Below are 144,179 nucleotides of genomic sequence, written 5' to 3' on the forward strand. Positions count from 1 at the left end.
GTCAACCAGTTTAGATACTTGAACATTTTCATTTTCCCCTTCCCCCGTTCTAATCATTTCCCTCCTTTTCTCCTTTTATTCTGAAAATCTTTTTTCCCCTTATGAATTTAAATACAGTTGTAACATTAGTGAAGTAGTTTTGTTTAGGTATGACATAATGGTCAATTGCCTGATGTGGGTAATTCTTGATTTTGTTCATTGGAATGAAGTAACCAAGGTAATTGGGTTTTTTTAGGTTCTAATTATTTCTATTGTTTGCAAATGAAAATACGACCCAGGGATTTATGTATATCGTAATTGAAAGTTGGCAGGAATTTGGTTTGTGTAATGTCGTCATAAGTTGTCATCGCTACATTTCTTTGCAGCATAAGCAATAGCCACTAAGCATGAATCAAAGTCTAATGATCGAATCCTGGTAGCAACATTGTTTTTATAACCATGCTGAAAACTAATCGCTATGATAGTCTAATCGCTATGATATTCTAACCCAAAGTTTAATGCGATCATGATCCCCTATGAAGAAGGGGGAAATATGCAGAGGACTTCTCCTCATTAATTAAATTAATAGTGTTTGCAACTCTATGCAAGTAACTTTTTCTTTCGTGTTTTTCGTCTATGAAATCGCCAAGAAAACATCAAATTACATCACTTCAAGAATTTGTGTTCTATTGAGTTGAAAAACAGAAAAATTTGAGCTTTCACGCATCTGGATTATAGTAACATTGTTTTTGGTGATTATCTTTACCTTACATTAACATAATTAATGTTGAGGTATGTGGTTGTAAGCTGTATGTTTTTAGCAATCTTTCTCATTTAGGTGTAGGAGATACTCTAGAGTCCAAAAGTGTAAGTGAGCAAAGAGTGGGCTCGGTTAAAGTCCAGTGGCAGAGTATCTTTTGTCTGAAGTTTGGTACCATTAATTCTGTTCACGCACGTTATAAAGTCTCACATGTCGTTTTAAGTCTGAATTCATTCTAATTTGCGATTAATTGTATCCACTCTGTTGAATATTATATATTTTGCTAAACGTTATGACCATCCCTGGCTTTCTTGCAGCATATATCTATTGGATTTGGGATCTGCTTATTGTGCGGAGTGGGACCAAGGTTAACCCACGAGGTGTTTGAGTCATCGGCGTTTATTTTGTTTTTGTTAGTTAGGGGTAGCGTCTTTTAGGTTGTTAGATCTGTTAAATTTGGATTCTGGGTTGTTGTAGTTTTAATTGAATTTGATTTCTTTAATGTGGGATTGTTTGTTGTTAATTGTGGTGATATCTTGATTTTGAATAGTTGGATGTAAAATGGAATCCATTTCGAAGCTAGGGATTGATTTTTGTACTGATTGGTATATTTGGAGTGTTTTTGCTCTGGTTATGTAGGGTTTAAGCTTTTTGTTGTTTTTAAAAAAAATAAATATGCTACATTTGTAGTGGTAAGCTGGTCGGGATGCTCTGCAAATCTCAAACCTCCCGAACCTAGACCCTTCCGTATTTGATTATGATGACATGAAATCGAAAATGGTTCAGCCGAAAGTCGAAGATAGACAGCAGCAACGCCAGATTGGAAGAAAATGCTAGGGATGGAAGATTTAATGCAATTGAAGAAAACATATCATATGTGAGAATAAACTCTTGGATGTAGAGAAGGAAAAATTAATTGAGATACCAATTTATATACCAATACTTTTATAGGATTTTTTTTCTTTAGATGATCAAACTTTATAAACATTTTTCCTTGCTTATTAGTTTTGGTGATTAATTGTTATAACACAATTTTAATTTTTTTTAATTATCTAAGATTTATATATATACTCCCGCACGCATCGCGTGCATATAAGACTAGTGTAAAATAATGACGGCCAGGTTTTTACTTTGATTGATAATGTTGTAATTAATTAACATCTTAGAATTGAAGCTCTCATTAAAATTATAAGATGACCGTTTTATCATATACAACATATACTTAATATTTGAGTATTGGATTCGGTATTATGGTATGCAACTTTATTAAAACCTAATATATGAGTATATGTTTCGAGAAGATACGCAACTTAATTATTATTTAATGTGTTTTGGGAACGAATTAGTAATGTTGTATTGTAATTCGCCTTTGTCAATGTGGGTATGCTAGGGAATTAGAGTATTATAAGTACTAATGGTTGTAATATTACTATATATATTTGACAACTTCTACTCCATGTCCGACTAGATTCAAATAAAAAATGGGCTATACTATAAGCGGTAATAATTCATACTAATCTGTAGTAAATTCAATAATGATCGACAAGCTTTCACCATGACTGATAATATTTTAAGATGGTCGTTTACCGTATGATATATTTTTATTTAATTGTAATACTTTTCTTTTATGGTCATGATACACGCCATATACTTAATATTCGAGTATTGAATTTGGTATTAAAATATAGGTTTCTTATGATATGCAATACAACCTTGAGATTCATATTGATCAATGGTTCTTTCTCATTATGTGTTTTGCTAGGGGTTAGAGTAGGTCACGACGGTTGCAAAATTACTATACATATATATAATATATGGATTAAATACAAATTAGTAGTGGGTGGGCTACTATAAGCTGTAATAATTCATACTAATAAATACAATGATATCTCTAACCTTTAAAATACTCACATTTGCAACACTATGCTTATCAATAGTGTTTTGAGTCACAAATTCATGAAATTCACTATTACTAAGGAAATGTTTTGCATTCCTTCCCTTTGCAAGCTCTATCATACTTCTTCAATCAACTAAGGTTCAAACCTTGTAAGCAACAAATTTCCACATTTTTTTTTCACTTTCTCTCTTTTCTGTTTTCTGATTCATAAGTGATAAATATTATATAAGGGAAAAGCTTTCCCCCAATATTATTGATGAACAAGAGTATTTATACACCCACAATTTCCAAGCAGGGCGTACGAAACAACTAGGATAAGAAAATCAAAGAGTTTCCTAAACCCACTAACCTTCCTAATACTTTCTAACTTACGTAACAACTACAACATTAATACTTTTAATACTTTGTAACTTACATAACAGCTAGAACATTATTACTTTCTTAATTAATTAGGTATAACATTTAATTTTCGTAACACCCTCCCTCAAGTTGGAGCATGTGTGGGGATTAAAAATGCCCAACTTGGAAAAAAGAAAATCAAATTGTTGCTTCCCAAGAGCTTTAGTAAACATGTCAGCGAGCTGTGAGGAAGTGGATACATAAGATGGTTCAATTACACCATCTACTATAGCATCACGAATAAAATGACAATCAACCTCAATGTGCTTTGTGCGCTCATGAAAAATCGGATTCTTAGCCATGTGCAAAGCGGACTAACTGTCACAAAATAATGGAATAACTTTAGGATGATGAACTCCTAAACTCAACAACAATCCCTTTAACCATTTTAATTCACATGTAATCGCGGCCAAGGAGCGATATTCTGCCTCTGCGGAAGAGCGAGAAACAGTGTGTTGGTTTTTTTTGTCTTCCATGAAATAGGCGAATGACCTAAAAACACAAACCAACCTGTTAAAGAACGACGAGTGATGGGACACACTGCCCAATCTGAGTCGCACCATCCTTGCAAAGTTAAATTACTGTCAGCACGTAATAGGATACCCTGCCCTGGTGTACCCTTCAAGTACCGAACAACTCTCAATGTTGCATCCCAATGGTCAACTCGAGGCTCCTGCATGAATTGTGATAAGATATAGACCGAATAAGCAAGGTCCGGAAGAGTCACAACTAAATAGACCAGGCGGCCTACAAGCCGGCGGTAAGCCTCAGGCTCCTTCATTAACGACCCATCAGCTAGGCCAAGACGATGATTTTGTTCAATGGTAAAGCCGCAAAACCTGCTTCCGAAATAATATCAAGAGTATACTTCCGTTGACACAAAAATAATCCTGAATCACTCCTCGCAACCTCAATGCATACATAACCAAAACGCATAGGCAATTCTGAAGAAACCTTTCAGAATTCACAAACCATAAAACACAAATAGAGAAGAAGATAAGGGGATTGGGAAGGAGAGGGAGAGATGGAAAGGAATGAAATTATAGTTTGGTATATATTCGTTGGAATCCCTGAAAACAGATATATTGAAACTCCTTTGGGAACAAATTAAGGAAGTGTATAATCTCATCTCACTGTGATATGATCTAAAAATTAGGGGGGGGGGTATAGGGATACCAGTTTAAGTTAGGATAAGAGCTTTTAGTATGCTATTATTTATCCAAAAACAATTATTTCTCAAGCAATTAAAAAGAACCTTTAAAACTTGTCAACCCACACAAGACATAAGAAAGGGAAGATACTTTGAACTTCGATTCTGTGATGGAACTGGCATACCGACACAATGCCTTTTTAACACGTTCTCTAAAAATTCTAAAAAAATATTTAGAATATACAAGATCTGCCCTCTAACCTATTCTCGAACTTATACTTTCAATTTACTTCTAAAATTTAATTTTGTGATATACTTACCAACTGGTGACGCATGTCTATTGTCAGGTTGATCAAAACGACTTCAAAGATGTGCTCGAAACACTAGGCACGTTCTACTTCCTAATCAAAATTAACCTAGCGACGACTCTTTCTAGGAACATTGTTCTGCAATTGCGCCTCAAGACATTTGTTCATGAAGAAGCAGAAGAGCATTTTGGAACGTCAGTAAACCTTTCCATTTGTTTAGTATACCACGAACTAATTGTTGTGTATAAACTTTCTTTAGTTTTGAGAATTTCTATAAGAATAAGTAGCTATATGCTACATATATGTTCTTTACTAATGCCTTTTGCAAATAGGACTCTTGAAACTCAACTAATAGCTTATTGTTATATTAATTGTTCTATCTATTTGTTTAGTTCGTTTTGCCATTTGATTTCGATATCTTGGGGGACCGCGCGCGCTAGCGCGCGGTCCAACAACTAGTAAAAGGAAAAGTTAGAAATAATATTTTCGTCAAAAAGAAATACTTGGAAGTATTAATTATTTCGCTCTCCTTTCCCTAAGCCCAACCACAAAGGCCTCTCATCTAGGCCAGGTTAAATGGGGCGCTTCCACATTAAAAGCTCGAGATCTGCGCCGCTTAAATTAAAACGGGTCAAATACACTGTTAATTAATATTCCGTACTTCGTATATGGGACAGTTTTTTAACGAGTCGGGTCAGAGCATAAAAAAAACGAGTCGGGTCAGGGCAAGATGGGTCCTTAGCGGATCAGTTAGTTTTATAACCGAAATTGCTAAATATAAGTATACGTGTGTTATATTTGCTGTTGGGTTTGCATATAAACATACTAGTCACAATGCATGTGATGCGCGCAAGAATATATAAATTAAAAATTATGTTATTAGCATTAATCACCACAAACAATAGACAAAAATAATTATTTGAGTAGATAATCTAAAGAAATGGTGAATACTACAATTCTACATGTATTATTTACTGCTTTTATTGCTAATAATTTTTGTCACTATTTAATATTGATTTGACTGTTTTTTCCAGGTCAAATTTGCATAACACTTTTCCTAAATCTGGGCATTAGTTATTAATTTTTTTTATTTAATTCAATTTAAATTGTGAATGAAGGTATTATTGATTATTCTATAGAGGACATCAAAATATCATTTACCACAATAAACTTAGGAGTAACCAATATAGAGTTGGCTCAAGTGGTAAGCAGCTTGATGCCGCTTAAGGGAGGTCTCGGGTTCGAGCCTCGCCGTATGTAGAAACTCTTGTTGGGAGACTCACCCACCATAAGCAAGGTGTGCGACACGTGTCGGATCCGGATGTAGTCGGAGCTAAGCTCCGGTGAACCGGGTGTGCTATGCGTAAAAAAAAACTCAGGAGTAAATATTACTTAAAAGGCCGGATCGAGTCTGGTCAAACGGGCCTTGAGCCAAACCAGTCCATTTACTAAACTATCTTCACCGACTCAACCCATTTAATATTGACCCGGGCATAGCTCTGACCCAACCCATCGAACATGCCCTATTTTATTTGGGCTAAATCAATAGTGGGCTACTAGTTGCATGGGCCAATAACATCGAACCTTTAATAACAAGTTTTGTTTGTATAGTCTTTGATCCACCTAAACAATTTCATTAAAGATATTTTAGATAGTAAGTACTCCACTACTCCGTACTTGCTAAATACAACTCGTATTTAGGATCTTTTTCATGCACATATTGTGATTTGAATACGAACAATATTTTATAAATCTTCATTACACTAAAACAAAATATCTAGGTAAAACTACATTTTATAGACGTACTAACGGCTAATAATTGGATATTGCAACAGCTGACATCGGCCCGTCTCGACATTTTGTGTACTCTCAGCCGGTGGACCACTTTAAATCAGGAAAATCACACCTTCTGCGATTTCCCCAGAGTTATTATGTGGACTCTACACATTGGGCCGGGCCAAAGTACAGAGGCCCGATTTTAGTTTTCTTAGGAGGAGAGTCATACGTAAAGCAGTGGGTAAATCAAATTGGAGTGATTAACATTGCTGCTCCAAAGCTCCAAGCTATGATCATCTATATTGAGGTACTTTCATGTCTCCATACAAGCATAAAATATTTTCAATCTAGTAATTTATTAAATATTGTAGCATTAATGAATTTACTAATAGGAAACCTTAAAAAACTTTGTAGCACCGTTTCTACAGGAAGTCGGTACCCTTAGGGTCAATTGACAAGGCGCTGGCTAATACTGAAGTTAGAATGTGTTTCACTGTTTCACAAGCGTTGGAAGATTTTTCTAAGAACGTCGTTGATGTCAAGAAAAAATTCTCAACCCCGAACTCTTCTGTCATTGTGATAGGTGGATCATACAGTGGGAGTGAGTGTACATAAACAAGAAAAAATTCTCAACCCCGAACTCTTCTGTCGTATATATATATTCTAAATTTTGACAATTCTTACTAATTTTTCACATTTGCTTTTGCTTACTTTTAATTCCACAGTGTTGGCTACTTGGTTCCGGCTAAAGTATCCACATATTGCAATTGGAGCATTGGCCTCTTCTGCCCCACTACTTGGTTTTGTAGTCATCCCTCCAAATGACCAGTACTGCTCAGTAACCAGCCAAGACTTTAAGGTAAAATTCAGTTATATTGTACTCCCTCTGTCTCTTTTTGTTTTTTACGTTTTCCTTTTTGGGTGTTTCAAAATGTTCTTTACATTTCCTTTTATATTATCACATAAATGATTTAATATTTTATCAAAATTTGTGTCAGTTATTATATTAACCAATTAAATCCATTGAGTCATTAAATCCCTCACACTTTTCCATAAACACATTAACTTTGTCTCATTTTCCCAATATCAGAATTTTGATAATATTGAAAACATTATAAATAAACGTAATTTTTCTCGTTTACATGAAAAACGTAGAAGAATCTCAATGCACATTAATTAGTCGTTAAAACGCGTGCAAAATACCAAATGTAAAAATCAAAAAGAGACGGAGGGAGTACTTCAATTGAATTTTTGTAATACGATATATAATTATATTACTGACATAAAATGTATTATTTGCAACTTTAATTTTTTAAGGATCAAAGCCAAAAATGCTATGATACTATTCGTCAATCATGGGCGGTGATAGATAGTATGAGTTCTAAATCAAGTGGTTTAGCAGATCTTAGTCGTACATTCAACACATGCAGGTACATTACTAGATAACATTATATATCGTATGTTAACCATTTTTTGTCTCATTTTGTTATTTAAGTACTTTGTTGGGGCTTTCAGTCCATTGTACTCAGGTGAAGATCTGAAACTATATCTAGCTAGTGCATACTATTTTGCGGCTCAATACAATGGTCGGTTTGGATATTGGATTAACATTATCTGTGATAAGATTGTTAATCCACCAACCTACAACATTATTCTGGCAATATCCAGGGCTGTTTATGTATTGACCGGATCACATTGCAACGACTTGGTACCTCCGCTTGTACCATCACTACTACAAAACGCGTTATTTTTCGACGCTTTTTTGGCCATTTTTCGACGCTGGAAAGCGTCGAGAAATTTTTTCTCGACGCCCCATGTCAGCGTCGAGAATCTCGACGATGTTTGTCGTCTCCAGAATATTTTTGGCGCCAATCTGCGTCGAGAATGTCGACGGTGTTTGATGTAGCTAAATATTTCTCGACGGTCATCTGCGTAGTAATATTTTTTGCGGGCTTACCAACAATTTTTGCGCGAATCATGTTTTTGACACTATAAAGCGTCGAGAATTTAATTTAATTTTTTTTTAATCGTTCATTTTTGCCCAAAGCAAAATCAACCTGAAACTAATTAATTAAAACCAAACCAAACAGAAGCAATTAACTATATATATAGCACGAACACCTTTAAAATTATAAATGACAAGATTATATATTAATCTATATATATATATATATATATATATATATATATATATATATATATATATATATATATATGCAATAATACGTACTTAGCTCGCTCCAAATCATATCATATCATCAAATTAAGTTTACACATGTCCAAACTATCAAATTAGTTAGCTATATATCTCCAAAACACAAATTTAATACCAAAAGGTATGAACAAAAGCATCGAAACAACAGAAAAAGTTAGAGGAGTACAGACCACTCCCTAACAACCAAATACAACAAACGCAATAAAAGGGTACGCAACACAAGATTGCACACAGCAACAATCGAACAGCAGTACACCACACTCCCTGTAGACCTGACTGCAACACCTGGACTCCCGGCAGAACAGCCTGCACACATCAGGAGCACAACCCACATCCTGCAACAGCAAGAAGCAGCACCTGCAGAAACGGTAGTGCAGCACACCTGCAGAAACGGCAGTGCAGCCGCAGGCCAAACAAGACAGAAACACGCAACCAAAATGGTAAATAAGTAAGTGCAGTATTAAAAGGAATTCCATAATGGTAAATGACTTGTGATCAGCCTTTTACATTAACTGATTTGCCAAAATTGGAGTTTCTTTTGACCTGATCCTCAAGCCTGATGCAACTGTAAGCTTGTTCGGTACCAAAGCCATATTCCTGTAGCGATCTCGTTTTTCCATCACGTATCTAACAGCAGGATATTACAATACAAGAGATCGAACTTGCTGGAGAAAATGCTTTGGAGAGATATGATGCAAGTGCGTTTGGGCAGGTTTTAGCAACCAGCAAGTCACACTCACGAAGTGAATTGAGTGCTTTTACATATATATTTAAGGATGAACAAAAGGTTGTTTGAAGGAGATAATTGGAGGCATTTGGTAGAGTTTGTAAAGAGCATGTCTAAAGGTGGTCAAAACCAAAGACTCTCATCGAGTGACTTAAGCGGGAAGGACCTATATGTAGGATTCTTAAAAGAGAAGAGCATTCAGAAAAAATGAGCATGTTCTTGTATAAAATGTAAGCACTGCTGTAACAATGAATACATGCATATTTTAAGGCAGCCTCGAGATAAATAAGTGTTAAGACACATTCCTTAATCAATTCTAGCTTTCTTAGTTAACAAAAGATCAGGTTGTGCTAGGAGGAAAACCTCATCACTAATCTCCCTACTCGGACACTAGAATCTGACTGATAACTCAAAATCATCCTATTGGAAGTACCAACAACCAAGTATCTTAAAAATCAAACAGACATTCTCATCGAGCCTATTTACAACCAGCAAAATGTAATTGCTTTTCTGTTTATCAAACTGATTAAACAATTAAGGGGTTGCTCCTAAGATCAGGCTTCCATACAGCACTTTTAAGATAAGTTAATTTGTCTGACAATTAATCATGTCCACTATGTAGCAACATGAGTAACATCATTAAACTAGGATCACCATATATAAATCAAAATTCGATGAAAAACAATAAAAAGACACGTACCTACTCAAGATTGTATTTCCGCACAAGATTTCTTGATTTCTTGAAACAATAAAAAAACATGTACCTGCTCAAGATTGTATTTCCGCATCACAGACCTTCAAAAGAATTTAAGTAAGGTAAGTAACAGTCTCTCCCACGGTGTAAAAATAATAAATTAAGAAAGTCCAGATTGGTTATTATACCAATTGTAATAAGCACCGAAAATATGAACTTGATATAATTCATTACTCTGCATAAGTTAGAGGGTTCCGTTTATATTTTTGGTGGATTAAGGATTTGGAGATATAGGCAACTTCCCCCCTTTGATGTTATTTTATGGTATGCAAAATAAGAGGACAACCAGAACATTTTCAGTTAACATCCTATTGTCCTGGATTTAATTTATTACTGAAATCCAAGACTTGGTTCTGTGGTACTTGTTAGTTGCTACTCTAGAGTCTAGACCAGTAGACCTAAATAATTTGAACAAAACTGTAATTAAAAGTTTCTGTTGAGACAAGCTTCAGAAATAGAACGTTCCATGGAAATGAAAATTTAAGAAGAGACTATGGTTAGGGAATTTTCATCTAAAAAGAACTCCATCTGGTCTGAGACGGAGATAAATTATCTATCTAACACCTGTAAGAAATACCAGATAATCAAATATATTATGTTTAAGAATCTTAAGCAATGAAAAATGTGCTAGATAGATAATAGGCATTATAGATAAAGGAGTGAGTTTGATAGTTAATTTTATCTTTTAGTGTTGCATTTCTTTGCAGTTTTGCTTGCAGACTTTCTTGCGAATGTATAAATTGGGGAAGTGTTTCCAAGTATAAGTGAGACTATAGAGGCCATTCATTGCAGAAGATTCCAGAATCATATCAGTGGGATAATTGTCTATTGTGTCTTATCCTGGGAAAGTGGGAAGGCTAGCTTTTCTGTGATCTCTTCTCACTCGATACACAGAGTTAGCAGTTCATTGTAATTTCTTCTAATTAGGTAGCTAAACTTGGGATTTGTTTCTCTCAGTCTAGTCTCAGATCCTATTCCTTAAACCAAACAGCATCATTACTGATTCCTCACTCTCTATATTCTTCTCTCAGTTTCTTCTCTTTGAGTTTTTAGAATTAGCAAAGGGCAGTCAGAAGTGTATATCTGAATAAAGGAAATTGCTTCATCGTGTGGCACACAGATCAATGCCTTCTGATTTCTCATCAATTTAAGTTTATAGGAAAATATGTTAATGCTATGGCATCAATGTTGAATTGTAGTTAAATGCAGAAATCATGAACACTACTCAAATGACATGTTCTATTCTGTTCTATTTCGTAAAGTTCAGTTTTAAAAAGTTAAACAGAAACTGAAATGAAAGAATTCGAGATCATACCTTAATCCCGAGAGAGATGTTGTAGGTGTGTATCACTCTACAACCTTGCCCTTTTTGTCCACCAAAAACTTCTCATAATTCCAGTTGACCAAGTCACCAAAAACCCCCCAGCACTGAACTTGAGGAACTGTAAACTATGTCTGTATTTGGACCATTCATGTCCAGTTGTTGCAGTCAGTAGCAGTAGCGGTCATGGTGTTAGTAAATAGGAAAGTATGGTTCTCTAAGTTGGTGATTTCACTAAGTTGGTGATTTCACTAACGTATCACTCTAAAAAATGGGGTACTCAGCTTTGAATCTTGTACACACAAAATTCTTAATCTCGGGAATTGAGCCAGGTACTTTGCCTCCAAATTGATTGAGCAAGAATGCTAGAATCTTAAATCCTGCACATGGAAAACGGTTATCATCTCATTTTTCAGTCTGCAAAAAACAGAGAAGAAGATCTTAAGAATATTAAACCAATAAAGACTACTTGTTTCCAAAAATGTCACTTCGATAAAATTAGAAAACAAGCTTGTTTTGAGAAGAATCCCAAAAGAAACCAGAGTACTAAAGAGACTATTGAATATGTTTACTCTAGATTACTCTGCTATAAGTACACATGACATCATATAGCACTAATAGATTCATGAGGCTACACAAAAGAATACTCAGATGATTCTCGGCATTGCCCAAAGGTTTGGGAAAATAAGAACTGAACACAATAATAACTAAAAGCCCAACTAACCCTGAGTTTTATACTTCTCATACAGTTGTGAGCAAGGTTGTCAGTTCCGAATAGTTTTATGATTTCTTGATTCAACTTCTTTCACTTCTCTGATTTCCCTTTCTAGTTGGTGTGATATATTTGCCAGATTTCATAGTGTACATAGTCCAATTAATATTAAAATCTTCATGTTCAAAAATATTAAAATAGATTAGCGTTTTTCTAGTGTCAATCAGACAACTGAAAGTGACAAAACCTCTACCATGTAAATTGAAGTATTGAACCATTAACTCAACAAATCATTTGATGTCATAACATTAACAAACTCAGGAAACCATCCAAAAACTCCATTATCCCAACAAATAAGTCAATAGGAAACCATCTAACCGAGTCGATATCATGAATCAGATTTGGATATAGCTTTCCTCATCCTATCTGCAACCTAATTTCATATATTGAAATCCGAATTTTGAACAAACTGTAAGCAATGTCTACTTGTCAAGAGCTTTAGTTTTTGAAACTAAAGTTATGTGTGATATTTGAACAACCAACTCTATAGTTGGACTAATGCATGACGTAGTCTCCTGAGATATAGAATGCTTTAAGATCAGTTTAGTCATTGTAATATGTACACACAGGCACGCAACATAGGGTCTTAGAAAAGGGATGATTGATAGTGTACATAATCCAAGTAATATCATTTTGACATATATCAGGGTTTTGTTCGATGATCTTGCCCGAGGTCATTACAATTATATTGATACCTTTAGTGAGGTTTCCGTCTTAGGCAGGTTTAGGGTCAAATGTATGGAGCCATAGTGATATATATAAAATAGGTTATTTTGTGAAAAATGCAGAGTGTGGTGGTTTCATCAGACACTTGATCCTAAATGGTGGATGAGTTGTCACATATTCGCATCAAATAGGAATTAAAGAGTGAGACATTTAATAATTTAGATGATACCCGGGGTTTTTATGTAATAACCTAGGAAAGTCTCAGTTGCTTTTGCAATTTTCTGAGAAGAGAACACCTTCAAACTTTAACAGCCTAGTGTCCTTACCTTTTTTGCTTTCTATTAAGTAGTCAAAATACTCAACACTCAACCTAAATAGTTGATGATAACAAGGCCTAAACGAATTAGGTATCAAAATAAACGCAAATAGAACACAACAGATCACATTTCTGCAACGTCATACTCATTCAATCTGAAATCGATGCTAGTTTACCAGCCTAGCCATTACACTGCAAATGAATATTCCAGCTGGATATCAAAAAGTAGTTAAATTTTGTACTTAAAGTTTACTAGCGAACATTAAAGATTGTGCAGATTAAAGTTTTTGTGCTCCTAGACATAACTTTTGTTTATTCTCTTCTCACAATGAAATGTATGACTTATTTTTCTTAGCTTGATATCATTGTAGTACCGTGTGCATTCCTCTCTTGTTCACAAATCTTCTTTACACCATATGGGCAAGTGGTTTAAAAGGGAACTGCTAATTTCCCATTCTTGACTATCATTTGTAAAATTTAGACTATAAAACTTTCTTGTAAACCATTTTTCGCGACCAATAGGATTTGACATTATGCTTATATGTAGAGTTAATAAAATTTAAACCCAACAAGTGAAATCAATAAAACTCAATTAAACCATGAGAATTTCAATTAATTCTATACCATAATTGCATCTGAAAAGACAACTTAGATGAGCATTTTCATTTTGTTCTTGATTTCTGTTGTTTCAATCAAAACCGCACATGGACATCATTCAAATGAAAATATTAAAATTGCAAATTCAATAATGTAGAAATCAATAAAAAACATAGACTTGTACCTCAGAGATTAACACAATGAATCGGATGTCACACCAATGGTACACATCCATTTCCATCGTCCCTTAATAACAAAGCAAACCTAATTAACAATACCCAATAATCCATAAATCAGTAATTTGAAGACTATAGAGAGGGATTTCACAAAAACAGTGGCTTACCTGGTGTTAAATTGATGGAATGTTAAATTTTAGCAGGGGATTTATCTATGAATTTCAACAAATTAACATACATTCCACCGAAAGAATGTTTTAGGGAAATTACAGAAAGCTAAATTCAAAAGACGAAATTTGAATAAAACATATCGAAACTGATAATTGAAATCTTACCTATCCATATTCCTTGAGCCGCCAATTCAGCCAAATAGAAACGTAAATCCCAATTACACAAAGTTGTACCCAGAATATTGAAGAACCGAAAGAAGATAGATAGAGAAATAGAGGGAGGATAATACAAACTGCAAAGGAAAACGAATTTGTAGATGAACGAACTTGCAAATCCGTTGAGAAATGGCGATTTCCATTTCTCAGCAGATGAAGGCGATGATGGCGATGAAGGAGATGAAGGCGGTTAGTGAGAACTGAGAAGTGAGAACTGAACCCATGTTAGGGTTTACCAAGGCGATTTTTCTTTCCCCCGAATATGGAATCAGGGAAAATGGGAAACCCGCTTCCATTTTTAAGACCACGTGCTAAACATGTGACATTCTCGACGGTTTTACAAGTCGAGAAATTTTCAGACGAAGAATACCGTCGAGAAATAACACGAACCAAAATTTTACGCTGACAATGTTCCACAACGTCGAGGCTAAACCGTCGAGATATCACGCATTTTGTAGTAGTGCATCTCCCGATCTTGATGATGCTTCATCAAAAGCTTGGAGTTGGCAGGTATAAACTTCTTACAAACTATTACAGATTCATTATTTAGACAATAATATATAAATGACACTCTATTAGTATTAAGACCAACAATTTTAAAGTTTTTCGTGTAAAATGAACTTATTGTATACTTTGTGCGTGCAAGACCTTTTGATATTAGTATTGAGTATAGCAATTTTAAAGTTCTTCGTGTTTTTTCTTATATTTTCCTAAATGTTAGTGTAAATTGTTTTAACGTGCAGTCATGCATTGAGATAATTTTGCCAATTGGTTGCGGGAATAACACTATGTTTGAACCAAACCCCTTTAGTTTGACCAAACAGTTGGAGGATTGTGAGCAAATGTATGGACCTTATGGACCAAATCCTCATTGGACGTCAGCATACTACCATGGCCAGGTAAACATGCTTATTTCTTTCTTTTATAAAAATACTTTATTATTCATAGTAGTACATTTCTTACACTTTTATCTTTTCAAAGCATTTAAATTCACAACATCTCTAATGGTTATTTTTTCTCTAACGGCCTTATAGACCCGTATAGTCGTGTCGGGTAAGATCGAGAACTTACAGTATGCGATTAACGGCGATATTAAGTGTTCTTTTAATATTCTTGACTGGTTCAAGTTTCTAACATAGTATTTCAATCTTAATAGGATTTTGGAAGACCTGTCCAAAACAATTGTTGCATTAACAACAAAAGAAGATACGCATTAGATATTTAAGGCTTATGTCGCTTATACTTTACTTAACGATATTATTATACTACTATTTACATTCCTATAATTTCTCATTTCTTTGATAGGCTCACACTGTTTAGATTTAACGTCCGCGCAGTCGGATGATCCAAACTGGTTGAAAGACCAACGCAAAAAAGAAATTGATATATTTAAATGTTGGATACAAGCTTCAAAGTCATCTAATGTACTTGTACTTCTGCGTCAAAATGTGATCATTTGGTTGTTGTGTAATTTTATTTTATTTCATATTTAACAATATTTGTAAGTATTTGCCCTAACTCTTTTAAGTATCGACACTACTGTTACAAAATCTATGTTACTCTAATCTATTTGTTAAGATATTTTCAAATTGCAATTTTTACTCCTGCTCACTCTGCAAGACAAGTGGAAAAATATATACTTTTTTTTTAATTATTATTACTTTTTGTTGGATCGTGCGCTAGCGCGCACGTTCCCCCAAGGTATACAAAATTATTTTTGTAAAAATGTTACTTAAAAGCTAGGAACTTACAATTTATGGTAAATGCTAGAAATGATATGTTAAAGTTAGATGTTTGATTTACATGTAACAGGAAATAGAAACCATGTGCGTTTTAATTGATAGTTCGAAGGTACAATATATAGGAAATTATACCCAAAGAAAACAATACATTTTGTATAGCAATGGAAGGGTGAAACCGTAAATGATCTATTGTTAAGAATAAGACAAAATAAAACAAAGAAGGAAATGAGGGGCATGCACGTAAATGCACTATTGGGTGAATAGTAATCAAAGTATATATGAAGCCAAAGAAAACAATACATTTTGTATAGCAATGGAAGGGTGAAACCGTAAATGCTATATTGTTAAGAATAAGACAAAATAAAACAAAGAAGGAAATGAGGGGCATGCACGTAAATGCACTATTGGGTGAATAGTAATCAAAGTATGAAACTTTATAAGTGTTAGGATTAGAAATGAACAAATATTTAACCATTAGAAAATTGATACAATAGGAATAGGAAATAACAAACGTTTTTACATAAGAGGAATTTATTTTTGTCGGATAAGGAAAATTTTCATTAAAATAAAGCTATACGGTACCTACTTTCAAATTTTTCCCTAAACAAGAACAAATCTAAAATATAATAACAAATTCTTTTTTCCAAATAACTAAATGAGCAAATACTGAAGAACGGCTCCGGAATCATGGTATATGTGTAGCCATGAAATAACTTCGATGTCAAAACTGAAGGAAATAATGCCCTTGGTCCAAGTATGCATTTAATGATAAGTCTAATAAATGCGGTTCAGTATTAATTATGCAAATTAATAATTCAGTGAGATCAAGTGAACTGAATACCTAGCTAGAGGCCGCTTCAGTTCAAGTGGATTAATGATATTAATCCACAGCTTACTCTTGACTGAACCCGTAGGGTCACACAAATAGTACGTAAACGGATCAAGTATTTAATGGCATTAAATACTCTATCTAATACATATTCGGAATCGACGGATCTTGGTTTCAGTGGGAGCCGAGATCGTCAAAGGCAAGTAAATGAATACTCTGGAAACGATGATATTGCCGGAAGCGGAAATATGGATCGTATTGGAAATATAAATATTATCCAAGTCGTAGATGTTGCCGGAAATGAAAACATGGTACGTATCGGAAAATATTATCGGAAATGGAAATATTGCCGGAATCGAAAATATTGCCAGAAACGGAAATATTGTCAGAATCGGAAATATTATCGGAATCGGAAAATAATTCCGGAAAAGGAAATATTAAATATTTTTTCGAGACGAAAAATAATTCCGGAATCGGAAATGTTAAATATTGTTCGTATCGGAAATGAATTCCGGAATCGGGAAATTAATCGGAAGCGCGTCGTACGAATTAGCATCGGACGAGCTTGCTAGACGAAGGCCCAGCACGAAGCCAGGCCCACGTCCAGCAAGGGAAACACGCGCCACAACACACCAGCCCAAGGCTGCGCCAGGCCCACCGCAAGGCAGGCCCAGCGCGCGCCCAAGGCTGCGGCAGCGTGTGGGCTTCGTGGCAGTGGGCTGCGAGTGCTCGTGGGCTGCGCGCGCGCGCATGGCGCCCCTCGTGGGCTGCTGTGCGTGTGTGTGTATTTGTGTTCACATACGAAACCTAAAGCGTATAGGATTCGATTGATGATTAAATTCCTAATCCTAAAAGATAAATTAATTAAATAAAGAGTTCTACTAGGATTCTAATTTAATTAATTCGTATCCTAGTAGGATTCGATTACTTATTCCATGGCCTATAAATATGAGTTCAGGGCTCATAATTTACAACGAGTTTCAAGTATTCAAAGGTAAGAATTTGAGCAAAAATTCTGCCTAACACTTGCCCTATTAGCCGAGTATTATTAGTACCTTAAGGGCGATTCTAGTTGGTCAGTCTTAAGGCGGATCTGGACGTGTTGTGGACTTTCTACGGAGGGACGACACTTGGAGTCCTAAAGACTTGTTCTTGTTTGGTTCGGGCGCAGCAAGGGAGGGCACGCTACAAAGTGTATGCATCTAAATTATGCTAATTGTTATGTGGCAGTTAATTTGGAATCCTGGCATTTATGGTTTTTCCGCATGATTTATATTCGTTTATATGTATCATAACCTAACAGTGGTATCACGAGCCTCTAATTAATTCCATAATAATTGCTTAACATGGTTAAATTTTACAAATTTGCAAAGAATTAAAAGGGGTGATTAATTTTCGTAATTGTTAATTAATTGCATATTGCGTTTATTTAATTATATGTACGCAATTTTTCGGCAGTTTCTTCGTTACTCAACGATATCGAGTGATTTTTGTGTCAATTACGCATGTAAAAGGCATTCTAAAATTTTGACAAAATAGTTATTTTCGGCCGAACCCAGAATTCCCAAATTCGAAGCCTAACTATGACTTTTCGGAGGTTTTAGTTTTTCGAACGCAAAAGTTTGTAATTTTAAGATGTTAAATTAAATATTTGCGATTCTTGTTGTTAAATCTTGAATTTTTGATTGACCTACTGTATATGTTTAACAAATTTGAATGCTTAAGCTTGTTAATTATGCAATCTAATTTGCAATTGTAATTAATTTGTTGAAATTCGAATAATTTAGAATTTGATTTGTTTTTCATAATTAATTGACGATTTAATTAGGTATCCATGATCAAAAACCACCATAAAAATTGTTAATTTATGATAAATTTTAGATTTTTATGACCTAGACTTGAATCCATGATAATCGAAAATTAATTGAATAATAAATTTTCGATTTTTCGCCCTAAAATTATGAAATTAATATGTTTTATTAATTTGCCATTGATTTTAAAATAAAAGTTTTAATTTTTATGCAATTCGCTCATAAAACTTGCATGCACAAAGCAATGGAAGCTACGTGTTAACCTTAAGGGGTGTTGTATAGTGCGGGCATGCGACGACGAGCAAGGGAGCTCGTCGCCCATGCGGTACAATGCAGCGAGCAAGGGCCATGGCACACGAGCACAAGGCAGCACGCTGCCCTTGTGTCGAAAGCTGTGTGCAGCGTGGGCGAAGGGGCAAGGGCGAGGGCAATGGGCGTTGGCGCAAGCCAAGCGTGCAGTCGCGTGTGGGCAGCAAGCGAGTTGCGCCACAGAGCGCGCTGTCGCGCCTTGCGAAGCAAGCAGACGTGTCGAGTGAGCGGGCTGCGCGCAGCGTGGCCTCGGCTTGCGTGTGGCCTGCTCGCGTGGTGTTGTACGATCAGTCGAGGGGCGATGCTGCCTCGTGCACTCGACGGGGCTTGGGCGCAAGCCCAAGTGCCTCGTCTTGTTACGATTGATGCGTTTTAATTTTAATTTTAAATTTCAGTTCGGAAACGTTTTTTAATTAATTTTAAAATTCGTAATTTAAATTGTTTTCTCGGAATTTAATTTTGAATAATCTAATTATTATACATTTTATTTATACTAATTATTTTACTAAAATTAAAACCTTGAATTAATTTAAATTCATTTTAATTCAACTGAAAATAAATTAAATGGATTCAATTATAAATTTATATGAGCTTTAAATTTTAATTAAATTTTTATGTTTACGGTTAGACTAGGAAATACATTTTTATGTTTAAAATTAGTAAGCATATGAATTTATTGGTTTAAGTGGGAGCATTTTAGTCATAAACTCTTGATTAGGTCTACATTCCTTTAAGGTTAAACAACTTGATTAGAATTAATAAGGACTGAATAATTGGTAGATTATTGGTGCCCTTGATTAATTGCTGCAAATATTTATGTGATGCATAAACATGTTTTACTAACCAGCTATGTGGGCCATTCATGATAATGAATGGGTGAATGGTATATACTGTATATGTACTGTTTTGCAGGTTATTGAAATTAAAAGTGACTAGTAGGGCCCAAATAGGATAGAAAATATGGTCTGCGTACCATTAATTTGAATGTAATATTGGTCTAATGCACCAAAAGGTTTTCCAATTTAAATATGGTTTGCGTACCATAAAATAGTTGTAATTAGTTTAATTATAGCTTATCCTATTTGAAGAAAATGGCGCCTCCGATGGAGAAATTCAAGACGGAGTTTCCAATCCATTTTCAAGACGGACTTTGAAGTTGAAGCTTCAAGATGAAGTCGTGCCATACTAGATCATATTTATATCTTATGCATGTTTTAAGTTATTTATTGCTTTAAATATGTCTTAATTATGCATGAGATTGTGGCTTGATTATGTTGCATGATTAAGGATTTTAGTTCACTTAAAATCTAACCAACATAGTAAGAGCCTTAAGTTCCAAACTAAAAAATTGAGTTAAAAGGTGCCATGCCAAAATAACACTTACTTGGATAACCTTTACATCAATCTTAGTAATAGTTTTCCGCCATAGCGAGGTGTTACTTATTGATTCTAAAGGGGTAAGGTACACAAATAATTGTGAGTACATGTTAGTTTTAGTGAAACTCAACGATATAAGTAAGGAGTCATTTTATGTCGTGGCAAATTCGATAGGTTTACCTAATAAGTTCTTAGATGTACCTATCAACCAAGAGTAGTTTATAGACTATTAGCAAAAGGCTTTTGCTTACCTAAAATATTTTAGAATTGAGTCAAAATACATAATGTGCTTAATTCTTCAATGATTTAAGGATCTTGGAATCATTTTATTCACACCTGCCGGAACACATAACTTGAATAAAATGCTTAATAAATGGTAAATTATGCATTTTTGCTAGAATTTAAAGTTTATTAAGAGAAACCGTGAATAGTTATTTATTTGTTTATTCTTTTTCAATTGTAGTTTTAACTATGGCAAACAACAATTCATTCAACATCCGATCAATTCTCGAAAAGTAGAAGTTGAACGGGAAGAACTTCCTTGACTGGCAAAGGAATTTGCAAATAGTTCATATGCAGGAAGAAAAGGAGTATGTCTTGGAAGAGGCGATGCCCGAAGCCGCTGGCGACGGGGTCACTCAAGCAACCCTCAATCGTTGGATTGATGTCAACAAGGATGTGAAATGTCTAATGCATGCAACCATGAGTGCAGATCTACAGAAAACGTTCATCAACTCAGATGCTTTCACGATCATCAGTGAGTTAAAGAACATGTTCCAAGATCTGGCTCGAGTCGAAAGATTCGAGACTCATAGGCAAATTCTTGAGACCAAGCTTAAGAAAGGCGAGCCCGTAAGTCCACATGTTCTCAAAATGATTGGACTCATTGAGAATATGAGTCGGTTGGATCAGCAATTCTCTCAGGAAATAGCTGTAGACACCATCCCCTATTCGCTTCATAGCGGGTATGATCAGTTCAAACTGAACTACAGTATGAATAGTCTGGACAAAACGCTCACTGAGCTTCAAGGTATGCTGAAACCGCTGAAAAGATGCTCAAAAGTGATAAGCAAGATGTGCTTATGGTGCGTGGGGGAAAGTTCAAGAAATCAGGTAAGAAGAGGAATGCTAAGAAAGGTGGCAACAAGGCCAGCCAGACTAAGCAACCAGGCGGCACCAAATCTGAAAAGAAGAAGGTGAGCTAACCCACTTCTGAATCTGAATGCTTCTACTACAAGAAGAAGGGGCATTGTAAGAGAGATTGCTTGAAGCTTAAGGAAGATCAGAAGAACGGAACATTCGTTCCATCTTCAGGTACTTTCGTTATAGACTGTATATTTGCTAATTCGACTTCTTGGGTATTAGGTTGTGGCTCACACTTATGTTCCAATTCACAGGGACTAAGAAGAAGTAGAAGGTTAAGCAAGGGTGAAGTGGACCTACGAGTGGGAAATGGAGCACGGATTGCTGCATTAGCTGTAGGAACTTATTATTTATCGTTGCCCTCTGGGCTAGTTTTGGAACTGGAAGACTGTTTCCATGTTCCAAGTCTTACTAAAAACATCATTTCTGTTTCTTGCTTAGATGCTAAGGGATTTTCCTTTTTAATAAAAGACAATAGTTGTTCGTTTTATTTTAAAGAGATGTTTTATGGATCTGCTAGATTAGTCAATGGACTTTATTTATTAGATCACGACAAACAATTTTATAACATAAATACCAAAAAGGCCAAAAAGGATGATTCAGATCTCACCTATCTGTGGCATTGTCGATTAGGCCATATTAACTTGAAACGCATAGAAAGACTTCAAAAGGAAGGAATTCTAGAACGATTTGACTTAGAGGATTATGGTAAGTGCGAATCATGTTTACTTGGCAAAATGACAAAGCAACCTTTCTCTAAAGTTGGAGAAAGAGAAACTGAACTATTGAGTTTAATCCATACAGATGTATGTGGACCAATGAGTACAAATGCTAGAGGTGGTTTCAGTTACTTTATCACTTTCACTGATGACTTCAGTAGATATGGTTATGTCTACCTAATGAAGCATAAGTCTGAATCCTTTGACAAATTCAAGGAATTTCAGAGTGAAGTAGAGAATCAATTAGGCAAGAAGATTAAAGCACTGCGGTCTGACAGAGGTGGTGAATATCCGAGCTATGAATTTGATGACCATCTGAAAGAATGTGGAATTCTATCAGAATTGACTCCTCCTGGAACACCACAATGGAACGGTGTGTCGGAACGGAGGAACAGAACCTTGCTAGACATGGTTAGATCAATGATGGGTCAGGCCGAACTTCCAATAGAATTTTGGGGACATGCACTAAATACAGCCGCACTCACTACAAATAGAGCTCCGTCTAAAGCTGTTGAAAAGACTCCATATGAATTATGGTTTGGAAAGCCTCCAAAAGTGTCTTTTCTTAAGGTTTGGGGATGTGAAGTATACGACAACCGATTAATTTCAGACAAACTTCATCCAAAATCTGACAAATGTATCCTTGTGGGCTATCCAAAGGAAACAAAGGGGTATTACTTCTACAATACATCTGAGAAAAAGGTGTTTGTTGCTCGAGATGGTATCTTTTTGGAAAGAGATCACATTTCCAAAATGACAAGTGGGAGAAAAGTAGACCTCGAAGAAATTCGAGTCGAACAACAAACTCTAGAGAATGCTCAAGATGACATTCAGGATGAAACTCAGAGATCTTTAGAAGTACCTGGTGAGAATCATGGACCATCTAGAAATGTAACCCCGCGTAGATCGGAGAGATATAGATCTCAACCGGAAAGGTACTTAAGTATTTTGATGAACGAGAGATATGATGTTCTATTACTTGAAAGTGATGAACCTGCGACTTACAAACAAGCTATGACGAGCCCTAGCTCCAAGCAATGGCAAGAAACCATGCACTCTGAATTAGACTCCATGTCTGAAAACCAAGTTTGGGATTTGGTCGATTTGCGAGATGGCTACCAAGCAATAGGAAGCAAATGGGTTTTCAAACTGAAAAAGGACAAGGATGGGAAACTTGAAGTTTTCAAAGCTAGATTGGTTGCAAAAGGTTACAGGCAAGTCCACGGTGTGGATTACGATGAAACCTTTTCACCAGTTGCAATGTTAGCAATCGCTGCATATTACCATTACGAAATATGGCAGATGGATGTCAAAACCGCTTTCTTAAACGGTGTTTTAACAGAAACTGTGTTTATGACACAACCTGAGGGTTTTGAGGATCCAAAGAATGCTAAAAAGGTAAGTGAGCTTAAGAAATCAATATACGGATTGAAGCAGGCATCAAGGAGCTGGAATATACGTTTTGATGAAGCAGTCACTGACTTTGGTTTCATCAAGAACGCAGACGAATCTTGTGTATACAAGAAGGTCAGTGGGAGCAAAATTTCTTTTCTAGTATTATATGTCGACGACATATTACTTATCGGGAATGACATTCTTATGTTGAACTCTGTCAAGATTTGGCTTGGGAAATGTTTTTCGATGAAGGATCTAGGAGAAGCACAGTACATACTGGGCATCAAGATTTACATAGATAGATCTAAGAAGATGATTGGACTTAGCCAAAGAACTTATATCAATAAGGTGCTTGAAAGGTTCAAGATGGCAGACTCCAAGCGAGGCTACCTACCCATGTCTCATGGAATGACTCTAAGCAAGACTCGGTGCCCAAAAACACTAAATGAGCGTAGACGAATGAGTGGGATCCCATATGCATCATTGATTGGTTCAAATGTATGCTATGATATGTACACGCCAGGATGTTGCGTATGCACTCAGTGCTACGAGCAGATACCAGTCAGACCCAGGAGAGGCACATTGGACTGCTGCCAAGAATGTTCTGAAGTACCTGAAAAGGCACAAAGATGATTTTTTGGTCTATGGTGGAGATGTTAAAGGCTATACGGACGCAAGTTTCCAAACCGACAAAGATGATTTTAGATCACAGTCTGGGTTTGTCTTCTGCCTCAACGGAGGTGCAGTAAGCTGGAAAAGTGCTAAGCAAAGCACCATTGCGGATTCTACAACTGAAGCGGAGTACATTGCTGCACATGAAGCAGCAAAGGAAGCTATATGGCTAAGGAAGTTCATAGGTGAACTTGGTGTAGTCCCCTCCATTAAAGGACCAATAGCTCTGTATTGTGATAATAATGGAGCTATTACACAGGGAAAGGAGCCTAGACACCACTAGAGAGTCAAGCATGTACTTCGTAAATTTCACCTTCTACGAGAGTTCGTTGAAAGAAAAGAAGTCGAGATAAGCAAGATTGGAACTGATGACAACATCTCAGATCCATTGACTAAACCTCTGCCGCAGGCGAAGCACAACTCGCACACTGCAGCTATGGGAATCAAGCATGTTGGAGAATGGCTTTGATGTCCTTATTTAATGTTTTAAAGTTTTAGAGTTTAATACTTTGTAAAACATTATTGGTTAATCATTCACATAAATGAATAGAATTCATTTTTCCATTTAATTTGTGGTTTATTAAATGATGAGTCCCTTCAATTTGACGATATATTCAAGATAGACTGTCAGGACCAGTCCTGTGACTAAGAAATGTCTATCAAGTGAACTAGAATGTCAAAAGTTGAAAATGGTCCCTGGTCGGAGTTTTCTATAAAGATGGACGCATAGAAAACGCTAGACGACTAGAATGCAAGATGACTAGTAGTTCTGTTTCTTGAACTAAGTGGACATGGCAATGTCGTAATCATTTGCATAGATACTTACTTTGGGAAGACTAGTATCGGACAGACCTATGAAACTTTACTGTAAGAGATGAAAATCTGTCATAAGTAAATTTTATTAAAATTATTAGACACTAATCCTCAATACCTGAGTGATTTGAGATTACTTGTTTGAGAACTGCTTACTTTGACGTTGTCAACCGTCGCACCGTAAAAGGAGGCTATAAAGGCAACGCTCAGGTAATCACCTATCAAACGAAGTCTAATCTCAAGATCGCAAGATTGGGATTGTCCTCCCATAAATCGGGATGAGATGCTGAAAGTTGTACAAGGCCACTCGGAGAGCTAGAAACTGTAAAGTGCATGGCCGTGCTCAGATGAATCATAGGCTATGATTATCTGTTTATTTGATCAGTTGAACTTTGAAACCGAGAAACACCTCTGGACATAATAAGGATGACAACTCTTACCTTATGTTCAAGAGCAAGCATCGAGTGACAAAGGAATTAGGAAATGCACACTTGTCCCTAAGGACAAGTGGGAGACTGAAGGAAATAATGCCCTTGGTCCAAATATGCATTTAATGATAAGTCTAATAAATGCGGTTCAGTATTAATTATGCAAATTAATAATTCAGTGAGATCAAGTGAACTGAATGCCTAGCTAGAGGTCGATTCAGTTCAAGTGGATTAATGATATTAATCCACAGCTTACTCTTGACTGAACCCGTAGGGTCACACAAATAGTACATAAACGGATCAAGTATTTAATGGCATTAAATACTCTATCTAATAAATATTCGGAATCGATGGATCTTTGTTTCAGTGGGAGCTGAGATCGTCAAAGGCAAGTAAATGAATACTTCGGAAACGATGATATTGCCGGAAGCGAAAATATGGATCGTATCGGAAATATAAATATTATCCAAGTCGTAGATGTTGCCGGAAACAAAAACATGGTACGTATCGGAAAATATTATCGGAAATGGAAATATTGCCGGAATCGAAAATATTGCCGAAAACGGAAATATTGTCAGAATCGAAAATATTATCGGAATCGGAAAATAATTCCGGAAACGGAAATATTAAATATTTGTTCGAGACGGAAATCAATTCCGGAATCGGAAATGTTAAATATTGTTCGTATCGGAAATGAATTATGGAATCGCGCGGGAAATTAATCGGAAGCGCGTCGTACAAATTAGCATCGGACGAGCTTGCTAGACGAAGGCCCAGCACGAAGCCAGGCCCACGTCCAGCAAGGGAAACGCGCGCCACAACACACCAGCCCAAGGCTGTGCCAGGCCCACCGCAAGGCAGGCCCAACGCGCGCCCAAGGCTGCGGCAGCGTGTGGGCTTCGTGGCAGTGGGTTGCGAGTGCTCGTGGGCTGCGCGCGCGCGCATGGCGCCCCTCGTGGGCTGCTGTGCGTGCGTGTGTGTTTGTGTTCACATACGAAACCTAAAGCGTATAGGATTCGATTGATGATTAAATTCCTAATCCTAAAAGATAAATTAATTAAATAAAGAGTTCTACTAGGATTCTAATTTAATTAATTCGTATCCTAGTAGGATTCGATTACTTATTCCATGGCCTATAAATATGAGTTTCAGGGCTCATAATTTACAACGAGTTTCAAGTATTCAAAGGTAAGAATTTAAGCAAAAATTCAGCCAAACACTTGCCCATATTAGCCGAGTATTATTAGTACCTTAAGGGCGATTCTAGTTGGTCAATCTTAAGGCGGATCCGGACGTGCTGTGGACTTTCTACGGAGGGACGACACTTGGAGTCCTAAAGACTTGTTCTTGTTCGGTTCGGGCGCAGCAAGGGAGGGCACGTTACAAAGTGTATGCATCTAAATTATGCTAATTGTTATGTGGCAGTTAATTTGGAATCCTGACATTTATGGTTTTTCCGCATGATTTATATTCGTTTATATGTATCATAACCTAACAAAAACATCTTTTCGTTGTATAGAGGACCTAGTTACAAACGTTATAGTCTATTTCATAGGGGGACACCAAAATGCCACTTACTAAAATGACCTCATAAATTCCCTTATAAAATAGATATATATATATATATATATATATATATATATATATATATATATATATATATATATATATATATATATATATATATATATATATATATATATATATATATATATATGTATATATATTTCTTATATGCACGCGATGCATGCGAAATTATTAAAAACTTAAAATTATATTTTTTACCTAATATTGATGTATGGGCGTAAGCAAAGATCTTGTACATACTACGTGCAACTATACTCTTATAGTTTTTTCTACATAATCGTATCTTACCATTCTTATGGAAAATAAATGCCATAATAGTTTCCTGATTTTATAGAAAGTCAAAGATTTTCAAATATTAGACCATTATATTTTACATATATGGGGATTAGCCCATAATGAAGGCACCAAAAAAAATTCCTAATTTGTTATTGATTTTCAGTTTTTAAAATCAATAAATAATCAGATTTTTAAGTCAATAAATAATTAGCTTTTTAATTAAATTTAATTGTGAAATTTAGAGGATAATTTAGTCTTATCATAAAGGGACATCAAAAGTAGTGTTACCGAAATATCACTTCCCTCTTCACTTATATAATAAAGATTAGTTACAAGACTTTTTCTTCGTAAGAGCATTTTTTTTGGGTTGGGGTGTGTGTGTGTTATGTTGAATGTAATGTAGTGGTGACCGGTGAGTGAGTTTAATTTCTTCCGGGTTTTTTTTTTGGTAATTTCGGAGGAATTTTGGATTTAAGTTAGAAATTTTTTCTTTCTTTTGGATTTCAATATTTTTTTTTAATTAAAATGATTATATTTTAATTGAATGGTTAATTATGTTGTTAGTAGTGAACTAATTTGCCAAAATATTGACAAATTTTTGTTGTTTTGATTTTATGAGAACACACAATTAAGATATTGATTCTTCATTGTATCTAAATATAGTTATCGTGAACCCGATTATTCCTTAGTGGATCGATAAAATACTCTTAGAAAAATATGTTGTCTTGTGCCTTGAAATTTTATCCGATCTACTCATAGTGATATTTCTAACAATATGTCACACGTTTTAACAATATGTCACACGTTTTGTTACCTTATTATTAGTGGTCAAAATCTATCTATCTATTACATTATACTAAAACAAACACCATGAAAGACACATGTCGCTTCCTGCTGCAAAATTTCTCCGCCAAAAACCATTTCCTAAAAAAACAAATCTACTTCATTCTTTTTCTTATTTTCTCTCCTTTAGTTTAAACGTTTATATATAGAAAGAATTATAGGATTATGGAATATGATATTATTAGACAATGTCTATAATATAGAAAATATTCTTACTCAATCTTTTGGTAAAATTAGTATATTAAGCATATCAAATATTTTGGTCAAATCATCACATTAAACGTATAAAATATATAATACACAGGGCGAAAATTGTATATTTTGTGATAAAATGAGTATGTTCGAAATTTATTAATTATGCAATAGATTTAAGCGATAAATATCTCAGTTAAATATTTTATAAAAAAAATGGTCAAATAATAATTTTCAAATATCCATACGTACACGGAACTTAATCTAGTTAATATAATTTCTGAACACAATCCTAATTCCTTACACATACTCGGCAATACACATGCATATATTTGTCTTAATAAAAAATACCTTCACCCGGCTGGTCATTCCACCCCCTACTCCAAGTAGATAAATTTTAAATTAATTATAGAACCAGGAAATGAATATATCATTACTCATAAATAAAATCTTTATTTTATTCTTGCTTCCCAGAGGTAAGAGAAAATATTAAACTTTTTTTAAGGTGTACAACAACATAAATTGGGAAGACAATAGGCCCCTTTTCCGTTGCAAATCTCTTATGAACATGACTTATCGGTGCAATAAGTCCTATGTGCATGGCAACGAACTTTAACAGGATCCGTTATAGAACTTTCAAGGTCTATTGTAGTAACTCTGCATTCGATTGTACCTAATCAAATAAATTATAAAAAATAAATCATAATTTGCTATAAATAATCCAATGAATATATATACGTTAATTCAAAACTATCAATGACCATACACAAATATTACTTTCGAAGAGTTGTATTTTTCAACTTTCACATTGCTACTACTACTAACACATAAAAAAGATCTATGGCTAGAAAAATTGTACTTTTCTACCGATGCTAAAAAGTTACAGAGTATCGCTTAAGATATTAGTCTGTATATTTTGAGAAATTTTGGATTGTACTCTGTATAAGATTTGAAACGTAGAGTAATAAATCATAACTTCACTAATTATAATTGTTCCGGTAGCGGACTTGCAACAGGAAAGGGATGACTGACTTCCGACTGAGATTGCTGACTGGATTCTGCACAGTGAAACCGTTAACTAGCCTCGGGGGTGATCCGAGAATTACCCCTCCGATGCTTAAGTCAGATTATGCTGGTAGCTCTGTAATAAATGCTTATAAGAATGTTTGGGCTGGAATTGCGTACCTTTGGCATTGATGGGGGTCCGTATATATAGACGGGTTATTTGTACGGAGGACCCGGGTTATTACCCGTTGGTTCCGGATCCTCCCTTTCGGCTCTGATAGGTAGATGATGTCAGAGAAATGCCGACTGGGATTGTAAACCTTTGGTGCTTCTTGTGAGTATATGTCTATGATACAACTGTTATGGGTTGTCCTACCGGTATGCCGGTAGGGCTACCCGTACAACTAGCCCCCTCAGAGTGACTACAGCTGGCTTTTACAGTCTGTAGTTGCTCTGATAAAAGAAAAAAGCGAAAGGTGGGGGTAAGCCCCCTATACAACTAGCCCCCTTGGGTACGATCAACACCCCATGGGTGTGATTGTTCTGTAGATGGCCGTTTGCAATGCGGTATTTAGCTCAATACTTGTTCTGATGTCACGACTAGCCCCCATTAGGACAAGGATTGATCGCTTTAAGTGGATAGTTTTCTGTATGCCGGCTGCCCATGTTTGTGTTTGATTCTCTTGGCTGACTGTTATCTTTGATTTCTTTGAATGACCAGCCCCCTTGAGTTTTTAGGCTGACTAGCCCCCTTGAGTTTCTAGGCTAACTAGCCCCCTTGACTTTTTAGGCTGACTAGCCCCCTTGAGTTTCTAGGCTGACTAGCCCCCTTGAGTTTTTAGGCTGACTAGCCCCCTTGACTTTTTAGGCTGACTAGCCCCCTTGGGTCTTTTAGGGTGACTAGCCCCCTTTGACTGACACGTGGCGACGGTTCATTTTTCCTTATACGCGTGGCGGGAGATTTGAAAAGTGTTTTGGACACGTGTCGGCCATCCGGCAAGTGTGGGGAGTTGTGATATTTTCAACCTCCCAGATCTGCTTCCTGTCGTTTCAACTTCCTTTCGTTTCTTTAAGTAACCGTTTCTTCTTTTCTCTTCATTTCCGTTCTTTCTCATTTTCCTTTGCAAATTTTCTCGCGCTGCCAATTTGCTCTCTTTCTCTCTCTTGTTTTTCTTTCTAATTTGTGTCCGTCTCTTCCTGCCGTACTTCTCCGTTGGGGTTTGGTTGTTTCTCTTGGTAAGTTTCGAACTTGGTCTGGTTTTTTAGGTTGTCCGTTGTTTTATTAGGGTTTGGCTGTCTGACTTTCTCGTTTTGTTCTTTCAGTTGGGTTGTTTGAGGGATCTTGCAGCTGTTTGAGAGTGAATTTTCAGAATTAGGTACGGTTTCTGGCCTTACTTTCTCTTTTTGTCGGGTGTTTCTGTTTTTGCTTGCATGCGTTTTGAGTGGGGGTAGCCAAAACATGACTGGTAGGGTTGGGGTTGGTAACGTGATAGACCTGTCAGACACAAGTAGCGATTCTGGCATAGAACTAAATATGGACGGGAATACGGCCGGTAGTAACGCTAAGAATACTGGGTGGGGGATAAAATCGAACACGCCACCTCCTTTTGCGCAGTTTATGGGTGGGAATCCTGTTACCGGCCCTTTTATACCCATGACTGCGGATCAGTTTACTCGCTCACAACAGTTACATGGCCTGCGGGCACGAATGGAGAGAGAGCTTAGGCCGAATGAGCATAACGTGCCGGCTGGGGAGCCGATTTTTGACGTAGATCCGATTTCGGTTAGGTACCATTTGCGGGATTATCGGGAATTTACTCAGCCTGGCGGCTCTAGCCTTGGGGAGTACGGTACTAACATCGGCAATATATATGTTTCTAGGGCCATGCCGTCAGACGCCGAACCGTCTACAAGTAATCGACGGGCCGGGAAGGAGCCTGCCGTCCATGATGCGGGTGAGGCTAATTCTGCCGGTAGTGGTGATGTGCCTTCCACCCCTGGCGACTCCATACTGGAGTCTTCTGAATCTGGGTCTCCTGGGTTAAGGGCGCTGCCCATTGCCGACTCTGATGAAGATGAGGAGGATGATGCGATGTTGCAGCAAGTGTTTGAAGAAGAGGCCTTGGACGCCGATGTGAATTTCGAAGGTGAGGCCGCTGCGTTCTTGGTTCCGGCCCCTCCCCCTAATGATTCTGCTGCCCTCACCACTGAGATAGATGGTGACTTTGTAAAAGAGGCCATTGCCAACCGGCATTCTGAGGTTGGTGGTCGTTTTTTGGGTTTACCTGAGGGCTACAGGCTGACTGTGCCGAAAGAAGAGCAAACGGTGGCCGACTGCCCTGAAGGCCATGTCGTTGTGTACACGAAAATGTTCGACTATGGGTTGCGCTTTCCCTTGCACCCATTCATTGAGAAGGTTCTGCGGGCCTGGAATGTCGGCCTCGTTCAGTTATCGCCCATAGTTATTCGCAATCTGGTTGCGTACACCTGGCTGTTTTCATTCAAACAGTGGCCCTTGACCCTCAACCTTTTCAAAAAACTGCACTGGCTGAAGCGTGATGGGAAAGATACCGGCTGGTGGACGATCTTTACCAAGAGTCAGCGTCAGACTGTGAGTCCCCGACTCTCTAGCTGCAAGGACTGGAAGGACCACTTCTATTTCATGGCTGTTCCCGAAGACTACCCCCTTCGGCATACTTTCTACCAACCTAAACCTAGGATGGAACAATTTGACCAAGCCGACCTTGGGCCCCGAGAGCAACGTGCGTACGACAGGCTGCTGGTTGATTATGTCGACGTTGGGCTGTCTAAGCCTAAAACCTTGCCGGCTTTCTGGCTTCCTCCTGTCGGTTATATTCTTAGTCCTGCCGCACTGGGTGCAGTCGGTCTTGCACCTACACATCCCCTTGGTAAATGCAGTCGTTTGCTTGCGCTCTTTATCTGTTGTACTTGTTTATACTTCTTGGATCTCTGTTGTGTCGTTTTGCGTTTGTTAAATTTTTTCTTGACTTCCTCGTTCTTTTTTCTCAGGGCACCATCTTTTAAACAAGGCTTCACTCGGCCTTAATAAGAACTGGAGGGTTGTTGAAAAGTGTCCGGCGGCTCCTGCTGAGAAGTATTACACTGTTGCTACCTTCTACGCGAAAGCTTGTCGTGGTCGGCCAGCCAGCTTTGTGACTCCTTCTGCCGTTGTGGACCGAGGTGTGGTTCCTCGCGTTGTTCGAACAAAGGTTCCGGCAGCTGACCAAGCTACATCCTCCGCCCAAGACGAAATGACTACTGGCAGGTTTGCTTCTCTTCCTACCGGTCGTAGGGGACATGCTACTCGGAAGAGGTCTTCCAGCCAGGCGAAGGCCAATTCTCCCAAACGGTCGAAAAATGACGCTGCGAAGACAGCGCAGGAGAAGGTGAAGGACGTCTACGCCAGCGTCGACAAGCCCTTGCAGACATCTGGCGCTGGAACGAAGAAACAGCCTGCTCAGTCGGTTGAGATTTTGGATGTCGACCTGATGTCCAAACTGAACCGGAAGCAGGTGTTGAGCGATTTGATTAGCGATCCGATCCACCATGTGCCTGTGTCGAGGCATAGTCCTTCCATGAACCGGTCTGCCAGTTCGGCCTCTAAGTATGGGGTTATAGTTCGTTCTGGGGGGTTTATTGAGGACAAAATTGTTGTGCTGTCTCCGGATACTCTTGCCGGTCTAGCTGTTGCTCCCGGTCATGCTGAAGAGCACTGGCAGCCGCAGAGTGATGTTCTGAGGGGTGAGTCTATCCTTTTTTACCGTCCAAAGAAGGAGGTACACTGGGCTACCGGTCTCTGCGCCAAGTTGTTACACCCGCCGACGGTATACCCCAGGAGATTGAGACGCCGGCTGCACAGTTGATGCATGACCTGTACTCGGTATTTTACTTCCCTCTTTGACTTGCTTGTTTTTTATACTTGCTTTTATTTTTATACTTGGTTTTATTTTCGGCTCTGAGCGATTTTTTCTTTCAGGTGACGCAATCTGCTACCGAGCTTGTGGAGTGCTATCGGAGCTATCAGCGTCGTTTAAAACGATCGCAAGCTGAGAAAGAGAAGCTTCAGACTGACCTTGCTGAATCGGTCAAGACTGAAGGTGACTGCCGGAAGGAGATTGCGAGACTTGAGCTGGATGTTATTGCCGCAGGCAAGAGGAAGGCTGAACTAGAGCTTCTTCCAGCCAAGTTGACGGCCGAAGAGCAGAAGACGGCTGAGCTGCAGATTAAGCTGGATGCGGCGCTGCAGGCGGCTCAGGATGCTGAAAAAGCTGCTAAGGATGATCGCAAGGCTGTGGCGCTGAAGGCTGTGCAGAAGTTTATGAAGTCTGACTTCTACTGCGAGGAAATGAAGGGGCGCTACAATGGTGGGTGGACTGCAGCCCATCGTTGTGCCGTCAAAGCCTTGACGCTGACTGAGGCTGCCTGGGGTAAGGTGGAGTGATCCTATGAAGAGGGTGGCCATGTTGATCCGACTGGCATGGAGACCCAGACCTTCCCAGACATCGTCATTCAAAATGCTGACCCTCGCCTTCTGCCAAACAGAGAGATTCTTGAGTCTGCTTACTGGAGTGATGCAGACGGCTCAGCTTGACGGTCTTGGCAGTCATCACCAGGCTCTTCCTGTGGCTCTTCCAACAGTTTTTTCCGGCCTCATACTTGCTAATGTCTGTTGGTAGTTTTTGAATATCATTTAGCGGATGTAATTTATAAACAATTTCCTTTTTTGGTACCTTTTAGCTGTTTGTGGCACTTTTTCTTTTGCCGTGCATTAACTGTTTCAAGAACGTTATTTTCGTCTTGACTGCGCCGTCTGTGGCGTATGTTTGTGCCTTTTAGCAGCTACTCACTCCGCATTTAGTTATTTTTGGGTGGTGGCTGTCGTCCCTGTGTTTGTTTAACATTTATGTGATGCACTTGATGGATTATTCGCTTGTTTTATTTTATTCAATTTGTCACGTAGTGGCGTCTTCTTGCCTTTGATTTTATTATATATCGCATCTTGCCTCTTTGTCGACTGGGCCAATGTGTTCAACCTTTGCATTTGTTTATGTCGTATTTTGCCTCGTTGCTGACTGAGCCAATGTGCTCAACCTTAGATTTCATGTATATCGTATCTTGCATCATTGTTGACTGAGCCAATGTGCTCAACCTTCGATTTAGTTTATATCGTATCTTGCATCATTGTTGACTGAGCCAATGTGCTCAACCTTCGATTTAGTTTATATCGTATCTTGCATCATTGCTGGCTGAGCCAATGTGCTCAACCTTCGATTTAGTTTATATCGTATCTTGCAACATTGCTGACTGAGCCAATGTGCTCAACCTTCGATTTAGTTTATATCGTATCTTGCATCATTGCTGACTGAGCCAATGTGCTCAACCTTCGATTTAGTTTATATCGTATCTTGCAACATTGCTGACTGAGCCAATGTGCTCAACCTTCGATTTAGTTTATATCGTATCTTGCATCATTGCTGACTGAGCCAATGTGCTCAACCTTCGATTTAGTTTATATCGTATCTTGCAACATTGCTGACTGAGCCATGTGCTCAACCTTTTATTTCGTTTTGTCGTATCTTGCAACATTGCTGACTGAGCCAATGTGCTCAACCTTTTATGTCGTTTTGTCGTATCTTGCAACATTGCTGACTGAGCCAATGTGCTCAACCTTTTATGGCGTTTTGTCGTATCTTGCAACATTGCTGACTGAGCCAATGTGCTCAACCTTTTATTTCGTTTTGTCGTATCTTGCAACATTGCTGACTGAGCCAATGTGCTCAACCTTTTATTTCGTTTTGTCGTATCTTGCAACATTGCTGACTGAGCCAATGTGCTCAACCTTTTATTTCGTTTTGTTTATGCCGTATAGTTTACCTGGAATATACTTGTAGCTCATATATTAGATTTCAAAATATGGCACTGTCGGCCCTACTACATCATGTTTTCATACAACTTCATACATGGAATTTTCTTAAAGTATCTGCGTTCCATGAGTTCTTCAGCGGTGTTCCATCCATCTCCATTAGTCTGTATGATCCAGCTACCACTTCTTCCCATATCTGGTAGGGCCCTTCCCAATTTGCAGTCAGTTTTCCTTGTTTTTGAGCTTTGCCGGTTGCTGCCGTCCGGCGAAGTACAAGGTCGCCTACCTCTAGATTCCTATGTTTTACTCGCTTGTTGTAGGCCCTGCTCATTCTGTTCTTGTATGCAGCCGACTTAATTTCCGCCTGCAGTCTGACCTCTGGTAAGAAATACAGCTGGTGTCTGAGTAAGCTGTCGTTTCCCTGTTCTTCATAATGCTGGATGCGGAAGGTGGGTAGTGCTACTTCAGCCGGTATGACGGCTTCTGATCCGAAGCATAGTTTGAAAGGGCTCTCTCCCGTTGCTTCTTTAACCATCGTTCTGTTACCCCGTAGAACCTCTGGGACTGTGTCTGCCCACTTGCCTTTGAACTCATCCAGCTTTTTCTTAAGGGCTACGAGTATTTGTTTGTTTGCAGCCTCGGCTTGCCCGTTGCTCAGTGGGTGGCAGACTGAAGCGTATGCGAACTTGATCCGGTAGTCTGCCAAGAATGCTCGTATAGGTTCGCAGTCGAACTGGCATCCATGGTCGAATACTATTGCTGTCGGTATTCCAAACCTTGTTATGATGTTTTTCCAGATGAACTTCCGTACCTGGTTGGCTGTTATCTTTGCTACCGGCTCGGCCTCAATCCATTTTGTGAAGTAATCGACGGCAACAATCAAGAACTTCCTGCCTCCTGAGGCTGTTGTGAAGGGTCCTACAATATCCATTCCCCACTGGGCGAATGGAATTGGATTCAGAATGGGCATCAAGTCGTTTGCTGGCATACGTATTACTGGGGCAAACAGCTGGCATTTTTCACATTTCTTGACGTAGCTCTGTGCGTCTTCGAGCATGGTTGGCCAGTAGTAACCTTGTCTTTGGCAGATCAAAGCGAGTGTTTTTCCTCCTACATGGTTTCCGCATATTCCTTCATGCACTTCTTCGATTAACCTTGCGGATTCGTATGCCGTCAAACACCGCAGCAGGGGGAGGCTGAATGCTCTTTTATAGAGTTGTCCCTGATATATGACGTACCAGCACTCCATTCGTCTTGTACGTCCAGATATCGTCGTACCACTCTTTGTTTGCCGTGATGACCATTATTTCTTTTCCTTTTTCTTCCGTACTCCTTCTGTGCATGATTTCTATCATTACTGATCGACTGAGCTCGATTGCTTTCGAATTGGCCAGTTTTGCTAGGCTGTCTGCGGCAGTGTTCAACGCTCTAGGGACCAATTTGATCTCAAAAGCCTCTAATTTCGCTGTCAGCGTCTTCAGTTTTTCTTGATACCGCCGCATTGACGGCTCTTTTGTTTCATACTCTCCCGAAAACTGATTTGCCACCAACTGAGAATCTGTTGTCATTACTATCCTCTTGGCATCTGCCAACAAACATAGATGTACCCCTGCAATGGCTGCTTCATATTCTGCTTCGTTGTTCGAAGCTGCGAAAGTGAATCTGATTGCGTATTCGAACTTATCTCCTGTCGGAGAGGTCATGACAACGCCGACTCCCGCTCCCGACTGAGCGGCTGACCCGTCTACTGATACTTCCCAGGATTCTGCTTTGGTTTCATCCTCTTGATAGGATGCTTCAACTACGAAGTCGGCCAAGGCTTGTGCTTTTATTGCATTGCGCGGGTGAAACTCAAGATCGTACTCCGACAGCTCTATTGCCCATCGCAACAGCCTGCCGGCTGTATCCATTTTTTTGCAAAGCCTTCTCTAGTGGGAAGTTCGTCAGGATTTGTATGGTATGTGCATCAAAATATGGTCTGAGCTTTCTGGCGGCTATCAGGACTGCATAGGCCACTTTCTCTATCAGCGAGTATCTCGCTTCTGCCGGATTCAAAATGTGGCTGACAAAGTATATCGGCTGCTAGACTTTGTCTTTTTCACTGATTAGTACGGCAGCAACGGTTTGGGCTGAAGCGGACACATACAACTGTAGCTTGTCGCCCTCTTCCGGCCTGGATATCGTCGGCAAAGCACGAAGATGGTCTTTTACCTTCTCAAAGGCCCTTTCCTCGGTTTCTCCCCACCGGAATTTTCCGTTCTGCTTAAGAGTGTTAAAAAATGGGATGGACCTGTCGGCTGATTTGCTAACAAATCTTGTCAGAGCTGCCATTCTTCCTGTCAGCCTTTGTACATCTTTGATGCTTTTTGGTTGGGGCAGACTGAGTATTGCTTCTACCTTATCTGGGTTTGCGTCTATGCCTCTCTCGTTGACAAGGAAACCCAAGAATTTCCCCGATTTCACTCCGAACACACATTTCTTGGGGTTCAGCTTCATTTGGTAACGGCGCAGAGTTTCAAACGTTTCCCTGAGGTCGTCTAAATGGTCGGTCTCCAATTTGCTTTTCACTATGGAGTCGTCGACGTATACTTCAATGTTGCGGCCTTTTTGGTTTGCGAACACTCTGTCGACCAGTTTTTGGTACGTTGCCCCAGCGTTCTTTAACCCAAACGGCATAGCCTTGTAACATAATACTCCCCCCCTCAGTGATGAATGCTGCTTTTCTCCTGTCGGTCTTTGCAAGGCTGACTTGGTGGTACCCGGAAAATGCGTCAAGGAAACTGAGCAGCGCATGGCCAGATGTGGAGTCGACTAGCCTGTCGATTCTTGGCAGTGGGTAGCAGTCCTTCGCGCATGCTCTATTAAGGTTTGTGAAATCTACGCACATTCTCCACGAGCCGTTTGACTTCTTAACCATTACGACGTTGGCCAACCACTCTGGTAGTCGCATGGTTCAATAAATCCTGCTGTCAGCAACTTTTCTACCTCTTCCTGTATTGCTTGATTTTTTTCTGTTGAAAAGTTTCTTTTCTTTTGTTTTACCGGCCTGACTGCTCTGTCGACATTCAGTCGGTGCTCGATTACATCTGGGCTTATACCTGGCATTTCGTCTGCGGAAAATGCGAACACATCCGCGTGTTCTCTCAATAGACCGATCATGTTTACCCGCAATTGGGGGTCAATGTCGGTTCCCATCTTCACTGTTCTGCCGGTTTTTCCTTCTACCAGCTCGACTTCTTCCGACTCTCCTCCGGCCTCTACCCTAGGTAAAGTAGCCCCCTTTTCGATGCTTTCGATTGTGGGCGGCTCCATTTTCTGCCTTTTCTGCTTCTTGGGCAACAGAGATTGCTCACCCTCCGATTTTGGGGTTTGGCCTTTTGCCGGTCTTTTCATTGCTGCCTCTCTCGCTATATTTCTGGATGGGGTCAGTCGGCCTGGTGTTTTTAATGCCGTCAAGTAGCATGATCTTGCTGAATCTTGACTGCCTCGGATTCTCTCAGCCTTCTCAAAGTTAGACATGTATATCATGGTCAGATGGTATGTTGATACCACTGCCTGTGCATCGTGGATGAATGGCCGGCCCACTATAACGTTGTATGCAGCCGGCACTTTGATTACCAAGAAGTCTATCATTAGGTCCCTTGCGGTCCTTCCCTCTCCAATCTGCACCGGTAGCCTGATGCTACCTTCCGGGAAGACCGTGGCTCCGGAAAATCCTATCACAGGATAGTTGACTCGTGTGAGCTCTTTCTCGTCTATTTTCAGCTGAATGAAGGCTTCCCAAAAGATAATGTTCGCTGAACTCCCTCCATCCACCAGTATTCATTTTACTGGGAAGTTTGCTATTTCGAGGCCCAAAACCAGTGGGTCGTCGTGAGGGTATATAATTCCGCGGCAGTCGGCTGGGGTGAACGAGATGTTTGGCATGACTTGGGGTGACGGCCATTTTCTGGTGCTATGGTAGTTTATCAGGTGGCGGTGTTCGCCTAGACTTCTGCCGGCTCCACTGATTGTTCCTCCATGGCACGGTCCCCCGGATATGACCCACACTGTCGGCCCTTTCTGGCCATTGTTTCTAGCCTCTCCACTCTGACTGGTTTCTGGTGCTTTCTGCTCTATTCGGAGTGGCGCTTGGGTGGATGGTAACCTGTTGTTTGTGTTATTACCTTGCCGGCTGCTATTCTGTTGGTTGTTGTTGTTGTTCTGTCGGGCTTTATATTGTGTCAGGTAGCCTCTCCTGGTCATATCCTCGATGTTATCCTTCAAGTCTCTGCAGTCTTCCGTGTAGTGTCCACAGTCATCATGGAATGCACAGTACTTCGACTGTGGTCTTGGTTTGTCGCTCATTGGTGGGGGCCTTTTCCAGTTTTCGTTCTTGTTGACATTGTAAATTGCGGCTCTTGGGGCGTTCAATGGGGTGTATTCATGGAATGTGGGGTATATGCTGGTTGACTGTTTCTGGTAATCTCTCCCTCTTGGGTCCCTCCTCTGTTCATCCTTTCTGAACCCCCTTGACTGACTTTGCTGTGCCGGCTGAACCGGCCTTGGTGCGACATTTCTAGTCTGTGCCGACTGAAAGTGATTTGGGATTGTCATCATCTCGTCGCTTTTGATGTATTCATGGGCCTTCACCAATGCGCTTCCCAGATCGGTGAAGGATTTCCTTCCCAAGTATTTTTTGAACTCGCAGTGGTTCATTCCTCTCATCAGGGCCACCACAGCTATCTCTTGTTGCAAGTTTGGGATGCTGGTGGACTCGTTGTTGAATCTGGTGAGGTAATCTCTTAAGGACTCTCCGCTTCTTTGGGTGACTGCCATCAGTTCTCTCGACGTTTTCTTTCTTTGTTGCCGACTGATGAACCGTAGCATGAACTCTGCTTTTAACTGTCGGTAATTATATACCGACCCCTTTGGTAGTCCCTTATACCAGCCGGATGCCACTCCCAGCAGCGTTGAGGGAAATACCTTGCACCACATGGCGTCGGAATCTGTATATAGCATCATATGTTGCTCAAATGTGTTGCAATGGACCTCCGGATCCTTGGATCTGTCATACTTGCAGAGTGAGAACTTCAATTTCTCCATTGGTTCCTCCAGAATGTCCGCGCACAGGGGGGAGTTTGCAGGTTGGATGGTGTAACGGCGCGGCGCGTACCTCTGGGGTGCTTCTCTTGTTTCTTCGATGACCATGGGTTCTGGCCGACTGCGCAGAGCAATCGCCTGGTTTGTATTGGGGTGTTGTTCTTGTTGCACTAGGATCTGTTCTCCGAATAGGTTTCTTATCGGCAGTCTCTTCCGCTTTTCGCCGACTGGTGCCTCCGTAGCCTGGTGTGTGACTGTCCTGGGTGTGGGTTCTGTGTTTGCTTTTCTCGCTGGCTTCAGGGCCGACAACGCGGCCATCACCGCTCTTGCCGTAGCCAACTGTTCCTCCGTGAACTGACCGACGAGTTCAGACGGTATTTGTGTATCATCCTGGGCTGGGCTTTCGGGCTCTCCGTCTGAGTCGTTGTCCTCGACTGAGTATCCAAGGACATGTAAGGGTGTTGCTGCAGTCGTAGTTTTGCTGACTACCGACTGGCTCCCTAGCTGGGGGGTGGGTTGGTCATTGACGGGTGTTATTATTGGCTCTGCTGAGAACAGCGTGGGTTTCAATGGGGTTGTTGTTTTTGTCGTCTGTGTACTCTGTGGGGTTGTTTTCGAGGCCTGCTTTTTGCTTCTCTTGTACGAATCCGACTGCGTACTCTCCATTCTCAAGGGTGATTTTTGATGGTCCGGGTTTTTTATTTTTTTTTGTGTCTGGCTGTGGGTTCTGTTTACAAGTGGGGGTCCCCTCCTTCTAGCGCCAATTGTTCCGGTAGCGGACTTGGAACAGGAAAGGGATGACTGACTTCCGACTGAGATTGCTGACTGGATCCTGCACAGTGAAACCGTTAACTAGCCTCGGGGGTGATCCGAGAATTACCCCTCTGATGTTTAAGTCAGATTATGTTGGTAGCTCTGTAATAAATGCTTATAAGAATGATTGGGCTGGAATTGCGTACCTTTGGCATTGATGGGGGTCCGTATATATAGACGGGTTATTTGTACGGAGGACCCGGGTTATTACCCGTTGGTTCCGGATCCTCCCTTTCGGCTCTGATAGGTAGATGATGTCAGAGAAATGCCGACTGGGATTGTAAACCTTTGGTGCTTCTTGTGAGTATATGTCTATGATACAGCTGTTATGGGTTGTCCTACCGGTATGCTGGTAGGGCTACCCGTACAATAATGATTCCCTATCAACAAATATATTTTATTCTAATAAAGTAGCCGGCTGTATGGCTAATTTAGGGGTTATTCAATAAGAGAGGATTAGGTATTTTCATACACCTTCGTATGAAATATTAAGCTTTTTTTTTGGGATATTATGGGTGTTACTACACCTTGTTTTGTAATTTGATTTTTCAATATATTATCGGGGCTAGCCCCTCATTTGCACCAAAAAAAATATATATATTTTTTATTCTGATTGGTGGGATTGACTAAAGTTTTGAAGATCTCTCGTTTGGTCCTACTTTTATTTTCTTTAGGAGAAAATAGTAGAATGGTATTAATCGATGGATAATTTGTCCACAAGACAACCTCTCAAGGGTTATGATTACCCAAAACTTATTCAATATCCAAGATTACTATTTTCGCAAGGTGATAAGCAACTTAATTGCCACATCTTTTAACATGAAGCCAAGAAATAAAATCAAAATGCGAACTAGACTTTAAGAGAAAAAGATCGAAACATTTGTTAGGCGGTTCCACTGCCTCACAATCTCCTTCAAGGAGAACTTTCTTTATTTGGTCCTACTCTGCTCTAATCAATATAGAGTTTATTCCTTTTAAATTATACTTTGGTTCCTATATACTCGTAAAATTGTGTTGTCAAATGGGGCAAAAAAACAAGTTGTCATTTTAATCGCGTAACTAAAAGGCAGAAATAATCAACATTAACACTGTATTTGAAAAACAAGATAATGTAGATTGTGGAAAAATAAAACTATAGAAATCTATATAAAGTAAATCTGAAGAAATATGTACTCAACTACTCAATGCAATACTTTTAATTATATTGATTAAATAATGCAGATGTATGCTCAATACATTATGGTGAGAAAAAGAAAAAACATTAGAAACCCTTCTAGCTAGAGTAATTCCTAGACGAAAAATCTACACATAATTCTGAAACATATTCGTATACGCAGTACATCAAATACGAGTAACAAAACTTAAAAGGAAAAACAAGGTAGCATACCCGAAAACACGAGGAACATAAGTGTCAAAAGGAGAAGTAGAAATGATTTGTTTCCGGACATGTTTGGTAAAGAAGAAAATAATTGGGATTGATCTTGTGAGGTGATTGAATCAAATTGTTTATAACCTTTTTGCTGTTTATATAGTTGAGCAGTATCCCAATATTTCGAATAATATATCAAATGCAATAAATAATTTCCCATTATTATATGTCACGTTTGGGTCTATATTTGATAACTTACCATATTCAAATATATGGAATCAACCGATATATAAAAGAATATTTATGATTTGAACTTGTAAATCACTTTTTTTTTCCTGCGGTAAAATTAATTAGTGAATATTTTATCTAGGCTTATCTTAAAAAGTGCTCCTAAAAAATAAATCTATCTATCTGAAGAAGTATTTTCGGATATCAGATATGTGCTTGCAAATACATATCATAACAAAAGACAAAATAGGATAAATGACAAAAAAGAAATTGAATGGTACCTTTTTAAACAAAAATGGTACTTTTTTTTTACAGAATTGTACTTTTTTAACATGAATGGTACTTCCTGTTTTGTCTTTTAACTATTTGTCTTTTAGCTGATATGTGTGTTGCCACACATATCTGATATGCGAAAAAACGACCCCCTATCTATCTATCTATCTATCTATATCTATCTATATATATAATATACTAAAATAGAGAAAATCAATGTGGTGATAACAACTGTCAATCATTAATAATAATAATAAATATATGTCAATGTATTCAAAAGCTAACGTCAAAGTAAGGTAAAATCATTGATTAATTATACGAGTTTAGGGATGTCAGATTGTCATAGGGACGATTTTGGGAGAACCTCCCAATATGTGCCCCAAGTGAGCAAGGATGAACAAAAGTTTGTTGGGTTATGGGAATTTTAAAAAAAATCCGTCGTCGGTGACGAGAGAGAATTAATTTTAGTTTGAATCTTTATTAGTTTTTTTTTTTTTATAAACAAATTAATTCATTGATAAAAAGTCATACGACATCTACATAAAGATATAAATCTAACAAATACATAACAATCGAATCAAATAAAAACTTCCTTTCACCATAGCTACGATCGTAGTATATCAAACATTCTGTACCCTCTTTTATATCGATGTGATTTACAACAGCCTTTATTGACGAGGGGGTCTATAGATCTGTTGTAGCCGTGACAAATATGATTTCCGTCTAATTCGTCTGATTGTAGTCGAAAGATTGACATCCTCTTCGATCCCGCATAAATCTTTACCAAAGAAACAACCTGAACAAAACTAAACACACAAAACTTAACTTAAAAACAAACCCACCATAGGGTACTTACTACACAAAAACAATCAAACCCACCATAGGGGTACTTACCACACTGAAACTATGTAGTTTTATTGAGACTTAACGCAAAAACACAACGAAATTGAAAGAGAAGGGGCGGAAATAACCAAATTTTCGAAGAAAATTGGCTATTTCCGTCCTAGAAAATCCTAATTTTTGTAAACCCTAAAAAGAGAGAGAAAAAAGGGAGAGAGGGGAGAAGCGGCTCTTTAAAAGAATATCTTTATTAGTTATGAACATCAACATTTTTTTACTACTAACTACGTATTTAGTATTTAAAATTTTTATTTACTCTATTACTCTAATAAGAAAAGTCAAATACTCTATAATAATATAGTTTTAGAATTCAAAACTCTCACACCAAAAGAAAGTCGAATCTAGGGGTGAATTTTAGGTGGATCTGGATATCGGGCCAGTGATGGAGGGAGGATAAATTTTATTTTGTACATAGTGATATAATCAAGTTGCGAGAAGGGATGGTCGGATGGTACCCGTACCGTACCCATCATGGGTGGCGGGTATGGGGATGAAATTTTTAGGCGGATCAGGGTGGAGGGACCATCCTCTGCACTAGCCTCGCCCCACTTTGAAAATATCTCTAGCTATATAACGTAGTTGTTGGAGATGTTAAGTGATGAGGTAAAAAGTAGGGAGAGTGTTGGGTGAGTATGAACATGAAAGTAAACAATAGATGAAAAATATTTTATGTTTGATACGGGTGATGGACTGAGATGAAATAATTTTATCTACATGCACTATTATTGTTTTAACTTTTTTGAAAAATAAGAAATTGAATGGAGCAATTACGGATCTATCTATCAATAACTTAATTCGAATAATATTTATAAGATTTATTTAGATGATCATTCTCTACATCTATAGTTTAGATTTCATGCATGCAAATTTAATACTTCGTACTACGTGTGATATTATGTAAATCGTGCATTGCACGAGTGCTATACTAGTAACTATACTAAAAGAGAAGCCCCTAAAACTTAAAATGACCCTTGTCGCGCTCACGTTAAACACCCCCCCCCCTCCTTCCCTAAATAAATTAACTTAACTATGTGATTAATTAATATTGAAATACGCTAAATCAGGTTTGATAGATAAAATATATACGTTGGTAAATAAAAAATGGACAAAAAATATCCTTACGTAAAAAAGAAAATATACTAAAATATACTGAAACTAATTAAATATCCTTATGTAAGTAAAAAAGAAAATGTACTGAAATATACTGAAATTAATCTTTTTAGTTAAAGATTTGTACATAAAAAAAATATACTGAAATTAATTAAATATAGACATATATATTCTTACGTATACCTAAAATCTATATATTCTTACGTATATATGTCTATATATGTTAAAGATTTTGAGAATATAATTTACTAATACTTAAGAAGAAATTATAAACCCCCATTCCATGGTTTGAAACTTGTCTTTTTTGACAAAATACTTAAGAAGAAATTTATGACAAATGTTTAGCTATTATGATTTTTAATAATATAAAATTTGGTAAGATATTGTGGAATATTATTTTATTACCATGCGTAAATAATTTAATAATTCATCACATATATCTGTTTCATATTTACTAATATACACTTACATTGTATATTTAGTGTATTATATTGGATTTTTGAACTCCAAAAGGTTGAGTCTAAGTCCAATCCAAAAATAATTGAAATTCGTAATTTTAGTTCGAGCCCGATTCAATCCGACAAGTCTGTACTGGACTTGATTGGACTTTGTACTTTTCTCAATCCACTTACACCACTACATAAGACAACAACAATCATCATAATCAATTGAATGATATTACTTTAATTTGATGAAGTTGGTCTAGATTGTAGATCACCCGATCCTATTTTATATCAGGATTTATTTGGTTGTTGTTGCTTCTCTTGACTATGATAATCACAAAAGAAATGGATAGGGGATAAGGGTCTAAAAGATCTTTTTGAAATTTGCAAAATCATGATCTAGAACTTCTTTTTTTTTTTTTAAAGTTGACGATGTTTATTGCCATTGTCGTTGCCGTTGCCGTATTGCTGATAGTTACGATGATCCAAGAATTAAGAATGTAGCTTTCATTAAATTCTTCTTCAACCTTTCGTATAAATACTAGAGCCAGGGATTATTAAATGAACTATATATGCCAATATATACTTTTACTTTCACGTCTGGAATATTCCCGAAAATCATGTTTGTGGCTTTCAACCCCGTCTTTTGATTTCAGTCTCTATTTCCCTCAAGCTTGCACTGATCAACTATTTTCCAGCTCAGGAATGCTAAGTGTTCCATCTTCATGTTGTCATCAGTCTACAACCATGCTTTGTTCAGGACACCCATGTTGAGATTATAGCATAGCTAATTTAATTTACTGAAAATAGGTAACAGTGGAACTATAAAAGTAATTGATGAAATCAGCTTGTCTCCAAATTTAGTTTGGAGTTCCTCCTACTTAACCCTCAATTCAAATCACAAATTTACTGGTTTATGCACAATGTGTAGTAGGCCATTGTGTATTTCGGCTTTTTTCAGACTTCCAATCATACCCCTCACCCCCAACTATGTCCAAGTTTTTTTCTAATATATTATTACTAGTCTTATATGCACGCATCTAGATAATATCAGAACTTTAAATTGTTTTATTGCAACTAATCACCAAAAATAATAATAGATTATGTAAATAATCTATTTATGTATAGAAATCTCATTATGTATAGAATATATTCTGTATATATGATATCTATGTATAGGATATCAACCAAGAATAATTGGCGCATAATTAGCGCATAATTAGCGATACTATTGCTGCAAATTAGCGATATGATTGCTGATTATCATGGCAAAATATTGCCTTGTACATTGTATTTTATACTCCTAATCTATGAATGCAAAGGATACGGAGTTATCATATCTTACAAATAATATGCCACAAAATTTGTGGCTTCACTTCTTGGACCGCAGTATTGAATGCTAGAGGGTCTCCATAACTAAATGTGGCTTCACTTCTTAGAACTCAACTCAATTTACTTTTAGCTTACGTTTGAGTAAGAAGTTGATCTGAATTTCTTGACTCCTCTCTTTGGTGCTGACGTATAGCAATGATTTACTACTACTACTGGAATCGTCTTTACCACCTTTTAATTCCACTAGTTGTTGGACCGCGCGCTAGCGCGCGCGGTCCCCCAAGATATCGAAATCAAATGGCAAAACGAACTAAACAAATAGATAGAACAATTAATATAACAATAAGCTATTAGTTGAGTTTCAAGAGTCCTATTTGCAAAAGGCATTAGTAAAGAACATATATGTAGCATATAGCTACTTATTCTTATAGAAATTCTCAAAACTAAAGAAAGTTTATACACAACAATTAGTTCGTGGTATACTAAACAAATGGAAAGGTTTACTGACGTTCTAAAATGCTCTTCTGCTTCTTCATGAACAAATGTCTTGAGGCGCAATTGCAGAACAATGTTCCTAGAAAGAGTCGTCGCTAGGTTAATTTTGATTAGGAAGTAGAACGTGCCTAGTGTTTCGAGCACATCTTTGAAGTCGTTTTGATCAACCTGACAATAGACATGCTTCACCAGTTGGTAAGTATATCACAAAATTAAATTTTAGAAGTAAATTGAAAGTATAAGTTCGAGAATAGGTTAGAGGGCAGATCTTGTATATTCTAAATATTTTTTTAGAATTTTTAGAGAACGTGTTAAAAAGGCATTGTGTCGGTATGCCAGTTCCATCACAGAATCGAAGTTCAAAGTATCTTCCCTTTCTTATGTCTTGTGTGGGTTGACAAGTTTTAAAGGTTATTTTTAATTGCTTGAGAAATAATTGTTTTTGGATAAATAATAGCATACTAAAAGCTCTTATCCTAACTTAAACTGGTATCCCTATACCCCCCCCCCCTAATTTTTAGATCATATCACAGTGAGATGAGATTATACACTTCCTTAATTTGTTCCCAAAGGAGTTTCAATATATCTGTTTTCAGGGATTCCAACGAATATATACCAAACTATAATTTCATTCCTTTCCATCTCTCCCTCTCCTTCCCAATCCCCTTATCTTCTTCTCTATTTGTGTTTTATGGTTTGTGAATTCTGAAAGGTTTCTTCAGAATTGCCTATGCGTTTTGGTTATGTATGCATTGAGGTTGCGAGGAGTGATTCAGGATTATTTTTGTGTCAACGGAAGTATACTCTTGATATTATTTCGGAACCAGGTTTTGCGGCTTTACCATTGAACAAAATCATCGTCTTGGCCTAGCTGATGGGTCGTTAATTAAGGAGCCTGAGGCTTACCGCCGGCTTGTAGGCCGCCTGGTCTATTTAGTTGTGACTCTTCCGGGCCTTGCTTATTCGGTCTATATCTTATCACAATTCATGCAGGAGCCTCGAGTTGACCATTGGGATGCAACATTGAGAGTTGTTCGGTACTTGAAGTGTACACCAGGGCAGGGTATCCTATTACGTGCTGACAGTAATTTAACTTTGCAAGGATGGTGCGACTCAGATTGGGCAGTGTGTCCCATCACTCGTCGTTCTTTAACAGGTTGGTTTGTGTTTTTAGGTCATTCGCCTATTTCATGGAAGACAAAAAAAAAACAACACACTGTTTCTCGCTCTTCCGCAGAGGCAGAATATCGCTCAATGGCCGCGATTACATGTGAATTAAAATGGTTAAAGGGATTGTTGTTGAGTTTAGGAGTTCATCATCCTAAAGTTATTCCATTATTTTGTGACAGTTAGTCCGCTTTGCACATGGCTAAGAATCCGATTTTTCATGAGCGCACAAAGCACATTGAGGTTGATTGTCATTTTGTTCGTGATGCTATAGTAGATGGTGTAATTGAACCATCTTATGTATCCACTTCCTCACAGCTCGCTGACATGTTTACTAAAGCTCTTGGGAAGCAACAATTTGATTTTCTTTTTTCCAAGTTGGGCATTTTTAATCCCCACACATGCTCCAACTTGAGGGAGGGTGTTACGAAAATTAAATGTTATACCTAATTAATTAAGAAAGTAATAATGTTCTAGCTGTTATGTAAGTTACAAAGTATTAAAAGTATTAATGTTGTAGTTGTTACGTAAGTTAGAAAGTATTAGGAAGGTTAGTGGGTTTAGGAAACTCTTTGATTTTCTTATCCTAGTTGTTTCGTACGCCCTGCTTGGAAATTGTGGGTGTATAAATACTCTTGTTCATCAATAATATTGGGGGAAAGCTTTTCCCTTATATAATATTTATCACTTATGAATCAGAAAACAGAAAAGAGAGAAAGTGAAAAAGTGAAAAAAAAATGTGGAAATTTGTTGCTTACAAGGTTTGAACCTTGGTTGATTGAAGAAGTATGATAGAGCTTGCAAAGGGAAGGAATGCAAAACATTTCCTTAGGAATAGTGAATTTCATGAATTTGTGACTCAAAACACTATTGATAAGCATAGTGTTGCAAATGTGAGTATTTTAAAGGTTAGAGATTAGAACATTCACTCTTCACTAAAGAATGAAACCAGAAATCAATTGTCAGCAAATATTGCAAAAATATGATATATTTAGGAGTACTTGGAATAAAAACAAAAACATCAATCACGCTAAACCATACGGCACCTTGCAATATTAAAAACAAAAATATGATATATTTAACTAAATGTCTTGTTTTTTTTTTATTTAGTTATACTTTAATCAATGCTTAGAGGTAGATTTTTTAAGAGAGCTCTATTTCAAGTAGTATTACTATTGATTCTTTTTGAAAGCCTATTAGCTCAAATGGTAGAGCAATGTGCCATTGCACATTTATGTAGGTTCGAGTCCTACATAGGCTGCAATAATATACGGTAAGAAGAAAAAAAAGCAATCGTGTCGCCTCTAATTAAGATGCCACTCAAAATCTTGGCTACAGTGTCGCCAGTAAAGAAGAAGACGACACCATTCACTACTTTACGTGTCGCCTCTAAGAAGGGGGAGACACTATAAAGTACTTTATGTGTCACCTCTAAGGAATAAGGCAACACCATAGATTGCTTTACGCGTCGCCTCCAAGGAAGTAGGTGACACCATAGAGTACCATATGCATCGCCTCAAACGAAGCAGGCGACACGGTTGCGCACCATATGCGTCGCCTCAAAAAAACAGGCGACACCATAGAGTACCATATGTGTCGCCTCAAACGAAGTAGGCGACTCAAAAGAGTACATACAAATTTATAGTTTTCTCTACGAAGTCGCCTCCACCAAAGGAGACGAAACATAAACCTCCCTATAGTGTCGGGCCACAGGCGACACGTACGTAAAGGGGTACCTATAATGTCGCCCCTGTGGAGTCGCCCATGAGGCGACTCTATAGGTGGTTAAGAGGCGACTCCAAAAGGGTTTTTTGTAGTAGTGGATATTATTGTCACAGGCAACTCGGCTTCTTTGATCACCAAATTCATATCTCTTTTATCTGTCGAGTTTGATGTGAAAGATCTAGGTGATTTACATTACTTGCGTACTTCCTAGGAGTGCAGGTGTGCGTACTTTTAAGGGTTTATTTTTGTGTTAGAAAAAAAGTATGTTCATGATCTTCTTCTGAAATTCCATTTGCACACTGCTAAGCCTGTGCGTACTCCTCTTCCTAGTCGTACCACCCTTTCTCATGCAAACGATGATTTATTATCTCATCCTACTTAATATCGCAGTATGGTTGGGGCTTTACAATACTTGACTATGACAAGACTTGATATTACATATGTTGTGAATTTAGTTTCCCAATTTATGCATGTACCCCGCACATCTCACTTGTTGATTGTTAAGCGTATATACAAGTACTTGCAGGGCACTTCAGACTTCGGTCTATGGCTTCACCCCGCTCCAGACATATCCATCATGATTGCCTACTTAAATGCAGATTGGGCAGGTTGTACCCTTAGTATCCCATTACACCCCCTCAATATGTGCAGTGGAACAACGTGCAAATTAGACCTTAAAACTCAAAACGCTCGCCCGACAAAATTTTCGTAAAAATGTCTGCAATTTGTAACTCAGTAGGGACGTAACATACAACTAAATCACCATGAACAACACGCTCCCTAACAAAATAATAATCTATTTTGATATGTTTGCTATAAAATGATAACTTCATATGGTGGGCCACATAAAGTTTGTCAAATTGTTAATTTCAATTTAAAGTTACTTTAGCTAATTTTTAGTTAAGTATGGCGAAAGTAATTATATATCCAAGTCAGTATAGTGTGAATGTATAAGATATTTTGATTCTATAAAAAAGACACAAAAAATTGCAAAAAGAATCAAACTCTGAGGGCTAGTTTGGTTGACATTATAATACATGGGAAGTTTCATTTCCTAGGAAGTGAAGAGATTTGAGGTTGTTTGGTTAACATGTGCATAGGAAGTGAAACTTCCTAGGAAGTTCTACTTCCCCTAAAATGGAGGAATTTGCTTACCTAGTCCTCCCTAGGTAAGTAGAACTTCCCATGGGAATTCTAACTTCCTATACTCAACCAAACAAGAATACTCAATTCCTAAGAAGCTAAAACATATGGGAATAGCAAATACAAGGGAAGTATAATTTCCCAAGTGCAACCAAACATCACCTCAATGGCATTATAGTCAAGAAGATGAAACAATTGCACGTTGGAAGGAAACAATAAGATTGGCTTGGATTGGCTTGGAGCAAAAAGAATCAAACTCAAGACCACATTGTATGCAAAGTATCTAAACCAACTCTGCTGGAATGTTTTAAGTTTGTCTTAATGAACATTTAATGTTAGTACAAAGTTCATTTCATGGGGTGGGCCTTAGCCTAGATAGCCCCCTCCTTGGATCCTGAATCGTTAGTAGTGAACGAATAAACTTATTTCAACTAAGTTGTGGCGCGTATGAATAATGTCCTAAAGTTTAATTTTTCCCCATTACGTACACACGACATTTGAACAATCAACCCTTACTCAGGGCAAAGATCCTTGGTCAGGGAGTCCTCCAAGATTACAATACATTTATCTCATTGGTGTAGAACAAAAAGATAGATTGAAAACGAAAATCATTGTTGTCCATAACTAACTAGGGAAATTGTGTTTAGAGAGAAAAATGGAGTTGACTATTTTCAGTTATATATTGTGAGGAAGCGATCGAGGCTCGCTATACAAAACGGGAAAAAGCTTACCAATTATTTTCGGAAGGAAATTAAATCGGCAATAAGGCAGTATCAATCAAAGATTAATCGAAGGAATAAAATCAGCAAAAAGGACTCCACACGCACCCCGCAAATGTGCCACAAGCTCGTGCAGAGGACTAGAGCCACCTCTCTTATCTTCTTCTATGTAACAAACATGCTAGTTGAAAGGTAATTATAAAGTAGGTGAAACACTTGTATTTTGTTAATGTGGTACAAAACTTTTTTTCAATGTGGGATAAAACACTCTTTTATTCTTTTGAAGCGAAAACCAACAAGAGGAAACTTCAACAAGTACTATTTAATTAGTTTATAATTTTTCTTGTCGGACTGGTTAATAAAAATATCCTCCATTCCGCTCATTCTCTCAAAAGCAAAACACAATCGCTTCAAGAAATCCAACGTACGTTATAAAGTAAATAAGGTAATCAAATATTTGATTTTATAATCGGTTCAAAACTTCAAATACTACTCCATAGATTGATTTTAAAGTAAGGCCCTTAAAGTAATAATAGAACCAGGACATCAATGTACTCAAAAATGAAATCTTTATTATGTTTTTACTTCCCCATTAATTAGACATTACAACAACATAAACTGGAAAGACACTTGGCTTTTTTCCCATGGCAACCATATCTTTGACATATATCCTGAACGCAATTCAATGATGCATGGCATTCTGCTCCCTCCTCCGAAGAAGGAATTATAGAACTTTGAAGATCCATTGTAGCAACTCTGCATTTGATTGTACCTATAATCAAATAAATTATCAAAAATCAAATAAACATTGTTTTAAATAATTCAATCAATACGTTAATTTTTTTTATTTTTTTTTTTGACATTCACCAATACGTTAATTCAAATCAATCAAGATATACACAAATACAGAATAAACATAAGGCCGTAAGAATTGTACTTTTTAATAATTCTGAAAGATAGTAGTATACATCAAATACGAGTAACAAAACTTAAAGGGAAAAACAAGCTAGCATACCCGAAAACACGAGAAACAAGCTAGCATACCCGAAAACACGAGAAACATAAGTGCGAAAAGGAGTGGTAGAAATGATTTGTTTCCGGACATGTTTGGTAAACAAGAAAATAAATAAGATTTTTTTTTTGAAGTGATTGAATCAAATTGTTTATAACCTTTTTGCTATTTATATACTCCGTAGTTGAGCAGTATAGTAGTATACCAATATTTCGAATAATATATCAAATGCAATAAATAATTTCCCAATTATTATATGTCACGTTTGGGTCTATATTTGATAACTTACCATATCAAAATATATGGAATCAACCGAGATATAAAAGAATACTAGTTTAGGGCCCGGGCAACGTACGGCTACTACTAAAACAATATATTATTTTAATAGTAATTAAAAGACTTGTGATATTAAGAAAACATGAAAGTAAAAAGGATATATGAAAAAGTATAAAATCAAAGTTGTGTAAAAAAAATATTCAAATGAACTAAATTTGCATATTACTATACAAAGTTAAAAATTATAGTCGTTTACTTGTATGTAGAAGGATTTAACAACGTTAAACAAACCCGAATGACCCAAGACTATTTTTCCAAAAGACCCGAGCATAACCGAGTTAGTCAAATACAACATATTTTGAATTGAGTAAAATCTTGATAGTCTACTTACCATGTATTATTATTTTAATTAACATTCTTACTTACGAGTTACCATGTATTATATTATTAATAGTAGAATAACATTAGAAGTTCATTTATCAATATTTTTTATATTTCTTATCAGATTAAAAAGTTATAATAATACACAAATAAAATTATATCATAAAGGAAAAATAATATTGATTTAGCTTTCCTCCAATAATATATTTTGCAGTACACATCTATGGCAATTAAAATATATTTTTCTCTTAGTTTCCTAAAAAAAACGTAATGTAATTTATTTATTTTAAAGTAAAAAATTTAAAAATATTTTGGCGGGAACAAATCGCACCAGGAAATGACACGTGTCATACCTGGTGTCTCTTTTAGTATATAGTAATAGATATTTATGATTTGAACTTGTATATCAGTTTGTTTTTTGTTTTTTTCTGCGGCAAAATTAATCAGTGAATATTTTATCTAGACTTAAATTAAAACGTGCTCCTAAAAAATTAATATCTATCGATTAATAATCTATCTAAAACTATATATATTACTAGTCTTATATGCACGCATAAAACCAAAAACTGCGGTATAACAACTAATCACAATAAATAATATGCTAGAAAAATTATTCAAAAAGTCCATATGAAGAAAAATTAGATATAATCTCTAGTTAAAAGCATTTAAATAGAAATACACATATTATATGACGAAAAATCTAAATTTTAATACTAAAGTAAAGAAAATCAATTAACATATAAATAGTGTGTTTCACTTGTTCTTTTTTTCTCGCAATGTACTTGGCTAATCACATGTGTTTCTACTCAACTGATTTATGGATATATCTATTTTTTAATACCAAAGTAATTTATTTGACATATAAATAGTGCTAATACACGATAGTTTATTCAGTTGGCTAAGAATTTAAATTAGATAATATGACAAAAATTCTAACGCGACTGCATAATCTGAATTATTATTAATCACGAATTTGAATTTGCCGCAATTTAATTATCGTCTATTAAAAGATAGAGGCGGTTCACCACTATCTCACAATCATATCTCCTTCAAGGAGACTAGGAGCAAGGGCGGATCTAGGGGTGGGCATAGGTGGGCAAAGGCCCTCCCCCTTATTCAGAAAACCTGTAGAAGAAGTATTAGATTTAAATATGTAGTCGAGTTGATGTAGTTAGTAATTTTTTGCGTATAAGAGATCTAACAATTTGTACTGAAGTAGAAGTTTCAAATATATGTTATATTTTATTCACATATTGCACATATATTATACAAATAGTGTACATATACTACACTGTATATGTTCATAAATTAACAAAAGGAACAATATATCTCTAAAATTGGTAGATTGCGTTGAACTCACATGTTATCTTTCTCATTTTAACTGGCTAAAATAAGCTACATATATTCATATTCATATTTGAAAGAAATTTATAGATAAGTAATGTCAATTGATCAATACTATTTAAACACAACTCCGCCCATTATCAAAATATAAATTTGATTCTTGTTTGAGAACAAAGTATAAATCTAGTTTATATTATGATTATTGTAGCTATTTTAAGGAAATTTAGTAAAAATTGATTTCTGACCCACCTAATAAAAAAATGTTGGATCCGCCAATGACTAGGAGAGCTTTCTTCATTTGGTCCTACTTTGCTCTAATTAATATAGAGTTTATTCCTTTCAAATTTTATTTTGGTTCCTAACTCGTAAAACATGTGTGTCAAACTAACGGGCCAAAAAAAACAAATTGTCATATTAATCGATAACTAAAAGGCATAAATAATCATCATTAACATTGTATTTGGAAACCAAGTTAATGTGAAAAAGTAAAACTATAAAAATTTATAGAAAGTAAATTTGAAGAAATTTGTATTCAATGCAATACTTTTAATTATAATGATTAAATAATGCAGATGTATGCTCAATACGTATGGCAAGAAAAAAGAAAAACATTAGAAACCCTTCTCGCTAGAGTAACTCCAAGACGAAAAATGTACACATAATTCTGAAAGATAGTCGTATATATAAAATACGAGTAACAAAACTTAGTATATAGGAAAGACAAGCTAGCATACCCGAAAACACGAGGAACATAAGTGCCAGAAGGAGAGGTAGAAATGATTTGTTTCCGGACATGTTTGGTAAACAAGAAAATAAATAAGATTGATTTTTTGTGAGGTGAATGAATCAAATTGTTTAGAACCTTTTTGTTGTTTATAAAGCTGAGCAGTAGCCAATATTTCGAGTAACATATTAAATGCAATAAATAATTTATGGTGAGAACTTCTTAAAATGGGGAGATGGTAGGTAGGTGGTTAATTGGGCCAACTCAGCTTCATAAATTTTCAGGAAGGGGAAAAGCTAAAGAAAATGGGGTGGGGTGGGGGGAGATTGGGGTAATACTAATTGCACCATTTATTCTACACAAGCGGGAGTTTTAGCGCCGAAAAATAAGTGAAAAACTGAGCGCCAATTTTTTCATGCAAAACAATTAATCGGAAAATCTGAAGCTAACCAACGCCTATCGTAATTTCAACCAAGTCACTCAAGGGAAGCATGAATCACCAATTGTAATCCAAATATAGAACTAATTTTAACATATAATTTCCTTTATTTCCAGAAACTTGTTCCTTATGTTTAATTTGCATGTGGTCGGGTTGTAAATTGAAATGATTTGAAGTATATGAAACAATTTGAAGCACTAATCTAACATCTTTTGGATACTACATAACTAGTGTGTGGCTCGGGCGATGCCCCGGTTGTTACATTGAATAACTAAAGTTTTAGATTTTTCTTGAGCTCAATATTTGACCAAAATACTTGATAAATATCCGTTAAGTTTGTCAACTACACAGGCACGCTAAGTCATTTATCATGACAAGTAAGTTTTCAATCATATCATCTTACAATTTGTATAATTTGTTTTCTCGTGGAACTAAGTGCGTCAAATTAATAAACACCAAATTAGATATATATGCAGTTATGTAAGACAATCCTATTTTTGATTCTTATGAGACTTATGACATCAGGTTTCTTCATGGTTGTCATAATACTTTAATTTTTTTCCTTTTCAAATAGTCCTTAGAAATTAAAAAGTCACATAAAAAATTATTTGTTTTAGATTTTATGTGAACTTTATTTATAAATTAATGTGAAGAGATAAACCACAATTGGTGGTTGGTTAAGATGGTAATGAGAATTATCATCCAAACTGGAGGTCTGGTGTTCGAACCTCATTGTATTGATTTTTGGTTGTCCATTACATAAGACATGGTGAATGGATGATGTGGCGTGAGGAGAGTACTACGTGACACACATACATTTTCCACAACGCCTTTTAATATATTAGTATAGATTACGGAGTCTAGAAGAAAATTGTATTTTGATAAAAAAATTTACAAAATAATTAACTGAATATCTCCCACACTATTGCATAGTTATAACATTTTTAACATACTCGTTTAAATTTATTCATCTAATATGCATATTTAAAATGCTAATATGGTAATTTGACCAAAATATTGAAAGATATATTTTCTATTATTAATAGAGATTTGACTAAAATATTACCAATTTAGAATAATTATTATTATGCCGTATCTATTATTGCCATAACTTATAAACTAAAAAGGTAGAGAATAAATATAAAATCAAACAGATAGACTTTTTTGGAAAAATGATTTTTGACGGGAAAAAATCGCACCAGGAATTGACACGTGTCATTCCTGGTGTCTCTTTTAGTATATAGTAATAGATTTTTTGTGCCAATTAACTCAATGAGGGAGCCACGATGCTAACACATACTATGTACTACGCAGTACTCCGTACTATTTAGTTTGTCTATGATTTTTTTTGTCGGACTGGCTAATGAAAATACCCCATTAATTAGGCAATGCACAATCGCTTCAAGAAATCCAATGTAAGTTATTATAAAGTAAATAAGGTAATCAAATATTTGATTTTATAATCAGTTCAAATACTACTCCAAAATCAAATATATTGATTTTAAAGTAATAAAAATAGAACCAGGAAATCAATGTAGAAGTATTCAAAAATGAATTCTTAATTTTATTCTTATTCTCCCATTAATTACGCATAGCAACAACATAAACTAGGAAGACACTTGGCCTTTTTTCCATGGCAACCATCTATTTGACATATATCCTGATCGCAACTCCATTGTGCATGGCATTCTGCTCCCTCTTCTGAAGAAGGAATTATTGAACTTTGAAGATCTGTTGTAGCAACTCTGCATTTGATTGTACCTAATAAAATAAATTATCAATAATCAAATAAACATGGTTTTAAATAGTTTTAAATAATCCAATCAATACGTTAAATTTTTTATTTTTATTTTTACATTGACCAATACGTTAATTCAAATCAATCAAGGACTACATACAAATACAGAATAAACAAAAGGCTGTAAGAATTGTACTTTTCAAATCATTCTAAAAGATAGTAGTATACATCAAATACGAGTAACAAAACTTAAAGGGGAAAACAAGCTAACATACCCGTAAACACGAGGAACATAAGTGCCATAAGGAGAGGTAGAAATGATTTGTTTCCAGACATGTTTTTTAAACAAGAAAATAATTAAGATTGATTTTGTGAGGTGATTGAATCAAATTGTTTATAACCTTTTAGTTGTTTATAAAGGTGAGCAATAGCCAATATTTCGAGTAACATATCAAATGCAATAAATAATATGGTGGGAACTTCTTAAATTAGGGAGATGGTAGGTATATATATAGGTGGTTGGGCCAACTGAGCTTCATAAATTTTCAGGAAGGGGGAAAAGCTAAAGAAAATGGGAAAAAAAGTTGGGATAATGTCATAATGGCGGCATTTATTCTACACAGGCGGGAGTTTTAGAGCCCAAAATTAAGTGAAAAAATGAGCGCCAATTTTTTCATGCAAAACAATTAATTAAAAAATTTGAAACTCACCAACGCCTACCGTAATTTCAACCAAGTCACTCAAGGAAAGCATGAATTAATCACCGATTGTAATCCAAATATAGAACTAGTTTTAACAAGTAATTTCCCTTATTTCCAGAAATTTGTTCCTTATGTTCAATTTGTGGGTTGTAAATTGTAATGATCGATTTGAAGTATATATGAAACAATTGATAGCACTGATCAACATCTTTTGGGTTGTGTTTTTTATTCATACATTGAATATCATAGAATTTTGTGTTTATGTTTACATAATTATAAATTAAAATTTTTCATTCTTTGTATTTGGCGGAGGTATCTATGCTGGAAAGTATGTTCTTATGGATGTTTGCAAGTTCCGTGAGGGTTTGAGGTGGTATCATGTGGAATTATTACATCATCTCTATTTAAGACGTACATGGATTAAATCGGCGAGTTGATGATAAACCCTAAATCCATAAGATTCTCGCCCATCTTCCCAATTACTGAAACCCTAAAAATAAATTTCTCATCCACGTATGAAAACCAAGAACCTAGGAAAATCTAGGAGAAACCAAAGATAACAAGAAAAACCTTGAAAATTGGGAATAAAATTAACAATGAAAAGAAACAAAATAAAAAGAAAATGTTGAAAAGAAAACAAGAAAAATGTCGAAAATAATCTAATTTCTAAGAAGTTAGACTATTTTTTGGCCCAAACGGCCAAGAAAAATGGAATCCTAGAAGATGAGGGATATAGAAACTAAGCGTGAGTGTAAAGCTATTTTGGAGAGAATTATCAGTTTTATTAACTGAAACTCATAAGAATGAAGAAAGAGGAAAGCAGCAGCTTAAATACTACAATACTACAAGCTTAGCCTAACAACTTGCTGACTAGGACTAACTAACTTGTAACAACTTTTGTAGAAAGAAAATTAAATAAACAATCATAAATAATCAGCTCCTATAAGGGAAAAGAGAGAGAGGGGAGAAAAATTAAGAAGAGGGTTTGTTGTCGATCTAACATCTATTTTTTTAATTGTTTTTGGACACTGTACATACATTTTACGTTACCTTGCCGATTAGTAAAGCGTCTATTAATTCTAACTAATTATGTGGATTTCAGCTGGACCAGACACCAATTAGCTAGGAGGAAAGCTCTTCCATTACAACACAAGAACTAAACCCGAGACTTTTCATTAAACTATTGTATAGAACAACTTTTTTATCAGATCGATCATTCAAATACCTGTATGTTTGTTAAATTGCGATATATAAATTTAAAAGAAAATTTTAGAAGAAAGATAAAATATAAGAAAAACCTTGCTAATAGATCGAGTTACATTATACATATATCAAAATTGCTATACCCAAGTTGTAAAAACGAGAATTACATAATTATCGGTACTTTATTGTGAGTACCAAACTTTATTAGTTAGAATTTGCATCTACATGCTACGTATCTGAACTTACTCCAATGTTGCTACAAACAAGATCAACATGACGAAATGAACATTAAAATTAATTGGTTGGCCATTCCTTTTGAATGTCGAATGTGTACTTGATCTCCAAGTAACATTTGTTGTCGTCGTCGAGAAACTGAAACAACCAAAATACATATGCAACAAATTAGCTAGTCACATATACGTACAGAATGTTGGAATAAAGATCATTATCATTGGTGAAACTCGTATAATTCTTAGAAAATCTTTCAATGTATTACAAGAAATATGGATGAGACCCCAAGGTATCGAGAAACAATCATAATATAAACAAGTAATCATATTTCAGAACTTAAGTATACACTATGGACTCTACTACTCCCGTTTCAAAATAATCTTTATATTTTTTGTTTTAGTCTGATTCATAATGTTATTTACATTGTGCACTTTATCTATTTATGGACATAAAAATTTACTATTTTACCCTTCTTACACCAAAACATTTACGGAGTACAATTTTTCAATCAATTTCTCTTACTTTATTCATTCATTTCTCTTACACCCACCCACATTTTTACACATTTATCTTACATTTTCCATATTTTATTATATCCATCCATATTTTCGTACACTCTTCCTCTTTTGTCTTAATATTTATGCAAACAGTAACTGTAACATCATTTTAAATTGGAGGTATATATAATTACTATATATGATACTTCCTCCGTTCTTTTTTAAATGACACAATTATTTAGACACGTTTGTCAATGCACGATTTCAAACATTAATATCTCTAATTGTGGATCAGAAAAAATTATAAAAAGTTGATATTAAAATAATATTTACTAATACGAATCTAATAAGACCCTACATGACTATTTTTTCTTATATATAAACCACAAAAGGAAGTAAAAAATACTTGTGTGAATAGTGTCTAAAAGGAAGTAATAGGGATGATTTTTACCTTAGTCCTAGCACTGTATGAGCCTCTTGCAAAAAAACCGGAAGGTGTAGTTTCCTCTGGCATCTCATGCGTGTAAGGTTCCGATTGAGGGCTAAATGTTCCAATCATTTCTTTGGTACTATCAACTGCATAATAATATTTTTAATCCGAAATATGTATGAATGTGTACTCGAACCCACAACTTCACCTATTAGGAAACATTTTGTTAAGATAGAAAAGGATATACCTTTGAGACCGGTTTTCCACACTGTGTTGGTGTACCTAAGGCCAGAGACAATGTTGTTGGTGACTTGAAAGCAAAAACGAAGATTGTAAGGGCTACCTTCTTTCAAGGTGAACCATAAGCCTTTTGGATCCCCTGACTCGGGTAATGGAAGGACAATCTCTTCTCTACCGGGGGATAAAATTGTCAAACTTAATATCTTCACTTCTGATTCCAGAGTTTCTACATTGTTTGATATGCGAGAAAAGTGAATGTATATACTATTATTAAATTTTAATGATAATTCATGCCATTATTCCGACATATATTATCCTCAGTCGACAAGTGGCATGATGTTAAGTCATAACGGTTCATTAACAAAACTATGGAGTAATATTTGGCATTATAAATGACTTGACATCTCATATGATGTTGGATATCCCCAAAGGATAGAATAAGAATAAATCTATTATATTCATTAGTATCTTCATTTGGAATTATTTAATTTATCCTTTAATTAATGTCATCCATAAAATTAAGACCGAGTAGCACCCATGCATATTTTGCTTACCTTCTCCTGACTCAAAATCAACATTTCCAAGGAGTTGCTCCTTCCATTTCCTTAAACTCTCGTCATCCTATAACATTTTCGAAAATCTTATAAGAGAACAATGAAATAAAATAATTTCATATTTTCTGCTTGCATCTAAAAAGAATATGTAGGCGGAATAAGAAAGAATATTAAAGTATGATACAAAGATTGTGATAATGCAACTAAAAATATTTGACTTTTATATGAATTCGAGACCTATTGTACACAGACCCTCAATCTTAATCACTAGGCCAAAATATCATTGGTAATATATTCTAAATATTAGATTTACATCGTGACGATCGTAGATATACACATATAGATAATAAAAAAAATATAAAAAAAGCAGTGACACCTTATCTTTCTCGAGGTGTTGCCTAATGCTGCATTTTGGACCCAATTCTATATTGTTTGGCTCTTCCTCATCTTCCTCATGGCCCAATGAAGAATCATTTGGTTTTGGTTCTCCTTCATTTTCATTTTCATTTTCATTTTCATTTTCATTTTCACTCTCATGGGTTGAAGATGATATTGGATCAATTGTTTCTCCCATTTGCTTTCAATCCTTTTTTTTAAGAACTTTCAAAGGAATTGTTTGATTTAGAGTTTAAATGAAAACCTCCTATAAAATTAATTGTAAAAAGAAGAATTGTTAGTCGTCATCAAAAAATTTGAATAATCACAAAAAAGACATAATATTAAACTCTAAAAAATAGGGTTGTGATTTGTGAAGGAGAAAATAAGAACAAATTTTGATGGAAATGGATCTAGTTATGAAAGAACATCAAAGATATGGATTGTGATAAAAAGAAATTAGAGAAAAATAAGGAAAGGGATCACATAAATTAAAGGATAATTCAAATTTTTGACCATACATAGGAAATATGCACACCTAATTTAGTATTAATAAAAAGAATATGAAATTTGGGATCATATATTAAAATTAGTGGTAAAGAGAAAAGGGAGAAGTCATGTGGTAATCCGAAAATTGTGAAAGAAGTATGCTAACAATTGCTAAATTAATTTTGCATGAAAAACACCGAATAAGAAAATTACTTTTCAGTAAAATTAATTTCTCCTAGACGTACATTTGATGGTTCTTTTTTGGCCTTTCATTTATTCTTAACATTTGTCATTTATATTTCTTATCTGCCACCTCTTTTTTTAGTTTACTTTGAGTAACTAAGGGTAATAATGCCAACAAAATTTATCCTGACCCAAGTCCATGATATTCTCCGAACATTTGACCTACGTACTAAATCATCTAATATTTATTTAGGGGATTCCCCTCTTTCATCACCCAAAAAAAATAAAACTAATATGCATGCATTTATCCGAATTCCGAAACTATATATAAAAGATTAAAAATTATGCATAATTTATGAGTAACTCTTACTAATAATTACATAATTTTTTAAATCTTTTGTTTCGGTGTTGTAATGGTGGAAACAATGGGCTTCGTTCGAAGGCCCTTTCGTGTGTGTTAAAGATCTTGCTTGCTTGAATGAGTTGTGTCCGAATTCACCTGCACAATAGCAAAGTTACTAGCCTCGGCCCTCAGGGGTGTTTCCGAGGAAAACCCCTCCGATGTCTAAGTAAGAACGATGCTCAGATTCTAGAGAGAAGTTCTCTAGAGAGTAGTCTTAAGGTGATAAATTGGACGTACCTTGAGGTGTGAGCCTTGGCAGCTTATTTATATTGTTTGTGTAATAAATGTACCCATAGGTCATTTATTATTGTTGGGCTTTGGGCCTTGTTGGCGGCTGATAAGCCATGTTGAGTGGACAGTGGATTTGATGTTGTTGTGTTGAGCCATTATGCTTTGGACTTAATGGCCCAATTGGTATCCAATTGGAAGCCCAAACATCTTTATCGAGAACAATCTCTTTATCCATTAATTTATTGATGGGGTATCACTGTAATTCACATCAAGAAGTTATTCAATCCAAAATTGAAAACATTTAGGTTAAGAGAAAACAAGGTGACATACTGACATATGTGATGCAACATTTATCTTTCCTTTACTACACATTTACAATAAGTGCATAATTTAGGATACTCACATTAAGTTGTGTTCTATTCAACTTATTTTTAATTTGTCCGAACTAATTATATTATCTAAATTATCTTATCTTGTTTGAACTTATTTTATCTGAAAAAAATCTTAATGATAATTTGTCTGAAAAAAACTTAGTTATGTGTGGAAGTATTTGCAAATAAAAAAACTTAAAACTTATCTTATATGAACTTCTCCTAACTTATCTTAACCTATTTTGTCTGAAATAAGTCAAAACAAGTTGAACAAAACATAACGTAAGTGTGCTAAACGTGTATAAGAAACAAATGAGTACTCATTGTGACACGACTTAAAGGTCACAAATTGCGACCTTTATCATTTTCGAACAATAATTTATTATGAGTACTCAAAAGTATCGTAAACTACGAATGTTTACTTGATCTTATAGGTAACCAACAACTTATAAAAAAAACCAAAATTTATATATGGCGGTTTTTGGTATAAGATCAACTTCTTACAGAAGATCAAATACTTAAGTTCATTAATTATAATAAATCAAATAGTTATATTTTCAAGTCGAATAGTTATACTTTGTCATTGTAAGTTCTATTTTTAATAACGACATCAATGATCTTATGCGTATGACGGTCTCATATATAGGAAATTTAATCTATAAAAAATCGCAAGAATATAATACTCAATATACGCAGCCCTAAGAATTACATATGAAAAACTAAAATGGAAACAATAACTTACATTAAATATTAAATACACCGATCAACGCATAATTTTGTCATACATTCGTAAATTAGTTCAATTTAAAAAATACATTAAATTCTTATTTACATCCTGCACATATCATTATCCAAAATCATAATCCATATTTTAAAAAATAAATTAAAAGTGGATAATGACATAATAATATGTCAAAACTCGTAGTGGTGGGTTGGACTTTTTTGCTCCAAAATCTCAGAGAATGTCTTCACAATAAGGGGCAGTTTTGTCATTTTGTAGAACAAAAATCCAATAAAGTGCTCTTCTCTCTCTCTTCCTCTCTCACAGAGAAGAAAGAAATAGAAACAGAAGAGAGAGAAAGAGAGCGACTTCTAGGGAGAGAAAGTAGAAGAAGTTGTTGTGAGTGGATACTGTCCGTTTTTTTTCTGTTAAAGAGAGAGAAAAATTATAATTAAATTTTATTTTATTTTTAATTTTATTTTTTAAAAATGGCGTCGGACCAAGAAATAGCAGAGGGGTTAGAAGCTTTGTTTCGTGAAACAAACCCTAATTCCTTCAATTCCCTAAATGAAGTCATTCTTCGTTTGCAATCAAAATTAGGGTTTGATCTCTCTGACAAAGTCGATTTCATTCGTGCTCACGTCACTCTTCTCTTCAGTACTCCTACTCCGCAGCAGCCGCAACCACTGCCTGTATCGGTGGCTGTTTCACCGGCGGTCATTTCTCGGCCACATACGCAGAATCTGAACTTAAATCCTAACCCTAACCCTAACCCTAACCCTAATGTTGTTCATCATCATCAGCAGCATCAACAACAGCATCAACAGCAGCATCATGTGAATGTTGTTCATCCTCAGCATAGGATTTTTCATCACCCTCCTCCTCCTTCAGCTCACTCTTACTTTCCGAGGGGGCCCACTGAGATCAGTTTTGCTCAGCCTGGGAGTGGGACTGTTATAGCTGAGTCTCTATCTTCACCAACTGCCAAGGAGAGGTTTGTATTTTGTTAATTAATTTATTATTCTCTCTTTTTAATGCTGGTTTTTGGGCGTTTTTCCATTTTGGTGATAATTTGGGTTTTTGAAATTTGAGTCACTCTTTATATGCTTGGAGAGTGAGGAAATAGCTGAAATGTTTGTGATCTTTAGGGTAATATCTCATATTTTGCTGTAAAGTTGCTGTTTTCTGCCCTTGTAATCTGGATAATTGATTGTTAAGTAAGTTTGATTTATTTTTTTACGAGTCTTGCAGTATTATATATTGCCTTTTGTGTGGTACATGGAGTTTTTTTTTGCTGAAAGAGGGAGGGGGGGGGGGGGGATTGAGAACATTCTGTCATGTTGTGATATTGAATCTCTAGTAAAGGTTTGATCTTGAACACTGTAATTGGGTATGATAGTTGTTCTGAAGGGTTATTACTGTTTCATTGGTGGTTTGTAGGAGGGAAGAGTTTGAATGCATGGCAAGAAACTATAAAAAGGAAGGACTTAGGTGTTGGGGACTTGAGGCTTTTGTTAAGTTGTTTGGCTTGCGCATGTGGAATTAGAGTCTCGGCAATCGGTGAAGCTTCACGGGGTATTAATTAGTGTGGAGTGTGTAGAAGTCTAAATGTTTTGAAATGTTTTGAATAATAAAGTATCTGTACCATATATTAAAAGGCGTTTACAAGAAAGTATACGGGACACGTAGCGCTCTGTTTATGGGTCGTTCACTCCATGTGGTCTTCATCTACATAAAAGAAAATATCAAACATGGTTGTATAAGGTTTGAACTCTTGACCTTGAATTTAACCAATAAAGCTTTTACCACTAAGCTATTACACATTACAAAAAATATATATAAGTAAATGTTAATGTTATTAATGTAGTAACCTGGGGGCATTGCCCGGGCCTAAAAACTAGTTGTTCTTTCAAAGCAGTTAGGCCTAAGTCCAAGTGTCAAGGTGACCCTCAATTTGGCTAGTTGGGGTGTTTGTGTAGATTACAAAAGGTAGATAGAATACATAGGGAATATGAATGTGAGGAAGAAAACATAGTGTGGTATTATTAGACATTGCTGAGCAAAATGTCACTGTACAAGGTTGTCTGTGAAGTGAACCATCTACTAATAGCCAGTCACTTACTCCCGTGATTTAAGAAAAATAGAGTAGCTAATGTATTGCTTTTCTTGTACGTGATGATTATTGGCATAGATATTGTTTGATGTTTAAATCAGTAACTAGAGAATTTTGTAAGTTGTTTCCCTTTGTTTTCTTTTAGGGAACTCGCAATTTAATACTCTTACTTGGCATGAATGCGGTTCTGGTGACCAAGATGTCAATTTGTCCTTTTTATGCTGTTCACCAATTTTATGTTTTGCTTATTCATTAAAGTTAGAAGTTCACCTGTTTTTTCTCACGTGCTGGGATTTGAACTAACCTTCGTTGTTTTCACCTCTTTTGCAGTACCCAAAGTCGACCAAAACGAAGGGGAGGCCCAGGAGGTCTGAATAAACTCTGTGGTGTTACACCTCAGCTTCAGGCTATTGTTGGCCAACCAGCCTTGCCAAGAACAGAGGTTTAGTACCTTTGTTCATACTTTCTTCTTTATCCTGTCTATCTATATATTCTTCCCTTTGGTAATTCAGTGTTTGTATCTGGTGCAGATTGTGAAGCAGTTATGGGCCTATATAAGGAAGAACAATCTTCAAGATCCAAGTAATAAAAGAAAAATAATTTGCAATGATGAGCTACGACTGGTATTTGAAGTCGACTGTACAGACATGTTTCAGATGAACAAGCTGCTGTCAAAACATATTATTGCTCTTGATCCCACTAGTATGAATACAAAATTTACAGACTCTTTATCGTATGTGCTTATCTAAGTTGTATTTTTGAGTCTATATTTTGATGGTTGCAGAGGTTCCAGAACAACCATCCAAGAAAGCCAAGGTGGAAGAAGCTGAAGTTCTGAGCATTGAGGCTGCTGCCCCTGCCACTCCTGCTGCCCCCGCCACTCCGACTGCCCCCGCCGCTCCTGCTGCCCCTGATACTCCTGCTGCCCCTGCTACTCCTGCTGCTCCTGCTACTCCTCCACCCCCTGTTAACCCTACTCCTCCAGCTACTCCTGTTACCCCGGCTCTTATTGTGATTTCTGAAGCACTGGCAAAATTCTTTGGTACAAGTGAGAAGGAAATGCCTCAAACTGAGGTGTATACACGCATTGAAGAGTACATTAAGGCAGAAGGTTTGGAGGTGGGTGACTATCTGTTTAGACTTCCTTTGTCTTTCCTTGACCTGATATGATATTGATTTTTTATTAATATCTTGGGTCAGTAAAATTCTTGAAAGGTATTGGCAATTTTTTACACTTGCATAGTGAATCCATTGTGTTCTGTTTGGTGGTGGTGGTGGGGGGGGGGGGGGGGATATTGATTATTGACATGAAGTGGTTTTTCTGGTAGCTCTTAGCTTACATGGTGATCCTATCGATGGTTTAGGATCTTAGTTTAAAAAGGCACAAGGCGCACAAGGGTCATGGAGCCTAGGCGCAAGGCTCAGACACGCGCCTTTTGGATACGAGGCGCACATAATTTCTTAACAAACCTTAAAAATTCAGTATAGAACAAAATTAAGACGATTTATACTCAAAACAACATAATACTGTTCGAGTGCCATATTTTCTTGCCGGTTCATAAGCATCGCGTGATCCCGTCGGTGAAGTGCCAAAATTAGAACCTTTCCATGGTGATTACAAGCTGGAAATATGAAAATTAACTTATATTATGCTACTGCCACTACCCAAAAAGCTTAGGTTGTAGAGATATATGACCGTTGATAGGTCATGTGGGGTGTGTGTATGTCATTAAAAAAGAAGAAAATTAAAGATCCACGTCAGCCTGTTGCGCTTGAAGACTGAAAGCATACAAGGCGTTGCGCCTTGCGCCTTACCTAAGGCGCACAAATGCGCATGAGGGCGCACGCCTTGTTGACATCAGTGAGCCTGGAGAGCCGAAGGCTGAGCCTAGGTGAGCCTTGCGCCTACTTTTTTAAACTAAGTTTAGGATGAGTAAAAAATGTTTTAAAGTGATTTGAATTCCAAATTGGGTGAGTAGGCAAGTCTTTTATGTGAAATTCTGTTGTTACTTGTTGAATATTGGAATCTCTTTGATTGGTGTATGATGCCAATCCAAATTTTGGATTATATAGTATACTCTCCCTGTTTATGATTTGTTCTTATGAAAAAGAAAAATATAGAAAGGGCGGTTTTATTAGCTACCAAAAAGTGCATACAGTGTGTAAATCTTCGAATCCCACTTTAGAGAGCCTTGAGCACCAGGAGTGTCAGTTGTTGCACCTACAAAGGGCCTATAAGGTTCTGATTTCTAACTATAGACACTGATAAACAGAGGCTTTCATGTTCTGCTAGGTATTCGTTGATTTTGTTCTTCCTTGCCCGAATTAACCTTCGTGTTCTAAGTAATAGCCTAAAAAATGGTCTCTTTCAACATGGAAAATGACCACATATAATCTCACCCCAGGACTTATTTGGGCCAAATGGCCACAGATCTTACACAGTCTAGGACTCTAGGCCGATTGCAATGCATGAAATCTATTCATGGTGACACTAGGACTGTGAGGGTGCTGACTGCTGAGGCTGTTCGCTTTCCACAGTGAAAATGACCATGTAAAATCTAGCCTTATGGGACTTACTTAATCCTTAAGGCCATGAATTTCACACTGCTGAAGCAAATTGTCAATTATGAACTCTATTTGTGAGGGGAACGGTGTTTAGGACAGCAGTGGAGTGTAAATCTGCAATGGTCTACATTTGTGGTGCGAGATGTCATGTTCTGGGTAACCCTTACCGACCATGCTGCAGCGAAGACAGTTTCTTCTAGCCGGCTGTAGTTCAGCGTTCTAAACTTCTAATCAAGTTTAAAACATGGACTTATTGTAACCGTAGGGATTTTGAGTGCATGTTAGGATAATTTAGATGATCTTTTAGTGAGGATCAAGAGGAAGGGGGTTGAGGTTCAGTATGAACAGAGAAAAAGGTTAAAAGTGATGATGGTCAGAGAGAGAGATGGTTGCTATTTCTCTAAGAAGGTAATAATGGGGATTTTTGATTCCTCTAAGCAAGGGGATTAAAACATCCTTTGGCTGTGGGGTTTGGTTGGTAGTTAAAGTTGAAATAGGAACAATGGGGTTATATATGTATGAGTAGCTGAGGGTGGTTTGGATTGTGGTCTTTTCCATATTGGGTACTACTGATTGGCTTGTGATCATGCAAATACGAAATTTAATAGCACAGCTTGACCATTCAAAGAAATATTGGTTGCAGTTAAGACATGAACAGTATAGAGTCCTTGTGCTTTTTAAAAGGACGACTAGGCTTCTCTTGTTGCTTGAAGAAAAAGGAAAGACTCTAATTGGCCAATTCATTTGGTTTACTAAAACCGATATTTAACAAGGATAGTGACTAAAGGTTACGCTCTCGTTAATTGTATATGCGATTATGTGTTGTGGGATGTCCGGATAGACTAAAATCTAATTAACAGACAAATCATCTAGATTGGTGGCTGTGACTATGATTTTGGCCTCGATTTTTTGCATAGAGGCAATGGCATTCCATGTATGGTTGTAAAGCATGTATTGAGCGTCATAAGGCGCCTCTGCTAGTAATCTTGGGAAAATGCCCAAATCTTGTTCTCTGTCTGTTTGTTTCTCGTTGTTGGAGTAGTTGTATTTTGCTTATATAGGTCAACAAGATTTTATTTGTTAGTTTCTGAATATGGTTTTAGTAAATGTTTTCTGCATCGAGGCAATGGCCTTCCATGTATTGTTGTAGAGCTTGCACTTTGTTCCTCGTAGAGTGCGCCTCTGCTAGTAACCTTTGGGGTATTTCGACTTATTTTTTGTCTATTTGTTTTCTGAAAATAACTCCTGGATGATTTTATTGTTGAGGATGACTAGCATGAATTAGCATGTAGTGCAGTAGTGATAGTAGGGAGAGATGGATTCAGTTCTTCTAACACCCTTCCTAGAACCCTAACTCCACATTTCTGGATTGTTGTGCACCTGAGGTACCCCATTTCCTATGGCATAGGACTTGATTATTAGTACACAACAGTAACAGATGATGATTTCATGCCTTATTTCATGTTGAAGCAAGCCTTCCCTAACAACACATGTGAGTGTCCCACATTGATAAAAGAAGAAAGAGTTACTCACTTAACAAAGCTAATGAGCTGCTCCTCTTGTTGCCATATGGTTTTAAGGTGGAACCTCATTTGGACTTGTTAAGTGGACTCTTTTTCTTGATGACGGGCACGGCCAAGGCCCGTATTTAATATTTCTTCTCTGCGACTTCTTCACATCCTCACTTGGTTAAAGCGTTTTCTTCTTCATTGCTTGGATTTAGATTGATCTAGATTAATTTGTATGTTCGACGTTTTTTAGAGTTTGGAGATAAGAGGATATTTGGATGTACTCATTGTCTGCTATGATTTTATAATATTTTCAGGATCCTTTGAATTCAATGGTCATATGTGATACGAAGCTTCAAGAACTATTCGGATGTCAGAGCATCCCTGCTCCTGGGATTCGTGAAGCTTTGGCTCGTAGTCATCTTTTCCAGTGAGCGTGATGTAAACTGGTTAGTATCAATGGTTTATTATGTTGGATATTTCTTTCAAGTTAAAACATACAGCAGGCGGATATTTATTTGCCACTTGGAGTGCTGTCTGATTATGAAACTAATGATGACTTTTATGTTTCTGGATCAGGCTAAATATCATGTTTATAATAATCTTCAAAACAAGTTATTTCTTTTTTATTTAGATATCACCTGCCTTTTCAGGGAGCTAACAATTTAGTATTTCCATGATTGCTAGATAATAACCTGTTTGATCAACAAGTCTCATTTATTTCTTTTGATTGCATGTAAGTTTATCTGAGATGAACTATATAGAACATCTGCTTGCTTTGTATTTTTTTTTAAAAAGAAACTTCAAAGCATGTTTTTCAGAACCTCGGTTGAATTGTTTTTGGCTTTCTTGAGTACCAAGGTGGATACTAAGTAATTTGTGGCATGTCAATTTGATAGTTTCGACCAGTATTTGTGAATTGTAGCAGTGTTGTACGGTTGTACCATACCATAGAGAGTGTGTGTGTATGTTCTCCATATTTATTCTGTGGCTACTTTAAGCCTGCTGTTTTAGAAAGTATAACACTGTCGCTTTGGCCCATAAAGTTTTTCTAGGGTTTCTTTTTTAATGTTTCGTAGTGTTGTTTTATTGATAAGGTATAACGATCCTTTGGTATGAAAATCATGGATATACATACCGTTTATCCATAATTTTCATACCAAAGGATTAGTGCAAATACTGGTTCTAATATGTAATTTAGTGCAAATTATTCCACGTATGAAACGACTATTATTTTCATTGCTGAGATTTGCGCCTTTGCCATTTGTATTTATTTCTTGTAGCTCATTCTGTGAGGACTGATTCAAACGGGAAATTTTTGTATTGTGGCTTTGTCTCCAATCGCATGTGTGCCTCTTGCTAAACGTAGGACATGATTGATGTCCTTTAAAATTCTTTACGTGACTAGACACTAGTTTTTTCTTTTAACTGGGAACAACCATTGGTATTACATGAGCACCTATGCATCATGCATGTATCTTTTAACACATGATGTTCGCATCGTTTGATGCTTCCCAACTTTGTGGTGGTCTTAAAATATTTTAAGGAACTTTTATGTACCCCATTTTTTTTTTCTGTTTTCTAGACCTGATTCACATAGCTATTTGTCTTCCATGTAGATTATTAGTTACAGATACATATCCGAGTCGTTGATACACTGTTTCATAATTTTGGATGCAAGGGACTATATCCTAATAACTGAACATGGGGCCATGTGGGTAGTGCAACGAATTATGAAACTAAATCCGAAATATAAAAGACATGCATGGGTTTTCACTTTAATATGTCTGGGCATGTTTATGCACGTATTTGTTTCACTACTCTGCTAATTCTTGTTAAAAATATTTATCTCTAGCACGTTTGTGAACTTCTCTGCTTTCTCTTCTAGCAATGTCTGGCTCAAAAAGATTGTCTTGTATGAAAAAAATTGAAATGTTAGATTCAATACTGATGCCCATGTCAACTTATCCAGTGTCTCTGACACTGATAAGTAACGGGATATTGTTAAAGCTTTACGCTGAAAGGCTCTAGTTCCATGCAAGAATGAAATGCTTGACATATGATTTTACCATTTGCAGTGTCACATATGCAAGAATGAAATGCTTGACATATGATCTTACTTTCATTATTTCCACTTTCTCTCTCTTGTTTATTCTTTTAACTTCCCGCTCCTTTCTGGTTTGATTGGAGACAATGACGATCTCCTACGACGATTCATGTTAGCCGACCCCAAAGCATTTTGGGACTACAAAAACTATAACATGCAAATAAAACAGGATTTAGCAAAGATTCATATTAGCTGTTATAGTTTTTGTAGTTTTCCGAGGCCTTATTTATAGTTAGGTGCTTTGTGTGCCTTACGGTTATACCTTTTCCAGCCTGTTTTATCATTCTTGTTTACATAATCAACTAATGCTGCTGTTGCTTGCAGGTGGTTTGATGTAATGGCAGTCTAACTGACATGGTTATAGTAGGCTGAGCGATCTTCTGGATAGTATTGTAAGTTATGAGTAGAGAGATGACTGTAATTAGGTATTGATGTAGGTAAGTAAGTAAGTAAAGCCACAGAATAGGATTGTGATTCAGAATCTTCTGTTTATTTGTTATTTTGTAGAGATGCACTCTGACTATGGAGTTTTCTAACCAGTAGGCACAACTCATATAGATATTACCACTTCACAAAGCTTTGTAAAAGATCCTAGTTCTTACCTGCTTGGCTTTGTAAAAGATCCTAGTTCTTACCTGCTTGTCTAATGAACATTTTATTTATTAATGCTAGCCTTTATTAGTTCCAAATTTTTGTTTTAATAAAAGTTGATACTCTAATTCATCTTACTTAACCTGATGAAATACAAAATATCGTTCAAGGTTGAGAAATAATTAGCCTGATGAAATACAAAATATCGTTCAAGGTTGAGAAATAATTAGCCTGATGAAATTATTATTATTATACATCAAAATTGATCAACTGTTCCAGCCACCAAGTACAAGGGACCAAATCAGGTTAACCATAGTTCCTATGGCTTACAGTTTGTCCATAGCCTACCTGATATGATATCACACTGGCAATCGTCCCCTACAACGGACAACCTAAAGGGGAGAAGTGTACCAGGAAAAATCTGCCACCTTACCTGTAATTTACGTTCACTGATAACTAAAGAAAAGAAGATGTGTTTTTCTTAGAGGACTATCTTAATTGTGAATCTGTGATTGCTCAATCAGAATCTTGACGACCTAACTGTTGGTTAGCAACCATTTGCTCTCACCTGCGGTGATGGTTAGTTGGTCCGCCAAAAAAGGGTCTCATGTAAGCATCATCGAACTTTCTCCAGTAGGAATGTATAGTGTGAATGGGTCTTTCTAGCAGCATTGTTAAACTGTCCTTAGCCCGACTCAGATTTGTAGCTGTAGATTCATCCATTGAAAGCATTGGTAGAGTTAGATCTTCTTTCGGAGACTTGGCTTCCCGACTTGGAGCATGTGGAACTAGGTAAAGTATTAACGGCTTCGTTAGAAACCCAAACACCTGCATTAACACCATATTATTATTCAAAGTAAATTCCCGATTGTTGAACTCAAATTGTAGTACAAGTCAATCAAATATTTGACTTACCAGTGTGGTGAAGAGTACAACAATCACTGTGGTGGTAACCATTGTAGCGTTGATTGTATCCATTGTTACACCAGAGTATGTAAACTTCATACATAAAAAAGTTTACACTAATTAGGAAAATATATCAGACAACAATTAAAACCAATTCCAGGTACCCATAGTGGACAAGGAATTTCAGGTACCCAAAAAACCAGCAAAAAGACCAAACAAGCCCGAATATTATTATCTGTATTGTTTTAGGAAAATGATACTAAAAAACTAAAAATGGAAACATTAACTTATACTCCATAATAAACATTAATTACACTGATTGATGCGTGATTTTGGCATGCATTTCTAAATTAATATAATAAATTGATTAGTTAACAACCCTGTGCCATGGTTTTGGATCCTCTAGAGTTCTAAAATAACTCTTCAAGATAGAGTTTGAGCATATCAACCATTGAATGAAAAATCAATGGTTTAAATATTACTCCCTCCATTTCTTTTTGTTGTATCCGTTTCCATTTTAAGCGTTTCTTTTTGTTGTATCCGTTTCTATTTTTGGACATACATTTTATCCTAAAATACACTTACATTTCTATCTAATTACCAAAATACTTAAAGATTCCCCACCTAAATTTCCTCACCCCTATTATTTAATTCTTTTCCCTTCCCCATATACCCACTCTCTCACCTCCTTTATTACCCATCATTATCACTCCTCTCTCTTACCATATTTCTTTATTATTTTATTTATTTATTTATTATAATCTCTTACATACAATCATTTTTCTTACACCCAATCATTACACTTATACCAATACAAATTAAGATTCCAATTTTCTTAAAAACACCACCCTTTTCCAAATGGATACATCATTTAGGCATGGAGGGAGTATCTTTCCAAAAATTCCCCTATTTTTTCTAATCAATATGAGCCATTGATTTTAAAATGTATTGTTTAGATAAAACTCTACCTGTAGAGTTTTATTAAAACTCCAGAGGATCCGGACTCCTGTGCCATGCATTATAATATAGTCGTTTGTCATTTATACTCCGCACTATTTATTTTCTTTAACATCCCTGTTTTCCAGAACATGTTCATCTATTACAATAGAACTTAGCAGTAAAGAGAAACATTTAAACCTTTTCTCAGCATAATAATTAACGACCAATGAGAAATAGATGTATTTTTATTTTATTCCATATTTTCGTTCAACCATGTTTCGAAATTTTCAGATGTACGGAAGCGAGACTTAAGAAAGGAAGTGAGACTAGTCAGTCATTTACCAAAGAAACAACAGAAGAAGGGTACATGGTAGTAGTAATATGTTTTTTTTTTTTTGAGGGAAATATTACATGGTAGTAGTATATCTATCATGCATGGAATATTAGCAATTCGGCATGCGGATTAAATTTTTGTTAAAATGCCAAACATATTCGGTATTAAGTTCTTTCTTCGGTATTGATAGATATGAATGATCATAGGATAAATACGAACCTGTTTAAATGCCAGTGCAATTGAGACTGCTCCTCTCATAAGTCCAGCCCACCATACGATTACCTATTCAGAGAGGAGAGGTAGTAAAGCCTGAACATAATTTCTTTGTGTAAAACTACTTAGAAAGTAGAAACTTTTGGGACGGAAAGAGTACATAATTACTTAGGAAGAAGCTTACCTGCTTTTTAAATGTAATGGATGATCTTTTTCCGGTTATCTCTTTTTCTCGGTTCATGAGATTTGACAAAATAGACAGAGGGAACACAAAAGCAGCACGAGCGATTAATATGAGAAAGATGATGGTTGCGTATATGGCCACCAATGTCCGAAAGCTACACGTAGCATTAAGGAAATGATGTTATTCAGTTGTAGGAGCTACTAGTTGATCCTTGGGATTGGATTAACAAGTATTCAAAAGCTAGCTACACATCTTATTATTCATGAAAATTCAATAATTACCCATATAAAAAAATTGCCCTGAGATTAGGCTAACAGGTTCGATTCCTGTGGTGATTTATCGTTCCTAAAATCAATTGTATAGAATTAATGTATTAATCCCATTAGTAAACTTAGAAAGGCGGTGATTGTACAATAAAATATGGTAATTCGGTCATGTAGCTGTATACTCCGTATGATACAAACAAGCTAGAACGAGAAAATAAAGGAATAGTCAGTCATACCTCAGTTTGGTCATTTTCCATTTCTGCATATCGAAAACATCTGTACCCACGTAAAGGAAAATGAAAGTCTCGGAAATGAATGACATGGTTGCAAATATGTGCCTGCAAAATTTTGAGTAAATTTTCTTTAGCTTCAGTTATTTATAGCATAATCTTTATTGGCTACAATATTCGGGAGAAATTTGTTAAATCTACCTTGTGGTAATTCTTGATTTTTCTGTAATATTATACCATGCATAATGTGACATGACGATACCACAGAAGAATACAGTCAGGATTCCACTCAACTCTGCTAGCTGCAGAACCAAAAACAAAACACCAGTCCATAAGATCAATATGACAATATTTTGCCATTCACCCTAGTCACAAACTCACAAAAAGGTTAAGTAATAAAATTGAAATACTCATCAAGCCATGAGTAATTGTAACAGAATCTGAGAATCATGCATATTCTAATGATAAAACCAACATATTGGACACTTTCGAGCTGAAGTAATACACTCACCTCTGCCAATGTGTAGGACAAATATGCCATCAAAGTCATTAGGGCAATTTCACGATCCGTGGAATGTCTATCAAGAAAGAAGAGTAGCATATAAATACAGTATTCCAATAAACTTAAATTATGGCGAGGAATGGTTTATATAAGCTCAGATCACTTACGTACCTACCGAAATACAATGCTTTAAGAGCATATGCAGTCAGAAGCCCTGTCTGCATGAATAAAAAAAATTAAGATATACCAAGTATAATTTTTCAGTAAAACATTTTCTTCAGGTGGTTTCTGAAGTTAAACTTACAGTGATTCCCAGTGCAGTGCTCGCGAAGAAAAGATAGAGAAAACTTCCAAGTACATGTGTCCAGTCACCAACCCTTTTTACATTTATCTTCTGAATCGCGTTGAAGAGAACAACTGATGTCGCATCATTTACTACCCCTTCCCCAAATACTAAGCTGTACAGTAAAGGAGTCTCATCTTGATTAAGAACCTTCATGTAAAGATAACTTATTAGAATGGATCATGTGTATGAATATTTACATCTTTACATTAGAACGGCTAATTAAACTGATCAATGTACTACTGACCTGAAGTGTGCACACGGTGTCAGTAGACGAGAAAATAGTTCCAATAGCTGAATTTTAGAAATGAAACAGAAAATAATTTACCATAACTGAAAAACAAATTAACATGAAAGGAACAAAACGGAACAGAAAGCTTGCCAAGGTAGTCTCGTGCTGTTAGCCCGGCAAATCCAACTTTAGGAAGCAGCCACCAGCTACCTAACAGACAGGAAAGCATATGCAGGAATGACTTGTTTAGAATTCATTTTCAGGCAAAATAAAAAAAATAAAAAAATGAAGCAAACTTGTTACCTAGAGAAATGATGGTTGTTGAGATAAATACACCAATAACTCCAAAGAGCATAATTGTCAAGAAGTTTTGGAAAAATTGTTTCTTCTTGACCTGAAACCTGAGACCAGTACAAACAATATCAATAAAGCAGTCACCTTCATATATAATAGAGAAGGTAGCAAAGCTACAGGGTGACTGAATGAATCATTACCCTGCATTGAAGATGATAGGTGGAAGGAGATAGATGAAGAATAGTTCTTCATCAAACCGTAATATGTGAGAGTTTTTCCCCTTGCTTATCAGTAGTATAATTGTTCCAGTTAAGCATCCCTAAATGGAGGCAAAAACTTATCAGTACTTGAAAAATATGCCAAATGAATTCTGAAGAATTGGACTCAATTAGCTCCTTTTATTTTACTAAATGTTTTTCTTTATCAAATTACAATTCTTAAAGTAATCGTTAACTTTTGTCCGGATTAAAGAAGTAACTTCTGAAATCTCATTTCATTCAACTGTCTGATAACATTCAAGGCAAAAACTTATCAGTAAAACATGCCAAATGAATTCTGAAGAATTGGACTGAATTAGTTCATTGTACTCAGAATTGGGACTTGTTTCCACACTGACTAATGCCAATAATGCAATTCATTTAAAACAAAACAGAAGATTTCCCTCAAAAAAAAAGCAAAAAAAATACTGAAGATCAAATTTCAGTCTCTAACATCTTGTGTGCTCATATCAATCAATAAAATCTTGAACATAGTACTCATATATGTCTAAAACATGATATTTGTTCAAATGTGCATTCTTTTCCTTACATGCAAAAATGTTAAGAATCAAACAAAAGAACCAAACTTTCTAGGAGAAAAACTCAAACTTTATTCCTAGCAATCAAACAACAACAACAACAAAGCCTTAGTCCCAAAATGATTTAGGGTGAAGAATCAAACAACAAATATGATGTGCAAAAATAAACCAAAATTGTAGCAGATTCTTTAAGGAGTAATTACAATGAGGATGGCAGTGATGGATTCATTAACCCAACGATTTTCTTCAAGCAAATGACCAATGACCAAACACAAACATAGAACTGCAACAAAAACTGAAATTGGCACCACCTGGGCATGCCCACTTTCGCCCATATTTGCTATTGCCACTCCTTTTTCCCATAATACACCCAAATCTAACACCATTTTTCTACTATTTCCAGATTTAATTTCAAGAGTTTTTCTTTATTTTTCTATAAAAGATTTGAAGATATAGATAGATGTAATCAGAGAAGAAAGGGTTTGTTCTGTTCTGTTCTCTGTTCTGTTCTGGTGTAAGCATTGATTCAGCAGGATGGGGAAGTGCGAAACTCGAGCAGTTGGTTGACATCTGGACTTTGGACTCTGTGATTTTGCATTACGTGGATTTTGTGGAGGTGTTTATTGTCTTCTTTTTCATGGGCCACTAATCCCGCCTAGTTTGCCATAGTTTTAAAATGCGCACCCCAGTCCCTAGGCATGACTCATGAGTCATGACCTCACTCGACTCACGTGCCCATTGTGCCGGACTGCCGGGTAGTGTCGTTCGTAATGTCGTGCACCCGCCTGGTCGAATGGTCGATGATGATGGGTCAAGTTTCTGTTTTGGTGGGCTGGGTTCGTGTGTTGAGTGAGTTCGATGAGTTGTGGTTTTTGAGCTGGGTTAGGTAGATCGTGTCAGGTCAGATGGGTTGGGTCGAAATTAAATATGGTTGTGGGTCTAAACGTGTCCGATCTACGTAAAGCGCACTCTGAAATAGGGCACAAGCCCATGAGCTCTTGTATTGGGCCAGGCCGTTGTGCTTAAGCTTAATTTGACTACATTTAGTGTGCTTTGTCGTGCCCGACCAAGTCGTGTCGTACCTTGTGGTGTGTTTTCTAAAAAATTAAGGCCCATGACTTTTCCATCGTGTTGGGCCGTACGTTTTCCTATCGGGTCGGCCCGACCTACAACCTTCTTTAGTCGAAAATGGGTTGTTTGGATAAATTTGACGCACGATTAGACCTGGCAAAACTGACTCGTTCCGAATTATCCGACCCATTAGGTTTTGACTCGAAATAACGATCCAAAATAAACCCGAAAACCAAATTTACCCGAACCAAAACCTATCCGAAATTGATTTAATCTGAAGTGACCAGATACCCAAATCATCCTGAACTAAATTAACCCGAACCGATTTTCATCCGAAATCGAAAGTACCCAAACCGAAGCACAACACAACTCATTAAAATAAATATATATCCAGGATAGGTGGGTCATATCACGAGTCATGGTAGATCGGTTCTACATAACCCATATCAAATTATATCCAAGATGAGTTGTATCTGATCCGATCTTCAGGTCATCTCTAAGCATGTATTCCCTCTATTTATAAAAGATTATTACTCCCTCCGTATTTATTTAAGAGATACACTTGGCCGGGCACGTGTATTAAGAAGAATAATTGAATGAAATAAAATAATAAAGCAAGTGGGGTTGGTTAGATATTTTAATAATTAAACAAGTGGGGACCATGTCATTTTGAGGGGTGGGAGGTGGGGTGGGTTTATGAAATTATTTATTTAATAGGATGGTGAGTCATAGGGTAAATTAGATGTATTATTTAACTAGATGGTGGGGTTGATAAGTTACTAAAAATGACAAGTGTATCTCTTAAATAAATACGGCCGGAAAAGGCAAGTGTATCCCTTAAATAAATACAGAGGGAGTATCTCATTGCAATTTGTTGCTTTTTCGTGTTTCGCCGTACTGTGCCCTCGTTTCGGCACATTCCAACGCCTAAAAGGACCCGGACCCGGACCCATCAGGCTACTTCGACCCACAAATTCTATCTTTTGTATTTTGTTTTGAGGGAAGAACCGTTGGTATTCTACAAGAGAAGCAATTAAGCAAATTAAAGACCAAAATGGCCACCCGCCTGCCATGAAAGCTTAGTTAAAAAGGTCTGTTTTTGTTGTTGTGTCTTCATTTGTAGCGAGAGTATTGAGACGGTTGAGGTTACTCATGGCTCGTTGGAACATAATCTCTTGTTGGCAGAAGGGTTGTCGAGTTCGAATGCGTGGTTCGTAAGCTTGGTCTCATGCCTTGGAATCGTCTGAAATGCAAGGCTTCTACGAAGCATTTGAGCTCCACATTTATTGGTCAATAAAGGGTGATCATTACCCTATTTAGTGGTTTGTTTATCGTCATTCATGTTGATGTTTTATTACTGCTTTTAGTAGGCCTTAAATTGCTAGAGTTAATGGTCTTGATTTTTGGCTTTGGAGTCTTTTAGCTGGCTGTAACGGTTGTCCTCTTAAGGCTATTTATAGTCTTGACGACTGTAGTCTTTTCCTCATTCAGTAATCATAATCAAAACAAAAAACTTGCTTGTTAGCAAACAGATATTGTTAATATTCAAAACAGGTCTTTTGAGTATTATTTCGTTCGGTCTCAATAGGTCTTGAGTTCGTTCGCCATTGATGAATTATAGGTCTAATTCGTCAAATATCGCTTCCGCATTTTTTAATTCGCATCATTAGTGGTATCAGAGCTTCGGCTCTTGATTTCCATTTATCAAGACGATCCTAGACATTCAGTCTCGCCCAAAATATTTCTGTCCAAAAAAAAAAGAAAAAGAAAAAGAAAAAGAATGGCAGAATTTGACGATGACATGTTACTCGAAAATCTGCGAGAGTTACTTCGCAACCTCCCAACAGGCAGTCGTACTGGCCCTAGATCGAAGTCGGATGAATTCAAGGTTTCAGAACTTCCGGAATTCGTTGGTGGTACCAACCCGGAAGATTACCTAGATTGGGAAAGGAGAATCGATCGCTTGTTCGATTTTAAGGACCTTAGTGACGAGAAGAGATGCAAGTACGCTCTTTTGAGATTAAGCAAAAGTGCTTCACTGTGGTACGAAGGTTTGAAGGCCAAGCGGTCCCGCGCCGGAAAGGAGAAATTGACATCGTGGGAGTCATTAAAACGCAAGTTGAGAAAAAGGTATGTACCGGCTACTCATAAACTGAATGTCTATCGTAAAATCGCGGATTTGGTTCAAGAAAAATTAAGCGTTGCCGAGTACATAGACGAGTTTGAAAAGTTAATCCTAATGGGGGAATTGGAGGAGAATGAGGAACAAAAAATGTCACGTTTTCTTCGTGGTTTAAACCGTAGCATTGCCAATTCTGTCGAGTTATACCCGTATTCGGATTTTGATGGTTTGTGTAATTTATGCGTCAAAATCGAGGCCCAGAGTAAGTACAAATCAGGGTTTTCGGGTAGGGACCACAGCAGCCCAAATACAAATCCCAAATCTGTTACCCCTCCTAAAACCACCTTTACCCCAAACTTAAACAGCCCGAACAAAGCCACGCCCAAAAACTCCGAGTCGGGAAAGGAGACCTGTTTGTCGAGGGTACGGTGTTTCAAGTGCCAGGGGATCGGGCATTTTCAAAGTGCGTGCCCTAACAAGAGGGTAGTTACATTACGGGAGGCTAGGGAGTGTCTTGAGGAGTTGGCCGAGGAAGAGGAGCGATTGGGAGGTGTGTTTAATTTTGATGTACGTGAGAAAGACGAGGAGGAGGAGGAGGATTATGAGGCCCCTGTGTATGATACCCTGTTGGTTCTCCGTTCTTTACAAGTTCAGACCGAGTCTGTTGATTCGGATCAACGGGAACAATTGTTCCTCACCAAGTGCCAAGTCAATAACAAGTGGTGTAGCGTGATTATAGACGGTGGGAGTTGTACTAATGTGGCTTCGGAAGGGATGGTTTCCAAGTTGGGTTTGTCCACTGTCGCGCATCCTAAACCTTATGCGCTTCATTGGCTGAACGATGGAAATAGTGTGAAGGTGACTAGGCAGGCTCGAGTAGGCTTGTCGATGGGCTCTTATACCGATGAGGTGCTTTGTGACGTAATCCCTATGGATGCCTGTCACGTTTTCTTAGGGAGGCCATGGCAGTTTGATCGTGATGTTGTACATCGAGGAAGAAGCAATGAGTACGTGTTGAGGGACAAGGGTAAGAGAATTGTATTAAAACCCATGTCGTCTCAGGCTATTCGGTCTATGAGCACTAAGAAGAAGAAGGCAACTATGATGATTAAGGAGAGGGATATTGAACGAGCTATTGATCGAGGAGAGTGTATTTATCTCCTCTTAGCCAAGGAGGAATCGGCGTTGGACCGGGGACTGCCGACTGACAGTCCAATCAATGAGTTGCTACGGGAATTCGCGGATGTCTTTCCCGACTCTTTACCACCGGGTTTGCCGCCTATTAGGGGGAGCGAACATCAAATTGACCTTGTTCCCGGGGCATCATTACCCAACAAGGCTGGTTATAAATGTAACCCAGAGGAGTCTAAAGAGCTTCAAAAACAGATTAATGAACTGATAGAGCATGGGTATGTTCGGGAGAGTATGAGTCCTTGTGCGGTTTCGGTCTTACTCGTACCAAAAAAGGATGGGTCGTGGCGAATGTGCGTCGATTCAAGGGCGATCAACAATATCACGATAAAATATCGGTTCCCAATTCCTCGACTAGATGACTTGCTTGACGAGCTCCATGGCTCTAAAATATTTTCTAAGATCTATTTACGTAGCGGGTATCATCAAATCCGTATGCGTGAAGGGGACGAGTGGAAAACCGCTTTCAAGACTAAGTACGGGTTGTATGAGTGGACCGTCATGCCTTTTGGTCTCACTAATGCCCCGAGTACGTTTATGCGTCTAATGAATGAAGTATTGAAGGCCTTTTTGGGCAAATTTGTGGTCGTCTATCTCGACGATATTCTAGTTTATAGTCGGAATTTAGAGGCACACCTTGAGCATCTTAGAATGGTTTGCGAAAAGCTGAGGGAGCAGAAGCTATATGGGAAACGCGAGAAATGTTCTTTCTTGGTAGAAAAAGTGTTGTTCTTGGGCTACGTGGTGTCGGAAAAAGGGGTGGAGGTCGACCAGTCCAAGGTCGATGCAATACGAACCTGGCCATCGCCTAGTTCGGTCACGGAGGTAAGGTCTTTTTTGGGTCTTGCTTCTTTTTACCGCCGGTTTATTCGAGACTTTAGTACTATTGCAAGTCCAATGACGGAATGCCTTAAAAAGGGGGCGTTTATGTGGGGAAAGGCTGCCCAAGCTTCATTTGATTTATTAAAGGAGAAGTTATGTCAGGCACCCGTGTTAGCCTTACCCGATTTTTCACAACCGTTTGAGGTTGAATGTGACGCTAGCGGGGTCGGTATCGGGGCTGTTTTGAGGCAAGGAAATCGACCGATGACTTTCTTTTCGGAGAAGTTGGGGGGTGCGCGTTTGAAGTATTGTACCTATGACAAGGAGTTTTACGCCATTGTTAGAGCACTCATGTATTGGAGTCATTACTTACGTCCGAATCATTTTGTTTTACATTCCGATTACGAGTCTTTGAAATACATCAACGGGCAGCAAAATTTGAGTCCTCGGCATGCCAAGTGGGGAGAATTCTTACAGGCTTTTCATTTTTCTGCTAAGTACAAGGATGGTAAGACTAATATCGTGGCTGACGCATTATCGCGGCGGTATTCTTTAATTTCCATGCTTAATACCCGGTTACTTGGGTTTGAAATGTTGAAAGCTCATTATGAAAATGATGAGTATTTTGGGGAGTTATTTAGCAAAGGCTTGGTTGGAGTTACGGGAGAGTTCATCATTCAAGATGGATTCCTTTTTAAAGGAAACCGTCTTTGTGTTCCAAGACACCCAATTCGGATTGTTGGTACGTGAAGCTCATGGGGGTGGCTTGGCTGGCCATTTCGGTATTGCTAAGACCATGGAAGTGTTAAGAGAACATTTCTTTTGGCCGAAAATGTTCGGGGACGTGACAAAGATTGTAGCCGCATGCGTGACCTGCAAAGTGACCAAGAGTACCTTCAAACCGGGACCATATTCTCCATTACCAGTTCCTGAGAGGCCTTGGGAAGACGTCTCTATGGACTTCATAGTTGCCTTGCCTCGTACTCAAAGGGGTAAGGATGCTATTATGGTGGTCGTGGATCGGTTTTCGAAAATGGCACACTTCATTTCGTGTCACAAGACCGACGATGCTTGTAATGTTGCGGACTTGTATTACAAGGAAATAGTTCGTTTGCATGGTATTCCCAAGACCATCGTCTCCGACCGTGATTCGAAATTCTTGAGCTATTTCTGGAATACCTTGTGGAGAAAGGTGGATACTAAGCTTCTGTTTAGCACTTCGCATCATCCGCAAACGGATGGACAAACCGAGGTAACTAATCGGACTCTAGGTACCTTATTGCGCGGGTTGGTGAGTAAGACACAAAAGGATTGAGATATTAAGCTTGCTCATGCCGAATTCGCATACAACAGGTCGCCTACTTATGCTACGGGTCGGTCACCTTTCGAAGTCGTGTACGGGCTAAATCCATATGTCCCTCTTGACCTTATCTCGTTGCCTAAAGACGAGCTAGTCCATAAAGACGTGGATTCCAAGCTGAAGCCAATGTTAAAACTCCACCAGCAAGTCCGAGACCGAATTGTTGAGGTTAATGCCGCCTACCAAAGAAAATCCAATAAGCATAAGAAGCCTCGTATTTTCAAGGAGGGTGATTTGGTTTGGGTCCATTTAAGGAAGGAACGGTTTCCGAGTAAGAGGAAAAATAATCTCATGCCTAGAGCCGAGGGCCCGTATAAGGTAATTTCTGGTGTTAACGACAATGCTTATAAGATCGAGTTGCCCGGAGAGTACGGTGTTCATGCCACTTTTAACGTGGGTGATTTGTCTCCTTACAATGATGATGACGGTCTCTCTGAATTGAGGTCAATTCCTTTCGAAGGGGGAGGGGATGATACGAGTATTGAGACGGTTGAGGTTACTCATGGCTCGTTGGAACATAATCTCTTGTTGGCAGAAGGGTTGTCGAGTTCGAATGCGCGATTCGTAAGCTTGGTCTCATGCCTTGGAATCGTCTGAAATGCAAGGCTTCTACGAAGCATTTGAGCTCCACATTTATTGGTCAATAAAGGGTGATCATTACCCTATTTAGTGGTTTGTTTATTGTCATTTATGTTGATGTTTTATTACTGCTTTTAGTAGGCCTTAAATTGCTAGAGTTAATGGTCTTGATTTTTGGCTTTGGAGTCTTTTAGCTGGCTGTAACGGTTGTCCTCTTAAGGCTATTTATAGTCTTGACGACTGTAGTCTTTTCCTCATTCAGTAATCATAATCAAAACAAAAAACTTGCTTGTTAGCAAACAGATATTGTTAATATTCAAAACAGGTCTTTTGAGTATTATTTCGTTCTGTCTCAATAGGTCTTGAGTTCGTTCGCCATTGATGAATTATAGGTCTAATTCGTCAAATATCGCTTCCGCATTTTTAATTCGCATCACCAAGTCACCAACGCCACCTGCGCTGCAACCACCCAACACAACCACTGGTATTTTTTGTATTTTGTTTTCAGGGAAGAACCGCTGGTATTCTACAAGAGAAGCAATTAAGCAAATTAAAGACCAAAATGGCCACCCGCCTGCCATGAAAGCTTAGTTAAAAAGGTCTGTTTTTGTTGTTGTGTCTTCATTTGTAGCGAAATGTTAGCTCGAAATCTCCATTCATCAAAGAAGCTTAAACGCTTGCTTTCTATTTATCACTTCAATTCATCTTACCATTTTGCTTCAAAGTTTTCATCATCTTCTTCTTGCAATTCTTTTTCAACTGTAGTTACACCAACAACTCATAGTTCAAACCCTTGTTTTCAAAACCCTGTTCTTCAATTTCTACCATGTTCATCTTTTGCATTGCAGATTATCAAAAACTTTTCAGCACAATCTGTGCAAAACCCATCTCTGAATTTGATAAGAGAAGGTAATTTTGATGAATTTGCATCTCGAACCCAGCACATTTGCCCTGGTTGTGGTGTTCATATGCAGGGCTTAGACCCTAAAATGCCTGGGTTTTATGTTAAGCCTGCTACTAAAAACCCAGATTACAAATTGTCCATTAGTCGAAAATTTGTAATTGATGAACCTGATGTATCCAATTCCCTCAAAAGGGGTGATCTTAGCGAGTTTGTAGATTCCCAAAACCCTCCCTTAAACCCTAAGTTGTCAGAGAAGCCGGTTGTTTGTGCGAGGTGTCATTCTTTAAGGCATTATGGCAGGGTTAAAGATGCTAGTCTGGAAAACTTACTGCCAGATTTTGATTTTAATCATACTCTTGGTAAGAAGCTGGCTTCTGCCGATGGGGTTAGGTCAGTGGTTTTGATGGTTGTTGATGCAGGGGACTTTGATGGGACGTTCCCCAAAAAGGTTGCCAAGCTGGTTTCAGCTACCATTGATGAGAATATGATGGCTTGGAAGGAAGGGAAGCCAGCGAATCTTCCTAGAATGGTGTTGGTGTTGTCCAAGCTTGATTTGTTACCGAGTTCGTTATCCCCCACTCGGTTGGAGCATTGGATTAGGCAAAGGGCTCGGGAGGGTGGGGCGAATAAGTTGACCAGCGTGCATATGGTTAGTGCGGTGAGAGATTGGGGTGTGAAGAATTTGATTGAGGATGTGACGAAATTGGTTGGGCCAAGGGGAAATGTGTGGGCAATAGGGGCTCAAAATGCCGGGAAATCTACATTGATCAATGCAATAGGGAAGCATGTAACTGGGAAAAATGCACCTATAACTGAGGCACCTGTACCTGGGACAACATTGGGGATAATTAGGTTGGAAGGAATCTTTCCTGGAAAGACGAAGTTGCTTGATACACCGGGGCTACTACATCCACATCATATAGCTACTAGGTTGACAAGGGATGAACAGAAGCTCGTGCAGATTAACAAGGAGCTGAAGCCAAGGACTTACAGGATCAAGGTCAGTTTTTAATGACAAATTTTATGTGGGAGTTCAATATTGTGTGTTATTTTCATTATACAGGATAGAGAATCATTGTAGTGGTCACTGATCATGCATTTTCTATGCCTTGCATAGCTCTGGTGAGCAGTTTATTTGGTTATATTCTATGTAGTATTGGTCTCGCACATTTTATAACAGGAAAGGCAGAAACTGTTGACGATTTCTTGGTTGTTTAGATACTAGGTGGTTGTGTCCATATATAATGAACAAGCTAGTATATGCCATCAATGTTAATTTGTTAAGATTAAAAAAAAAGTAATCTAGGAAGTGATTTGGAAGGGCATCGTACAATTACTAGAACAATATAGCTATTGGGTTTTATTAAAAAAATTATATATATAGTGTTGTGCTGATTGGCTACATCAATGGAACGTATGATCCCAAAGATCATACATGATTTCTATATGATACTATACTCACAAACAGACAAATTCAAAGACAAGATAAAATTGATATGAAAATGCCAAGTAAATTGAAAACTCTACTGCTAATTTTTTTGGCCTTGTAAGTTCAGTGCCCCAACATATATGAGTCATCAAGTGCAGATTTTTGTATATCTTTGATACAAAATATGAGCAAACACCGCCAACAAAGAGAAATCTCGTCTAAAACAGGCTATAACACAAAAAATGAAAGACCTTCAAACCATTTTGATGATCACAATTAAGTTATCTGCACTTAACTTATAAGAAACCAAATGCATGTTATATAAAATCTGGAAATTGATGTCATCAGCTGCAAACATGGATTGTCAAAATGGGTGGAATTCTCTGGTTTCTCTTAAGTGACTTGTAATTGTCCCTGGAACTTTTTTCACAAGATTCCACTTATTCTCTCCTTTGGTAAAGACGGTAAAGTTCAAATTAGGGGGATGGTCAGCGCATTTGTTTTTGGGAGAACGATTGGAGAGGAGATCAGCCTTTTTTGTGTCTGTTTCCCACGATAATTTGGTTTCTCTACTCTACATCGTGCTCATGTGTCTAGTTGTTGGTGCGTCAATCCTTGTGATTTACATTTATGTAGACCACCCAATGATAGAAAATTAGAGGAGCTTGCTTCTGTTAGTGACTTTTTGCTATACAGTTTACAGACCTGGAGGAATCTAGAGTGTAAATAGAATATTTTTATTGTTTTCTCCCTCTTGTAAGTCCTTTCTTTGTTGCTTAACTTGACCCCCTAAGTATCCAGCTTTTCTGGTAGCTAATTTCATATTGAAGGTGAAGTTTCCTCTTAAAGTGAGTTTGTGTTGGCATTGGCTTTGTGAAAGCTAACAAGAGTTGATACTAATGAACAACATTAGCTTGGTAATTTTCAAAGATGGAATAAAACAGATATCTCGGAGATAACTGGTGACAGTTCAAGTTATCAGAATGTTACCACTTCCATTCGTCAAACACCTGGACTTGCCGAAAACAAACTGGAAAGGGTAACTTTTAGTTAGCTTTCTCATAGTTCAATCCCAATCCATATCGGGAAAAAAGAGACAACCCTGTTTCTAAGACAGTTACTCCCCCGTCCAAAGACCCAACAGATCAAGAATCATTTTGCGTCAATTTATACCAATGTCACCAGATATTATAGCAATGGAGTTTTTGGGATGAAAGACTAATCCCAAAATGTTACAGAGTACAACTTACTTTTATATCTGATTTCAGGCTTTAGTATTATCCAATCAAAATTTCTTCTTTAACCCGTTTTTTACATTAGCCTTCACAAATCTCAGTTTATAACCGGCATATCGAAGGAAGGTAGTGTCAAAGTCCTATGACTCAAAGTTGCTTGTATGGTGATTGGTGAACTCCTTTTCCTTCTGGTCATCCCATCGTTGATCTCCTCTCAAGGCCTCAAGGGATTAGGAGTGAATTCCATGAAGTCATTGGAGGTAGGAAGAACCCTTTTTATTCTAGGCTTTGCATATCCTAGTTCTCCTGCACGCTTCACCTTCAATTGATTCTCAATACTTGATAATCTCCGTTGGAGTTCAAGTTTGAGTAACTTGCACATTCATACTGGGTTAATAAACCACCTTGTTCTAATTCTTCTAGACAAATTTCCTTACAATCATTGGTTCACTTTCAACACAAGCCTCTGCGGCCAAGATTGCTTGGTGGTGCTCTTGCTGCTCTGGCAGTCGTTATGGGGCATTTTAGGAGGTCTGCTAGAAAGGAAATGATACGGGCTTATAACAGTGTTTTTGCACTGTTTCGTACTTATGTTCTCTTCTCAAGCGAAAATTATTTCCGTCATTATTTTTAGTGGTATACTTGACGTAAGGAAATATTGATTGAAAAGGAAGTGTAGGGTTATCTGGTTCACATGCATTAATGATATACTAGACTGAGTACAGAATCACCAAGCCTTCTCTTGGCACCAAAAGATATAATAGAAAATTGTAGAAAAGTGGATAACCCTACTGGCTTGGAGTCAAAAGTCAAAACCATATAATTTGTTCATTCGATTGAGTGTACTTCTGTGTAGATTATTCAGTAATGCGTGTGATATCTTTGTTTGTCATGGCTTGTTTGTCATCTCTTTATGTGCCTCATTTCATAGTCATCTTAAATTGCTGAAGGTTTGTCATACAAGTCATGTTGCTGTTAAAAAACAGACCTAAAATTCAACCCAGACAAAATGTCACATCTTATAGGCGAGGCCATTGGAAGGACAACTGTAGAGGCTTAATAGACTAAAACTAAGAGCAACTAGAATTACCTAGATTTACTTGAGCATCTTTTTGCCAATGCCTGTTGGACTCGAATTTGATGCACTTATTTATTATCTCTTGTAAACCATCATGCTCCTGAATTCCTTAGTCCGAGACATGGGAGCATGAAGTACTTTATGGATAGATACTCTGGAAAATACCCTGTAATATTATTTATGTATCCTTCAGCCATTGTATTAATCCGGTGAATCCCTGAGATGGTAGCAAAATAATCTGTTGGAATTATGTGAGTAAGTGCGTAATCCAGTTATGAATTTGTTTTGAGGTATATTTTAGAAGCTGTAAACTGTTCTGATTTTTCATTGGCTTGCTTAGGCTTTAATAGCATTGGCACAGCCTTTCACCAGCCATGTAAATATGCACCAAAGAATAGACTCGTTTAATATAATCCACACATGGAACATTCATGTATTTAGTTTTACTAAGTTCTCTGAAAAATTCATATGAAATACAACTACTGCATGAACATCCAAATTCATGAATGTCAAAGATCTCATCTGTCAACATGATCAAAGCCCTTCGTTGTACTAGTTACAGGCTTACCTCTTATATCATTTTAGGATCATTTATGAAGGGGCTATCACATCCTTAAAATCCGCTGAAGCTCATTTGCCACACCTTAGGTTTTTCACTTTGTTTGGGACGTCAGAAAATTTTGATGGCCGGTCATCAAACGATGATGACCAACTCATTCTAGTAGCTGCAAAAAGTCTAAAAGGAAGAAGCGCTAGTGGATTTTATTCTTATTTGGGCAGTCGGAAATCAGGAATCTAGGTTTTGGAGTATTATTGAGATGATCCAATAAATTTCTATCCTAGATGAGGTCCCGAGGAGAAAGTATTAAGGGCTGACCTGATGCTTCACCTTCCTCTCTTTTGGGTGATAATGGTGGAAATGCACAACTTGATAAGATTTTAGTGTATAGAAGTCATTCTCTAAAGCATTTGTACCATGCATAGGAGATTGGGCGTAATCATACTCTGTAATACAGAGGTCCATATTTGAGTTCCTAGCATCCTTGGGTCTTGATTCTTGACTCTTGAGAGCAGTTAGCTGGATTATCATCTTTTCCAAGCATTTCCTGAGATACCATGCATCCATTAATCTGTAAAAAACTAGCTTAGGGGGGAGGGGTACTATTGGTGTAACAATATAAGTTGGATTAGCTTGGTAAGAAAGAAAGTGAGTCAGCTCTATAAATAGAGTAGATCGGTAAAAGAAGGAAAGCGGGCAGAAATTGGTTGAGGTTATTTGACTTTGATTACTTTAATGGGAGTGTCCAGAGACTCCAGACACTAGAACTCAGAAGACTTGCTGTATAAACCCCATTTGATGATTAGTATCAAACAACAACCTATTATCATTTCCTCTTAATTCTCATCTTCTTCCTCATTTCTATTTTTCTGATTTTCCAATCTATAACATAATCATATTGTTTACCCCGTTACTTGCTTAGCCTTGACGTCTCAGTATATTTGTAGATTATAGTATTTGAAAGAAGTATTCTTTTACACCCTCTGTTTAGTTGAGGCGATTGATGGAGCAGCCTTTGTGGCTAGAGTCTTCTTAGCCAGCTAAGAGAGAATTTTTTGTTAAAATCCTCATCCAGTTGCTAGTTCTGCTGCGAAAATCATGTCATTCCTGCTGTACCTTATCGCATGATATAGGAGGCAATGAGGCATCAATGTTGATCTTTATCCAGCTAAAAGGGGGTTCATTTACATAGGACAGTTTGATGGTAGGTCTTTAGTTCAAGGCAACCAGGTATATTGTGATTCTCAGGCTACTAACCTGGCATTATTTAATAACAGTTTGACATAGAGCCATAAAGGAGGATTATTCTCAAATATTATATATATGTGCAGCACACCTGAAAATCAACAACCAACACACAATACAGCTAACCCAGAAAATGATGTAAACAGACTCAAATAGAGGAAGATTGGTTTTGGATAGATAAAGCTTGAAGCTTGGATAGCAATACAAAATGAGAACAATCGAGAGTGCTCTCTCTCTCTCCCAAGTAATTTACTCTAGACTTCAGACATGCCCCCTACACCCAATCCCTCCCCCTTTTATTTACAAACAAAAAGTACTACTCATAATTGTTCTCTGCCAGCTGGTCTGCCTCTGTCACAAACTGCCACACAATTCTTGGACTGTTGCAGCTACCCACTAACTTGTGGTGTGCTGCCCTTTGTTGCTGCTGCTGGTGCTCTTCTCTTCCTTGCATACGTATACAGCAGTGGAGGCCTCCCTTGATGTGCTGCATTACTCCTCCCCCCCCCCCCCCCCCCCCCCCCCCAAAGTTTCATGGCCATAGGCAAATCCTGACCCACTGCCTTTTTTAGCTGAGAGATGTGGAAAACCGGATGCAATTTGCAAGATGTGGGAAGGTCCAGCTTGTATGCAACCTCTCCAATGCGCTGCACCACCTTAAAGGGTCCATAAAATCTAGCAGATAGCTTTTCAAAGGCCTTAAGGTACACCTCTTCTCCCACCCCAAATGACAGCTCCTCTTCTGGTTTTCTTGTGACTTTATACGCTGATGTGCCTTCATCAAGTTCAACTTAAGCTCATTTAACACCACATCCCTCTCCTGTAATTGTTCCTTCAAGCAATCCACGGGTGTCTGCCCTTGTCCAACCTTGATCAGGTACGGAGGGTCCCTCCCATACACAATTTTAAAAGGAGTAACCTTAGTGGACAAGTGTGGTGAAGTTTCGTAAGAGTACTCAGCCCACGGTAACCACTTGGCCCACGACTTAGGTTTCCCTGCTACAAAGCATCTCAGATGTGTTTCCAATCTTATTCACCACTTCACTTTGCCCGTCAGTTTGAGGATGATAGGCAGTGCTCCTTTTCAACTCCGTGCCTTGGAGTCTGAATAGTTCCCGCCAAAAAATGCTCATGAACACCCTGTCTCTATCGGATACAATAGATGCCGGAAATCCGTGCAGCCGCACTACTTCTTTAATGAACACCTCTGCCACTGAAACTGCAGTGAATGGGTGTTTCAGACCCAAAAAATGGTTGTACTTGGATAGGCGGTCTACTACCACCAAGATAGTGTCCACCTACTTGGACTTGGGTAAGCCTTCGATAAAGTCCATTGAGATGTCTTCCCAAACCGCAGTGGGAATGGGTAGGGGTTGCAGCAAACCCGCTGGGCTTTGGGAGGCTGACTTGTTTCTTTGGCACACCTCACACCCACGCACATATTCTGCCACATCTCTCCGCATTCCCTCCCAAAACCACTCACCTGCCATCCTCAAATATGTCTTAACATCCCCCGAATGGCCACCAACAAGGGAGTTGTGGTATTCCCGTAATAGAATCGGAATGAAGGTTGACAACTTTGGGATGACCATCCTCCCCTTAAATAGCAGCTTGCCCTCTATCACTGAAAATCCCAGTTTCACCACCCCTTCCAACACACTGTTTTTTATCGCATTAAGTAGCCCATCCTTGCGAACTTCCTCTTCCAATTCTGCCCACTGAATTTGCTGAAAGGATACCATTGCTCCTAACTCCACTTCCCCAACTTGCTTTCTTGATAAGGCGTCTGCCACCCTGTTGGATGTGCCCGGCTTGTAGTGAATTTCAAAATCGAAACCCATGAGTTTACTTACCCACCTTTGATAATCCATGCCAACCTCTGCTTGCCGGGTTATATGGCGAAGACTCTGTTGATCTGTCCTCACCACAAAATGCCTCCCCAATAGGTACTGCTTCCACTTGAGAATGGCAAAGCAAATGGCCATCAGCTCCTTCTCATAGACTGACTTGGTCTGCGCTCTTGGGACCAAAATCCTACTGTAGAACGCAAGTGGCCTGTTATCTTGCATCAAAACAGCTCCAAGTCCATAACCTGAAGCATCTGTTTCCACTACGAAAACCAAAATCAGGCATTGCTAAGACCGGGGCTGACACCATAGCTTGTTTCAAGTGTTCGAATGCAACATTATCTTCTTCTGTCCACCCAAATGCGTCCTTTCTGAGTTGGGCAATTAAGGGATGGGCAATTTGAACATAATTCAAGACAAACTTCCGGTAGTACCCCGTCAAACCCAAAAACCCACGAAGCTCGCGCAAATTTTTAGGGGGTTGCCATTCTAGCATTGCTTGGACTTTATCCATATCAACTGATACGCGTTTAGCTGATATTATGTGGCGCAAATAGGCCACCTTTTCCTTAAAAAATTCGCACTTCTTGAGATTAGCATAAAGTTGGTGTTCCTCCAGCTTCCTTAGAACCAACTCCAAGTGCCTTGCGTGTTCCTGTTTCTGCGTGCTATACACCAAAATATTGTCAAAAAACACAAGCACAAATTTACGCAAGTAAGGCTTAAAGATCTCATTCATTAAGGACTGGAAAGTGGTCGGGGCATTGGTTAACCCGAATGGCATCACGAGAAACTCGTAGTGTCCCTCATGTGTTCGGAATGCGGTCTTGTGAGTGTCCTCTGTCCTAACCCGACCCGTATCTGGTGGTAACCAGATTTGAGGTCCAATTTGGAGAAAACCGCCGCACCATATAATTCATCCAACAACTCACAAATGATTGGGATGGGATACTTACCTGGATTGTCTCACGGTGGAGGGCACGGTAACCAACGCAGAATCGCCACGACCCGTCCTTCTTCTTTACTAGGAGTACCGAGCTGGACAAAGGACCGGTGGAAGGCTTAATTATACCTGCTGCCAAAATTTCTCGAATAAGCTTCTCTATCTCGTCCTTCTGAAATTGAGGGTCCTGATACGGCCTCACCCCAACAACATTACTCCCCTCCTTCAACCTTATAGCATGCTCATGACCCCTTTTCGATGGCATCCCGCTCGGCATCTCAAAGACCCCCTTGAATTTCTGTAACACTGATCTAATTAACTCCCCTCCAATCTCCTGTTCTTCGCTCCTTCCTCCCTGGTCAGTTCCTCCCTGTTCCAATTGATTCTATTCTATCAACATTCCCTTCCCTTCCTTCCTTATTGTTTTTAACATAGCCTTTAGAGAGATTTTTGAGCAGTTTAGTGCAGGGTCTCCTCGCAATTCAACTACCTGCCCATCAATGTTGAACCTCATGAGCTGAGTTTTCCAGTTGGTTGTCACCGAGCCCAACTTTTCCAACCATTGAATTCCCAAAATCACATCGGTATTACCCAATTCAAGAGGTAAAAAAATCCTCGTGAATCATAACACTTCCCTCCACCTCCAACATTACTCCTTTGCACGCGCCACTGCCTTTTACTGCCTCTCCGTTCCCCAAAGACACCCCAAACCCACCGGTCTTGGTTATGGGAATGCCCAATTGCTCAACTGTCTTCAAGGATATAAAATTATGGGTCGCCCCCGGGTCTATCATAATTATCACTTGCTGCCCTCCTATTTCTCCCTTAATTTTCATAGTTTTTGGGTTTGTGAGCCCAATAACTGAACACAACGACACCTCGGCGGCCACCTCTTCTTCCGCCAATGGCTCCTCCTCATCGGGTAGCTCCTCCTCCTCGTCCACCAACAACACACTCAACTCCTTTCGTGGGCAACGATGACCGATACTCCACTTCCCGTCACACCTAAAACATAGCCCTTTTTCCTTTTTCTCTTGCAATTCTTTCTCGGTGAGGCGCTTAACTTCGCCTGAAATTCGCGGCGTTGATGAGGTGTTCACCTTGAAATTTACGGAATTCTGAGAAGATGAAGGATTTGGTGTGTGGTTATTAGACCACGCTTTAGAGGTCGAGAAATTGGATTAGGTCCCCCCAATTTGGGCTGCCTTTCCATTGTTTTCCCCGTATCCTAGTGAAAGCCCATTAGAAATAGACCCTTGATTGAAGATTGAATACGACCCGACCTTGCTGGCGATGGTAATGCCCGACCCACTTCTCTTCGGCCCATTAACCTGGTTTCGCTCCTCCACCCTTGTTGCTAGACCCATTGCATGATCCAGGTTTAACGGGTTAAGAAGACGAACCTCCACCTTTATATCTTCCCTAAGGCCATTGATAAATTGACCCATCAAGAGGCTTTCTGAAATATCCGATAACGGGGCAGCTATCTTGATGAACTTCCGCCGATATTCCGTTACGGAGGCGGTTTGCACGGTGGCGAGCCACTGCTCATGTAGGGTCACATGTAGTGACCCTGCGTTAGCTGGCCGGAATTCGGAGAGGACTCGGGCCCTCAAATCCACCCACGTTGTTGCCGGCCGACGACCGCACTCCTATTGTTACCACTTAAGGGCGGCACCCTCCATCGCAACTACCACCGAGTTGAGCTTCTCCTTCTCAGAGAGTTGGTGCACCTGAAAGTAATGCTCCGCCCTCAACACCCACCCGTCGAGGTCAGCGCCGTCAAATGCTGGCATGTCCACTTTCCGGTAACGCCAATTACTTCCGCCGCCGGCGAAACCACCACCTCTCTCGAATCCTCGCCTCTCTCCTTGTCGCCTCTCAGCCAATGGCTCTGTTTCCGCCTCTTCTTCCCTGTTCTCTAGGTCCATGAAGAGTCGGTCGATTCGTGGCTGGAGAGGTGGCTCTTTTCCGACCAACATCGCCTGAATCTCCTTCTGCCACTTCTCTTGGCTAGCCTTGAGCGCCGCCATCTGACTTTCCTGGCTTTCCCGGAACCGAATGATCCTCCCTTCTAGTTTCTCGGTCGCCGCTGTCATGGCCTCTCTGTTTTTGTTCGTCTCCGACTCTTGTCTAGCCAACGCCTCCTCGGTGAGTTTCCGTTGCGCCTCCTCTATCCCCTGGGTTACCATCTGACCAATGGACTGCGCAAGGCCGTCCAACGGTCCAACCTAACCTCCAGGTTGGTAAACCTCTGTTCAACTCTGTCCTCCATAGTCGCCACTCTTTCCTCAATACCCTCCAACCGTTGTGCTGCTGACGACACCATCTCACCTGCTCTGATACCACTTACAGCACACCTGAAAATCAACAACCAACACACAACACAGCTAACCCAGAAAATGATGTAAACAGACTCAAATAGAGGAAGATTGGTTATGGATAGATAAAGCTTGAAGCTTGGATAGCAATACAAAATGAGAACAATTCGAGAGTGCTCTCTCTCTCTCAAGTAATTTACTCCCCCTACACCCAATCCCTCCCCCTTTTATTTACAAACAAAAAGTACTACTCATAATTGTTCTCTGCCAGCTGGTCTGCCTCTGTCACAAACTGCCACACAATTCTTGGACTGTTGCAGCTACCCACTAACTTGTGGTGTGCTGCCCTTTGTTGCTGCTGCCGGTGCTCTTCTCTTCCTTGCATACGTATACAGCAGTGGAGGCCTCCCTTGATGTGCTGCAATATGTTCTTCCGAGTTCCGAGGCATAAACTCAAGCCAATGGATCTGAAAATAAGTTTCTCATGGAAGTTTGTTAAGATTTGAGATGCTGTGCGCTTGTGCAGGCTTTTAAAAACAAATCTTTGGAGGTTTAAAAGGTCAGGGTGGGTTATACTCTTCCAAACCTTCATTGTTGACCTCCAGATTTCGGAGTGAGGATTTTGTTTATGCTAGCCTTTCTAAACACCCGATTTCTCCTGCCCTTGCAACATCTCCTTCTTGGATTCAGTAAGCTCCTCCTCCTTGGATTCAGTAGGAACTCTAAATCAGAGTTCACGTTTTGGTAACTTTTTTTTTGAGAAACATTCGACTCGCACTAAATTAATCCACCTTATTCCGGTTCATTATAACAGATTGCTCTCTAAAATCTTCCTTGTTCTGTTTTAACCATGGCTACAGAGGAAGTTAATGGGGTGTGTCAGTGTTAGCATGCCACTGATAAAGAAAATAGTGTTCTTCTTGGCTCCTGCAGTGTCTACTGTCTAGTACTTCTCTTCCCTTTTCATATGAATATTTTTTTGTTGGAATCATCATTATCATTACCCCATTGCCTCAAATAGGCTCCCGCAACAAGCGGGGCAAGGGGGGGTCGAGCGTACGCAACCTTACCCCTGCAATATTTTGTTGTTGGAAATTGCGAATAATTTCTTAGCTACGTATTGTATCTTTTTTTATTGAAAATTTGTCTTGTAGTCGTATATACCCGTGATGTATAAGGAAATATAGATCACAAAGGAAGAAAAAGAAGTGCTGTATAATTTACGTGCATAACTAACTGATATACTACACAGGGTACATAATCACTGAGCATTCTATGATTGCTAAATTGATGGAATAGAAATTTGTAGTAAATTGAATGTCACCATTATTGGCTTTGTGTCACGGTCATTTAAGCTGTTGACCATCTATTGGATGGATGCACTCTGCTATATAATGTTGCTGCAAATCTGCAACTGGGTGTCTGATATCATTGTGAAGTTGTGAACCAAGGAAGGTAATTTTTATTTATAAAAAGCATGTGACATTGTCATCTTTGTGTGTCGTGAGTTTTAATTTAACCCTGGGTAATTACTGATTATCAGTCATCCTTCTATTTATGTATCTGTCTGCCTTATTTATTAGTTCTTTATCTATGCAGGTTGGTCAAACAATTCATATAGCTGGGCTTGCAAGGCTAGATGTTGAAGAATTGTCTGCAGAGTCCGTTTATGTTACTGTATGGGCTTCCCCCCTTTTACCATTGCATATGGGAAAAACTGAGAATGCTGATAGAATGCTAACAGATCATTTTGGTCGACAGTTACAGGTATATGCTCATACCCTATGCACGACGTCGTGATCATTTTCGCTGAAATGAAATTGGGTTGTGATCCTGATTTTTCAATTGGCACTTTGGCATATGTGTTTCCTTAAGAAATGCATGAGCTTAAATGTTCTGAACAGTCCAAAATGAACCAAACCTTGAACTTTTATCCAACATGACCATAAATTGTGACTTTGTTAGGATCAGAACTAGATGATTGCATTTTTGGGTATTTGTAAATTTGTTATGCAGGAAGTACATATGTAGCTAAATCACTCCATTTTTGCTGTTAGGGGTTAAAGTCCTTAGGTACTTTAGACATACAACTTCTTCACAGCACAATATTATCCTTAGTTTTTGGTTTATTATGATTTCTTTGTCCATTATTTTGTGTGTAATGAGATCTTTATACAATCTAAGTATGTACTTGGTTCAGCCGCCAGTAGGAGAGGATCGTGTGAAAGAGCTTGGTAGCTGGTTGAGACGGGAATTTCAGATAACGGGAAGTAGTTGGGACTCGAGTGCTGTTGATATCGCTGTTGCTGGTGTTGGGTGGTTTTCCATTTGCATAAAAGGAGAGGCAACCATCAGTGCTTGGACTTACGATGGAGTTGATGTTATTCTTCGGAATTCGCTGCTTCCTCAAAGAGCACAACAGTTTGAAGTTGCTGGATTTAGTGTCTCAAAACTTGTTGCAGAGGCAGACAAAACATCCAACAAACTGAAATCTCAAAGGAAAGAGAAAACACACCCTGCTCCAATCCCAATTCTGAAATCCTAAACTTGTACTCTAATTTTTGTTTTTAGTTTATGGTTTTGTCGGCGGTAAAATTAAAGGCTTTTTTTATACATAAAATCTTAATCCGTTTAACAAGACTTTTTTTCTTATTAGTTTAATATAAACTTTTATATAAGGCGGTCTTAAAAGACCACCTTGGTGTCGTATAAGTTAAACAATAAAACCAATTAGTTAAGCACTTAAAGTGGTCTTTTCGATAGGGGTTCTTACACAAAAATTGTCGTTATTTTAAGACTTGTTTGGTATCGTTTTTAGTTTCCCTGAATCTGTCGAGTACATCAAAAATTCAAAACTGATCGTCTATTATTTTAGAATAGAATTTCCGTTAAAAAATGGTGCACTTTTTAGAAAAATTAATGAAATTAATCTTTGTACTCCGTACATAATAAAGTACTGTACTTCGTATTGTCATTGTACATGTGCTTTGTCCACTGTTATACAACTAGTTAGCTAGTCTTTTGCTAAATAATACTAAGTTCCTTTACGACCTGTTTGGTAGCCGGTAATAAACGGTGGGAATGGGAATAAACGGTGGGAATGGGAATAAATTTTAGTGTTATTTGGCAAGAAATTAACATCATGATGTCCATGTTAATGAATGTTGTCTCAAGCTTGGTGTTTTTCTTTATAAATTTGCATTCCCACCTAATACCACTCCCCAAATGGTAATGGATGGTAATGGAAATTTATAAAGAAAAAAAGATGATTTTGAATGAGTTAGCATTACCATCACAAATTCTTATTTATAAGTGGTGTACAATAAATATTGTACACCGGAGTAAAAGTTGACTTAAAATGCTTAAAAGTTACATTTATGTATGTAAAAGTTATCTACTTTTTAATGATAATTTTTTTTCATTTGAATAAAAATTATTTCTTCAAAATCACTAATAATGTATAAATTAATCATTTAACCCTTTAAAATGTTTATTTATCAACTTTTTATTTTTATAATATAAAAGTTACTAAAAAGTAGGTTAAAGTTGCAAAAAACTGCATAAAAGTTATCTTGGTGTACGATAAATTTATTCTACACCTTGTGCGCACAAGACCTTTTGCATTACCATTGGAATGGATATTGATTTTCCTTACAAATTTATATACAAATTCATTCCCATTGGCACCATTTATGACCGGCAACCAAACGGGCCGTTAAGTTTTTCTCGGTTGTAATCGGGGAGGGGAGAAATGGAATTTTGATTTGTTTGGGTATATGTATAATGATTGGGTGTAAAAATAGTGATTGTGTGTAAGAGATTTTTTTTTTTTTTTTTTGGAATAGAGGGTAGAGAGAAAAAATAATAAAGAAATAAAGGGAGTGAGAAGATATTTTATTATTATTAATAAAAAAAATTAGATTACATGTGAGGTGGGATCCTAATCAATGGAATTCGAACAAAAATCAACAAAAAATCAGTATATTCTCTCCGTTCTTGAATGTCTGTCCCGTTTAGAATATAAAACAATCCAAAATAAGTACGCATGTCACATGAATCTCAATAGAATTTAACCCATGTGGGTAGGAGAGAGAAATAATTAAGGGGTTTATTGCGGATAAAACTTTATTTAGGAGTAAACATGTGGGCGATTTAGATATTTATAAAGGTACAATGAGAATAAATATTGGACAAATAAGGAAAGATTTTAAAAGGGACTAATAAAAAAGAACAACCTAATACGGAAAAGGGACTAACATTCAAGAATGGAGGGAGTATAGATTTTTTTTAATCTGTTTTTTTTTTTAATTCGACAAATACTCAAGAAAATTCAACCCAGAAAAATCAACAAAAAGTCAAGAAAATAAATGCACGACTCTAAAAATTCATGATTTTGACTCAAAAATTAGGGATCGGGTTATATATATTTATTCGACAAAATTCGAACCATAAAAATCAACAAAAAATAAATTAATACACATTAAATTCGACAAAAATCAACCCAGAAATTCGAAAAAATATCGACAAAAATCAATCCAGAAATTCGGCCAACATCAACCTAGAAATTTCTTTTTGTAATTATAATTATAACCCAGAAATCCAGAAAATTTCTGAAATTCGACCAACATCTCTTATATAATTATAACCCAGAAATTTATCTTCGTTATAATTATAATTACTCAGAAAATCGATCAACATCAACCCTAAAAATTCGAACATCAACCCAAAAAAATCGAAACATCTTGAGGATTACCCAGAAATAATGACCCATATAAATCGCTAGAAACATAAATTACCCATAAAAAAATCGAAAATTAGAGGAAATAACAAAATGGAAAATTCAAGAAAATTCAACCCGTCAAATTTCACCATCAATCCACGATTTTGAGGATTTAAAGGTCAAATTCGACTATGAAAACTCTAGATCTAGAGTTTTTATGGTCGAATTTCACCGTCTAATTAAAGCCTTGATCTAGAGTTTTTGTGGGGGTGGTGGCGGTGGCGGCGGCGGCGGCGGAGGTGTGGTTGTGGTGGTGGTGGTGGTTGCGGCGGAGATCTAGAATTTCACTATCTAAATTCGATTTCATGGTTGCGATTTGCCGAAAACCTTAAGATCTGAGGAACAAATTAAGAGATTTTGGAGAAGAGAGAAATTTAGAGTTTTCAAAAATCAGAGAGATTTTGGAGGAGAGAGAGAAAAACGTGAGAGGAAGAAGAAGAGAAATGAAGAACACTTGAGAAATCATAGAGGTTTTGGAGGAGAGAGAAAAATGTGAGAGAAATAAGGAGAGAGACGTGAAAAGGATGGGTTAAAAGGAGGTGAGAGGGTGTGTTTATGGGGAAAGATTAATGAATTAAATAATGGGGGTTGAGAATTTTAGGTTAGAATAAGGGTAGAATATTTAGGTATTTTGGTAGATAGAAGAGGATATAAGAGTACTTTGGGCGAAAAAAAGTATGTCAAAAAATAGTGTAGTTTCCAACTGGGAAGAACATTTAGTAACACCAAAAATAGAAACGGGAAGAACATTTAGGAACAGAGGGAGTAAACGTTTAAACCCAATGAATCAGGTTTTAAAATCCATAAACACAGACCAGAAATTCTTATTTAAAAGGGGTTTACAATAAATATTGTACGAAAATATTGGAATAAAAGTTAACTCGAAATGTTTAAAAGTTACCCTGATATGTAAATGTTGTCTATTTTTTAGTAACAAAATTTGTTCCTTCAAAATCACTAATAATGTCTAAAGGTGACTATCCATCAACTTTTTTTATAATATAAATTTTAATAAAAGTATATTAAAAGTTACAATAAACTGAGGAAAAGTTTCAAAAAACTAGGTAGAAATTATCCCGGTGTACAATAAATTTATTGTATACGGCACACCTTGTATATTTTAAGACCATTTGGACACATACACTAGACAAATTATAAAATAACTAATAACAAAAAGCATCGATCATCTTTCTCATTTGTTGTTTCCGTCTCTGTATCAAGCCAAACTTTAACATAAAATCAACCTTGTTATTGCTTTGATTCTGAAAATTGAAAAACCTGAAAGCCCGAATCATTTTAGACCAATTAATCTCTATAATATCATCTATAAGGCGATTTTTAAATTACTAGTGTCCTCTTGAGTCTGATTCTTCAGCACCATATAAGCCCCTTTCATAATGCTTTTACCTCAGAAAAATCTATCCATGATAACTTGCTCCTCGTACAAGAAATTCTTAATGTTTTCAAGAAATCAAAATCCAAAACCAAAACAAGTTGGTGTACGTTCAATTTAGATATGGAAAATCCTATGATAGAGTGGAATATGACTTTTTATGGGCAATTCTTCAGAAATTGGGGTTCCCTAATCAAAGTGATCAAGTGGGTTAAAGCCTGTGTCACAACAGTTTTGTACTCAATTAAGGTGAATGGTGCTCCAACAGATCATTTCTCCCCTTCTAGGGGGCTAAGACAAGGGGACCCTCTATCCCCCTATCTGTTCATTATCTGCATGGAAGTCCTCATTATAATGTTTTCCCAAGCCAGTGTCAGAGCATCTTTAGACATCGGTTTTAAAATAACCCCACAAACTCAAAAAATCCCATGTCTCATGTTTGCAGATGATAGTCTGCTATTCTGTAAGGCTACTAACTCTTCATGCAATCACCTCTTAAAAATTATAAAAGAATTCCACGTCATGTCGGGACAATTGGTTAATTTTCACAAATCTGCAATTTTTTTCCGAAAACTATTAGCCACAAAAAAAGAGACATGCTAGTGAAGGAAATAATGCCCTTGGTCCAAGTATGCATTTAATGGTAAGTCTAATAAATGCGGTTCAGTATTAATTAACAAGTTATAATTCAGTGAGATCAAGTGAACTGTATGCCTAGCTAGAGGCCGCTTCAGTTCAAGTGGAATTAATGATATTAATCCACAACTTACTCTTGACCGAACCCGTAGGGTCACACAAATAGTACGTAAACGGATCAAGTATTTATTGGCATTAAATACTCCATCTATGGATATTCGGAATCGACGGATCTTGGTCTCAGTGGGAGCTAAGACCATCAAAGGCAAATAATGAATACACCAGAAACGATGATATTACCGAAAATGGAAACATGGATCGTATCGGAAATATAAATATTATCCAAGTCGTAGATGTTGCCGGAAACGGAAACATGGTACGTATCGGAAAATATTATCGGGAATGGAAATATTGCCGGAATCTGAAATATTGCCGGAAACGGAAATATTGTCGGAATTGGAAATATTATTGGAATCGGAAAATAATTCCGGAAACAGAAATATTAAATATTTGTTCGAAACGGAAATTAATTCCGGAATCGGAAATGTTAAATATTGTTCGTATCGGAAATGAATTCCGGAATCGGGAAATTAATCGGAAGCGCGTCGTACGAATTAGCATCGGACGAGACTTGCTAGACGAAGGCCCAGCACGAAGCCAGGCCCGCTTCCAGCAAGCCAGCGCGCCACACAAGACAACCAAGGCCACGCCAGGCCCAGCGCAAGGCCAAGCCCAGCAGGCCAAGGCTGCCAGCATGGCTGCGCGCGCAATGGGCTGCGAGCATGGCTGCTCGCGTGGGCCGCAAGGCTTGCGTGGGCTGAGCGCCCGCATGGGCTGTGCGCGGGCATGGCCTGCGCGCATGCGGGCCATGCTCGTGTGTGTGTTTGTGTCCGATACAAATCCTAAATCTAATGGGATTCGTTTAATGATTAAATTCCTAAATCTAATGGATAAATTAGTTAATAAGAGTTTTAATAAACTTCTAATTAAGCTAATTAGTTTCCTAGTAGGATTCCAATTTCCTTTCCATACCCCTATAAATATGTGGCCCTGGTTCACAATTGATAGATGATGATGTTTCAAGTATTCAAAGTGAGTTTTTGAGAGCAAAAATTCAGTCAAATAATTGCCCCATAATAGCCGAAAGTTCTAATACCTTGAGGGAGATTCTAGTTAGTCAATCTTAAGGCGGATCCGGAAGTGCTGTGGACTTTCTACGGAGGGACAACACTTGGAGTCCTAAAGACTTGTTCTTGTTCGGTTCGGGCGCAGCTAGGGAGGGCACGCTACAAAGAGTATGCATTCTAAGCTATATTAATTGGTTATGTGCAGTTAATTTGAATCCTGGCATATGGGTTTTTCCGTATGATTTATGTTGTTCATATGTATTATAACCTAACAGTGGTATCACGAGCCTCTAATTAATTGCATAATTAATTATTGCTTAACATGGTTAAATTCTACAAATTTGCAAAGAATTAGAAGGGGTGATTAATTTTCGTAATTGTTAATTAATTGCAAATTGCGTTTATTTAATTATATGTACGCAGTTTTTCGGCAGTTTCTTCGTTACTCAACGAAATCGAGTGATTTTTGTGTCAATTTTGCATGTAAAGGGCATTCCAAAATTTTGACAAAAACATTATTTTTCGGCCGAACCCTGAGTTCCCAAATTCGAAGCCTAACTATGACTTTTCGGAGGTTTTAGTTTTTCGAATGCAAAAGTTTGTAATTTTAAGATGTTAAATTGAATATTGGCGATTCTTGTTGTTAAATCTTGAATTTTTGATTGACCTACTGTATATGTTTAACAATTTGAATGCCTAAGCTTGTTAATTATACAACCTAATTTGTAATTGTAATTAATTTGTTGAAATTCGAATAATTTAGAATTGATTTGATTTTCATAATTAATTGACGATTTAATTAGGTATCCATGATTAAAAACCACCATAAAAATTGTTAATTTATGATAAATTTTAAATTTTTATGACCTAGATTTGAATCCATGATAATCGGAAATTAATTGATTAATAAATTTTCGATTTTTCGCCCTAAAATTATGAAATTAATATGATTTATTAATTTGTCATTAATTTTGAATTAAAAATTTTAAATTTTTATGAAAAACGCTCATAAATGTTGAACGCATAAAGAAAAGGACGCTACGTGTTACCCTTAAGGGGTGTTGTATAGTGCGGGCACGCAACGACGAGCAAGGGAGCTCGTCGCCCGTGCGGTACGTATGCAGCGAGAACAAGCAAGGCGCGCGCGCAAGGCCCAGCGCCTGGGCGTGTGTGTTGTGCAATGGGCGAGGGCGATGGGGCAAGGCACAAACGAGCGAGCGAGACGCATGTGGGCAGCGATGGGGCTGCACCATAGCGCGCGCTGGCTCGCCCATCGAGCAAGACAGAACGCGCAAGCAGGGAGCGATCCCTCGCCCAGTGCGCGCTGCCTTGCGCAGCAAGCAAACACGACGAGCAATGGGGCTGCGCGCAGCGTGGCCTGCGATGGCTGCGTGTGCGTGTGGCGCTGCTGCTCGTGCCTTGTGCAGGGATCAGTCGTGCGGGGCGCAGCAGCCTCGTGGCTCGATGGGGCTTGGGCGCAAGCCCAAGTGCCTCGTCTTGCTACGATTGATACGTTTTGATTTTAATTTTAGATTTTCAGTTCGGAATTGATTTTAATTAACTTTAAAATTAATAATTTAAATTGTTTTCTCGGAATTTAATTTTGAATAATCTAATTATTATAAATTTTATTTATACTAATTATTTTACTAGAATTAAAACCTTGAATTAATTTAAATTCATTTAATTCAACTGAAAATAAATTAAATGGATTCGATTATAAATTTATATGAGCTTTAAATTTTAATTAAATTTGTATGTTTCCGGTTAGACTAGGAAATACATTTTTATGTTTAAAATTAGTAAAGCATATAAAGTTATTGGTTTAAGTGGGAGCCTTTAGTCATAAACTCTTGATTAGGTCTACAATCCTTTAAGGTTAAAACAACTTGATTAGAATTAATAAGGACTGAATAATTGGTAGATTATTGGTTCCCTTGATTAATTGCTGCAAATATTTATGTGATGCATAACATGTTCTACTAACCAGCTATGTGGGCCATTCATGATAATGAATGGGTGAATGGTATATATTGTATACGTACTGTTTTGCAGGTTATTGAAAAGTGACTAGTATGACGCAAATAGGATAGAAAATATGGTCTGCGTACCATTAATTTGAATGTAATATTGGTCTAAAGTACCAAATTTTATTGCTTTTAAATATGGTCTGCATACAATCAAATAGTTGTAATTAGTTTAATTATAGCTTATCCTATTTGAAGAAAATGGCGCCTCCCATGGTGAAATTCAAGACGGAGTTTCCAATCCATTTTCAAGACGGACTTTGAAGTTGAAGCTTCAAGATGAAGTCGGGCCATACTAGATCACATTTAAATCTTATGCATGTTTTAAGTTATTTATTGCTTTAAATATGTCTTAAATTATGCATGAGATTGTGGCTTGATTATGTTGCATGATTAAGGATTTTAGTTCACTTAAAATCTAACCAACATAGTAAGAGCCTTAAGTTCCAAACTTTAAAAAATTGAGTTAAAAGGTGTCATGCCAAAATAACACTTACTTGGATAACCTTTACATCAATCTAGTAATAGTTTTACGCTCAGCGAGGTGTTACTTATTGATCCTAAAGGGGCAAGGTACACAAAATAATTGTGAGTACATGTTAGTTTTGGTGAAACTCAACGATATAAGTAAGGAGTCCTATTAACCAAGAGTAGTTTCTAGACTATTAGCAAAAGGATTTTGCTTACCTAAAAGATTTTAGAATTGAGTCTAAATACGTAATGTGCTTAATTCTTCAATGGTTTTAGGGTCTTGGAATCATTTTATTCACACCTGCCGGAACAATAAATTCGAATAAAATGCTAATTACTTGTTTAAATTGCATGATTGCTTTAATTTTCAAGTTATTACTCATGATAAATGTTTAGACTTTGCATGCTTCAATGTATGTTTTAATTATTGTTAAATATCTTGCACTGCTGTAAATCCTTTTAGAAAGGTAACATTAAATTTCCTCGATTGGTAGTGAATCCACGAACGATTCACGGAAATGAGAGAAAGTGAGCAATTTAAAATGTACGTTTCTTTTAGTGACTTTTATGGTTGTTTTCGAGTATCAAAGTCGAATGGCAAACCCATTGGTGCTTGTGAATTCAAAATACACTGTAGTTTTGAGATCATAAAGCATTGAGTTCAAAACTCTGAGCTTTACCAATGGTTAACAACCTAATATCTTTGTCCATTTAATTCTCGAATGAGTCTAGTCCCTAGACATTGAATAGATCGATGCTTAGAGAACTTTAGAAGCTTCTGGTAAGATCATCTAGTTGAAGCAAAATATTCAACATAAATAAAATGGTAAGAACTTTGTTGGAGTGACATTGGACATGTCTAAACAAAGTATAAAAGTCAACACTAGAGAATTCAATTCTTAAGGCTATTAGAAAAGGTACAAGAAATAGGAAAACAAGGAACAAATGAAAGGAATTTACGATTCCGTTTCTACCTATAAGTTTATGCTTAAAGAAAAGTAACCTAGAAATCAAACTTCCTTGGTATCATATACCGCTTGAGGTTCTTACTTCGGTAAAAACTCAAACAATGGAAGCTAGGATACACTAATGCCCTACAAGTGGGAAATGAAGCATGGTAATGCTACATTAGTTGTAGGGTCATCTGGTTTGTTTTAAGTCCTTTCAAGGCTGAAACTTAATGGCTATTTTGTTCCATAATCAGCATACCTAAATTTCTGTTTTCAAACACAGAAAGACTCACATTCAAGAAAAACAAAAACAATGTTTGTTTGTTTATTTAAATGAAATGGTCATTTACGGGTTGAGTCAATATGCTTGATTAAAACAAACAACTCTTTAACAATAAAGAACTTTAATAGGTTCAAATCAATCTCTTGATTTGAGTTCCACTAATCTTTGGCATATTGTTGCTTAGACCATATCAATAAGTTAAACATTCAAAAGCTCTATTTTAATGGACTTTTGAAAGTTGATTGATTTATAGATCAATTCAAGACAAGCTAGTCTTACTTGTTGAAAGTAACAAAAGATATGAACTATTGTTAGAACGCCTAGACAATAGAGTTCAAAGCTAAAGAAATATTTTATGACTTTATTATATCACCTGGATTTGAGTGAATATTGGTTTATTTACTCAATGTGATATAAGTTTGAATCTGTTTGGCTAGTTCAAAGGTTCAGAAGTATAAAATCCACTTGGCAAGAAATCATAAAGATCTAGGTTAGATCATGTTGATGATTACTTAAGTCAAGAATGATCATCAATGATTGTGTGTAGTAAATTTCACGATCTAGCTCCATAAGATATGGCATATCTACGTTGGAATGATCGAAGTCAATTAGTACTTGATTCGATCAATGATGAATCATAAAGACTTTTCCTATAATTTCTAAAAACAAAATGCTCAACTACCACCAAACTAAACCAAATTCGTCAAAGCTATTGAAAAATAATTTCAGAATACTTTTTCAATTATATATATCTAAAGAGTTGCTAAACTCAGTGGGAGCTTAGCGTTTGCTATTCAACAAACTAAGGCCCAAGAGTAGATATATGTTTCATTGTGATTTATTCAAATGAGACACAAGGGTATTGTTTCTACCACGAATTTTTGAGAACATAATGTTTGTTTGCTCGAAATGACGTCCTTTTGGAGATTCGTTTCCAAAATGACAAGTGGGAGAAAATAGACCTCGAAAGGTTTTCGAGGCGAACAACAAACATAAACGGACATTCCGGAGGCTTTTCGAAGTTCTTTAAGGACTTTAGAAGTGGCTTTAAAGAATAGAAATCTCTTAGAAGACTTTATAAGTGCTTCAAGGAAAGCGGAATATTCAAAAGACTTTCAAGTGGCTATTGATATTCTATTGTTTTATGTTCTATACCCAAGTAGGCATAGAGTTCAGGTCAATGAAACTATAAGATTCTTCTATTAGATAGTGAAGAAACCTACAACTTGCAGTCAAACTATTATCACATAGATTATTGAGTTTGTGACTTGTAAGAAAGCTATGACGAAACCTAGATTCCCTAAAATGGTTAAAAGGTCATATATAGACTCAAATGTTTTAGATGGTTAAAGGCCATAAAACATAATCAATGTTTTGATGAAAAAATTGACAATTTGTTGATTTGCAAGAATAGTTTTACACCTATTGGTTGCAAGTTTGTTTTAAGGATAAAAACCATTAAACATGGAATTGTGTTCACACACAAAGCTAGATTAGTTGCTAAAGGTTACAAGCAAATTCACGACGTGGATTGTGTTGAAACCTCATGCATAATCGTAATGCTCAAGTCTATAATTCAAGCAATGATTGCATATTGGTACATATGGCAATTGGATGACAAAACGTATTCCTTAATCAAATGTTGGAAGAAACTATGTACATGGCATGTCATAGGATTTTTGGATCCAAATAAATGCTTGAAAAGGAAAGCTAGCTTATAAAATCTAAGCACAGATTTAAGCAAGCAATTGGGAATTGGAATTATATTTTAGTGAAGCTAATAAGTATTTTAGTTTCATAAAATGTACATGACTCTTATAGATATATAAGAAGTTTAGTGGGAGTACGTAAAACTTAATTGGTCCTATGTGTATCACACACATATCTCTCTATTGTGAAATGACATTCAAATGCTAATGACTTAGATTTGAAATTATTCATCAATGATGGACCAAGGAGAAACTTAGTACATACTGGGTATTAAGATCTATTTACAAAGATCTTATAATATTTTTTTGGATTAAGTAATGGCATTTACTGAATCAAACACGAAATACTCCATTGGAGATATGCAACCCATGTGAATAAATCTAAGTTAATGAATGTTTGAACTATGTATAAGCATTTACTAAGTTAAACATCAAAGAATCTAGATGAGATTCTTAACCTATATTATATGTCCAAGAATTTAGCTGGATTCAGTATCTACTAAAATTGGATAGCTAAAGTTACATGGATAGAATTCAATTGGGAATTATTCTGCAAAAGAATTTATCATGTATGATATAATATGAGGATCGCCAAAAACGTATCGTATGACTTTGGGCATGACGAACATATACCAATCTCTATTGATCTAAGTGAAGATCAACTAGATTGATATCAAGAAAAACTTAAGGTACTTGAAAAGGTACATAAGAACAGTTCTTGATTCAAGGAAATAAAGATATGCTAAATATGATGCTACATGCATAAACACTGGCAAAGGATCAAGAAAGATCCCTTTGGAGTTAACCATTGGCAAGAACGAGCTATACACATCGTGTTTTAAAATGGCAACATGGATTGGAGACCATGGGTTGTTGCGTGGGAAATTAAAATAATAATTTCTATGTTCTAAGATATAGTTGGAAAGTCTTCCACATATCTATGAACTGCTTGGATAGGTAAATCCAAACAAAGCATCACTAGCAACCTATACAGTTGAAGTAAAAGTACTTATTGCCTAAGAAGCAATAAAACAGGGTTGTTTATGTTAAAGAGTTCTTCATTGAACTTGGGTAGATCACATGTCTGTTGACTTAATAGTTCTTCATTCTAAAATGCGTAGAACCACTATTTAAGTAAGAAAGACTAGATCACATAATAAACAAACTCAAAAGATCTTATCATCCTATCTCGAAAAACATTCGATGAAAGGGATATTAAGATTGGCAAAGCATAATAACTAAACCTATGCAACAAATGAGAAGCAACACTCACATTGTAGCACTGGAAATCAAGCATAGCTTTGAATTCCATGAACTGTTTTAAAGATGGGTTTGAGGCCCATGGTTGTAAAACATTAGGGTTGAACATTTATCATATATGAAATGTATTTTCATATTCCATTTAATATTGGTTTAGTATTAAATGATGAGTCCCTTCAATTTGACGATATATTCAAGATAGACTGTCAGGACCAGTCCTGTGACTAAAAATGTCTATCAAGTGAACTTGAATGTCAAAGATTGAAAATGGTCCCTGGTCAGAGTTTTCTATAAAGATGGACGCATAGAAAAGGTTAGACGACTAGAATGCAAGATGACTAGTAGTTCCGTTTCTTGAACTATGTGGACATGGCAATGTCGTAATCATTTGCATAGATACTTACTTTTGGAAGACTAGTATCGGACAAACCTAAGAAACTTTACTGTAAGAGATGAAAATCTGTCATAAGTAAATTTCATTAAAATTATTAGACACTAATCCTCAATACCTGAGTGATTTGAGATTACTTGTTTAAGAACTGGTTACTTTGACGTTGTCAACCGTCGCACCGTAAAAGGAGGCTATAAAGGCAACACTCGGGTAATCACCTATTAAACGAAGTCTAATCTCAAGATCACAAGATTGGGATTGTCCTCCCATAAATCGGGATGAGATGCTGAAAAGTTATACAAGGCCACTCGGAGAGCTAGAAACTGTAAAATGCATGGCCGTGCTTAGATGAATCACAGGCTATGATTATCTGTTTATTTGATCAGTTGAACTCTGAAACCGAGAAAAACCTCTGGACATAATAAGGATGACAACTCTTACCTTATGTTCAAGAGCAAGCATCGAGTGACAAAGGAATTAGGAAATGCACACTTGTCCTTAAGGACAAGTGGGAGACTGAAGGAAATAATGCCCTTGGTCCAAGTATGCATTTAATGGTAAGTCTAATAAATGCGGTTCAGTATTAATTAACAAGTTAATAATTCAGTGAGATCAAGTGAACTGTATGCCTAGCTAGAGGTCGCTTCAGTTAAAGTGGAATTAATGATATTAATCCACAACTTACTCTTGACTGAACCCGTAGGGTCACACAAATAGTACATAAATGGATCAAGTATTTAATGGCATTAAATACTCCATCTATGGATATCCGGAATCGACGGACCTTGGTCTCAGTGGGAGCTAAGATCGTCAAAGGCAAATAATGAATACACCGGAAACGATGATATTACCGAAAACGGAAATATGGATCGTACCGGAAATATAAATATTATCCAAGTCGTACATGTTGCCGGAAATGGAAACATGGTACGTATCGGAAAATATTATCGGAAATGGAAATATTGTCGGAATCTGAAATATTGTCGGAAACGGAAATATTGTCGGAATCGGAAATATTATTGGAATGGGAAAGTAATTCAGGAAACGGAAATATTAAATATTTGTTCGAAACGGAAATTAATTCCGGAATCGGAAATGTTAAATATTTTTCGTATCGGAAATGAATTCCAGAATTGGGAAATTAATCGGAAGCGCGTCGTACGAATTAGCATCGGACGAGACTTGCTAGACGAAGGCCCAGCACGAAGCCAGGCCCGCTTCCAGCAAGCCAGCGCGCCACACAAGACAACCAAGGCCATGCCAGGCCAGGCCCCGCAAGCCAAGGCTGCCAGCATCGCTGCGCGCGCAATGGGCTGCGAGCATGGCTGCTCGCGTGGGCTGCGAGGCTCGCGTAGGCCGCAAGGCTTGCGTGGGCTGAGCGCCCGCAAGGGCTGTGCGCAGGCATGGCCTGCGCGCATGCGGGCCATGCTCGTGTGTGTTTGTGTCCGATACAAATCCTAAATCTAATGGGATTCGTTTAATAATTAAATTCCTAATCCTAATGGATAAATTAGTTAATAAGAGTTTTAATAAAATTCTAATTAAGCTAATTAGTTTCCTAGTAGGATTCCAATTTCCATTCATCCCTATAAATATGTGGCCCTGGTTCACAATTGATAGATGATGATGTTTCAAGTATTCAAAGTGAGTTTTTGAGAGCAAAAATTCAGTCAAATAATTGCCCCATAATAGCCGAAAATTCTAGTACCTTGAGGGAGATTCTAGTTAGTCAATCTTAAGGCGGATCCGGACGTGCTGTAGACTTTCTACGGAGGGACGACACTTGGAGTGCTAAAGATTTGTTCTTGTTCGGTTTGGGCGCAGCTAGGGAGGGCACGCTACAAAGAGCATGCATTCTAAGCTATATTAATTGGTTATGTGCAGTTAATTTGAATCATGGCATATAGGTTTTTGCGCATGATTTATGTTGTTCATATGTATCATAACCTAACAACTAGCTAGTATTTTCAATATGACTTAGTCATTGTCTTTGGGCCGACACCTTGGAGTGCATTTCTCAGGCTTTGCCCCTAATAAATCGGACTATGCTGTTAGCATCTGAAAAAATGAAACCCGCATCAACTCTTAGCATGCAAACTTCCTCTACAAAGCAGGAAAAACGACCCTTATTCAAAGCAACATGGAGGCTCTCGCGCTTAGATTTGCTTGTCTTTTCTCCTCCCCGTGAAAACTTGTGCCCGGCCACTTGGATAGAATTCATAGCAACTTCTTTTGGAATCAATCCCATGATGGTAGATCAGTTCCGCTTATAGCCTGGAATAAAATTTGTCAACCGAAGAATCAAGGGGGACTTGGGTTAACATACTTAACAAGAACTAACCAGTGAATATAGGACTTTTATTGCTAAATTAGGGTGGGATATTTTGACAAAAACTCAAATTTATAGGCCTCTCTAATGCGAAAAAAGTACATCGCTAGCAATGGCTCTTTCTTTTCGGTAAAAGGAAAATAAAGAGATTCACTTATATGGCGCCAAATACTAAGTCAGAGAGAAATCATGAGAAAAGGGATTACGTGCAAACTAGAGAATGACAACCTAATCAACTTCGGGCTGGACAATCGGGTTGGTAAAAAATCACTAATTGAATTGTCAGGGATCGACCAGAGCATCTTAAACACAAATGAAACGGTTGCATACTTCATCGCAGATTCCAAGAGTTGGAATCTTAAAAATTAGCGGCACTGCTCCCCCAGTCACTGGTCTTAAAAATTAAAGGCATCCATATTTCCATCAATGATACTACTGACAACGCTATCTGGGGTTGCACGAACTCTGAGACTTCTTAGTGAAATCGGCCACCTGGCTGACCCATGACCTTCCCCCTATTGCAGCCAAATGGAAATTTAAATGGATTTGGAATTTGGATATTCCACCCAAATTAAAAATCCTTGTCGGGCAAATATGCCATAAGAGCATCCCAACCAGAGAAATTCTCTTCACTGGGAATATTCTCCCTTCAAATCTTTGTCAAATAAAATGTGATAAATGATCTTAAATCCTATACTCAAAATAACATTTTACCATTAAAAACATGAACGTACAACCAAACAAATTAAACTTAGAAACATTATGAAATTTTCATTATTCAACAGAGAAGACTAAGGTCAATGGTTTTCTTTTACCTTTCACAAATTACGGAGGAGAGAAAATTAAGGGGTTAGACTTTATGAGGTGAATGTAAAGATGGTCGGTGGCCGGGGCCAGGCTTCGTGCCGAGCCCACGGGCTGTGGGCCTAACCGGTTCGGGCCCAATCTAAGCCCATGTTGTATCGTGTAGGCCGGGCCAAAAGTTTCAAAACAAGGCCCAGGCCCGGCCCGAGCCCACGAGCTTTCGTGCCTAAGGCTAATGTTAAAAATTTTAGCATGCTTTTCGTGTCGGATCGAGTCGTGTCGTGCCTTGTCGTGTTTTTTCCAAAATATTAGGCCAATGCAGCACGACTTCGTGCCCGTACCGGGCTTTTTTCCTGCTCGGGCCGAGTCGGGCTTTTTCGTGTCGGTTCGGGTCGGGCTTCTTGCCGAGCCGGCCCACAACCATCTTTAGGTGAATGCGGGTTAACGAATGGCACATTAGGATAATGGTGTTTTTGAAAGTTTTAGACTCTTTTTCCCCCCCTTTTGCAATATGAAGATATTATTATCTGATTTGTCTCCATTTTTCTTAGGAAAGTAGCGGAGTTTGAGGCATGATTAACATCAAATATTCTTATTTGGTTCTCTGATATTCATAATCATCTTTTATTTAATACTACGTATATACAATTTGATTATTCCAAATATGAATGTGAATGAGGGCAATATCGATTATTTCATAGAGGGACACCAAAAGGATCATTTACTAAAGTGATCTCAGGAGTTCCCTTATAGAACAGAGAAGATTTATGTTAGATTTGCGTAAAAAATTAACCCCAAGTACATATCGTGTCCGTCCATTTTGCCGTTAAGAGATGGTAAAAAATAGTTTTAATTTTTTAGGTGGTAAAATACAATTTCTATATTTTTAGGAGGTAAGATACAAATTGCAAATAATTTTAGGTAGTATATGTCAGTTTACCCTAAATAAAAAACAAATACTTACTTCGCTCCTTAAATATCGCACAATGGTTTATTTTTACTTCTCTAACACATTACTACGATTCTTAATATCTCAAATTGTGTATAAGTAAAAATTATAAAAAAAATTAATATTTAGAAAATATATTGATATGAATCTAACATGACCTCACATTACTATAATTTTCTTACGTATGAATCACAAAAATATCCAAATTTGTAGTGAATAGTGTAAAAAATAAAATGGTACGATATTTACGGAACAAATAAAGTATTATTATGTAAAATGTTATTGGATTTGTCTCAAATGTATACTTTAAATATATAAACTTTTTATAATTTTTAGCAATGTATAATTATAAATATTGATAGTCAAAGTTATGTGTTGGCAAATATAAAAGTGAAAATGGTGCAATTATTTTGAAACGGAGGAAGTATTAGTATGTATACCTCTAGGAATTGATTGAAACTCAAACTTTATTTACGACGTGTAGTAGAAATTTCGACAACTCTGTGTAAGACCGCCTTACCTAAAAAACTACTTTGATTACTTAACTAATTGATTTCATTGTTTAACTAATTGATTTTATTATTTAACTAATTATATAACACCAAAGTGGTCTTTTGTGTAAGACGACCTTTTATAAAAGTTTGTATAGAAGTTTTTTTTTTTTTTTGACGGGTTGTATAGAAGCTTAGGCCCTGTTCTTTAGAGCTGAACTGAACTAAACTGAACTGAACTGAACTGAACTGAATGCTCCTGAACTGAACTGATCTGAACTGAACTGAACTGAACTAAACTGAACTGAACTGAACTGAACTGAACTGAATGCTCTTGAACTGAACTGAACTGAACTGAACTGAACTTAACTAATATATTACCGAAATAAATAATAAATAATAAATAGTAAATAGTAAATAGTAAATAGTAAATAGTAAATAGTAAATAGTAAATAGTAAATAGTAAATAGTAAATAGTAAATAGTAAATAGTAAATACTACCTCCGTTCCTTAATGTTCTTTACATTTACTATTTGCACGCACTCCAATGCAATATTTAACCACTTATATATCCATTTCTGTATGTGAAAAAATTATAAAAATTTGATATTTTGAAAATACATAACGAGACCAATCTAACAAGATCTTACATGATAACGTTTTGATGTATATAATAGTGAGAATCCACGGCCAAAGTTTTCATACTTTGTACACATATTCCAAAGCGTAAAGAACATTAAGGAACGGAGGTAGTAGTAAATAGTAAATAGTAAATAATAAATAATAAGCAATAAGTAATAAATAATGAATAATGAATAATGAATAATGAATAATAAATAATAAATAATAAATAATAAATAGTAAATAATAAATAGTAAGCAGTAAATAGTAAGCAATAAATAATAAGCAATGAATAATAAATAATGAATAATAAATAATTAATAATTATTAATAAATAATAAATAATAAATAATAAATAATAAATAATAAATAATAAATAATAAATAATAAATAATAAATAATAAATAATAAATAATAAATAATAAATAATAAATAATAAATAATAAATAATAAATAATAAATAATAAATAATAAATAATAAATAATAAATAATAAATAATAAATAATAAATAATAAATAATAAATAATAAATAATAAATAATAAATAATAAATAATAAATAATAAATAATAAATAATAAATAATAAATAATAAATAATAAATAATAAATAATAAATAATAAATAATTAGTTATAAATAATAATAATAAGTAATATAATAATATAAATATAAATAATAAGTAATACAATAAATAAATAAATAAATAATATAAGTAATATTAATTATAATAATAATATTATTATTATTATTATTATTATTATTATTATTTTTATCATTATTATTATTATTATTATTATTATTATTAAGTTAAATTGAATTGAATTAAACTGAATTAAACTGAACTGAACTTAATGCTCCTGAACTGAACTGAACTGAACTGAATGCTCCTGAACTGAACTGAACTGAACTGAACTGAATGCTCCTAAACTGAACTGAACTGAACTGAACTGAACTGAATGCTCTTGAACTGAACTGAACTGCCAAATAAATCCTGAAACTGAAATAAGCCAAAAAGAACAAGGCCTTAGTGTATGCTTAGATGACATATTTCATTCGGCGTGAAGTGCGTCGTTTCATTAAATACCATAACGAATTGAATGCGTATTTACTCAGTCTTTTGATCGATCCTTTCTTTTTACACTAGTTACAGGACTAGGGGAGAGAAGATTTATATCGATATGTGATAATGTTGTATGCATAAATCCTCAACCTCAAGTCTTAATCAACATGCTAATACATATTGGCACGGCGTAGATTATTATTATACGGGATTTTTGAGTCGTTACATATAGTTTTTTTTTTTTGAACTAAAATTAATTTATTAATAAAAAGTCATACGACATCTACAAAAGAAATCTGAATCTATCAAATACATAACAAATCGAATCAAATAAAACTCGTTTTCTGCAAAACTACGATTATCGCGCATCGACCATCTTGTATACCCTCTAATATATCGTTGTTTGATACAACCTTCAACGAGGGGGTCTTTTGATCTGTTGTAATTTTGATATTGAATTAAATCAGATTCAATTGGTTTTAGATGTAGAACTGACATCTGCTGCGACACCGCACAAATCTTCATCGCTGAATCAATTTCTCCTACGAAACTAAATAATATTCTCCCTCGTACACTAGAAATTTAGGATCCTCTAACCTAAGAAAATTCTCCCTAAAAGGAGAAGAAAAACCCTGTCTTTCGAGGGAGAACAATTCCTCGCACAAGGAGGAAGTATTATTAAAACCCTAAAAATCAAACAAATTAGAAAAACAACAAAATAAAAAAGATCGGGGCTTTCCACCGATAAAATCGATGGAAACCCCTTCGAAATTCACTAATGGAGGCTAGGGTTTGAGAGAGGGAGAGGAGGGATATAGTTTATATTATCTAATCAAAACAACAAAGGTCATTAACCGCTACAATGTTTGAGACATTGTAATTTATTTATTACGGAGTATCCTTTTTTAAATCATGATCTAAGAATCACAACAACAAAGATCATTTGGAAGACAACGAGATTTCTTAGACCCACAATATGCTTGGCACCAACCACCTGGGCCTGGGTCACACGATCCTGCTCGGTGGGTGCATCCACCACGTTGTTGTACTCCAACATTGAGAGAATCCATATCACCACTTTCATAACTCATAGCACCCATGCATGTCGCTATAAAAAAAATGGTAAATCGTAACATTAAATTAGTACATTTGTTTTATGAGATAATTTAGAAGAAAAAAAAATAGCATATGAAAAAACCCTCTATAAAAATTTATACTCATACTAACTCATTATAATATAGAGTATAGAGTGATATTTTACAAAATGTACAAAACGATAAGTATTACTCTCTCTGTTCCTTTTTGTTGTATCCGTTTCTATTTTTGGGCATACATTTTATCCAAAAATACCCTTATATTTCTATCTAATTACCAAAATACCTAAAGATTCTACCCATATTCCCACCTAAATTTCCCCACCCTATTATTTAATTCTTTTCCCTTCCCCATATACCCACTTTCTCACCTCCTTTATCACCCATCATTATCACTCATTTCTCTTACCTTATTTTTTTATTATTTTTTATTATTGTTATAATCTCTTACATACAATCATTTTTCTTGCCCCCAATCATTACACTTATATCAATACAAACCAAGATTCTAATTTTCTTAAAAACCCTCCACTTTTCCAAATGGATACAACTTAAAGGAACGGAGGGAGTACTATGTATAATTCAACTTCAATTGCTTTAAAAATATTTTTCCATTCATTTAAAATAAGAAAATAATAATAATAATAATGATGATACTTGGTAATAATCACTTACCGAATGATAAAATCACCAAGAACATTATAACGAAAGGGGTGAACGATGTCTTTGTATTACCAGCCATATCCAATTTTGAACCTTTTTCTAAATTCTTCACAAAGATGTATTTATGAACCTTTTTCTTAATACTTTGCAAAGATGAATTCTCAAGGCTTAGGAATAGCTTCTTTTATACTTGAGGATCACTAATAAACCTTGTGATATCTGAACGATTTCTTTCTTATTTTATTTCTTCATATTCCCACTTAATTACAAAATACTATTATTAACAACATATCTTTTGAATTCTAAATGATTTTTGATTTATTTTTAAAACATATTAATATCCAAACGATTTCTTTCTTATTTTATTTCTTCATATTCACGCTAAATTACAAAATACTTCTTAGCACCATTTATTTTGATATCTAAAAGATTTTATTTTTAATTTTTAAAATATTGATATCTAAAGGATTTCTTTCTTATTTGAGTACTCTGATCCACACAAATTATGAAATAGTTATTAAAGACATATCTTTTGATATCTAAACTATTTTCTTTATTATTTATTGATCAATATCTATTCTATTATTTTTATATTAAAACATATACGTAGCATCAGTGATGACACAAGTCACTTTCTGGTGCAAAATTTTCTCACTAAAAACTTTTTTCCTTCAAAAATATCTAATTTATTTTTACTAGCATTTTTTTCCTATCATTTTAATAAACGGTTTGCATATGAAAAATAATATTGGATTACGGAAAATGACAATAAAAAATTCCAAATAATAATAATTTTTGTAGGTATTATTCTAGAAATATTTTAGTCAAAGGCATATCGATAATGAAAAATATATTTGACACAATATTCAAATTATATTCCACCTCACAGGGTTGTTAACCCTAACTTAGGATCAACGTAACATTTTACGGTCAAACCACTGTGTGTCCGTGCTATTGTATATCCAGATGGTGTTATGTGTAAGGAGGGAGATGAGACGATGAAGACTAAGGAGCGGAGGAAGGATAAGTACGGTGGCGAAACCGAAGGCTGTGGGGGACGAGCTAGGTGTTGTTTAGAAGAAGTGAAGAGCCATGTGAATCTATAGCAAGTAGCCATTGTTGGATAAGATCATAAGTGGGTAGATTAATTTATTTTTTATTTATTTTTAAAGGAAGGGTACATTAAATTAGTTATAATCCAATTAACTATGTTCACAAATTCTACATTTGTGTTCATTTATAAAAGTAAGACGTTCAAATTTTATTACCTTAGTAATTAAATATGGGAAGATGGGGACTAAGACTAGCTATCGTTTGAATATATGCATGATAGATATGTTCGCTTGCATGTTCATTTACATATTATTTCATTATATGTTGTAGTCGTTGTTATTGTTTGTTGGTAAATTGGTTTTGTGTTTGCGATTGTTGTTCTTAGTGGTTGTGGTAGTAATTTCTAAATATTGATTCTGAATTTGTTAAGTTCAGTTTATAATTCATCATGTTCAACTTATAAAGGATGATGTTCAATGTTCAATTTATAATACAATAAATTCAACTTATAAATTATAATATGTTTACAAATAATATAACTTTTATGTGATTTTTAGTTTTTCAAGTCTCATGTTCTAACTTATAAAGAACGGATTTTTCATGAAATACCCCCGAATTTTGGCGTAATTCACCAAATGCCCCTCGACTTTCAGAAATTCACCAAATGCCCCTCACAAATGACTTAATACCCAAAATACCCTTACTAATGATGCGCCGTTAGTCCTCCGTTAACCTAATTTTCAAATTCACCAAATACCCCTCTTTTAATACTTATTTCACCAAATACCCTTATTCAGAAACTTAATTCACCAAATACCAATAACTTAAAATTACTCATTTTGATGCTCAACGGCTAGTTTTTGTGTTTGAAAATTAGCCGTTGCTTATTGTTTGCTTATAAATACTCTTTTTCTGACGGTTTATTGTAGTTTTCCTATTATTTTGTTAATTTCATATCATTTTTGTCATGAGTTTTCTTTCAAAATCATCATCCACACCCAATGAGTCCACATATGTAAGAGTCCCAAATAAATTTTGTTATCATGGGAGAAAATTTGACATCCGAATATCTGATACAACACTCAATCTGAAGCTCCGGTACAACACTAAAACAGAAAACACTCCTAAAAACACCTCAAAACGTCGCAACTCTTCAAGAAAATAGCTACTTCTTTTGTACCTTATTCTTTATGTGACCAATTAATTATATTTACCACGCAATCGGAAGGTATTCCTTTTTCAATATGGGAAACATCTTTAACATATGCAAACAGATTAAAAATAAAGCTCTTATTAATTTTATTCTAACGCATATGTTCCAGCTACCTCGGCTTCTATTGCTTCCATGCCACATATTTAACGTTAACTCCCTTTTGTCTCCTGTCTCTACTGCCTCCAAACATCTTTCTTCAATCTCCTAACTTTCTCTCAACCTTACAGTCGAGGCATAAAGGTTTTCCCACTTTTCTTTTGAGCTAGGTCCTATTGACATGGTCAGATTTATGGACAAATGTCTATTTTTGGATTTGAGGGAACAAGAAAAAAAAATGAAACTAAGGTATGTTCCAAAGCTCATGAACCAGTGAAAAAACATGAATCTTGGCACAAAGATTTGCCTCCAAACTCAAGATTTTCACATCATGAATCCAAGTTGAAATCGAGGTTGTGATAAAAATATATGTGTTATTGAACTTGATTTCTTAGTTTCTTTACCATTCGGACAATAAGAAAATTAAGGTGTTAGCTTTAGATTGAATTACTTCAGCTTCACTTACATAAGATCCCTTTGAAAATGGGGTTTTTTGGCCTTTTGCTCAGCTAAAGTGCATTGTCTTTACTGGATGAGGCCTGAACTTATTGGATCATAATTGAAATTTACTGAGTGTTGTATCGGAGCCTCAGATGGAAATTTCCTCCCATAATATTAGAAATTGTTTGGGACTCTTACATATGTGGATTCATGGGTGTGGATGATGATTTTGAAAGAAAACTCATGACAAAAATGATATGAAATTAACAAAACAATAGAAAAACTACAATAAATAGTCAGAAAAGGGGTTTTTATAAGAAAACAATAAGCAACGGCTAATTTTCAAACATAAAAACTAGCCGCTGAGCATCAAAATGGGTAATTTTAAGTTATGTGTATTTGGTGAATTAAGTTTCAGAATAGGGGTATTATATGAAATAAGTAATAAAATAGGGGTATTTGGTGAATTTAAAAATTAGGCTAACGGAGGACTAACGGCGCGTCATTAGTAAGGGTATTTTGGGTATTAAGTCATTTGTGAGGGGCATTTGGTGAATTTCTGAAAGTCGAGGGGCATTTGGTGAATTACGCCATAATTCGGGGGTATTTCATGAAAAATCCGTATAAAGAATCATGTTCAACTAAATTCAAATTATAAAATTATGATATGTTCACAAATAAGAACACTTTTGTGTGATGTTCAATTTCTCAAGTCTTATGTTCAAATTATACTGAATCATGTTCAACTAAAAACATTATATGATTCTCCTGCATAAAGGAAAATGTTAGTTCATCAGCAATAACAACATACATTAATAAGAAAGCGACAACTAAAGAAAAAAACTAATTCAGAAATGGAAGTGGTGGTATATATTGATAGAAGCTACGAGAATTGAAACAAAATTGAAGGCAGAAGCAACAAGAAAAGAGGAAGCATATAGAAAGAGGAATGACATGTTCATTTTCTGAAAATTAAGGAATGTTCATTAAATTACTTTAAATGTTCATTTGTGTGTTCCTTCTATGTGCTTACAACTAACTTAAATAAGAGGACTTAGGGTGCATTATTGTGCTAAAATTCTACTGGACAATGGAAACAGACACAAATACCGCCGTTAAGAGGAGAAACGAGGAAAACGGGATGAACATCTAGAGCTAGATGAAGTCAGATGGATTTCCTTTGGAATTTTCGTTGATTTCCTTCAATGTTTAATTTACATACTTCGTATATTGAAAACATTATGGTTTCAAAAAGATTTTAGATTATGGGTTGAAATATTATTTGGAATATATTGTTTGAAACAATTTGCGCGTTAAGTACATATAATTTGAGACATGTGTGTTATATTTTTATTAGTAAAGCACATACGATTCACCTTATGTTCAACGCATTAGAGCATATGTTCATTTAATCAGAACAAATGTTCAATAATAATCTTTGAAATAACTATGCTTCAATCTAAACTTCATGTTTATTGAAACTACGTTGTTCATAGTACTAGTATATATGTGCATGTATAAAATTATTTAATAACTACGGTGTACTAAATATTCGTTTATAAAATTACTTATTATCATATAATCGTATTTATATAGGGTATTCTAGGCTCATTTAGGTTGCATTTCTAGGCATTTGTCTCATTTTAGTTGCATTTAGAGTCATAATTGCATAAGTCGTTGTTATTGTACTCTATTACGCTCCGCTTGTGTTTTCTTTGATATTTCATGTGATTTTACAATCATTTGGGTGATTTCAGAGTGTTTGGAGGTGGATTGAATGATCACCGGATGATTTGAGTCGGAGACGAAGTGTTTGATCGGAGAATTGAGCTTTCCGGGGATGATTAGCTCGATGTATCGCTTGTGCATAGCCTCGCAAGATCCCTCGTTGGCTCGCAAGATCCCTCGTTGGCTCGCAAGATCCCTCGTTGGCTCGCTACATCTATCGTTGGCTCGCTACATCTATCGTTGGCTCTCTACATCTATCGTCGTGCCTCATCGCTTCATTGGTTGCTTGCTTCACTAGGCCAGCGAGGGATGGTGCGCGAGATCCCTCGCTGCCTCGTTGCTCCGTTGCTTGTCTTGCTACACTTCACTAGGCCAGCGAGGCATGGCTCGCTAGCTCCCTCGCTGCCTCGTTGCTCGTCGCCTTGGCCTGCTATGCATCTCACTAGGCCAGCGAGGGATGGCTCGCTAGCTCCCTCGCTGCCTCGTTGCTCGTCGCCTTGGCTTGCTGCACTTCACTCCGCCAGCGAGGGATGGCTTGCTAGCTCCCTCGCTGCCTTGCCTCGCCCCTTGCTCTACATTGCTACATTACATTGGGCCAGCGAGGGATGGTGCGCGAGATCCCTCGCTGCCCATGCCTCGCCATCTCTCTTGCTGTAGACGCGGCTCGTGCTCGGGTTTGGCTGCCACGTCATCGCTCCATCGACCAATCATCGACGACTTTTATTTTTATTTTCTTATTTTATTTATTTATTTTATTTTAGAAAATAGGAGCATATAAATACTCAAGGGAACTAATTTATTTCCCTCATGTTATTTTTTCCTTAGAATTCTTTTGAACGCTTAGTTTTATTTTTCTCTCTTCACATTATTGAGCCCTAGTTCATTCCATTCAATTAATCAATATAGAGGTATTTTCATAATTCTTCTTGCTTTTCTTGCTTTGAATTATCGTTTCTTATTATTGTTCATTATGAAATTCATTGTTAATTCATATTTCATGCTTGTTAATTCAATTATGAGCGAGTAGTTTTATTCTAGGGCTAAGTAAGGGAAGCTATGTTTATACCATGATTGTTATGCATTAAAGTTTGTTAATTTATAGATTATGCTTGAGTAATTCCAATTGATTTGTTATTAATTATTGATTCATGTAATTGGCCAATATCGTGGATTGATTATCTAGCTAATAGGAATTAGAATTGAAAGATCATATTCTTAGATGCTTTGGGCAATTGGCAATTCTGATTATGTTAGCGACCGTACTACATATGTTGGATTGAAAGTGTTAAGACCCGACCGTAGGATTAACATATACTTTAATTACTCGGCCTAGCCTATTCATTGTTGAATTGATTTGTGTTCTTGGATTGGTATAAGCATGGTGAACCGAACAGACGCCCTAGACCTTTAATTCATCGATAAATTACGCATTTTTCTTATTGCTTTAGTTTTACTAGTTAACACTCAAAATCAACTTTCGTTATTGAAATAGTTCGTATAATTGGGCAAAAACTAATAGAACTTGTCTCCCTGTGGGATCGACCCGTATTTGCTAAGTATCTGCTAACAACAGACACCGCGCACTTGCGGTATCACTTTTTAACTCATCAAGTTTTTGGCGCCGTTGCCGGGGAGACGACTAGATATTATTAGTTTTAGTTTGATTATTTGAACTGTTTCCATTGTCTCATTGGAACTCTCAGTTCCAATTGAGGCAAATCTCACTGCGTTTTCTTTCGTTGTTGTTTATGCCCAGGTCTGCCAGAACGGGTACCTTGGTTCCTCCCGATCCCGATCTCGGAAATACCCTTTTTCAACTAAAAAAGCAACAGAAAAAGAAGAAGCAGTCAGGGTCCCAAGACTCACAGACTCCATCGAGTCACACGATGTCTAAATCCCTGAAATCATATGGGGTTCTTTCCTCGAATAGTGTTCCGACTGGGCTCACAATGCCAACTATTGATGCATCAACTTTGAGATCAAGCCCACTCTAATCTCCATGGTCTCACAAAGTCAATATGGTGGCCATCTATCTGAGGAACCCACCAACCATTTGCAGAGGTTCAACCAACTGTGTGGTACTATCAAGCATCAAGGGGTCACTCAAGACCAATTAAAAGTCATGTTGTTTGGTTTTAGCCTTCGTGATAAGGCTCAGACATGGTTGAATGATGTCAAGGAGACAGAGTGGAGTGCTATTTCACAGGCCTTTCTAGAAGAATTCTTTCCACCCACCAAGACTGTTGAAATAAGGCATAAGCTGACTACATTCACTCAAGAACCTGGTGAATCACTTCGAGAACCCTGAGATAGATTCAAGGCTTTGCAGTGGTCGTGTCCGCATCACAACATTGAAAAATGGTTCTTGGTTCAGATTTTCTACCATGGTTTGCAAGATGAAACAAAGAACACGGTTGATTCTGCTGCTGGGGGTGTTTTTCTTGACAAAGAAGTGGATGCAGGTTATAATTTTCTTGCCAATTTAGCTGCCAACCATTACAGCACCACCAGAACCACATCTAAGAAGGGAAAATTGGATGTCGATGCTTATGCTCTATTGTCCTCACAAGTGGCAGCCTTGAACCTGAAGATCGATTCTTTGAAGGCTCCTCAGTCTAGTACTCCCCCAATGAGTATCAATGCTATGTCTAGTGTAGCTCCAGTGACAACTTCTTACTGCGAAGTATGTGTCATCCAAGGTCACTTTGGTCATGAGTGCTCTTATAGTTTACAGGATACTACGCAATTGGAGCAAGTGAATGCTTTTCAACAGAGACAACCCAATGACCCATATTCTAATTCATTTAATCCGGGTTGGAGGAATCATCCAAATTTCTCATATCGGGGCAACAATGTTCAGAATCCTCAACCCCAACAACAATGGTCGCAACCACAGTTCCATCCACCTCAACCACATGTTGCTAGGCCTCCATTTCAACAAGGAGCCTCAAATAATGCTCCCCCGGGGTTTAATAGGCCCCCGCATCAAGGATATCAACAATCCCCTCAGAGCAGTGCTACTCCAGAGCCTAACATGGGTGATCTGTATAAGCTCATTGCAAATATGCAGAAGACCGCAGAGATAGCTCAAAAGAACCATGATGAGAGCATCAAAGAGTTGAAGAATCAGAATAGAATGTTGGAAAATCAAGTTGCTCAACTTGCTGACACTCTATCTCAAAGGCAACCGGGTACACTACCAGGGAAACCTACTCCGCCCCAGAATAGAGAAAGTGCCAATGCTATCACTCTTAGAAGTGGCACTAAATATGATGGACCCCCGATGCCCATTGATGATGCAACTCTTGCTGAGGAGAACACAGATGGACCAGAGAAAGCAATTGATGCAGAGCCTCAAGTCCCGAAAGTTGATAATGCTGATGATGTTGGTGCAAATAAGGGGAAAGAGAAGATTTCTGATTCTCTCCCTATTGTGCCTAAGTTACCTTTCCCTCACCGGATGCAGAAAACTAAGGTCGATCAACAACTTGGTAAGTTCTTGGCAATGGTCAAGAATCTTGAGGTAACGGTCCCTTTTACTGATTTAATATCTCAAGTTCCTGTTTATGCAAAATTTTTGAAAGAGATGATCACTAAGAAAAAGGATTATGGTGGTGTGGAGAGAGTCGCTCTAACTGAAGAGTGTAGTGCCATATTGCAAAATAAGTCTCCACCCAAACTTAAGGATCCGGGTACTTTTTCCATCCCCTGTCATGTAGGTGCATTGTTCATTGATAAAGCATTATGTGATTTAGGTGCAAGTGTGTCTGTCATGCCCCTTTCTGTCTGTAATAGGTTGAATATGGGAAAACTAAAATGCACACAAATCACTTTGCAAATGGCAGATCGTTCTATAAGATATCCTTTAGGTATTTTGGAGGATGTTCCTGTCCGGGTGGGAAAATTCTACATTCCTGTTGACTTTGTGGTACTAGATATGGAGGAGGATAGTCAAATCCCCATAATATTGGGTAGGCCATTCTTATGTACTGCAGGTGCTGTTATTGATGTCAAGTCTGGGTCTCTTACTTTGAGTGTTGGTGATGATACTGTTACTTTTAATCTAACCAATGCTGTGAAGTCTCCTATGCTTGAGAATACTTGTTGCAGGATTGATATTGCAGAAGAGATTTCTCTAGACAACATTCCTAGAATGTTGTATGATGATCTATTGCTGGCGACTCTCACCTTGGAAGCCTAGAAAGGAGAAGGAGATTGTGAGATTGATTCCTTGATCTCGGATTTAGATGGAATTGAAGCTGAGAAGGTCGATGGTTTTGAGGTATTGGAAACTGTTTGCTCTATTTCCGAGCCACAGGTAACGAAGGTAGAACTAAAACCATTACCATCTCACCTTAAATATGCATTTCTTGATGATAATGAGGATTTTCCTGTGATCGTTAATGCTGCACTCGACGATAGCCAGCTTTCTAAGCTTCTGATCGTGCTCCGTATGCACAAAAAGGCAATCGGGTATAGCATTGACGATCTCAAGGGAATTAGTCCTGACTTTTGTATGCATAGAATTAACTAGGAAGCAGATCACCGCCCTCGCATACAGCCACAACGTCGTTTGAATCTTAATATGCAAGATGTGGTGAGAAAAGAGGTAGTGAAACTACTTGACGCGGGCATCATCTATCCCATTTCAGATTCTAAATGGGTAAGTCCAGTGCAAGTCGTTCCCAAGAAGGGGGGGACAACGGTTGTTAAGAATGATAAGGATGAGCTTATCCCCACTCGTGTTGTTACAGGTTGGCGTATGTGTATAGATTATCGAATGTTGAATACGGCCACCTTGAAAGATCACTTTCCCCTCCCCTTTATTGATCAGATGCTAGAAAGATTAGCAAAACACAACTTTTTCTGTTATTTGGATGGATATTCAGGTTTCTTTCAGATTCCCATTCACCCAGACGATCAGGAGAAGACGACGTTCACTTGTCCTTATGGAACTTTTGCATACCGCAGAATGCCGTTTGGTTTGTGCAACGCCCCTGCTACATTTCAAAGGTGTATGATGGCCATTTTTTCTGACTTTATCGAGGATATCATGGAGGTATTTATGGATGATTTTAGTGTTTATGGTTCTGACTTTGATGTATGTTTGCATAATCTTTCTAAAGTGCTTAAACGTTGTTCTGAAGTGAATTTGGTATTGAACTGGGAAAAGTGCCACTTTATGGTCAATGAAGGAGTGGTACTTGGTCATCTTATTTCTGAGCGTGGCATCCAAGTTGACCGAGCAAAAATTGAGGTGATTGAGAAACTTCCCCCTCCCGTGAATGTCAAGGGAGTGAGGAGTTTTCTTGGTCATGCGGGTTTTTATCGCCGTTTCATAAAAGATTTTTCTAAAATTGCGAAACCCCTCACTCAATTATTGCTCAAGGATGCCACATTTGAGTTCACTGATGCTTGTTTGGAGTCTTTTGACAGGATCAAGAAAGCATTGATAACTGCTCCGATCATTCAGCCTCCGGATTGGGATTTGCCTTTCGAAATTATGTGTGATGCGAGTGATTATGCTGTTGGAGCAGTGCTTGGCCAAAGAAAGAACAAGGTGTTGCATGCCATCTATTATGCAAGAAAAACCTTGGATGAAGCTCAGATGAATTATGCTACTACTGAGAAAGAGCTCCTTGCGGTTGTTTATGCACTTGACAAATTTCGGACGTATCTTGTTGGTTCGAAAGTCATTATACCACACTGATCATGCCGCTTTAAAGTATTTGTTGGCCAAGAAAGAGGCCAAACCGAGACTTATTCGATGGATTCTTCTTCTCCAGGAGTTTGATTTGGAGATTCGGGATGTGCTGAGAATGTTGTTGCAGATCATCTCTCTCGGTTGAAATTTCAATATAGCACAGACGGGCCTATCAATGATTCTTTTCCTGACGATCATCTATTCTCTGTGTCTACTCAATCCCCATGGTATGCGGACTTTGCGAACTATTGTGTTGGTGGCTCCAATCCTCCGGAGTTGACATATCAACAACTTAAGAGATTCTACCATGATGCTAAGCGGTATTTTTGGGATGATCCACATTTGTATCGGAAGTGTGCCGATGGTATGTTTCGTAGGTGTGTAGCGGATTGGGATACCCACGGGGTTCTTAAGCATTGCCACAGTTTACCTTCTAGTGGCCATCTTGGTGCTATTCCGACCGCCCATCGAACTCTTCAAAGTGGTTTCTATTGGCCTTCTATATTCAAGGATGCTCCTTTCTTTTGCAATGCATGTGATGAATGTCAACGAACGGGCAACGTTTCGAAAAGGCAAGAGCTACCACAGACCGGAATTCTTGAGGTTGAGCCATTTGATGTATGGGGCATTGATTTTATGGGACCGTTCCCTTCTTCATGTGGGAATCAGTACATCTTGGTTGCCGTTGATTATGTTACAAAGTGGGTGGAAGCTATTGCATCGCCAACCAACGACTCTAACATCGTAAAGAAGCTTTTCAAGAAAATCATCTTTCCGCGCTTTGGAGTCCCAAGGGTCGTGATTAGTGATGGGGGTTCCTATTTTCATCAAAGGAATTTTAAGGCTCTTCTGAAGAAGCACGGAGTTACTCAAAAGGTTGGAATGGCTTATCATCCTCAAACGAGTGGCCAAGTTGAAGTTTCTAATAGACAGATCAAGAGAATTCTCGAAAAAGTGGTCAACAAGTCTCGAAAATATTGGTCGTTGAAGTTGGATGACACATTGTGGGCGTTACGCACGGCCTACAAGACTCTGTTGGGGACAACTCCGTATAGGTTGGTGTATGGAAAAGCTTGTGATTTACCAGCTGAAATGGAATATCTCTCTAATTGGGCCGTCAAGGAGATCAATATGGATTTAGAAGCGGCCGGTGAAGCGAGACTTCTTCAATTGAATGAGCTAGATGAACTTCGGTTTGAAGCTTACGAGAATCATAGGCTCTACAAGGAGCAAACGAAGAAGTTTCATGATAAGATGATCCAAAAACGAGAGTTCAACATCGGTGATAAGGTCTTGCTTTATAATTCACGATTACGGCTTTTTCCAGGAAAGCTTAAGTCTAGATGGTCCGGACCTTTTACTATCACCGAAGTCAAGGAACATGGAGCTATTGAGGTTGCTAGTGAAAATGGCACCAAGTTCAAAGTGAACGGTCAACGTTTGAAGCTATACACTGAAGGAGCGTTTATTGGAAAATTGGAGACGATTTATCTCTCCGATCCACCCACCGACGCTTAACTATTGAGTATATAAACAACAAAAGAACAAAAATATTTTATTTTATTTTTGAGTTCACTTGAATTCATATTTTTATTTATTTCTTTCGTATTTTTATTTTATTTTTAGATTAGTTTTTCGCTTATCGTATTTATTCATTTATTTTTGCGTGTTTTAATTTTTACTAACGATTCTAATTTTTTTTAGTTTAGTGGTGTTTGAATTTTTTTTAGAATGTGTAGGTGCACGATCAAGCTATTCCGAGAATTTTGATGCATCGACAAGCCTTAGCAACTCCTCGTGTGACCGCACTTCCCAGCGCCGCCCCAGCGGGCACGCTGGCCTGTATGTATATACTCATAGCGAGCCACTGTTTCCCCCGCGGGCAATCCAGCGTGGGCGCTGGATTCGTCGAGCCACACTGCAATATGCCATGCCTCGCCTATGCGCTCAATTACCAGAGAGCGATCCCTCGATGCAGCGAGGGATCTCGCCTTCAGCTTGCTATCTCCTATATGCTTGCAGCGCCCAGCGAGGGATCCCTCGTAGCCAGCGAGCGATGTCCTCTATGCTAGCCCATGCTCTCACACCAACCACTATCCTTGCGCGCAGCAATTCTCCCAGCGAGCGCTGGCTCGATGCCAGCGAGCGCTGGCTCGATGCCAGCGAGAGGTCTCGCGCAGCAGCTCTCGATGCCAGCGAGAGGTCTCGCGTAACGCCCAAGCCTTCATTGCCCCTCGCCCAATGCCCATGCCTGCCAGCTCGCCCTCAAGTAGTGCTCGATGCTCGCAGCTCCAGCGAGCGATGGCTCGAATCCAGCGAGAGAGCTCGCGCATCCCGCCCTGCCTGTCAGCCCTCATGCCTCACCTCACTCGACGCCCTTCAGCCCACAATCAACCCACCCAAAAAAAATCTTTTACCCACGACCATCACGCCTTTTTCTCCTCGACACACCCTCTCACACCCTCACTCACCAACACCATCACTCACCATGACCTAACACCTACCAATTACCACCACCACGACCCACACCGTCGGCGACCACCCCGCTGCCGGCGCCGCCTCAACTCTGCCAACCACCCTTAAATTCCCCACCTTTTCCCATTTAAAAAAAATCATAAACCCTAACCTTAATCAATTTGGGGCTTTTTGTTTCTCATGGTTGGAGTTCAAATTGGCTGAATTGTGAACTTCATAAGGGTCAAAGGAGGAGATTTACATCAATTTCATGCTCTATTCATCACCAAATTGGTAGTAAGATTCGAATTACTCCCTCTATTTTACTCTTTGACATTATTCAAGAATTTCTATGCTTATGGTTAAATTGAATTACATGAATTACTTGATTGTCAATTGAAATTGATTGAGGGACAAATTGCTTCATTGTGGATTCTGGTTTCATTGATTTGATTGTTGCTTGGAGTACCGGAGTTTTGATTTACTTGGATTATTGGCATTGTTGATTGCGGTGACACTTATCACAGATTTCATACACCATGACACCACCAAGACGCTCAAATCCTAAGCGTAATGCCACTAAACCAACTGTACCCAAACCTGCCACATTCAAAAAGCCACCCACCCCAAAGCCCCCACCACCAAAAGTCACCCCACCCATATTACCACCACCCTTACAAGCCCCTACACCCATAATACCACCACCACCACCACATCTAAATCCTGAGCTTCGCCAACAATCTTTGCTATCCGCCTTGCACAAAAGACCGGTTCGTTCTACACTTTTCTACTCCATAGATGCGGCTACCAAATTGGGACTTCATTCTAGTATTGACGAACTTCTTTCTGGTTCGTTTTGGGAGAAATTTCTTGGTATTACTGAGCTTACTTTTGCAGATTGGACTTATGAATTCCTAGCTTCCTTTGAGTTTAAAGGAGAGCCCTCAAAGATGTATTTTAAACTTGGTGGTGTAGCTCGTGAATTGACTGTCGATGAGGTAAATGATATTTTTGGATGGGAGAAAGGATGCATAATTGATACATACGGGTTCACCACCTTCTTGGATGACAAGATAGGTGAGGATGGTACGCCTTGTGATCTCTCCCACTTTTGGTTTCGAATAACTGGAAAAAAGGATTGGAATCCCGGCCATAGCAAGTGTGGCTCGATCATTAATCCTTCCCTCAGATTACTCCATCGGGTGATTAAGAGTGTCTTCTACCCTAAAAAGGAGATGAATCAAGTCACCACATCTGACCTCAGACACTTATTGGCTTTCACTATTGAAAGGACCCCGGACCTTCCTACGATTGATTATGGTTCTTTCTTGGTCTCAGCTTTTCATACTGCTCGTAACAGAGATGTTGGAGATATCCATTGTGGCGGTTTTATCACTTGTATTCCCAAGCATTTTGGGTTGTCAACTGAGGGCAAGAAGCCGGTTTCATCGAAAAACTATTTGCTTGACATTAAGGCATTGGGTCGTTTTGGTTGGCTCACAGAGACAGTAGATCGTCATGTTTGGAACGTGAAACGAGGGGGACACCGCCTGGCCGACTCCCCTTATGCCTATCTCCCGTGTTCTCGAGCGGATCTCACTACCTCTGGATGTTTGACATTCTCACCTGCCTTTCGACGATCGGGGAGCCGGACGGCAGACTCCGCGCGTCCACCCACCGGACCCTCAGTGAGTACTCCTGCGTCTCACATTGCTGCTACCCCCGAGGGTCCGGCATCACCTACTCCTGTTACTGGCTCTGTACCACTTGAGCTCCAGCTGGGAGCCTTTGTTTCCCTTTGCGAAACTTTTCATACTGCTGTCTTTGAGCGTCTCTCTGCTCTTGACGACCAGGTTGCCTCTTTGCGACAGGATGTTTCCACCATTCTTGCACGGCTTCCAGCTCCTGCCCCGACTCTTGCTGAGTGAGTCGTTCCTTTTCTCTTTCCCTTGCATTACTATGTATTGTCGCAGTAGGGTCACTGCATCATTCTAGCTTGGGGGAGGGATATCTTATCCTTTATTGCTTTCTTAGTGTACTTTTTATCGCTTTCATAGGTGTTGTACGCTTTGTACCATCCATTAGGGGTGGGAGTTTACGTGCAACGAAAAAAAATGTACTGCTTTGTAATACCTCGTAATTTTCTGTATTTTATAAATATATTTTATTATATTTATAAAGTATTTTTATGGTTCTTAGAATTCAAAATGCATTTAAATGTTATTTAAATGTATTTTATTTAATTAGAATATTTATTAGTTTAATTATTACCAAACGAATTTACTATTTAATGTTGGGAATTTAATTGGGTTTCAAAAGTAAAACGATTTTAAATGAATCTAGCCCAATTCAATTCCAAGTTCAAGTCCAAACAAATTAAACAAGCCCATCCTATGTTTAATGAAGCCCGAAAGGAATCCTAAAGCCTAGCCCATCTTTGAGTTTTCTAAGCCTATAAATATAGGTGCTCACCATCAAAATTGCTCCCTATTATTCATTAAACCTAAAAGTAAAACCCTAACCCTAAATTCTTCTTCCTTTCGTCGAACTTATGTTTGTCCGTTTTTCTCCTACTTCTGTCCGTTTTCAGAAAAATATTTCTTCTTAAAAGTTGTAGATCTCGAAACGTTCTTGAACTTTGCCTCAAGATTCGATCAATTCCGAGTTGTAGATTAAAAGTTATGAGCGTTCTAAACTCCTGCTGCAGTATTTCTTCTTTTCCTCTCTCTCTTTCTTTCGGCTCTCTTGTGCCCGTCTCCCTTGCCCCGCACTCAACCGAGCACCACTGCTCGTTGGTGCCTTGTGCCTCTCGCACAGCCCTCGTCCCTCGCCCCTCTCTTCGTGCTCACTTCCTTGTGCCCTCGTGCACGCAACACCACCCACACCCCTTGCCTCTCGCTCTCCCTCGCGTCTCTCTCTCACAGCAACGTACGCGTGCTCTGTGCTGTTGCTTGATGTTGCGTGATGTTGTTGCTTGTCTTTGCGTGTCCTCGTTCCCAGCCATACTCACCCTCACTCTCACTCTCTCTCTTTTCTCTCGCTCGTGGCCACACGAGCCTCGCCCCTACTGCCTTGCTGATGTCCGTGCCGCACCGCATGCACACACACGCACAACCGTGTGTGTTATGTGTGTGTGTGTGTTCTTGTTCGTTCATTCAATTCTTTTGCCCAATCACAATTAATTCGTGGTTGTTCCGTGCTATAGGCCGGATTGGTATAATTCTCTTCTTCCTTGCCTATTCTATTTCAATTCCGTATTTAAATTATATTATTATTATTATTATTATTATTATTATTGGTTTTGATTAATTAAAATGCTGGGATCGGTTATGAACACCGAATTTTGAGGATTTGTATGTTTGAAGTCTTGAAGAATGTTTTGAATTGAAATATTATAATTTTCAGATTTGAAGTATATATTAAAGCTTCAATTTTTATTAGTTTTAATGGTTTTAATTACAAACTATGATTGGAGTGTTAATCTAAGCCTTATGGGCGATTGATTAGCATAATTGGATGATGAATTTAATTATGATAATCAATTATATTTTTCAGAATATTGTAAAGACTTAAAACGTCGACTTTTAATGGTTTTATACATGAAAATAAATTAATTTCATGCTAGGGTTTTAAACAATTGATTGAGACTATTATTTTATTAATGAACGATTAAGTTATAATTAATTCAAGTGTTTTAAAACTAAACAAAGTTGCTGGAAATTTAGTAAACATGGATAATAATTAAGTTTCTCCATTGTGTTTATAGGAGTTGATTTCTAGTAAGTTGTGATTCGCACAGTGGCCCCCGTACTTAGGTATTCCAGGTACGTACAAGTCTAGGGCGACCACACTTTTTGTCAAGGACATTACATGATTGTTGATGATGTGAATTATATTATGTGGGTTCATATATGCTTTGGTGAACGATCATGTGGATTAATATTATTGGAATTGTTGAATTGTTGATTGAACAAGCATGTTGAGATTATTATGAGTATGGATTTCATTGTCAATCATGTTGTTCAATATTTATGCATGTATGGTTTGTTTTACATGCAAGGGATGGATTATTTATTTGTATGCTATTGTACGGGATGTCTAGCATACTTTGAGCCAATTATTCGTACTTCGTTGTACTATTTATTTTACCACATGTGAAGGGTTAGCTCACGTAAGCCACCGCACATGTAGGGTTCAGTTGGGAATATTTTGTATGAAATTAATTAGGATTTGTCGTGCAAGGGCACAACCCTCATGTTAATGGGCATGATGTGGAATCTCACTTTCGTGAGGAGGGACATGGTAGTAATTTCACAAGTGTCTTGCGTTGTTGATCACAAGTCCTAAGGCATTAAAATGAGATTGTTTTGGTTGTCATTTATTAATTGTATGTGCGTACGTTGTTAAGTCTTGAGTTCACCTCTAATAAAATATTAATAAACGTAAAGTGCAACCAGAACAAGCTTCAAAACTCTTGGAATGTATATACCTTGAGTATGAACAATGGGGGGAGTCTTGCCGGAAAGCTCGTACTCCTATTAATGATACAAGACGTTGTTTCATTTACATTATGCGCAGGAATTCCGTCGGTATGGCCCGACACTCGGTATGGCCCGATTTTATTATTTATTACTTGGTGTATGGTTGGCTCCCATCACCTTTCCTTTACGGAACTTTCTTTTGGCCCGTTTGAATCTTATTCTAATTAAATTGTGAGTCAAGAGTCGAGTCAAGAGTCGAGTCTTGTATTCAAGATTGGTTGTTAATTATTATATGGCTTTTGCATGTTGATTAGTACTTAGTGAGTGATTCATGTATTAGTTTTGTTTCACTCTATTCTTGTAAGTACTCAGCTTTTGCTGACTACGTGCTTTGTGTGTTTCGGTCATGGACTTTGCCTTAATGACCCTTTGATGATCTATCATTTGCACTTGCATTGATGGGGAGTAGAATAATATAGCAGGTTGGTAGATCGGATCATGTGGCTTAGGATGATCGAGAGAGTTGCATGTTTTCGTATTTTGAACTATTTAATTATACTTTAAGTATGTTTGAAATTGTTGAACTATTTATACTTTGGTTTTTGGGCCATTATGGTTCCAAATTGTAGGAGGCCTCGATATTGCATTAATTATGTTTTTAAAAGTTAGTTGACATTAATTTCCGCTGCGTAATTCTGGTAATAGCCTTAACCGTTATCACGGTGGCGGTAATGCTTTAGTAATTCGTTTATTTTAAGTTGCAAAATGATTTTATAAAAGCAAGGAATTATTAGGGTGTTACAAAGTGGTATACTAGAGCTTAGTTTCATTCCTTCTTTGTAGTAAGCAATACTACAAAGTGGTAATCGGAGACCAATGCGGAACTTTAGGATTTTTAAATATTATTTTCCTAAAGTCAAAACGTATTATTTTGAGTACTCAATATTTTAAAGGTCAAATATCAATTATTTTTGGTCGTTTGAAATAAGTTGAAAAGCTTGGATTATTATTTAATTTAATTAATTTTTCCGAATTTTTTTTTTATTCGAAAATTTCGAATTCAATTCGAATTAATTTTATTATTTTCGTATTTTCTTTTATTTAAATATCCGAATTGTTTTAATTATTTATTTATTCGAATATTTTTCGAATTTTTTTTTTTAAAATTTTCGGATTTTTCTTTTATTATCCGAAATTTATTTATTTCTTTAATTAATTAATATTTCTTATTAATTTTCGATTTTAATTTTAATAATTTCAACTAAGTTAGAAGTTATTTCTTAATTAATTTCGAAAATCAATATTACTTTCAAGTGAGGAATGGGTAGATTAAGAAGGGCATATTAGTTTAAGTATGCATTTTATATGATAATGTGATTTATTAATTGCCATGTATATGTTTTGACCATGTTTTATCTTCCTTTATGCGATTATTTGCATCATATTTCATGTTGAGCATATACTTGTGCATTAAAATTGCCTGGCTCCACGAACTATTATTGTATCCTTTTTGGGTTGGAATTTTGTTGGGAACTCGATTAGTGAGACTCTTAAGTGTGTGTTTTTAGGACTTAAGAATGTTGCCTCCAAAGTTTTCCAATCTAGGACAGTTAGAGAACCTTGATAGTGAGACTCCATATGTGTATGTGAAGAAGATTGAGCTTGCATACAACTATTTTGGGACGCTTAAGAATTGCCACATTTGAGGAAAATTGATATTATGACTGAGATGATTGTATATTGTTTACCCCATAGTACACCTTATATAGAGCTTAAGCATAAGTTTAGTTATATGCATTTTGAGAATGATACACCTAGTTGGAGGAAGTATTGTATTGTAGATGGTAGATGAAGGTATGATACTGAGGTTATGACTACTATCATTGAATTAGCAGAAAGGTGCTATGAAGATGGTATGCTTACTATTGGATTAGGTCTAGGTGACATAGATGATGATGAGTATGAGATAGTGATGACGATGATGATGAGTATGAAATGGAAGAAAATGAGAAATTGAATGATGACGGTGAAGTTGTTGAGGTTGAAAATCCGAATCCAGTGGTTCATGAAACCACTATTGAGTTGTCTAGTGGCTTTGAAATAGAACCGAAAGCTAATAATAAGGTTAATAGAGTGTCACAACAAGATGATGAGGTTATAGATAAATATTATGATCGGGAAGACAACATGGATGATCCTAATGATCAGGAATTTACTCCATAACAATACAAAGAAAGAGATGATCGTCGTGATGACATTAGTCTTTAAAGAACTGTAATCCTTAGTTATTTATTTTGTTGATTAATAAAGTAGCAAAGCTACTATTTATGGTTATTAGCTCAATTATGGTTTGGAGAAATAAAAGCAATGTTATTGATGGATGTAAGGCCTTTTCATTGAAGTATTAATAAAAGCATCGAATTCCTTTTGTTATCTCTTGAGTTCAAATCTCGATTAAAAGTTTCATGGGTATCGCAAAGGGATTATGTGTTTTATTTCTCGAATTAATTATTAACTAAGTGCATCGTGGTTAGTTTCCACTTAGCTATGTGGTTCGAACAAGTCAAGGGGGTGGCTAGTAGGTGGCTCCACTTTCCCCATCATGTTCAAAATTTTATGCATTGTTGCAAAGTAATTTGATTGGTTTGTTGGTCTGTAACCTTAGTGTTGTCCATATCAAACCCAGTCATTAAAGTGAGTCTTGGATAAGCAAGGAATAGCCAATGTTGTTAGACAACTAGCCGCAGTACTTCAGAACCTAGCAAGAGACTAGGAAAAATTCAATTAATGACCCTGCTAGGGGAATGTTCAAGATGGTAGTCCAGAATAATCTTCCTCTGTACCAAGGGGAGTCTGACCCAAATGTACTGGACTACTGGCTTAGAAAGTTTGATAAATTGATGGTTGTTGTAAACTGTCCAGTGAATCTTAGGGTTAATAATGTTGTGTATTATCTTATGGGAGAAACTGATTTGTGGTGGCAAAGGTGTGAGAACGCTTTGAGAGCTACACCTGAATTTGGATGGGAATCATTCAAAGATGCCTTAAGAACCAAATGTTACTAACCGTACTTGAAAAAGCAGAAAGCCCAAGAGTACATTGATCTAAATATGGATGGGATGGTTGTGGAGGAATACTATTTCAAGTTATAGTATTGTCTAGACTTGCACCTGAAGTGGTGGCAACGGAGGAGCTTAGGGATCAAAGGTTTGAAAATGGATTGTCAAATGGATTCGTAGTTGTTACTATTTGGAGAGATCCTTACTTCTCTAGATACCCTCTATATATAGAAAGGCCGCTCATCTGTATGGACTACAAGTGAGGAGGAACAAGATTGAAAGTGAAACTAGCAAAAAGAGAAAGGATGTTAGGAACCAGAGTTATTGAGGTACCCATAATTATACCAACTGGTAGTATAGTAAGTACCAAGATTCATAATAATGGGCCTTGACCATAGCCAAAACCATTTTCCTGTCTAACCTGATTGAAATTAAATTAGGAGAATTGGAGGTGATTTTAGTGATGGATTGGTTGGCCATATTCAAAGACAGAAGTGACTGCGAAAAGAAGAAGGTTGATTTGAGATCTAGCTTAAGTACAGTAGTACCTATCGTCGTTTTGGGTAAGCCTAGAAACATATGAATTATCACGGAAATTGGACTCGGGAAGCTAGTCAGTAAACGGAACCCACTATTCTTATGCAATGTGAGAGACCTTAATAATAAAGTTAAGGATATACCTGAGGACATTGAAGTTCTGAATGAGTTTCTGGATGTGTTTTCGGAAGAGACCCCGGAAATGCCTCCCAATCGACCTATTGACTTTACTATAAACTTAGAACCTGAAAAATGCACTTATTTCGAAAGCTCCATATAGAATAACTCCAGAAGAAGTGAGTGGATTGAAGGGTAAATTGAAAGATTTGTTGGAGAAAATTTATATTAGAACAAGTGCATCACAACGAGGAGCACCAATTGTGTTTGTGAAAGAGAAGGATAAGAGTATGAGACATTGTATAGACTACAAGGAAACCAATGAGGCCATAATTAAGAGCAAAGTGCCCTTTTGCCTAGGATAGCCACCTATTTTGACCAATTTATGAAAGTAGGAAATTTCTGGAAGATCGAATTGTGATCAGGTTATCATCAATTGAGAATTGCGGATAACGATATACCAAAGACTGCATTTAGGACAAGATATAGTCATTTCGAGTTCACTGCTATGCCATTTGGGTTGGCCAGTGCACCTACAATATTCATGGACTTGAAGAATCGTGTGTTCCATGCATTTATGGATAAGTTTCTAGTGTTTTTATAGATGATATCTTGGTGTATTCGAAGAGCAATAAAGAGCATGTTGGACATTTTGGGTCTATGTTAAGTACACTTAGGGATAACCAATTCTATGCCAAATTATCAATGTGTGAATTCTGGATGGAGAATGTCACATTTTGGGGTATCTAGTGTCTAAAGAAGAAGTTGTAGTGAACCTTGCAAGATTAAGCTGTTAGGGAATGGCCTACACCAAAGAGTGTCACTGAAATTTGAAGTTTTGTTAGTTAGTTGGATATTATAGACTCTTTGTGCAAGACTTGTCTAGGATACCCAAACCAATGACTACCTTGATGAGGAAAGAAGCTAGGTTTGAGTGGAATGAGAATTGTGAGGAAGCATTCCAAGCTCTAATGATGCGTTTGACAACCGCGTCAGTGTTAACTCTACCAGATGGAAATAATACCTATAATGTGTATAGTGATGCATCAAAGAATGGTTTAGGGTGTGTATTGATGCAGAACGAGAAGGTTATTGTGTATGCATCAAGGAAATTAAAACCGCATAAACCCAAGTACCCTACCCATGACATAGAGCTAGCAGCCATATTGTTTGCATGGATGAGATTAAGGAGAATCAAATTGGAGATGTTAACTTGGAGCGAATCAAGGAAAAGATTTCGCAAGGGAAGGAAATAGATTTTAAGATCCATGTTGATGGAAGTTTTAGGCACAAAGAAAGGTGGTGTGTGCGTCAAATGTGCGAAGAGTTAAAGAAAAGCTCATGAGAAAAGGTCATAATACACCATATTCTGTTCACCTAGGTGGTGACAAGTTGTATAAGGATCTGAATAGTGTCTACTAATGGCCAAGAACGAAGAATTAAGAAGGTGAGTTGTGGCAAGAGGTTTGACTTGTCAGAAAGTTAAAGATTGAGCATAGGAGACCTCAGGGAAAGGTCCAACCTTTAGAGATTCCTAGTTGGAAGTGGGACTGTATCTAAATGGACTTTTGTCACGTGTTTACCCAAGTCAAAGTTAGGAAATTAAATGACACCAATTGGGTTGTGGTAGATAGACTGACCAAGCCATCAGTGTTTGTACCAATGAAGGAGACCTAGAAAGATGGAGCAACTTGCTAAGGCTTGCATTAAGTATGTTGTGAGACTACATGGAGTTCCTAAGGATATCGTGTCAGATAGGGATTCAAGGTTTCTTTCAATCTTCTGGGAAAGTGTACAGAAGAACTTTGGCACGACATTGAAAATGAGTATAACGTTCTATCCATCCACATATAGACAAACTGAGAGAACCATTTAGACACTTGAGGATATGCTTCGTGCATGTGAAATTGATTTCCAAGGAAGTTGGGAAGATAGTTTAGATTTGATTGATTTTCCTATAACAATAGCTATCATGCCAGTATAAGAATGACACCATTTGAGGCCTTGTATGGAAGGAAATGTAGAAGTCCACTATGTTGGAGCGACGTCAGTAAGACAATGGTGTTACGACCTCAAATGATAGAGGACACAATGAACCAAATTAGAATTATTCAATCAAAGATTCAAGCAGCGCAAGATCGCCAAAAGAGCTATGCATAATTGAAAAAAAAAAAAATCTGGTGGGTGACAAATTGTTACTCAAAGTTTCACTAATGAAAGATGTGATAAGATTTGCCAAGAATGGAAAGTTTAGCCCAAAGTATATAGGCCCATATGAAATCCTAGAATGGATAGGAAAGGTAGCTTACAGACTAGCCTTACCCATGGACCTGCATAGAGTGCATAATGTGTTTCATATATCTCAATTGAGAAAGTATGTTCCGGATAAGTCTCATGTGTTGCAACCGGAAACCATAGAATTAGACCAAATTTTACCTTTCAAGGAAAGACCAGTCAAAGTCCTGGATTATAAAGTCGTAATACACGAACTAAGGGTGTTAAAATTGTGAAAGTTTTGTGGTCTAATGAAGTTTTGTGGTCCCGGGAAGCTGAGGACGATATGAGAAAGTATCCCTAGCTATTTCCCGAGGGTAGTTGAGTTGCGGGGACGTAACTCGTTTCTTTTAAGGGGGGTAGAGTGCGGTAGAATTTCGCGCTTTTACCTTATTTTCCATTATTTTGTGCTTAATTTAGTGCTTTCTAGTGAAATTGCACTTCATATTGCCATGTTGAATTATTGAAAGAGTACATCAACTAAAAATTTTTTTGCAAAGAAAACGCAATAAAGTCTCATAAAGTCTCAAGTTTTTATTTCAAGTTTTGATTTCCGTGCCCATGTTGAAGTTTCGGGGCGAAACTTCTTT

At 37.2% G+C, this 144,179-nt stretch overlaps 7 protein-coding genes and 3 long non-coding RNA genes across 11 annotated transcripts in view; 5 read left to right on the forward strand and 5 right to left on the reverse strand.

The window, feature by feature from the left end:
- LOC130459161 (uncharacterized) overlaps positions 1-1,167 on the forward strand; it is a 1,856-nt gene extending 689 nt beyond the window's left edge. Inside the window, exon 3 of the long non-coding RNA XR_008918336.1 lies at positions 1,057-1,167. This is a non-coding gene — a long non-coding RNA (uncharacterized lncRNA). The remainder of the gene's footprint in view (positions 1-1,056) is intronic.
- Positions 1,168-3,269: 2,102 nt separating this feature from the next.
- On the reverse strand, positions 3,270-4,929 carry LOC130471265 (uncharacterized mitochondrial protein AtMg00240-like). The gene is made up of 2 exons (XM_056841300.1): positions 3,546-4,929; positions 3,270-3,465 (listed from the first exon to the last, which is right to left on the reverse strand). Exons 1-2 carry the CDS (start codon positions 3,814-3,816, stop codon positions 3,350-3,352), a joined length of 387 nt encoding a protein of 128 aa, XP_056697278.1. The 5' UTR covers positions 3,817-4,929; the 3' UTR covers positions 3,270-3,349.
- Positions 4,930-6,689: 1,760 nt separating this feature from the next.
- LOC130459278 (uncharacterized) lies at positions 6,690-15,504 on the forward strand. The gene is made up of 5 exons (XM_056826543.1): positions 6,690-6,870; positions 6,995-7,128; positions 7,587-7,699; positions 14,943-15,098; positions 15,356-15,504. Exons 1-4 carry the CDS (start codon positions 6,753-6,755, stop codon positions 14,956-14,958), a joined length of 381 nt encoding a protein of 126 aa, XP_056682521.1. The 5' UTR covers positions 6,690-6,752; the 3' UTR covers positions 14,959-15,098; positions 15,356-15,504.
- Positions 8,933-14,241, reverse strand: LOC110774674 (uncharacterized). The gene is made up of 4 exons (XR_002529568.2): positions 14,149-14,241; positions 13,822-13,901; positions 11,281-11,666; positions 8,933-10,006 (listed from the first exon to the last, which is right to left on the reverse strand). It is a non-coding gene; the product is annotated as an uncharacterized lncRNA (long non-coding RNA).
- Positions 15,505-52,575: 37,071 nt separating the features above from the next.
- LOC130459323 (uncharacterized) lies at positions 52,576-55,934 on the reverse strand. Its single transcript, XR_008918666.1, has 2 exons — positions 55,771-55,934; positions 52,576-52,795 (listed from the first exon to the last, which is right to left on the reverse strand). It is a non-coding gene; the product is annotated as an uncharacterized lncRNA (long non-coding RNA).
- Positions 55,935-59,914: 3,980 nt separating this feature from the next.
- LOC110800557 (rho GDP-dissociation inhibitor 1-like) lies at positions 59,915-62,676 on the reverse strand. The gene is made up of 5 exons (XM_022005872.2): positions 62,170-62,676; positions 61,794-61,860; positions 61,247-61,465; positions 61,021-61,145; positions 59,915-60,213 (listed from the first exon to the last, which is right to left on the reverse strand). The coding sequence occupies exons 1-5, from the start codon at positions 62,365-62,367 to the stop codon at positions 60,136-60,138; spliced, it is 687 nt and encodes a 228-aa protein (XP_021861564.1). The 5' UTR covers positions 62,368-62,676; the 3' UTR covers positions 59,915-60,135.
- A 2,206-nt stretch (positions 62,677-64,882) lies between these two features.
- LOC110800552 (protein app1) lies at positions 64,883-73,530 on the forward strand. The gene is made up of 6 exons (XM_022005866.2): positions 64,883-65,560; positions 67,010-67,121; positions 67,210-67,381; positions 67,464-67,798; positions 71,070-71,201; positions 73,184-73,530. The coding sequence occupies exons 1-5, from the start codon at positions 65,055-65,057 to the stop codon at positions 71,184-71,186; spliced, it is 1,242 nt and encodes a 413-aa protein (XP_021861558.1). The 5' UTR covers positions 64,883-65,054; the 3' UTR covers positions 71,187-71,201; positions 73,184-73,530.
- A 119-nt stretch (positions 73,531-73,649) lies between these two features.
- Positions 73,650-79,264, reverse strand: LOC110800554 (sodium/hydrogen exchanger 4). Its single transcript, XM_022005870.2, has 14 exons — positions 78,893-79,264; positions 78,094-78,212; positions 77,903-78,000; positions 77,750-77,809; positions 77,615-77,661; positions 77,329-77,517; positions 77,196-77,242; positions 77,034-77,100; positions 76,724-76,824; positions 76,529-76,630; positions 76,027-76,180; positions 75,849-75,911; positions 74,366-74,449; positions 73,650-74,278 (listed from the first exon to the last, which is right to left on the reverse strand). The coding sequence occupies exons 1-14, from the start codon at positions 79,073-79,075 to the stop codon at positions 74,015-74,017; spliced, it is 1,578 nt and encodes a 525-aa protein (XP_021861562.1). The 5' UTR covers positions 79,076-79,264; the 3' UTR covers positions 73,650-74,014.
- A 2,276-nt stretch (positions 79,265-81,540) lies between these two features.
- Positions 81,541-84,645, forward strand: LOC110800558 (uncharacterized). The gene has a single exon (XM_022005873.1). It carries the CDS (start codon positions 81,541-81,543, stop codon positions 84,643-84,645), a length of 3,105 nt encoding a protein of 1,034 aa, XP_021861565.1.
- Positions 84,646-85,977: 1,332 nt separating this feature from the next.
- LOC110800553 (GTP-binding protein BRASSINAZOLE INSENSITIVE PALE GREEN 2, chloroplastic) lies at positions 85,978-100,155 on the forward strand. Of its 2 annotated transcripts, XM_022005869.2 has the most exons (4): positions 86,064-86,433; positions 86,683-87,738; positions 98,995-99,162; positions 99,596-100,155. In XM_022005869.2, the coding sequence occupies exons 2-4, from the start codon at positions 86,803-86,805 to the stop codon at positions 99,938-99,940; spliced, it is 1,449 nt and encodes a 482-aa protein (XP_021861561.1). In that variant the 5' UTR covers positions 86,064-86,433; positions 86,683-86,802; the 3' UTR covers positions 99,941-100,155. The 2 variants fall into 2 exon arrangements, with proteins under 2 accessions (XP_021861559.1, XP_021861561.1); XM_022005867.2 differs by having other exon boundaries at positions 85,978-87,738.
- The last annotated feature ends 44,024 nt before the right edge of the window (positions 100,156-144,179 follow it).

The sequence above is a fragment of the Spinacia oleracea genome, chromosome 4, assembly GCF_020520425.1.
Source record: "Spinacia oleracea cultivar Varoflay chromosome 4, BTI_SOV_V1, whole genome shotgun sequence".
NCBI lineage: Eukaryota > Viridiplantae > Streptophyta > Magnoliopsida > Caryophyllales > Amaranthaceae > Spinacia > Spinacia oleracea.

Bases quoted from the DNA above. Each gene is read 5' to 3' on its own strand.
- LOC110800553 (XM_022005867.2), top strand. From the start codon at position 86,470: ATGTTAGCTCGAAATCTCCATTCATCAAAGAAGCTTAAACGCTTGCTT. The intron at 87,739-98,994 runs GTCAGTTTTTAA...TTATCTATGCAG, and splicing joins CAAGGACTTACAGGATCAAG to GTTGGTCAAACAATTCATAT. The intron at 99,163-99,595 runs GTATATGCTCAT...TACTTGGTTCAG, and splicing joins ATTTTGGTCGACAGTTACAG to CCGCCAGTAGGAGAGGATCG.
- LOC110800558 (XM_022005873.1), top strand. From the start codon at position 81,541: ATGGCAGAATTTGACGATGACATGTTACTCGAAAATCTGCGAGAGTTA.
- LOC130459278 (XM_056826543.1), top strand. From the start codon at position 6,753: ATGTGTTTCACTGTTTCACAAGCGTTGGAAGATTTTTCTAAGAACGTC. The intron at 6,871-6,994 runs GTGAGTGTACAT...TTAATTCCACAG, and splicing joins AGGTGGATCATACAGTGGGA to TGTTGGCTACTTGGTTCCGG. The intron at 7,129-7,586 runs GTAAAATTCAGT...TAATTTTTTAAG, and splicing joins TAACCAGCCAAGACTTTAAG to GATCAAAGCCAAAAATGCTA.
- LOC130471265 (XM_056841300.1), bottom strand. From the start codon at position 3,816: ATGAAGGAGCCTGAGGCTTACCGCCGGCTTGTAGGCCGCCTGGTCTAT. The intron at 3,466-3,545 runs GTTGGTTTGTGT...GCTCTTCCGCAG, and splicing joins CACTCGTCGTTCTTTAACAG to AGGCAGAATATCGCTCCTTG.
- LOC110800552 (XM_022005866.2), top strand. From the start codon at position 65,055: ATGGCGTCGGACCAAGAAATAGCAGAGGGGTTAGAAGCTTTGTTTCGT. The intron at 67,122-67,209 runs GTTTAGTACCTT...TATCTGGTGCAG, and splicing joins CAGCCTTGCCAAGAACAGAG to ATTGTGAAGCAGTTATGGGC. The intron at 67,799-71,069 runs GTGGGTGACTAT...TAATATTTTCAG, and splicing joins TTAAGGCAGAAGGTTTGGAG to GATCCTTTGAATTCAATGGT.
- LOC110800557 (XM_022005872.2), bottom strand. From the start codon at position 62,367: ATGGGAGAAACAATTGATCCAATATCATCTTCAACCCATGAGAGTGAA. The intron at 61,466-61,793 runs GTAAGCAAAATA...CAAACAATGTAG, and splicing joins TGATTTTGAGTCAGGAGAAG to AAACTCTGGAATCAGAAGTG. The intron at 60,214-61,020 runs GTAAAAATCATC...TGGTTGTTTCAG, and splicing joins CATACAGTGCTAGGACTAAG to TTTCTCGACGACGACAACAA.
- LOC110800554 (XM_022005870.2), bottom strand. From the start codon at position 79,075: ATGGTGTTAGATTTGGGTGTATTATGGGAAAAAGGAGTGGCAATAGCA. The intron at 77,518-77,614 runs GTCAGTAGTACA...CTTTACATGAAG, and splicing joins ACACCGTGTGCACACTTCAG to GTTCTTAATCAAGATGAGAC. The intron at 77,243-77,328 runs GTAAGTTTAACT...TTATTCATGCAG, and splicing joins GCACTGCACTGGGAATCACT to ACAGGGCTTCTGACTGCATA.